The 144179-nt window shown below is 45.1% G+C and overlaps 2 protein-coding genes across 2 annotated transcripts in view; both read left to right on the top strand.

The window, feature by feature from the left end:
• Positions 1-29428: 29428 nt before the first annotated feature.
• LOC147678418 (transmembrane protein 272-like) lies at positions 29429-92460 on the top strand. The gene is made up of 5 exons (XM_086946010.1): positions 29429-29709; positions 55551-55801; positions 65286-65336; positions 87113-87310; positions 88709-92460. Exons 2-5 carry the CDS (start codon positions 55723-55725, stop codon positions 88927-88929), a joined length of 549 nt encoding a protein of 182 aa, XP_086802136.1. The 5' UTR covers positions 29429-29709; positions 55551-55722; the 3' UTR covers positions 88930-92460.
• Positions 92461-135354: 42894 nt separating this feature from the next.
• LOC147678417 (transmembrane protein 272-like) overlaps positions 135355-144179 on the top strand; it is an 81883-nt gene continuing 73058 nt past the window's right edge. Inside the window, exon 1 of the mRNA XM_086946009.1 lies at positions 135355-135721. The gene's annotated coding sequence lies outside the window, so the exon portion shown is untranslated. The remainder of the gene's footprint in view (positions 135722-144179) is intronic.

Here is a 144179-nt window from a genome sequence, read left to right as displayed (position 1 = left end):
GCCTATGTCAGAATACTGACTGCACTGCATTTCATGGCCACTGGATTTTCTCAGAGGGTCAGCTCTGACAATATTGGCATCTTACAGTCAGTCTTCCTGCATGCATCAGATACTAAGATGCAACAAAGAAGAATGCACCCCATGATCACCATGCCACACTCACTGGCAGAAAGTCAAAGGCAGCAAGGGAATGTTATGCCTTAGCCCACCTTCATCCTGTGGTAGGTGCCATACACCACACACACATGGCACTTCAGCCATCTCACCACAGAGCACACCTTTTCTGCAATAGACCCTGATGGCACTCCATCAGTGTGCAAGCTGTCTGTGATGAAAGAGGCTGCGTCAATGATGTGTATATTGTCTTTCCTGGAAACACACACAACACTTTTATCTTCCAGCATGGTGCTTGGTTCCAGGGAATTCAGTGACATGTGGCTTATCGATAAGCGGTGGAGAAACAAGGAGAGCACGAGGGAAAGAAAGGGGGTACGTCCTGATCCCCAATGTATTGCTAGACTTAAACAATGTGGATGAACCCACTATGAGTATGTGTTACAATCACTAGGTGTGGTAAGTACATGGACCCATTAGGTGTACTTAAAAGACCCCTCACACACCAACCTGGTTGGTGTCATGCTTCATCATTGGGGTCCCAACCGGGTGTCCGAGTGCCCCCCGGTTGTGCTATGCTGCCTGGTTACAGCAGAGCTGGTGTGCTACAAATATGTGATGTGACCTGAATTGATTATATTAAAAATATCTCTGAGAATCCTTGCCTCTAGACTTTATTATTGGCGGCTCTGGAGATTTATTTATTTTATTTTATTTATTTTATATGCTTATAAAGCGCCAGACTAGACCCCCGAAGGGGTATCTCCGCGCTATGACTGCAGATGGAAATGAGAGTAAAAAATGTGTCCAGGGATAGAATGACAATTAATAGCTGGGAAACAGATGGGTTTTTAAGTTTTTTCTAAACATCATGTGGTTGGTGATTGACCTCAGTTCGAACGGCAGTAAGTTCCATAGGGTAGGTCCGGTGTGGGCCAGTGCACGGCCACCTTGTCTGGTTTTCTTAATTCTGGGTATTTTGAGTAATTGCTGGTTGCTGGAGCGCAAAGAGCGTCCTGGGATGTAGGGCTGAAAGATGTCTATGAAATACTTAGGGCCCATCCCCATTAGGCTCTTGTGTATAATACACAGAATCTTGAACTGAACTCGCTTCTTCACAGGAAGCCAGTGAAGCTGAGACAGTAGGGGGCAGGATGGTGTCCTGGGTGGAGCATTCATGACGATCCTTGCGGCAGTATTTTGGATGACCTGCAATTTCTTGAGTTGCTCCTCATTGGCTCCATGGAGCAATCCATTGCAATAGTCGACCCTACTGATAACAAGAGCCTGCACCAGAGTTTTTCTGTGGTGATCCGGGAGATAGGGAAAAACACGTCTTAGCATCCCTATAGCCCGGAAACAGGTGCCGGCTACTTGATTGACATGGTCCTTGAAAGTGAGTTGTTGGTCAAATAATACTCCCAAGTTCTTGACCTTACTTTTGGGGGTGGGAACAGGACCTAGTTCCAGAGGCCACCAGTCTGATGACCAGTGTGTCATCGCTTGACCGAACAACATAACTTCGGTTTTCCCGACATTACACTGCAGACAGTTTGATGACATCCAGTCTGCAATGGCTCTCATGCCATCTGCAAAGGATCTTTTTATTGCAGGTGTAAGAGTTTTAAAGGGAAAAAGAAGTTGGGTGTCGTCAGCGTACGATACAGGGATGAACCCGAAAGATCTTGCTAGGTTGGCAAGGGGGGCCACATATATGTTGAAAAGTGTGGGGCTCAGACAGGAGCCCTGCGGCACCCCCTTATTGAGCTCCCTGTGGGTGGATTTATGGGAGCCTAGCCTAACCTCTTGGGAGCGCCCGGACAGGAAACTCTCCAACCATGCCAAAGCCTCTCCCTCTATTACCACCTCCTTTAGGCGATGGAGAAGCACCTTGTGAGACACCGTATCAAAAGCGGCGGAAAGGTCCAACAGCACCAGAATCATAGAGCAACCATCATCCAGTGCCATTTTGATGTTATTGGTCACTGTTTGAAGTGCTGATTCTGTGCTGTGGTTCGGCCTGAACCCAGATTGAGAGTGGTCCAGGCCTTCCGTCGCTTCAAGATGTTGAGAGAGATAGGTGTTCACGTGCTTCTCCGTGATCTTGCCCAGGTAAGGTAGGAGAGAGATGGGAGGAAGGTTGGATAGGTCTGTCCAGGGAGATGATGCCTTCTTTCTTATCGGGTTCACCACTGCCTTTTTCCAATCTGCCGGGACCTGGCCTGTTCTGAGGGAGATGTTTACCATTTCAAGTATATGGGGACCTAATAAAGGGATCAAAGGACCAACCATTTTAGCTGGTACAAGGTCATTAGGGGATCCAGTTTTTATATGGTTACAGAGAGTAAGAAGCTCTGTGTGAGTGATGGAGGGGAAAGACGTCAAAGAAGGTTTATTGTCTAAAGCGGGGATTGTGGTGGAGCAGATTTTAGTTTGATTTTTGCTAGAATTGTTGGCGGCTAATATTTTGTCATAGATAGTGTTGATTTTATCCTCGAAAAACAGCGAGACTTTGTCGCACAGATCCTGTGAGAGGTCATCTGAACTTTCACAAGCCGTAGGTTTTATAAAGTTTTGCAGGATATTAAAGAGTTCTTTAGGACTGTTTCCTGCTTCTGCTATTTGTTGTGTCAATTGTAGTTTCCTCGCTGACTTTATATTTTTGTAGTATTCTGATTGGGCCTTTAAAAAGATCAGTCGGTTGTTTACAGTTTTAGTTTTTCTCCAGGCTTTCTCAATGCGTCTACATTTTTGTTTCTCTGCTCTCAATTCTTTTGTATACCATTTTTCTTGTTTTGACACTGGATGTTGTTTATGTCTTTTTAGAGGAGCAATGGTGTCGATGGTTTTTTTGATAGATTCATTCAGCTTGGCTAAAGCAGTGTCTGCTGTATCAGATTCCAAAAAATTAGGATCTGTCCATGCCTCTTGAGCCGTGTTGGCATTAACTTTGTGCCATTGACGTCTCCAAGAGGGGGGGGAAGGGGCATTCTTTATGGGTCTCGCAGGGGTTGGTAGTGTGAATTCCAACAAAGAGTGGTCAGTCCACGATATGCTTGTAGCCAAGGAACAGTTTATTTTGGTAGAATTAGAGAAAATAAGGTCAAGCATGTGTCCTCCTATATGAGTAGGTCCATAATTTTTTAATTCCAAGCCCAGATTCAATAAATCTGTGATTAGAGCCGTGGATTCGGTCAACATTGGCTGGTCAACGTGTATATTAAAATCACCTAGAAGCAAAAAATCTTCTTTAGATTTTATATGTGGGGCTAAAATTTCTTGAAGAGTGAGTGCAAAATTAGGATCTGCTCCCGGGGGTCGATAAACCAGGGCCCCTTTCCAGGTGAAAAGATTAGTTAAGTGAATTTTAAAAAGCAGAGTTTCTAGTTGTGCGTTTGAGTGTTGTTCAATAATAGTACATTGTATATGGTCCCTATATATAATTGCTAAACCGCCTCCGGTTTTAATGTCTCTGTCTAGGTGTTTAATCTTATACCCAGAGGTAATCCCCATTGCAATGGCTGTGATAGTGTGGGGTTTTAGCCAGGTTTCCACAAGGAAACATATGTCCGGTTGGATAGAGTGTATTAAGTCCCAGACCTGATGCTGGTGTTTAGGTAAGGAACGTACATTTAGTAGAAAGCTTTTCAAACCCTTGACAGAGGTATGAGGGTTAAAAATATATATGTGGTGCAACTATCAGGAGGTTTTTACGGTTAGTTGACTATGTGTTGAGGTCTACATGTTTCAGCCCATAAATAACATGTGAAAGGGCTTTCTTCAGGACCGGGTTAGTGAGACAAGTGAGTGGCAAAGGTGAAAACTCCCACGTGAAACAAGTGAAGTACCTACACACGTGCTAAGGTGTGTGGTATAAGTGTCGGGGTACTTACAGACACTTGTCAAAAAACCTGTTTAGGGAGAAAAAGGACAAGACAAGACACAAAGATTATAACAACAATAAAATTCAATCTTAAAAGGTGCTGTAGTCATTGTCTTGGTGACTATCACAGTGATTGTTATGCTTAATGCGGCGCATGCTGACGGCGAAGTGCGATGACTCGTGGCATGCTGCGCAGTGGTTAATGGCTTCCAGTAGAGCCTTGGTGAGCTCTGTATGCGCTCGCCTTGACAGATGATGGCTGCATAAGAGTATGCGGTCAAGCGGCATGGCGCCTTAACGTGCTAAGATCTTGAAGCCTAGGCCAGTTGACCTGCATAGATAAAGGTCAGAGTTGACATGCGGTCATGTGGCGCAATGTGCCCCCAGTGGTGGACACACGTATGGTTTTGACATGTTGTCAAGTGGAGCGCCGTGTGACTAGAGTTGGCAACATGAGGAATATACTTGTGGTCAGGAGCGCGCTAAGCTTATCAAGAAATGGCCACACATGGGGTACATACATACAGTCAAGTGACATAGTGCATTGTTAAAAACATTATATTTAGATAGGCAAAAGCGTGATGTCAAAAGTCATAATTTCACTATATTAAGATTTATGGCAGCTAATCGAGGCTCGGGGGGGTGCTCTTCCGATGTCCCAATCTAAAATAAAGGGCGAGAATTGCGGCATTATGAGCATGGTGATCCGTGTATACTCATACGTCTGACTGGAGATGCGTGCTCTCTTACTTGGTCTCGGTGAGTGTCCTGATTCAAACCTGCATGATTCCCCCGTAGTCCCGGCTGTTGAGAGCAAGGGAGTGCGCTTTTATGTAAAATGGCATGGCCTGGTACGTGCCAGTGAGCAGGATTGCCGGGTACGTGCCAGAATAACAGTGGCACAGCACATGATTGGCACGCATTCACTTGTTTCATGTGGCAGTTTTCACCTTTGCCACTCACTAGTCTCACTAACCCGGTCCTGAAGAAAGCCCTTTCACGTGTTTTTTACGGGCTGAAACATGTAGACCTCAACACATGGTCAACTAACAGTAATAACCTCCTGATTGTTGCACCACATATATATTTTTAACCACAACCTGAGCTGCATATAATTAAGTCTAGAGGCAAGGATTCTCAGAGATAGTTTTAATATAATCAATTCACGTCACATCACATATTTGCACCACACCAGCTCCGCAGTAACCAGGCGTCGTAGCACAACCTTGGGGCACTCAGCCACAAGGTTGGGACCCCAATGATTTAGCTTATTGAGAAGCAACATCGCCTCATACTGGAGTTACATGTGTATCTAGGGTGGCATCTCAAACATGCTCATTAATCACTAGAACAACACAATACAATACACACATTATCCCAACACCCACTGCATGTATGTAGGCATGTTGTATTTTCAATTTCAAAATCTTTATTTCGATACAATTGTACCATAAAAGATGCATAAAAATACATACATAAACGACAAAACATGGATGACATTATTGCCAATTATCACATATCAGATAAAAAGATAAAGTGCAGTTACATGGAGGCATTTAAGGGGGGATTACATTTAGAATAGAAGCCCCTTTTTCAACGTTCACGTATTTGGTGCAGGTGATGCCGGGTATGCTCTCTCCCCATCTCCTCACACTCCTACATAAGCCATTGTTTAATGCACTTCTCGGAATCTTAAGTCACAGATCAGATGTCTTGAACAAGCAGGGAAGGGTCTGCTGTACACCCCAGTATTTGAGGGCAAGACTGTTGTGGCCTGTTAGGACGTTGCACAACATCGCCACATGAAAGGGTTACATTTATATCTTGACCCTGTTCAAAGCCCCCATCTGGGTACCCAGGGTGGAGTAAAGGCTAGAGGTCAGGGTAGTCAGCTGCAGGTTTGGCTAGCTAACTCATTTCTTTCTTGAGTTGCTAGTTTGGTTGCTGCAATTATGGGGTTGGACAGTCTCTTGTCAATGGTGAATGGTGGACTACCGCATTATCCATATATACCATGGGTACTCAAGTGCAGCTGTCCTGACATGCTGAACTTTACATGTTAGTGAAGTTTTCTGCACCACTTTTCTTTGGGAAACCTTAATTTCTAAAAACATTGATCAAACAAACATGAAAAAATATGATAAAGTCCCTTAAAAATAAAAAAAAAGTCTATTTCATGAACATGGGATTCACCTTTGTGCATAAGGTTATGTCACTGCATTGGGAGGCATTTATTTACGGTAATAATTTTTGAACAAGAACTTCGGAACATTCATGTCTTCCCCCCCAACAACAATTCCACTTGTTATGGGGCTTCTTTGTCTAGGATTTTTTTATATGACTTGCTACTGTAACAAAGCTTGTGGCTAAGCATTCCCAAAGTGTACAGATAAAAGGCTAAATGCATATGGATCTTATATGAGGCCTAACTTCTATTTCATTCTCATTCAATATTTGGTTACTTCCTTTGTATACTTGACGCACCAAAAGTAGCGATAGAAAGCAGAGAAGGTTTGTTGCAAGGTGCAGTAGAGGGACAGTGACTCAGTTACACTATAAGACAGGAATGTCAAATCTGTTACTCTTCTAAAGAGACTAGTGGCTTAATTTAGAGGCAATATGGAATGAAACCCTCATAATAACTCCAGAGCTCACTGTCCACACCATGTACAAGATTAGCTACACCGACCACCTCGTAAAGGAAGAGGAAATCAGCCATTTTGTGGTCCTTCTGGGTCATCCTCCTAATACCACACCATCCTACTCCACCCTGCTGCTCCTTCAGTTTTTAAAACCTCCAACATGGATGAGGGACAAAATGAAAGTGATCTGGTCGTTCGAGAACAGGACAAAGTTAAAAGTTATGGTAGACCGTGATGGAGCGTGGATTCAATACACAAGGTGGATTGAGCTCGGTCTCCACTTACCTTTGGCCTTTGAAAATTTTCAGGAAGAAAGTTAAGGAGAAGGTAAAGTTCAGTGGCATAAAGCAGAAGGCTGTGTCCGAAGAGGTGTAATGGTTGTCAGGGAGCCTCTGGACGACAACTTGAAGAAGCCGTCAGCAATGGTATAAAAAAGCTCTGGTTTGGAAAAGCTGGGTTTCTAGGCTGAGGAGGTTATCATAGTTAAGGGGGAGCCTATCGTCATTGAACCCGGTGAAGATTTTTACCTTCAAACTTAAATGACTTAGGGGGCTCCATGATGAGAGGTACCGTCACACGAAGGTCCGGCTGAACAGGATTTGTTGCTGCAGAGAAGAACGTAGTAGGAGCTACGTGAAGTCAGTCTGACCAGCAACTTGGGCAAATTGGCTGTCAGATAAATCCCAGTCTTCTGTCCTTTCTTCTACCAATTTTTGGTGAAATTTCTTTAAAGTCTCAACTTTTAGGTTTAGGCAGAAACAACACAAATAACACTACTTCCAAGGATCTGGGATCTGGGAGGCACCACTTGAGGGTTAGGACTCACTCCAGCAGAGGTCAGATGCAGGGTTCAAGGTCTCTGGAGTTTGTTATGTCCCTGTAGCACACAAAGGACTCCAACCAACAAACCCTTGGAGTCACTCAGGCAGGCCTCAAGCAGTAGGGCAGTCCTCTGGAGTACAAGACAATTGTGAATCCTGGTGCCGACCTTTGAATCCATCAATGAATCCAGTGTGTCTTTTAGAGACAAGCAGGACTCCAGGCATATATCTGTGGCGCATATCTCGATGTACAAATGGAGAAAGCATTAACTTTTGAAGCAAAATGGGAGAGAGGGATACACAACTTTTGGCTGAATTCCACAAATAAAACCTGGGATCAATCCCGCCTGCCCCACCTGACTACATTGTGTGATCATAGGCACATGTTTTTATTTCCCCAAGCCTCCTTTTTTTTCATTATTACATGTTACATGACCTTAAATTCAAGTTAAGTAAATGTATTAAAAAAAACATTTGTTATTGTTTTAATAGACTATAATGTTGCCCCATGTACATTAAGAATCTAGGCCACATATAGGGTATGCATAACAACTGGCTTCCCTCTTAGGTCATCAATGCCATTGTAGTAATGGTGGGGGGCAGGGAGGCAAGAATGTCTCCAAGTTCATGTTTAAAAACTTGCCTTTAATAAAAAGCCTCTCAATGCAGTGACATATATCATTCTGTACTAAGGTGAAAGGCTTCCACATGTTATAGAAATATACTTTTTTAATTTTGATGAGATTTTACCTTATTTTTACATGATGTATGTTGCATGATTTCCATGGCTCAGCTTCTTCATGGGCTCATATATAATACTGAAAATATTGAGAATTATGTTCCAGAACAAAACTACCATTTTGCTCTTCTTTACAAGCATATCACAGGGCATGACTTACAAAAGGTAGTTTGGAGTGTACCTCCCACCAGTGGTGGCTGGCAACATGAAAATATGGTAGGGGTGATGCCAAAAAACTCACCTTATAAGCTGCACCCCATTCAGTGTGTCACTCATTTCCCGGCTGGATCCTGATGAATATGAACCGGAAAGGGAAGGACTTCCTTCCTGCCTAGTAGAACACAAATCCAAACAATCCTGCAGCTGCTCTCATGCTGTTTTCAGCATGAGAGCGGGCCCAGCACTGGTTAGAACAGGCCTACCTGGCTAGGGATCTGTGCCAGCAACCCCCTGGCTGTTTCATAGCACTTGGATTGCAGGGTCTGCAGTGCTGCATCTCGGGCTGTCTGTTGCAAGATAGCCAGCCAATCTGACATGCGCAGGGGCAGAAGTCGTCCTGCAATTGCAGGAATCGGCCTCTCCCCTTCCCTCACACTTGTGCTGTCCACAGCTCGAGCTGGCTACAAAGTGCAATGGTATTGCCATGCCATTTATTTATTTGTGTTTACCTGCTGCACTCGCAGCAGGTGGGGTGATGCTCCTCCCCCCTTCATGAGGAACCGCCACTGCCTCCCTCAGGTTTTCTCCTAGCTTTGTGGTAAATATTTGACAACTGGGGAATTCACAAAGGTACTACAAAGTCCCACTTGAAAATAGAAAGCTGCAGAGTCTCATGAGTAGCTGTGGAACTGATTTGTAAATGAATTGCCACTCTCATGCACAACCATTAACACATGTGAATGCAGATTCTGTACTCTTAACAGTGCACACAATTAAGACACAGTGTAACTGCTCTCAAAAACTTGTTTTTCTCCACAAGCAAATATTTTTCCAAGAGGAAAAACCTCGTTTCTTACTCTCCCAATAGTTATGGGGTAATCCTTAAATATTACTATCATGGATACATATTTACTCCTGCCCTTGACAGGAGTAAAGCGCTGACTGTATCCATGGGTCAAATGCACCTTGAAATTTGAGAATGTACACAAACTCAAAAGTCTGAGAGTGTTCACCAACTTCCCAGGGGCTAAATTATACCAAGTGCCCAGCTGGCGCAACTGGCATTTGCGCCTGTTTTGTGTGCCTCTGGGGCACTTTGGTAATACAGAAGGGGATGCAGATGCTTGTGTGGCCCCTTCTTTGAAATAAAATGAAATACTAGTATTTGTAAAACGCACAGCTACCTCCGAAGTGGTGTCCCGGCGCTGGGGGCCCTTGGCAAGATTAAGCGAGCTATTGCCCAGAGTCACATGGTGCTGGGCTAACCTGCCGCTGGCACCGAGGATCAAACTGTGAACCCCTTAGTCCGGAGTCAGGCACCCTGGCCGCTGCACCACACCTCTTTCACTTTAATACAGATAGTGCTGGTGCACATATTGCATCAGCGCTATCATCAGATGGCATTCCCATCTTTGCATAGGGGGATGGCTCCTTGTGAATGAGGGAATCTCTGTACCCCTGCACCCGGGCTGTAACATTGACGCAGGTGCAAAAGCAAAGAAGCCATCAGGAGGCACTGACAGAGCGCCACCAAAGAGTGCCACACTGTTAGTTCGCACCCTGCTGGCAATCCTCTGGAAGGAGTAAAGGGGGGTCCCATGGACCCCCCAGATATCTCCTTGCAGGCAGGTGCAGTCACTCACTGTACCCACCCTCAAGAGGATCTCTCACCCCTTTTAAAAGTGCAGGCTGTTTGCCGCCTGCACAGTGAAACAAGGAACAGCTTCTTCAAAGCTGCTCCGTATTTCATTTGAATGCACTGCCCACAGGGTAGCACAAGTTCACGGGTGCCTGAGGGCAGCACATTTAACCACATCGGTGCGGTACGATTTACCGCCCGGTGCTGACCCCTAATAGAAACGGGCGTGGTCATGACGCAACGGTTCCGTCATGAGCACAGCTCAACCGATGCTCATGACGGAACCGTTCGGTCATGAGCATCGAAGGGGTTAATAAAATACTGTGCATTCTGCCTGTATGCACAGGGCGCACTTTTTGAAAGGTCCGCTTGGCGCAAACAAGGAAAATGCACAGCATTGTATAATACGGCCCCTGGAACCCTCCCTACCCGCCCACTGTGAGATTGGCTCACAACGTGTGTGTGAATCACTCTGCAAGTGTAAATTCATGTTTTGTGAATACAATGGTGAACTGACACTCTTAACTGTGTCATTTGTGCCTCTACGTCCAACGTAGGTCCGCAGATAGCTCTGTGAATCAGTCCCTAGTTTGTTGTTTGCTTGGCGACCTGCTGTTCGTGCTGAGCCATTCTGTGGTTTACTGCTATGAGGGTTATCTTTGTACTCAGATTAGAAGATAAAGCTGGAAATTTGAAATGTGCATGTGCCTGCACGATAGGCTGATACCAGCTACAAAGCAGCTTGCAAAACACTTCCGGGGTAATTCATAAGTGCATATTTTTTTCATGGTCACAATTGGAATGCATATGGGTCTGGATGAGGCATATTAGCCTGGATCAGGCTTCCTGGGAAATTGATTAATTAGTTACACATGTAAAGAACATTCACCCAAACAGATTTGCATGGTTATGGAACTGACGGGAAACATCCTTTACGACGCAACTTTTACCACGCAGTACCTTTACAACGCAGGTTTTTCAACGCAAGTCGTTTCAACGACTTGCGCTGGGGGGCGCTCTAGGATAGGTAATAGTTTAATTTACTATCCAACACCTTCCCTACTATCCACAGGGACTGGAATTGGAATAGTAAATTAAACAATACACTATTCAGCGCCCCCCAACGCAAGTCGTTGTAACGACTTGCGTTGAAAAACCTGCGTTGTGAAGGCATGCGTGGAAAAAGCATGCGTTGTAACAACGTACATCCGGAACTGACAGTCCTTTCGTTTAGCAGAGCTCATTCTGTGCATGTTGGCACACTATATAAAGGGGCATATTTTTATAGCTTTCACAAAGCATAGCGCTATAAGCCTCTTTGCTGCGCTATGTGAAAGGGAAAGGGCAGGAATGCGCCGTATTGACCAGAACACAACACTTTCCTGTCCTGTCCATGCACTGGCGCCCTTTTGCCTGCCTGCAGGCAGCCTTGCATCATGGTTCACTGCACAAAAGCAATCCTCTGAGGCATTTTACTCTGTCTGCACACATAGAACAAGGAAAACAGGAGGAGAAATAGAGGTATTTCTCCTTGTTACCCCTCCTCTGGGAGGCGTAGCATTTTGACTCATTCCTAGGTTTAGCAGTAATGGTAAATCTTTGGAATGTGCTAAAATCCAGGGGTGGCTGAGTGGGAACACCACCGCTCCAGCCTCGGAGCGCCCTCTGGAGCAGAGTAGCGCAATGCATCAATTTGAGCTGCGTTTCACTGCTCTGGATTCATGCAGGGCCATGCAGGGTGCCCTTGCTTGGCTTGATATATCCGACTTAGGTTTTGCATCGCCCTTGTGTCCCTTTGAGGGAGGCAAGGGTGGCACAAAGCCTACGTAAATATGCCCCAGAGTGTATATTATGCATGCAATGCATGTGTTATGTGCACACGATTAATATTTAAGAACTGATGGATAAAGTGACAAAGCCCTTCACGGAATAGGTCCAGAATTTCTTAAACAACTTATTCAATGGTACACACCTACCAGAACATTACGTTCCTCTGATGCCAAGTTGGTAACAATACCTAGGGTGAAGAAGGCCAACTGGGGAGGCAGAAGATTCACAGTTAATGCAGCCAAGGCTTGGAATGCACTCCCCCTCTCTTTGAGAAACATGACCAACCTTCTCGCTTTTAGAAAGACACTAAAAACCTGGCTTTTCATAAACTAAACTAACATTTCAATACTTTAGAAAAAAAGGTCAAGGTGCACCACTTAAGCGTTTTTAAAAACTGTTTCCATTGTTATTGGATTATTATCCTTATTGGGATGTGGCTTGAATGTACAATATTGAAACACCTTATACTGCTGGTGTGATCTGGTTTCAGTCAAATTCGAATAGACCTACACTGCCAATCAGAAAAATTGTTTTGCCGGAACAGAATCCAAAACGGATAGGTGTCTACAAAACGTGATGCCACATGTACCATAATATAACATCACGGATAACCTTACACACCCCTCGACGATGGGAGAATATCCAGGGACATCACCGTTAGTTACCATCTCGCCCTGAAGAAGTCCCTTGTGGACGAAAGGCGTCGGCTGTAGATCCTGTGTATAGCTTTTTTCAACTGAATTGAATAAAGAACCCTCAAGAATACAAGGAATAGTTGATGTGATCATTACTGTTTACCTTATTAGAGATAACAGTTTCTAAAAACGCTTAAGTGGTGCACCTTGACCTTTTTTTAAAATCCTTTCATAGTTCATGTTTTGAACCTACACTGTAACAGTGGGTGTTGTGGAGTGTGCACACAGACTGCCCCGTGTACTAGAGGGTGGGCCCAAAAGAAAAATCTTTCTGGAAAATCTTTGACTAGGTGCTGTTCTCTTGGGAACCTTCCACTGTTGTCTTTCCCTTTAACGACTTGGACGCTAAGGCTTGCTAGGCTCATATAATGAGATTTCCATTGAAATGAATGGGCAGTGCATGGCAAGTTACCCTTGTCATTAGCATCCAAGTGGTTAAACTAACATTTCAATACTTCTCTTCATCTGATTCCTCTTCAGAAACTTCTCTTAGCGCCAGGACACCTATTTGGTAGCAGATGCGCTCTATAAATAGCCTTAACATTAACATTAACAGACTCTGGTCTGTGATGGAAACCCCAGATTCGCATTTTGAGTCCTGCAGACAGTCCACAGCGCTACAAGGCTATCCAAATGTATACTGTACACTTTACAAAGGCCACGGTGTAACATAACGTTGCTTGCCCTATATCACATGGGCTATCAATGTTAAATGGCTTGTCAGAGTCCAATTTATTGGTTTACCTGTGTTCGTGAAATTCTGCATGCCACATTTCTGTCTCCTTGGAGCGCTTGGATTATTACATGCACTATTATTATGTGGTTTGCATCCAACGTGTCCTCTTGGCGCTACAGCAAGGAAGCCAAAATATAGGGGAACACTGGGCGTTGGATTGGCGGAGCACGTGGAGGTTTTAGAAGACGGAGAAATACCCTAATATTATTTCCTTTATATTAATTTGTGATGACATATTAGTCAGCCATGATTTCAATGCATTCCCTTTTTATTCATTAAGCAGTATTAATGCAACATTTGCAAGCAATTATACTATAAGAAACTAATGAGTCATAAACTTCTGGACCCTATGATAATGTCTTTCAGTAAAAGGGTTCTGCCAAACACACGTTCTGTTTTTTATATTTTATCTATTACCTTCAATAGCCCACATCAATACTAATAATATGGTGTCCCAGTATCATGCAGAACCTAGGGAAAATCAACAACATATAGACAGCTGTTCCGCCATGGGAAGGAAATAACGCAAACCTTGCTACAGCGTCCAAATATCTCAGATGGCCCTAAAAAGTCTAATGAGGGCCTTCTGAGATATTTGGACGCTGTAACAAGTTTTGTGTTATTTATGTGTAACATTTTGGTTCTTTTTGTCTCAGCCACACTTTTATGTCACAATTTTGTATTTTTATTGTTAAGTATTGTACAATGTGTATCAGTCCTGTCTTAAGTTAATTAATGATATGTCTTTAATCACATACGATATATGGATTTCAATATATCTTAAATCATCTTTTCGTCTTGTATTGCGTCCTTATCATTTGTAGTTTATAATTATGTCAATGGTCAGTGTTGTGAGTATCATTGATTGATGGTCCTACATTTGATAGGACAAAGTTATTTCTATTGAAGAAATTCCTTCCCCATGGCAGAACCACTGTCTTTATATTGTTCAATAGCTCACAAGCATTGGCAGTGCCAACAGGTGTGACTTATAAATAAAAGGGCTTCTTCAGTCATTGATGCGTTTAGCCGGGGGGGGGGAGGGGGTCCTCTCCACTGATGGAGGCGGGTCGCCCCACTGGCTCAGAGTCCTCACCTGAAAAATAAAACGATGTCCTTCATTGTTTTATTTTTCGGTTGCTGGCTGAGCCAGCGTGCAGTAGGGGGAGGCGTGCCAAGGCCATGGGCGGGGGAAGGAGGAGTGCTATGTGCACTCTCTAAGTGTGCATATGTGTTTGGCCGGCTGTCTCAGACTGGCCAAACACACATGCGCACTTAGGTTTCTCCAGCCTCCCTGACCTGAGCAGAGCGTCTTTTCAGCCCGCTTAGGCCAATCCCTGCCCTGCTCCCATAATATGAGAGCAGCGCGGGGATTGCAGAAGGAGCCTGTGACGTAGTCCCAGTGTCTGCTGGGATAAGGAAGACCCAGGTGTGACGCATGAGGCGGCCGGCAGCTGGAGGTAAGATTTACTTTAATTTTGTATTTCTTTTATTATTATTGAACTCTCTCCCCTGTGCTCCCCTCACGTGTTCCCATGTCCCGTGGCTTGTCTCACACTTTTAGTTTGTGGCGACCGCCACTGCTGTTTAGACAGACAATCCTCCAACATGCACTCTGCCACTCATCCTTACACTCATGAATGCATTAATGTTATGTTAATATAATTTATACCGCGAGCAGCTGCCCCTGTTACTCATTCATGCATTCATCCATCCATGTACACAAGCACAAAAAATACACACAAACTCATCAACATAAGCAAGATAAATTAGAACAATAAAATTAGAACATAGAAAACATGCTGCTGCATAAACATAAAGAACATATGTTTGCAATAAGAAATATAATTAAACATAACAGCAGGTGGCCATCTTCCAGTGGTATTGCACATAGTGTATCATCATTTTAAAGTTCCAGCATGGCTGTCACAAATAGAGGCAATGGGTTGGCCATCTTGGAATGGTAAAACAACGAAACACTGCGGAGAGTACTATTTCATGATTGTTGCCTGGTTTATAAACAGTGGACACACAGGATATTTTAAATGTTTTTTTTAATATCAGGATCCTGGTAGACAAGTAGTGTGGGCAGGCCATCTGAGGACATTTTAGCAAGCTTTATCACAGTGCACATTTTCTACCCCTAGAGTTTAGTAAAGGATGTAATCCACACCAAAATCATTGCCTACAAAGGTAATCTCTGAGATTTCATATAACAAATTACAGTCAAAAAGGTCTTTATTTCGATTTACATCATAAAAGACATACTATACAAATACAGCACAATCCCAAGTAAAATATCCTGATAAAATCCATAAAAACAGAGTATACTAAAAACAAGAATAAAACGTTATTAAATGTATATACAAAGACTCACGACTGAAGCAATCAATAAAACATACAAAGATTAAAAATGAAATTCATATGTAAATGTAAATGTACAGGAATTTATATAGCGCAAATCACCAACCGGTTTCTAAGCGCTTGCTTAGGGAACCCGTCCTGGTATTCTCCTGTGAGATAACCCCCGCAAGGTGAAAGCCAGGCATCCCGCCACGAGGGGCCATTGTGGAGATTAAGCAAGCTATTGCCCAGTGTCGCAGAGTGTGAACCCATGAATCGAGTAGGCATCACCGGCTGCGGAAAAAGTGGTGTGGGTCGTGGGCCACTCATACGTGAGGCGTGCCGCGAACGTATTCAAAGCAGGTGACATGATTCACATGGCTGGGGAATACGGGTACAGGGTGACCTTCTACGGAAGGGGCGGGCTCTGTATTGACCAGTTTCAATCGTTTTTCGAGGGTTTGTTAGGGCGGACAAGGTCACCGCCGTCTATAATCATAGTCCATCTTGGGGGGCCACTGCTAGACGACTTCTTCTCGAGGCAATGCTCTCCACAGTAAGTTGGTTGGCGAGAAGAGTTCCAGGGTGCACAATTGCATGGTCCCATATGATCCCACGAAAAGTGTGGCGGGGGGCGAATTCGGTTTCTGCTCTGAATCACTCAGTGAAGAAAGTAAATAACAAATTGGGTAGATTGTTTTGTTCAAGTGCACTGCATTCTATTCCACATGGTTGTATCAAGGGGGACAGTATGTATCTGGGAGATGGGGTCCATTTGTCCCGGGTGGGGAATGAGTTACTCATAGGAGACCTCATAGCTTGGCTAAAGAGTTTAAAACATGACCTCTAGGCAGGAGTTGTTGTGGGGGGTCCGGATAGCCGGTCAACTATCCGGCCTGTGGCGGTAAGGTCATGATCGGTGAGCAGTAATTGGAAGATCCCTATGGGGGGGCGTCACCCATTACGGATGGGAGCGCTCGGGGGAGGTGGCCATTGGCCCCTCAACGGGGAGGCAGTCCCTTCTAAGGATGGGCCGCCGAAAGGAAAGGAAAGGCGGTCAAGGCCCCTTCCTGGATAGGAGGGGCTACGGGCCCCTCCTGGGGAATTTCCCGGGGCCAGGACACCTGCGACGGCAGATGTGGTAAGTTGTGTGGGGTGGGGAGGGGGTTTACGCTACCTTCTAGACACCTCACACGAGTCCTCGGACGACCTTTAAATGGCGTCGAGTTCATTGGGGCCCCCGTCAAGTCAAGGGAAATTGGTAGATGCACTTGAGGTACGCCTCTGTGCGGTCGCCCCTCCCAAGTGGGGGGGGGGGTATTTCTGGTTTAGGGATCTGACACCGGTTACGACCTTGCCGTTGGCCCTTAAAGTTAGGATGTACAATTTCAAGTTAAATGTTTTGTAGGATGTTAGTTCGGCTAGGAGAACCTTTGTATTAGAAATATGTTAAGGTTAGCCAAACATCGTAATGTGGAAATGAAATTGTACATAATATGAAACTGTTATTTTTAATGTTTTGATTTTGTTTCATATTTTAATAAATACGGCCGGGAGGGTCACTCCCTCCCGCCTTCCAAAAGTTCAGAACCGTTTCCGGTTTCCCATCCTTGGGGATCGTGTTGAGAGGGGGTGGCGGGTATCTCAGCCATATGTTTTTGGATGCAGTTTTGTTGTGCTGGCCTTGTTGGAATGTTTTTTTTTTATTTCAGTAATTTTTTATTGAAAATTATATTTACATGGTGTGAGACATATACATGGTGAGTAATTTGAGTAACAGACAGGAGGGAAAAGAGAGAAAGAGAAAACGCCCAGGGGGGTGGAGCGGGGGGGGGGGGTTCAAAGTAATATAGGTCCATCATTTTGGCATTTAATGGTTCTGACTCCGGCTGCTCAGTGTTCACATGGCTTCATCTGTTGTACAGTACCTGCGACAGAAGAGAATAGAGTATAGTTATTCCGCCTTTTAACACTTATCAAGTGAATTGTTGCAAGATAGGCCTACTTTTTAGAAAGGTAACATTTGTGGCACACATGAACATATTTCCATTTTTATTACATTTACATTAAATTACTTGTCCTGTGCAAACAGCTTCATCTCGTTATGCTCAGCGGCACGACTGACCCCCAAAATATTGTTATTTTTATTAATTTGGTAAAGTGTCTTTTTTCCAACTTAAAGGGGAGACCTGTCTGTTGATACTTTCTTTGAATATGTTTTAAATATCCTGCTCTCCTGCTTTGCTTTGGAAGTTAGAGAAGGCTCAAAATAAAACACTGCATGTATCCGTGCTGCCTCTCAAATGTTACCACCGGTTCTAGTGTACGTAGAAATGCAATTTAATAAAGATAAAACGAGCAAGCGTAAAAGGGAAACATTACTACATGTTTGATTTACATACTTCTTTCACGGCAGGCGCTTCAATGGGGTTTCTTAAACGGCAACAGTGACCCCCCAAACACGCGTTGTCGCAGTCTACTGTTGTTGAGATTATTGAGCTTGTCAACTCAATGTATGCACCATCACTGTCATGTACTGTGAGTTACTTCTCTGCCAAGTAAATATTTTCCACACTCTTCAAAAGTGATTAAACAGAACAATAATTGCATCATCAGGGTGTGGGGGGGGGGGCGCTATTGAGTTTGCCAATGCTTGTTTGTGTTTTATAATCTTTATACCTTTTTTCACGAAAGGCATCCAGGCCAAATGTGAATGCTTTCCCCCCATATTTTGGACGATTCTACAGGAGGGTCCCAAACAGATCGGTCAGAGCTGCCAGTAGCCCTCGTGCTATTTCTGAGTGGCCCACCCGCGATAATTACCTGTCACCTGGTTTGACAATATCCTCTCCTTTTTTCTCTGTAATTCTCTCCTGTCTTATTCCCTCCCTCATTCTCTCTCATCTCACCATTCTCTACAGCTCCTTTTGTTCTCATTCACGCCCCTTTCTTAATGCTTTTCTCTTTTTGCACCCCTTTCTCCTTCTCTCTCTCTTATTCACAGGCTTTCTCTTTATTTCTTTCATTCTTCCTTCCATTTCTTCCTCTACAAACGTTCTTTCTCTCGTGTTCTCATTCTTCTTGCTCCTACTTCCTTTTTTTGCCCTCTGTTTCTTTTTATGTTTTCCTCACCTTCCTTTCTCCTCCACTCATCAATGCTTTCTTTCTTTCTTTCCTCTCTTCTTTGTTCTTAAATCATCTCTTCATGCGTTCATTTGCGAGTCATTATTATCTAACTGCAGTACAGTGTGCCGGTCACTGCCGAGATATGTTTAATTGTAGACAGCTATAAAGTCAGCACAGTCCTCTCAAAATACATACGTCCTAATAATCCTTCGTGCCCTAACTCTCAAAATGAGCAGTGTCCTCTTATGCATTGCAGGACAATGAGAACAAAAGTCTACACCAGAACCCACCTTCCAGTGTGATTCATAAACAAGGGACAAGACTTGTCCCTGGGGGCTCCAGAAGTTCCCATTTGCTAGATGGCTCACGTGGCCTTCATTCTGCACGCTCACTGGAGCAGGGCTGTGATATTCAAGGCCTGGTGTTTATGTGGACTTTATGCACACTCTTCTAACACTCATAGTTCATAGTTCATAAGCTTTATTCGATTATTCATAAACAATCATAAAAGCATACACTCATATTTTAGCAGGTAGCTCAGGGTACTCTTCGGTGACCGGAAGTAGCTCTCACCACAGAAAATGTTAGCGACCCATGTTCCAAAGGTACCGAGAGTTTGTCGATCTCGCCGGGGAAACACCTTCTTGGCAATACTGGAGAGACCCAATCTTTGGGCATAACTGCATCATTATGGTTGGCTGACTGACTCGGAGAATAAAAGGTGGACATATTTTGGAGGCAAAAAGAAGCGTGCTATGCCGGCTTTTATCGGTCTAAATCAGGGGCATCACATTTTGCATTTATCGCAGAGCATGTAGGCAGAGCGCGATCTGATAATTCACATAATCGCAGAAACATGAGTGCACGACAGGTCCTGAGCCATCCTCGTTTCAAAGATGAAAGATTAACTTTTGATTAGAACAGCAATTTTGTGATGTGCAAAAAACGAACATGTGGTTTCCTTGAGCAAGAGAAATGCAAGAGAAAAGGACTGTTAAACATCAAAGCTTCCTGACCACAGTGAAGCTCAACCCTGGGATCTAATCTGCAGTGAGGAGTGAAGACACTGCACGAGGCTGGCTGAGAGGTGAGCCCTGGGAACAGGGTCTGTGTGCACAGAACTGGATAGTAGGACACGTAGGGTCTCTTATGTTCTGACCTGCATAGACGACTCTCCCACCTGCATATGCTGAATATTGCTTAATTTTGCTTCTCATCAGCCAGGATCCCAGGCCCACCCACCCTCTTCTCCTCCCATTGCCTCTTGTAACTGTCACAGATCATATCCCAGGGCTCATACCATCTGTTCAGAGCTCATTTGCTGTCAGCTGGGTTGACCTTGGTCAAATAATTCAACATGCATCAGCATGTATGTACTTACAGAATTTGATAAACAGTTTTTTGGCTAATTCTGCTTTGCCCCAGAAAAAAACAAGCTCCTATTGGGGATAAAATTATATATGTATGCTTACTGATGATTATATTATATTCTAATGTATTTTCAGATTATGAAACACTGATATTTAGGGACAACAGTGTATTTTTAAAAAGCCTAAAGGTGATGTTCAGACTCAACTGTAAATTTCCAGAATATGCCAAGCTGCTTTTAGTGGTAAAATTAGCTTATTTACTATAAATCAAGCATTAGCTTTGGGAAAAGAAAGAATGTATTTTCATGAAATTATATACTTATACTTATGGATAAAATGGGATTGAACTATTGGACTGGTGCCTCTCTGCCCAATGACCTGTGGAGGGTCCCTACTTATGGGAGGACCACACACACCCCCATCACATTCCCTTTCGGAGGAGTGCCCTGTGCAAGGAGCTCATCTGCCCACTAGGATACCTACCTCGGGCACCCCTTAAATCCATCACTTCTCCCCCGCCCCAAGGGCCAGTGCTAGGCATACCCATTGCGCATGGGTGAGTGGTTGGCCATGAGGGACAGATGACAGCAATCGCACACAACCCCCGCACCCCTGGATCCTTTACCCGACCTCCTGCCAGCACCCGTTGGGTGGGCCCGGACCCCGCTGTCGTGGAAATGTAAGGAAAGTTGGTGCCTAATTGACCCCCCCCAATCATGAGCTCACCCACCATAGGCCATCAAAGTTCACCTACTATCTGGCCCTCCCCCCAAATTAGACCTATCCTCTACCGAGGACAATGCATGAGCCAGGCCAAAATATTCTCAATAAACATATCATTACCAATCTTAGAAAGGTGCACACCATCCTGCAAGAAAAAACTCTCTCCTTTAATGAGTCCATGAGGGATAGACACCAACCTAGGTGATCTGAATAGTTTGCTAGTGAATGAGAGAGAAAGTAAGGAAGAGAGAAAGGTGAGATGAGAGAGAATGAAAGAGGGAAGGAGAAAGACGCGAATGATAGAGAAAAGGAGAGAAAAGGAAGAGGGCAAGAGAAACAATTAAAAGAAGAAAATTAGAGAAAAAAAAGACATGAGAGAAGGCAGGATAACAAAGAAATAGAACGAGAATAAACAGGAATAAAATAAAACAGAAAAACGAAAGAAGAAAAACGAAGCTTAAAAGAGAAATCAGGAAGAGAATGAAAAAGGTGTAAAATAAAGAAACAGGAAGAAGTGAAAGGAGACAAAGAAAAAAGAAAGAAAGAGAAAGGAGATAGGAAAGATGACTGGAACAAGGAAAGAATAAGTCAGAAAGAAAAGGGTGCAAAGGAAAGAGAAAGGGAGAGCAAGCAGACTACAGGTTCAGAAGGAAAGGTAGAAGAACCTCTGACCCAAGATGCCAGAGAACCAAACCTTGCTACCGCGTTAATGACAGAGGTATGCAGCGGTACCCGGAACTCCACATCATACACTAGCCCTATAGACTGTAATGGGCACCTGCGCCTTATATTCAGTGGTGAACAGAAGCGGGGCCTTAGATGGTCGAAGGCCTCTTTTGTAATTTGAGGAGCCTGTATTGTTATTTCCAGAGCCCAGGAATAACTTTGCGTTCCTCTTTCAGAGTAGACCAGGTAGGTTTATTTGGCTACGGCTGGTCACCTTGAACTCAAAACCATCTCAACCACCATCCCAAGACCTATTGCTACAGAGGTAATCACTCCAACAATAATATACAGGACTTTAACAAGTTCAGTCTGATATCCTGATCCTGTGCATGTGTCCAATGTTGGGAAATCATAACCATGACAAGACATTGTTGAAATACTGGACAGTAAGTTTTATGACTCCCAAGTAATGACATCCAGGGGGATTATCCCAGTACCCTGTGTCACCCTGAACACTGGCTTCTCTGTTGTAAGACTGCCACCGTTCCTTGAACTCTGTCCCAGTCACCATAGCTTGGTTCCCTGGAACACTGGGAACCACAAAATGTAAGGCTCTGTCCAGTTTGCCTTCATAAACTAGTACCACTATTATTTTGTGGTTTGGATTCCCAGATCAATTTTAGGTGTTGGGATTTGGAACTCATGCCCTCTTCTTGTCTTTTAAAGCTGGCTGCCATGTGCTAAACATTTCTTTCTGATCTGCTCTAGGTTTTTCTCCAAAGACCATGTTTACATTGTTTTTGTTGACTTGAGGACCGCTTTTGGCCTGGTCCCTAGAGGTCAACTATGGCCTGCTCTGTCCAGAATGGGTGTCAAACCATGCCAATTGGATATTTGTACTAGATTACAAGAAAGGACCTTCGTCCAAGTGAGGTGGGGGAACGGGGGAAGTCACAGAACGTATACCTATTGCACGCAGAGTGCATGAGGGTTGCGGTCTCGCTCTACATTAATGACCCAGTGGATCATTTACTGAACTGTGTTCATGACTGCCCAACGATGGGGGGGCAGCCTACACCCTCATTATTATTCGCAGATGATACCGTGCTATTTTGCTGCACTCTCATGGGGCTGCAGAACTTGCTGAATACTTTTGCTGAGTCTTGTGACACCATAGCTCTGGAAGTCAATATTTCTAAAACTAAGATCATGGCCCTGAATCCCCACAAACCATCTAACAGTAGGTTTTACATGTGTGGGATAAACTTCAGCAGGTAGACCAGTACAATTATTTGGGGGTGAGTTTTGACAAATCCTCCAAATAGAAGGCCAAAACCTTAAAATCAGAGCTCTCATTGCTTCTTGGTGCAACATTAGTCATGAAGCGTTATAAGGCCACTGCACTGAAATCACCATCTCCAGTTATTGACATCTACAGGGCCAAGGTGCAGTCTGCTGCCTTATATGGCGCAGAACTATGGGGGGTGGGGGAGATGGAGAATCTTAATGGGCCGATCGATAAGGAAAATTGCCCTATATAATCTTTATTCAACCTCCCAAAAAGCACCTTGACAGTTCCCTTTTTCTTAGACACCGATCTTAAAAGAATAGGAGACCTAGCAAAGCTAGACTGTTTCTCTTTTGGGTCAGATTGTGGTCCACCCCAGAACTGGCCACATATAGGTCATCATTGGAGGAGGCAGCTAGTTTAGGGAACAGTATTACCATTCCATGGTTTAGTTACAACAAAACTCACATGATTTTTTTAAGCCTAGGTATGTACTGGTCCAACACATCAGAAATTAATTTTAATTCCAAGTCAATTGTTAAGGAGAAATTTTGGGCTCTATGATAGATTCTTATCGCAATAAAAAGTTAGGTGGGCTGACGGATGATTTGATGGACTTTAAAACTGTACCTGCACTTGAGCCACACATTGACGCTTTTGTACCACTGTTAGCCCGCACCCTGTTAATTAAATTCAGACTTGGTACCCTCCCATCGAATAAAGTCACGCATACATGGGATCTTGCCAGTGTGAAATCGCAGAATTGCTCATTTGGAATAATTGCACTGAGGGTGTAGAAAACCTACTTTTTTTCTGCCTGGCATATGCCACACGCAGGAGGTCCTGGATTGGGTACGAGACACTACAGTGAAGCCTACCGAATATTAAGATCTGACTGCAGCATCCTGATGGCATTAAGTCTCATTGCTCCCTATTCGCTGCCAGGCGCGTAAGGGAATCCATAGGAATTTTACTGTGGTATCTCAACATGGCTCCTGGGCCCATATACTGTTGGTCTGTATAATCATGACAAAGTGCACATACACATCACCTGGCTGTACTGTTGCTATACTATACATTGTCTTGAATGGAATCCAATGATTCAAACAGCTTTATGCACTTTGTCTTATAATTTGCATATGTGCAACATTTTTTAGAGGTATTTATAAGACAAGTGCGCGTGTATATCCTCTGGCCGCCTCAATGCTCCATTATATATTGTTTTGAATTAATTGCAATGATTTATATTGTTGTTATGTGCTTTGTCTTTATACTTAGAGTTCTGCTTTTATACAAGTATTTACAAGAATGCTTTTAACGTTGTATTGTATGTTTTATGGGCTTGTTCCCGAATTAAACAATCTTGATTGACTGACTGACTCCCATGAAATGACAACTAAGCAACTCCTTATCCCAGTGTCACCCTGAACACTGACTTCTTTGTTGTAAGACTCCCACAGTTCCTTAAACTCTGTCCCAGTCACCGTAGCTTGGAGCCCTGCTACACTGGGCACCAAACAAATTGAGGCTCTGTCCAGTTTGCCTTCGTAAACCAGTCCCGCTCCTAGTTTGTGGATCGGATTCCCACTTCAGTTTTAGTTGTTCGGATTTGTATCTCAAGCCCTCTTCTTGTCTTTTAAACATGGCCGCCCTGTGCTAAGAATTTCTTTCTGATCTGCTCGAGGTTTTTCTCCTTGTCACTCAACAGTTTCAGAGCCTTCTGAGGGTCCTCAACCTTTCACGAAGAGGTTTCAACAACTGTTAGGAAGGAGGTACAGCTCATTTGTACTTCCACCCGCAGTGGGGGAGACTATCTCCCCGTCTCAAGAGGCCATAAGGCGATTGTAGGAGGTAGGGTCAACGACAGATTGCATGAAGCAATTCTTCACTAAGCTTGTGGCTAGGATCAAGTCTGATCAATGCATGGATACCCTCGCTGGTGATTAGTGCACTATACAAATCAATATTACATAACATCCCTCTTTAGGAGCACTGCGTCTCAACTGAAGCAAGAAACAGTGAATCCCTCCTAAAGCAAACATGGGCTATGTACAAGGCAAGGAAACCAGAAGTGGCGGTTCCTCTGCTCAGGTGGAGGAGAGTCACCACACCGCTTTTCACCAGTGGAAAAAAGGAAAAAATATAATGATAATGACACGTTGTTATTATCGTTTAATTTTTCCGTGCTGAAGCCAGTTTTTAGGCGGAGCGGGGCAGGGCTTTGCTGCCATCACAGCCAGCAGGGGAAGGAGTGGTTGATGCACTTAAGTGCTCATCATGGTTTGGCTGGCTGTCTTGGGCCGGCCAAACAGTCACGTCATGCGCACTTAGCATGTTCTCCACCTGACTGTATTGCATAGCCTGGGTGTAGCACATGGCTCCTAGTCCCTGTCTGAGTGCCGAACCACGGTCTTCAGATCAATCACGACCAGCAGCGGCTCCTTGTTATGACTGTCGGAGCTCCGCCCCTTCAGTTTCTCCTCAAAATAGTTAATTTGGCATTAAGTTTAAAGAAGGTGAGATGCTAAAAATAATGAAGTCAAACGCTAGCTGAATACGGAATATATCTTTCTACGGGCTGCAATGCATGAATTAGCACATGCAGCCGATGCACTTTATCAATGTCTACAGGGCTGATGATTTCACAGCCCTGAGGTCTGTGAGGTCATCAGCCTGGCATAGCCATTGTGTGCAATGCTACAGACCACCTTCTACTGACAAGGATATTAACCTCTTCTGTGCTCTGGACGAGACCAGCTCGTCATGATTCACGGTGGGGCTGTGCTCATGACGAGCTGGTCTCGTCATAACGGCTGCGCTCCGCCCACACGCGATTAATTCCCTGCCTGTGCAGGCGAATTAATTAGTGGGCAGGGCCGTGACGAGACCAGCTCGTCATAAGTACAGCTCCACCGTGACTCATGACGAGCTGGTCTCGTCACGAGCACCGCAGAGCTCACCCCCCCTCCCCGCACCGTAGGGGAATTACCCCCGCAGGGAAGGGGTTAAATTAGCCCGGGGCGCTTCAGTATGAAGCCCTGTAGCACCAAGGCCTAAGCGTCAATCAAATGCTGGCGCTATGACACCTCACGCTTCCACAGCATCGTCACAGGTTGTGGTGGGGTTAGCAAGCCTCCCTGGCCCCACCCCTCTCCTATGAAAAGCAGCACAAGCATAGAGACTGGTTTCAAACACGGTGCATCGAAGTCTGCACAACAATTTTCATGAGTGTTCATAAAATGCTGCATGCAGGCTCCAGTATTGTGATTCGATGAAGTACTTCAAATACACCACAGTAGCGATTGAGCACACAGTCAATGTTTGAGTCAAGGCAAGAGAGTAGCGCACTGGAGAGCAGGAGTACAAGGCAGAGCAGGTAGCTTTATCATTTAATTTGAACGGAGGTCAACAAATCGCACTTCACCACAGTACCGGCAACGATTGAACTGCAGGCCCAGGGTCGGCATTTCTTTGTACCATGAAAGATTTATGGCACATAAAATGTTTAAATGTATGTATGTATGTTCTTATATAGCGCTCGACTTACCCTTGGGCATCTCAGCGCTTGCATTGGGAACCCGTCCTGGCTTTTTCCCTGTGAGATAACCCGTACTGGGCATCCCCAAGGTGAAGACCAGGCATCCCGCCGCGGGGGGCCGTAGTGGAGATTAAGCAAACTATTGCCCAGAGTTGCAGAGTCTGAACCCGTGATTCAAGTAGGCACCGAAGTGAGAATTATTGAGTCCGTGGACACTTGGGCTCAGACCCTGCCACGTCGGGAATTGAACCCTGGTCCCGGGTCTGACCTCTGCTTCAGGGTATGCCTCCTCTAACCAGTGAGCCACACTTCTCCACCAGTGAGCCACACTTCACCTGTTGTTGGTTACCTGTGGTTGACCTGTTTTATGTGCCTGTCAGAAATTCACTCTGCAGAAACAAGGGGAGGAAAAGGATAAAACCATCTGCTTGAGGATGTTCTGTTTAGTATGAATTTAATTTTAATATGGGGGATGCTTATAAGACATGTTTTTTTATCTTTTTCCTCACTTTGAGATGTGTTGACACCCATAAAATACTCAATTTAAGAGACACACGTAGCAATTAAACTCACAGTTTAAAGGTGTGAATGATGTCCGAAATAAAGACTAGGATAAATGAAGTGGCAACATTTTTTCCGAAAACTTGCCCCTCTCCAGCTTAAATCATACCTGCTGGCTGCAGACCTTGTGATGGTTAAAGGAATGTGGTCAGCCTCTTGTGGTGGGAGCACCTGTTAGTGTACCTCTTTATTTGGAGTCCCTTTTTTGACAGTGTACAGTTTTATAATAATTATCTCACAAATGTGACGCCGTGCAATGTGTCAAGAGTTGAGTAAAATGTACACATGTCCATTTATTAAAATTAGTGATTGTGATCTGTGACATTGTTAACTTTTGCTGCTTGTCCAGTCAAAAACATAGCAAGTTCCTGCAGGCATAGCCTCTCTGTCTAAAAAGGCTTCAGCCTTTACATGTATCTTTAGCATTTGCCCCCTACGTACAGGTTGTTGTCACAGGGTTCTTTGGTGGCTGATAACTTAAATATATGAAAAATTATATTTTAAGCAAGAAGTAATCTCTTTTCAGATAATTATGTTACATGCAGTGTTTGGTTTACAATGCTCAATTGGATCCAGTGTACTTAGCAGTGTAAACACATGGAGAAATCCTGTCAATGAAAGAATGCTTTTAACTTAATTAGACTGTGCAGGTATAACTCCCCTCCCCCTTTGGGGAGATTGCGGTTGCTCACCGCGTTCACTTTCTCAGGCGAATGCATGGGTTCATCTGGATCCTCACCATTTTGAAACATCACCAGCCACCACTGATCACGACGCCGCTGGCATCATGATTGACTTAGGGTTGCCTGTGTGCTTCCTGCTCCTTGGAGGAAAGACAGCGGCCAAGCAGAGGAGGTAAGTGTAATTTTTTTTCTTTCACCGCACCACCCCTGTTCCATACAAGCCACCACTGGAAACCAGCGGCTCATTACCAACCTTCCTTTATCTCTGCAAAATGTTCAAGAAGGAGATGACCACTACAAGCATGCTTTGAGCTCCTTCATTTTCTCCTACTTGCTGAGAAATTGTTGCAACAGCTAATAGAATGTCATGCTTTATCAAATGTGTTGAAACAGCCACACTGAGGCCATCTTCATTTCTGACCACCAGATTTACCGGCACTTTAGCCACATTGATATCTAAGAACTACTGTGAAATACGGTAATGGTAGAAATGCCTTGAAGAAGACTCAGGCCTGCGCACCATAGGGGACGAAACGTGTTGGCTGGCCCCTTTTCCTCTCTTTCCTGTAATACTTGGTTAAAGAAGTGATGAAACTAAGAATCACCAGAATAAATACATTAATTAGGATTAGATTGAAAAGGAAAGGACTCTTAATTTCACCCATTCCAATGAAGCAGATGTAATACTATCTCAAGAGACCATATTTATTGTATTGCTTAACCTACAACTCTATACGCTGTTCGTTTTCTTCTCTGAGTTTAGGGGTGTTGCTCACACATTCGTTTAGTCTTTTGTGCACAAAATAATAGCCCTGTCTAAGAGACATGGAGGCATATTATCAACGGTGGTGATAGCAGTTAGTGACAGCTTGTAGGCGATAGCGAGCGGTTTGGGGCCCGCTTTGAATGTCAGCGATATTTATCGCTAATGACATGCAAAGTGGGCGTACCCAACCTGTGAGCGACTGAAAGCAGTCGCTAACATCGCTATCGCCTATTACCAACACAGGCGTACCAATTGAAATATCTCCAAAAACTAACACCTGCCAAGACCAGTTCTTAGCCATGTTATAACATGGCTAAGAGCATTTAGTCGCTAATGCGTGAATATCGCTGTATTCTCAGCGATATTCACGCATTTCGCCGCTATCGCCGGAAAATGTATCGCTTTGGAGATAAACGTTGCTAATAGCACGTTATCTCAGCGATAAATTCCGGCGATGCTCAACGATAAAAAAAATCATTGCTAAGCCTATTTAGCGATAAATATCGCTACTTGTTGGTAATATGCCCCATAGACCCCTGTCACTCAGTACAGGTACTTTAACGTGTTTATATAAGTGACTATGCATGAATCGATGGAAGATTATACAAATTGAACGTCAGAGCTTATATAAAAAGGTAGACACTGCACTATTGGACACGTCATTGTTGTGTTGTATACAGTTGTAGCAATATACCATAGGGCCTGTGTATCACATACAACGTACGAGCCCTTTATACATAAGACATACAAATAAGACACGTACAACATATCACAGCTGAATACGAGCATGCCTGCGCAGCATTGGCGCTATATACACAATCGACACTGCGTCATTGCTGCACACAGGAGTAACCATGTACCCTCGGACCGTCACACCATTTGCAACGTGTCAGGGCTGGGAACAAGCCTGAGAATGTACCATTCGACCTGTGCACAAAAGATAATATATCCTTGTTTTATGCAGTACTAACAATGCATGGAAGCTTGACAACACTACATGGCCTCGGAACTTGGCAAGGAGGCTCGAATTTATCATTAGTACGACGGGTCGCGTGGTTGCGCTGAGGGGGGGCATCGCCCCAGCCCGGATCAGCTTCCGTGTGAACAGAAACAGGGCTGCGCGATAGTGTGGCGGACAGAGTGAAGACCGCAGAGGAAGTGCCGCGCAGACTCCTCCGATCCGGGCCCGTCAACGGATTTTGGCCGAAACTCCGAGCGCCTGACTGTAGAGTAAACGTACCAGGCGGTGCGAGCGAGGAGTGCGCACCCGGGGGCACCGGCCGATGAAGGCACTCCTGGGGCTGCAAGCCAGGCACCCGGCGAGGGAGGTGCTTTGAAGGAGGCTGCAAGCACTAAGGGAGACTCCAGGCGGGACCAGTTCAAGCAGGTACTGGACGCTGTCCCCAAGCACCCCCGCCCCCTGCCCGCGCCCCTCCACCCCCCATCGGTCATGGACCGTGGCGAACTTACCAACACGTCTTTGTTTTAAAAAAGGCCTAGGGCTGGGGCAGAGACAGTCAAACCCACATCTCCACGCCTCCCAGATCCATGCGTATCCAATCTAGATGTTTAAATTGCGTGTCCGTGTTTGTAGCTCCGTTGAGCTCGTTCTAAAAGTAGGACTACAAGTCCCAGAATGCCAAGGAAGGGTGCAGTGTCCACGCATGGAATGGTGAGACTGGACAGCCCTGCGCGCCGGGGGCATCCTCGCCTCGGGATTCTAGGTGTGTTCCCATTGTAGGTACACGTGTCTCCTGCAGGAACCTATCATATGTCCACACGCGGGGTTGCTTTGATGATAGTTTGGTGTGGCCTGGTCAGTCCTGCCTCTTGTGCGTCTCTGCCTCTTTCAAATCCCAGCTCCCTGCCGCGCACAGTCCCCGTGTGAGTGGGGGCGTCCTGCAGGGCCAGGCAGGAGAGGAGCCGGCCAGTGAGAGCAAACTCTGACACCAGGTGAGGGGATGGTACACGGGGAGCTCTGTTCCCGCGGGTGAGTGTTTGCATGTGCGTGAGATATGAGGTGAATGAGGCGGAATGGGGCAAAATGACCAGGGACGCGGCCCTTGGCTCACACACCTCATACAGGGTGTCTCTGTCCAGCCAGGCACAAGTCCCGTGCAGCCTCAACACAATGGAAACCTCACTTCAGGTGAATTAGACGCTGTCTCTGAACATTTCCCCTTTATAGAAATCATTTTTTGTTGTTATTTTTTTTTGCTCTTGCTTACTTTATTCAATGGAAGTAAACAAGACAACAACACCCAGAATGCATTAGACCATCGCATAAAAAACCATGACTGGAAACAGTCTCGTAATAACCTCGAGGGAAGTTGTCAACTAGGCTGACGCCAAACAGTGTGCGCATGCGTGCTGCTACCTGCGTGGCCCGTGCAGGGCAGGCGAGGGTCGCGCCCGGCTTCAGCACCATGGGCAGTGCAGACCCTCGCAGCTCCCAGAGCCGCCCCTGCAAATGACGCGCTTTCCCTGCAGCGCCCACCCCGAGATTCCTGCTGTGCGCAGCGCATCATTTCGGGGAGACACAGAGCACACGGGAGCTGCTGACGGAGGCCTAAAGTGGGCTGAGGACAGACACCACAGAACAGATGGCGGGGGAGAGGCGGCCAGTGGCGAGGCGAGGGCAAAGTCGAGCTGTTGCTGTGGGAACAAGCACACGGCTTCTGATGGGTTGCACAGTCAATAACCAGCTAGGTTGCTATTTCGCGTGGTTCTCTTCATCCATCACAAAGTGTCCCTCACCGCCCAGCCTTCTTTTGTGTGCAGTTTTATATAGCCCGAACTAGACACGAAGGTACAAAAAAGAAAGTTATATCCTGAGCTACTCACAACAATCTGTAAAAGTTATTCAAGTCATTCACAAGAAAGATGGTCTTTGTTTCTTCAGTTTCTTCAGAAAAAAATCTTCTCAAGAAATCTAGCAGCCAACACGTGTTTCGTCTTTGGTGGTATAGACCACAGACTTCTTCAGGGCTATAGCTAGGCTCTCGGTATTTGTTGAATGAAATGGTGTCAACGTAATGAAGATAATTATATCAGAATTGAAAACATAAATGGAGACTCTTGACTCAGTAAGTGAAGGATTTATGTACGGAACATCAAAGTCACAGAAGAGCTCCAGACGGAAAAAGTATCTTGGAGTATGTGTTATCCGACGCGCAAACAGGACACCTAGCTCAGGATATAACTTTCTTTTTTGGACTTTATGGGGTATTGACTGTTCATCACCCTTGTTGATTGATAGTGGATGGCCATCATCTTATCCTTGGAGCTTGTTGGTGCTGTGATCCTAGATACTGTTACAATGAACCTACTGAAGTCCTGTGACGAAACGCACATGTGCCCCAACCCTCAAGACACTTTCTTTCCTTTGATGTTACACCTCATTATGCTGTTTTTACAATTTGCCTTGTACATATGTTTCTGATCTGCTTTGGTTTTCTGTTTAAGTAACATTTACTATTTGTACAGCGCTCTGATATCCGCTAGGATCTTGTTTGCGCTTTATAAAACTTTCAAAATAAATAAATAAACTATCACTCAGCCATCCTTTGGTTCCTGTACTAGACAGAAAGGTATTGGAGCATTTACACGAGCACCAGTTACATTACAAATTCATTTTTGGTAGGCGTGGGGAGATTAAGTGACTTGACCAGAATCACAGGATGTTGATCCGACGCCGAGACTCCCCAGCTCCAAAGTCGGCGTTAAGCTCACGCCGCCCCTAGACATCAGCCCCGGGGCTGCTGGCAATGCCAAGGTTGAGGCGACACAAGAATCCGCAACAGGTCTACTGGCACAGTGTTTTGAATTTGCATTCTGTGCAGCCTGCATGACAGCCTGTCTGCTCCTGGCATGTCCTTGTAATTTTACCGGTAAATGTTTAGATGTCTTGTCAGCCACCCGTTTGCAACACTATGCATGTACCACAGAGGTTTTAACCAGTTCTGAATTGATTGCTTCATTTACGGCGTTGCCTGGTTACTTTTTTTCTTTAGGCTTTGTTCTTATTCTTACAATATTTTTTAGTTGCCTCCACTTTGATGGACTTGACTGTTCAAAAAAAAATATTTTAAACTCAAATGTGTGTTTTTTTCCCAGTAGGCAGTGTAAATCAGAGGAGGGCTGTTGTAGGGGTGCATGCAAAGACCACGTATTGCAGAAGAGGGGTGGCAGGCGAGCAAAGAACCTGATCTGAAGCTGGTACAAGGTGGCTTGGTGGCCGGTCGCCCTGAGTTTCTGGTCGGAGGCAGGCGCGAAACGAACGTTGGGCTGAGAGTGCTTTAAACCCCTGCCCCTCTCACCAACCACCATACACTGTTGGTGTCAGGGGCTCCTAGGGTCGTCTTCTGCTGCCCATGTTGTACCTGTTCCGTCTGGGAGATAAGTATGTGGTCCTGCTTCCATTGATATACGTCTTTTGTGTGGGAGAAAAACATGCATGACTGGTCCTTGCTGTGCTGTGCTTGTTTAGTGTGTGTTTTGGAAGGTGCAATGCTGTTACAACCTTTGAAGTAGCATTTCATATTTAGAGGGTGGAATAGGGTAATATTATCGAGGTTATACTATTACCTTTCATTTTAGAACATGTTGCTGGCTGGGGGCATAGTGACCACCTGGCAGCATTTATCCACTCCGGCTGCGTTGTCCAGAATTCTCCCTCTGTGGGATGTTTGTTGGATGCAAATAGCACTTGCAGGTCACATGAGAAAGGCCTTCTCCCAGGCTGTTCTGTAGCAGGCCCATTAGGCCAATGCTGTGGAGGTCTGAGGCAGAAATTGACGAAGAGAGCAACATTATTTGGGGGTGTAGAAGAGAGGTGGAGGGAATTAAGAGGGGAGATGAGTAGAAGGAACTGTGACGGAGGAAGGAAAAGTGATGACGTTGGTAAGGGTGCAGATAGTGATGGGATGAGAGTGGCTACGAAGAGGTGGAGGAGGAAAGACGCTTTGGTGGATCTGTTGAAGGAAGACTGAGTAGGCCGATAGCTAAGGGGAGACTGGTAAAGGGAGCGGGAGAGCTAAGGGCCACATGTACAAACACATTTTCCCAGAGACACAGAATGGGTACAACCCTTTGATACATCTGACCTTAAGTGGTTGCAGGATGACAAACAGAGAAAGAAATCAGAAAAGGACGCAGGAGTGAGAAAGAGAATGAGAGCGAGTGAAAGAAATCCTAGACAGAGAAATCCAAGGAGAGCTGCAAAAATTCAGAGATAGTGTAAGACCACAAAAATAAACCCAAGGAAAAAGGATCTGAAAAGAAGAAAAAATCTTAACTTGGAATGTTGTCATAAAGGGACTTTCATTTTTGTCTCTGGTTATTTTAAGATTACATTTTGCTTGTCTGTATAGCCTTGTCCACTCAGTTTCTGTGTCCCCTGCTAGCTGCCTTCTCCCACTTTCAGCGCGTGGACACGCCGGTGTGCGTAACGCAGCGCTCTACAAATGTCCCAATAATAATAATAATAATAATAAGCGCAGAGGGAGTGTTTTGAGAGAAAATAAGGCGAGAGAAAGGAAGAACACAAGACTGAGAAAATGAGCCTTGTGTATAAAGTGTGTATTCTCTAAGACATTGGTCTCTCACCAGAGGCAGCAGTGCTTTCTGGGTAACCGGCCTTAAGTATCTGACCAACCGATGCGCAGTACAGAACATTAGAAGCAATGAGTGGCAGGAGGGGTCAGTGAAGGATGCTGTTAGTGACGGTAAGAAGGACCAGATGCTGACGGAGCTTTGTAAATCTGACAGCGATACTAGGGTAGGTCGGAGAGAGTCCCACTGAGGCAGGAAGCGGCCCAGCCGCTCCTCAATATTCACAGCACAGCCCCTCATGAGACCCCACTAATACTGACATTTCACCAGGTGCCCACTGCTGAAGAAGTGTTGGAAGAAGGTCTGGCCTGGGATGACGGGGACCATTACTTTTGAAGATTGTAGGTCTTTAATAGCTGTTTATGAGGTAGGAGGAAGCAGGTTGAGTTTGCACGAGGATCCGTTCAAATTACTCCTGTTTATCCCAAACCTTTTTTATCAATTTCTCTGATTTAACCGCATTCACTGATATAAAAAGCCAGACTACCCTTGTATCTAGAAGTACATTGTTATGGTTTCACTTGGCATTAATGCAAGAAGTCATATTTCATAATCCTTTTGCTCCCACTCCAGGATTTCAATTTAATATATATACACAACACCACCTGTAAAAACATTTGGCAGGATTTCCACGACTCGAGGCGTTTAGCATTTCCTCATCTTGGACTGTTACTGTATTTATAAACCATTAGTATTTATTGCTCTCCTGCTGCTAATGTTCACTTAAGTGATGCATGCTTGGGTGTTGGTTTTGTGGAGTCCTGGGCGTCAAACAACTAAAGTACCAGAATGGACCGGGCATCACACACCCCTTGATCATGACTGGCAATGCATGGTTGATCCTTTGCCCACCCGAGCCTCTTGTCCCTCCTCTTGAGTGCTCAGTACAGTACCTTTAGAGGTATGTTTAGTTTCTGATCCCCCGCCAGCTTTGATGAACCTCAAAGGCAGCCGTGCCAAAGAAACTGCCATGGTTGGCGCATGTCCTGACGGCTGTAGCAGCTGGGACCACTGGACAACTCTCATTTTTGTGCAATAGATGCACCTTGGATAGTCATACTTTATATTCAGTTTCTGTGCTTCATCCTGTGCTGTTTGCACCAACATCTTTACAGTTATGAGTTGCTTTCAGGCTCTGGTACATGCCCAGTATATCAAAAACACGAGTTCATGATGGAAGCTGGAATTCGGGGTTACCATGTAGCACCACTGAATGCAGCGTCAACATTCTGTGTGTGATAGCGCTGTCCAGATGATGTAGTGTGTACCACAACAGTGAAGGGAGCCTCAACGAGTCATTGTGACTCAGGTTCTGAAAATGGCTGTGCTGCCCGACCCCCCCCCCCCCCCCCCCCCCCGCCCTACCCCGCCAAACTCCGAGTCAAGTTGAGCCCCTGATCAGAGGGGTCATCGAGGGTTTGGTTTAGGGTGAGGGGTTTAGAAGGGCCAGAGGGGAGTCGTGCCATCCACTGGAGTGTGGAACACTTTGCCACAGGGTTTCACAGGCTCTCATGTGTTTCTCTATACGAGTACTATTGGCCTCTACGTCACCACAGACTTTAACCCCTTGTCTCGGGATTTTGCTCTATAAAGTATTATTTTCAGCTGTGTTAGTTCAAATGGATCAACGGAAGTGCACCAGGACTACAACTCCCAGAATGCTTTAGGTTGTTTAACCAGGGGTGAAGCATTACATCGTTGATGATATGAGGGTCACCTGGTAGTCTTACGTGCTGAGAGGAAGCAACTGAAGGAGGAAGTGGTGCAGGGGTAAATGGAGGGTTAAACAGTTGAAAAGTTTAACCAGAGACAGGAAGCGGAAGCGCTCGAGAGCGATGACGAGTCTGCTGCAACACTGCACCCTGCTGAGGACTACAGTGTGGATGCAGGTCTTAGAGGGATGAACCATGACATGGTGAGGGTGTAGAGGGGTGGCGTAGGTGAAATGAAAGTGCACCCACGATCTATGATCTATGATGTTTCTCTTCTTCTAGGGATGTGACTTAGAAAAACTGGAAACCATAAGGCACATGATTATAATAAGCCTTTTTAGGGAATAGTCATTTGTCTAGCTCCCAACAAAAATGGCTCCGTCTCTAAGCGCTTAAAGCACAGGCTGGCCATTGTCTGGGCGGGAGGATGAACGGCAGTGGGATTTGAATCTCGGACTGGACTCTGCAGCAGGTGGTGAACCCACCAGCTTGTGACCGGAGCGCACCTCTGCCGATCAGCACAGCACAGGTCTTGCCCGGCCTCCGTGTTTCACGAGGTGAGCTTCGATCCTGGGTCCTCTCATATGTTCTTGGTGCAGATGCTGTCATGACGCAGATGAAAACAAAGGCTCAAATGAGGAACTAATGACAACCGGCTCAAAATAGTCTAAAGTGCAGAACTGCTGACTGAAAGGGTGACCCCACGACCCTTTCCATCACTTCCGGTCACACTGTTGTGGTGCAGAAAGCACCCCTCACTATTCGTACTGTCCGGGTGTCTCACATGCTCGGTTTCTTCAGCTTCCTATCTGCAGATCATCACAACAGACCTGGCTCCCAAACAAAGGCAGCTCAGAGCCGAGGGACTGTGAGATGCCAAGGTGCAGTGCAGCCTCAGTAGAGCAGCACTGGGCAGACTGTTTTCAACTCTGCATTGAGCAACACTGGACAGAGAGTATCCCACTCCTCAGGGAGCTACACTGGACAGAGCCTATCCCACTCCTCAGGGAGCTACACTGGACAGAGCGTAACCCACTCCTCAGGCTCAGCGAGCTACACTGGACAGAGCCTATCCCTCCCCTCAGCGAGCTACACTGGACAGAGCGTATCCCTCCCCTCAGGGAGCTACACTGGAGAGAGCGTATCCCACTCCTCAGGGAGCTACACTGGATAGAGCGTATCCCACTCCTCAGGGAGCTACACTGGATAGAGCGTATCCCACTCCTCAGGGAGCTACACTGGAGAGAGCGTATCCCACTCCTCAGGGAGCTACACTGGATAGAGCGTATCCCACTCCTCATGGAGCTACACTGGAGAGAGCGTATCCCACTCCTCAGGGAGCTACACTGGAGAGAGCGTATCCCACTCCTCAGGAGCTACACTGGACCGAGCGTATCCCACTCCTCACAGAGCTACGCTGGACAGAGCGTATCCCACTCCTCAGGGAGCTAAACTGGACAGAGCGTATCCCACTCCTCACAGAGCTACACTGGACAGAGCGTATCCCACTCCTCAGGGAGCTACACTGGACAGAGCGTGTCCCGCTCCTCACAGAGCTACGCTGGACAGAGCGTATCCCACTCCTCAGGGAGCTACACTGGACAGAGCCTATCCCACTCCTCAGGGAGCTACACTGGACAGAGCGTAACCCACTCCTCAGGCTCAGCGAGCTACACTGGACAGAGCCTATCCCACTCCTCAGGGAGCTGCACTGGAGAGAGTGTATCCCACTCCTCAGGGAGCTACACTGGATAGAGCGTATCCCACTCCTCATGGAGCTACACTGGAGAGAGCGTATCCCACTCCTCAGGGAGCTACACTGGAGAGAGCGTATCCCACTCCTCAGGGAGCTACACTGGAGAGAGCGTATCCCACTCCTCAGGAGCTACACTGGACCGAGCGTATCCCACTCCTCACGGAGCTACACTGGACCGAGCGTATCCCACTCCTCACAGAGCTACGCTGGACAGAGCGTATCCCACTCCTCAGGGAGCTAAACTGGACAGAGCGTATCCCACTCCTCACAGAGCTACACTGGACAGAGCGTATCCCACTCCTCAGGGAGCTACACTGGACAGAGCATGTCCCGCTCCTCACAGAGCTACGCTGGACAGAGCGTATCCCACTCCTCAGGGAGCTACACTGGACAGAGCGTATCCCACTCCTCACAGAGCTACGCTGGGCAGAGCGTATCCCACTCCCCACAGAGCTACGCTGGACAGAGCGTATCCAACTCCTCACAGAGCTACGCTGGACAGAGCGTATCCCACTCCTCCCAGAGCTACACTGGACAGAGCGTATCCCACTCCTCCCAGAGCTACGCTGGACAGAGCGTATCCCACTCCTCAGGGAGCTAAACTGGACAGAGCGTATCCCGCTCCTCACAGAGCTACGCTGGACAGAGCGTATCCCACTCCTCAGGGAGCTACACTGGACAGAGCGTATCCCACTCCTCACAGAGCTACGTTGGGCAGAGCGTATCCCACTCCCCACAGAGCTACGCTGGACAGAGCGTATCCAACTCCTCACAGAGCTACGCTGGACAGAGCGTATCCCACTCCTCAGGGAGCTACACTGGACAGAGCGTATCCCACTCCTCCCAGAGCTACGCTGGACAGAGCGTATCCCACTCCTCAGGGAGCTAAACTGGACAGAGCGTATCCCGCTCCTCACAGAGCTACGCTGGACAGAGCGTATCCCACTCCTCAGGGAGCTACACTGGACAGAGCGTATCCCACTCCTCACAGAGCTACGCTGGGCAGAGCGTATCCCACTCCCCACAGAGCTACGCTGGACAGAGCGTATCCAACTCCTCACAGAGCTACGCTGGACAGAGCGTATCCCACTCCTCAGGGAGCTACACTGGACAGAGCATATCCCACTCCTCCCAGAGCTACGCTGGACAGAGCGTATCCCACTCCTCAGGGAGCTACACTGGACAGAGCGTATCCCACTCCTCCCAGAGCTACGCTGGACAGAGCGTATCCCACTCCTCAGGGAGCTACACTGGACAGAGCGTATCCCACTCCTCCCAGAGCTACGCTGGACAGAGCGTATCCCACTCCTCCCAGAGCTACGCTGGACAGAGCGTATCCCACTACTCACGGAGCTACACTGGACAGAGCGTATCCCACTACTCATGGAGCTACACTGACGAAGTGTATCCCACTCTTCCTGGAGGGACACTGACCGAGCATATCCCACTCCTCATGGAGCGACACTGGATAGAGTGTATACCACTTCCAATTAAACTATTTTGCACAGCAAGTGGTCAACTCGATACTGAGCTGCACTGAATAGTGTCTATCGAACTCCACATTCAGCTGCACTGAAAAGAGTGTAACTAACTTCCCATTGAGTTATTTTGGAAAAACTATGTCCAACTCCACATTGAAAGGCATTGGACAGTGTGTCCACATCAACAATAAGCTTCACTGAACGCAGTGTATACAACTCTGGGTTGAGGCACACAGAGCAGAGTGTCTCCGACTCCCCGGTGAACTACAATAGACCGAATGTGTCCAACTCAGCAATGAGCTACGTTGAACAGTGCGTATCCAACACAACAGCGAGCTATATGCAAGACTGGTCCAATTCCCCACTGAGCTACACTGGAGAGTGTATTCAACTCTTTGTTGAGCCACAGGAGACCGAGCGTATCTTCAGATGAAACTACATTAGACAGAACATATCCAACTCCTTAGTGAGCAACAGTGGACAGAAGTTGTTGAGCTCCTCAACTCAACAGCAAGATGTATTGGACCACTCAAAAACTGAGCTACATTGGTAGAGCATGTCCAACTCCCCATTGAAGTCCATTAGACACCATTGGCCATATGTAAGTGGGGTAATACCAGTCGGTAACTGTGAAATTCGGTAAATTTCACCGTTACCGACCGGTATTTAGGGATTTGAGATGTAGGAGGCTGCAAATAAGGAATCGGTAATTTATCAATCCGTTATTTTAAGGAATCGGTAAAATACTGATTTGTTATTTCAAGGAATCAGTAAATTACCGATTCCTTAAAGCCTATGTATGTTGCACTAAACTGAGTGCATTTTAGCCTTAAGGATTCGTTATTTACCACCAACTATTTAGCAATTTTTTGCTTTTTTCTCAATGCCATGTGGCAGACATACATGCCCTTAGGGCATGTATGTGCTCCACATGTGCACACATGCAGGATTCAGGGGTGCAATAGGGTGTCAATGTGACACCCTGCACCCTTGAATATGTTCCCCCTATTACCAATTTGGTATTTACCGAATCGGTAATAGTGAATGGCTTCCCATTCATTCCTATGGGCCTCCAAACCCATAGGACTGAATGAGAATTACCGAATTGGTAAAATTCGGTATATAAGAATCGGTAAATAGAGATTACCTACACATGGCCCAATGTTTCTAAGCCCTCATTGAGTCACACCACAGAGAGCCAGTACAGCTCTTCCTTCTGTTACATTGTGTGTTGGCATTTCAGGAATAAACAGTTACACTGTGCTACAGGGTCGCCAAAGGTGCATATCAAGTCAGGTTACCCACCACAGGCAGGGAAATTACACTGACCAGAAACAGTGGGAACTGCAAGTTAGTCAATGTCCTTGTGCTTGTGTCATTTCCCAATGATGCATACATGCTTGAAATGTAATGCCTCATCTAATAATCAACACACACAAGGAATCTCAGCAGTCGCCATAAATCAAACAAAAAGGAACTTCCGGGGACACTGAGGAGAGGGTTCACATGTAATATGTATTGATCGATACATGAGAGTTCAAAAGACTAACACTAGAGTCGGAGGTCGACCTCGCGGGTCAGAGGGGGAGCTGAGGCAGTGCTTAATTTGAGCAGGTGGTTTCCAGTGCTCGGCACCGGCACTTAACTGTCAACACCGGCCCTTGTGGCAGTCTGCCACAAGGTTGTGCTGTCTGAGATGAGCACAACAACAGTCAACTATTAATTCAATATACATTAAAAATTACTATTAACTGCCGTCCAAGCCATTCTTATAGCTTTCGGGTCCTGGAATAGTCTGAAGTGTTATACTTGTTGGAGTGTGATGGTTACTAGTTGTGTTTGTACTGTCACTGGTGACATTGCCAGGTGCAGTGTGTAGTGCAAGAGGCAGTGGCCTCCTGACGATACCCTGGAACTTACTATTTTACAAATTAAGCACTGGTCCGGAGCTGTGACCTGTGCAGTCATACAGCAAGGGCTGGTACATATCAAATATTTGTGGAGAGGAAGATAATTCGCAGAGAAGCAAAGGGTTTGGCCCTGAGAGATGATTGGAATAGAGTTAGTCCAACATAATATTGAGCGAAATTGGACCAAGTGTATTGAACTAAGTATTGAGCTACATTGGAAAATTGTATCCTAAACTCAATCAAGTTGCATTGGACGGAGTGTGTCCAACTCACCATTGAGCTATGTCGGCTATAGCGCGCCTAATTCAACAGTGAGTTTGATTGAGCAGAGAGTACACACCTCATTAAAAACACTGCACTAGACAGAGTGTATCCTCCCCACTCTCTCCACTTTGGGCAACTCAATATTGATTTACATTGTACAAAGTGCAATGAGGCTTGTTTGATCCAATCCGGTTTTATCGCTTTTTTTGGTGTATGTGTGTTTGATTTTAATGTTTTATATTACATTTTATTGCTCTTTTATGGCTTACAGTTAAAATAAAGATTTTAAAGCATACAAGGCTACACTCAGCGGTAGCCCCTCCATTAGGGCGGAGGAGCGACGTCCTCCTTGCCACCAGCTGCAAATAAAATGATATTAAAATGGGTTTCTAACCCGTTTTATTTTAATCCCAATGGAGCTGACCCCAGGACCCTGACGAGTCTTGGGGGTGGTTCCAGGGGGATGACACTGTGGTGGGGGAGTGCTAGGGCACTCCCTTGTCCTTTCAATGCGCATGAGGTGTTTGGCCTGCCGTTTCAGGCTGGCCAAACACTTCATGTGCAGTGAAGCTTTCTCCAGCCCCAGCTACGTTGCTGGAGCTGGAGAAAGCAGGTACAGGCTCCCAGTCTGCCTCAGGCCAATCCCGATGTTTGGCCGCAGTGCAGTCTGGGAGGCTGTCCCAGAAGACGGAAGAGCGGGATGGAGCGGACCGCGAAGGCGGCAGTGTTCAGATAAGTTTATTTTTTATTTTGTCCTCCCAAATCCAACCCCAGTTCCTTTCTCCGGTCTGCCCCGCCACTTTGGCAGGGAACGTGCCGCAACTGACTACACTGAGCTACATTGGCCACAGAGTATCTAACTCTGTATTGACCTGCACTGGAGACAGTGTATCCAATTCCCCAGTGAACTGTTTTGGACAGTGTGTTTCCAACTTAATCCTGAGCTACCCTGGTAGAGTGTCTTTTACTCCCTCTTAAGCTACATTGTAGAAAGTGTATCGAAACCAACACTGGGCCACTCTTCAGAGATGGTGTGCTACGCGACCTCGAGGTACGCTGAACAAGGCGTGTCCAATTCTCTACGGGCTATTTTGGTCACAGTTCAACGTAACTCATGGTTGAGTTGGACTCATTCTGTGGAGTGGAGTTCGATGGAGAGTTTTCAAACTCTAGAAATGTAGCTCACTGCTAATTTGAGTACACTTTGTACTCAACACTTAGTGGTGTGTGCCCTATTGTCCGTTAAGCTTCATTGGACAGATCGCATTCGACTCCCCATTGATTTATTTTGGACTGAGTGTATCCACCTCAGTACTGAGCTATCTCTGACAGTGTATTCAACTTCCCATTCAGCTGCACTGGAAAGAACACATCAACTCCGCAGTGAGGTAGACGGTACAGAGTGTATTCAGCTCTCTCCCGGAGGACATTGGCAAACCCTTTTGAGCTACTTTGAGCACGGTGCCTCCAAACCTCTAGGGGGCTTCCTTGGGCAGCGTAATGGGCCTCGCCATACTCTATTCATGGGTACAAGCAGGGACTAGTGTCACTTGGGTGGTCCTGTGTATCCCTATAATTTCACTTCCTTTCCCCAGGCTTACTTTAATGTGCTTGGAAGCTGATGAAGGTTGTGTAGGTTGATATCTAGGTTGTCTCGTTTAGGAAGTTTACCCTTTTTGCAGTGTCGCCTTAGGGTTTTTGCCTTTAGTGGACCAGTGGTATGACTCTGTTCTAACACCACTCAGTGGGTGGTACAGCTGGGTTCAGCACTGTGCTTCTAGTTATTTCATTGGTTGTTTTTGCCTGTAAACAGAAATGTGTGTAGGACAGTTTGACATCCGGTTTTATTAAACCAATCAAACCCACTGGTGCATGGGGATTCTAGTAATGTCAGCAGCACTTTCAGTGTGGCTAATGGAGGACAAGTTCAACAACTTCCAGTGCCCTATAACAATTGATGCCAGTAAGACTGTAATAGGTGCTGTTTTATGCCAGTGAGCGAATATACATGAGAATGCCATAGCTTGTGCATCTGCAGCACTCACAGAAACTGAGCAAAAGTATAGTACCATTGAAAAAGAAGATCTTACATGTGCACAGGGCGCTGTAAAAATCAAAACATCCATTTTGAAAACAAACTTCCTCTGTTCACCGATCATAAACCATTGATTTATTTGTTATGTGATAACGGTTCAAGTTCATCACCCTCTAGATTGATTCCAATTTTGTCAAAGTTGCAAAATCTTCTACCAAACTGGGGCTAAAACTTATATGATGTGGGCAGTTATTTGGTCTGCCTGTTTGCTAGGCGAAAACTGCCTGTCGCCAGGGCGGCCACTGCCAGCCCTCCCCAGGCTCACCTGCTGCTCATGTTGCAAGGCAAGAGGAGGCCCAGATAAGGGATGAGTGGAGTCCCATCCCAAACTCGTAGCACCTCCTAGGCTGAATCTTATCATAAATGAGTCCTATGTTAAAATATCTCCGCCTCCGCTGTTGATCAGGAGCCGTGGAGGACAGATGATGATAAAAGGGGGTGTTGAGCTGTATTTCCCTCCTCAATTGACCAATCATTATTTCTGGAGCAAAGAGCTCTTATTGGACACCGCCTTGTCAGTGTATTCATCCATCAACATCCTTATGGGACATGGCATATGATTGATTCACTTGATAACTCTTGGTGCCCTACGGTGACATTAATAAATCCTCGGTATCTCCTGAAAGGTGAGAGCCTTCCTCCCTTACCTAGCTTCTTCCTCACAATCTCCATCTGTTCTCTTTCTGACTTTGACATTTCTGTCCATCTCCTCTCCCCTCCAATCCACCCTAACTTGCCACAGAGGCCCCCGAAGCTGATGTAAGCTTACATCCTTGCACTAACTTAAATAAAGGGAAAATATTGACTCAGCATATTGTGCTTCTGTTTTAAAGGGATGGGTGATTGAGCATGAACTGTGTGTCCTCAGCAGTGCAGTGCAAATGAGGCAGAAGTGCAGATATAGGCCAGGGGGGCCTGGGGGGCATAAATGCTGCGCAGAGGAGTACTGAGAGGTCCCACTGGAACAAGGTAGGATAGGGAGCAGGATCACGCCTGAAAGGTGGTAAATATTTGGTCTCCAAATGTAGATTGGGCTTCCCTAGGGGGCAGGAAGGAAAAAGGCTTGATGTGTGGATGAAGCAAGGGAGGCTTCCACCAAAGGCTGCAGACTGATCAGCACCTTATGCGGTATGTTAGCAGAGTCTGGGACGGGAGACTGATCCGCACCTTATGTTGTATGTCAGCAGAGTCTGAGGCTGGAGCTGGCACCACACCGCATGTTGTATGTTAGCAGAGACTGAGGCTGGAGACTGCACCACACCGCATGTTGTATGTTAGCAGAGACTGGCATCAGAGGATTCACAAAAGATTCTCAGGTCCTGCTCAAGAAGGGGGATTCTCCTTGCCGTCATGCCGACGAAAGAGCATACAGTGACATGGATGTGACTGGTATTGCACAGATGAGCAAGACTCCAGTGAAGTGTATGAAACCTGTGACCTACTAATGAGTGAGACTCAATCGGAGCATATGTGGTAATGACTGGGACACCACTGGGTATACAACTTGTCATGTACAGATGAGTGAGACTGCACTGAACTGTAGGAGACAAGGAATGTACAGGTGAGTGAAAGCCCCATTAGAGCCTCAGTGACATAGCAAGGGTGCTATAAGCCCCAGTTTAAGCAAGGAAAATGGGGCACCTCTGCTGCTAGGTAGTAAAACAGAGCAATAATTAGGGTTCAGTAGGCCCCTCGGGTCCCTGAGCCGCATGGCTACTGCACACCTGCTAAGTGATACAGGGAGCGATTGAGAAGCACCGACTTTATGTAGCAGAAGCAGACCGCAGAAACAAAGAACGATTAATTTTCTGCCAGAATCGGAAACCCGCGAGCGTTAAAAGAAAGGCGAGTCCGATATCCTTACAGCCCCGGACGGGGCGGTAGACGGGGGGCGAGAGGCGGCTCCTCGTTCTACATCATCAACAGGTAGACGTGGCAATCGTTGATGAAAAGACGAAATATCCGACTGTGAACACTACGGTGGTGCGCATGACAGGATCAAAAGCAAAAGAAACAGATATTCCTCCGCCCCTTCTTGCATCGCAAGACTGCTCAGATTAAGATTGTCTTTTAAAAAAATATGTTGTTCCCCTGAGACCTGAAGAAGGGATCGTGTCCATTAATAGAAGTCACGACAGGTCAGCTACATAGGAATATACAGAAAATTAACAGAGCCCTGATGATGGTTTGGGCATCTACGGCCCGAACTTGAAACGCGTCGGCAAATCCAGCAAGAGCTAATTGTAACATCTAGTGTGTTTTTGGACAAAGTGATACATGCTCTTTTGCTCTTGTAACGAATTAGCTCTTCTTTATGAAAATAATTTTGATCATTGAAATGGTTTAATATATTGCAAAATTGTTGCACTGCATTTTGTATTGTTTGTTGGATGTTTTGTTAATGTTATTTTCTTGGATATTTTTGTAATGTGTTTCATGTTAACTGTTTATTGAGTAAGACTGTAAGTAATTCTTCGTATTGTGTAATCTTTTTGTGCCACTGGAAATAATTTTTGTATGAAATCATATGACTAAAAAGTATAAATAAAGATTTAATGAAATTGTTTATTTGGTCCCAGTTCAGATTCAATTATAAGTTGTTGGAGACGGGACCCTGGCCGGCCAAGACTCGCGTCGAGGTCAGTCAGGGATCACCATTTCCAAGAGTCAGGGCAAGGGAGTCACACACCAAGGCAACCCCCACTCGCCCTCTAGGTAACGTGGCGCGAGCAGTCAAGGCTAAACTTGGAGGCGATGTAAGTTAAGTATTTGCGCACGCACCCCAGCAACAACAACCAAAGGCCCACCACAAAGAAAAACTCCACACAAGGTTATATAAAAATAGCCTTTGTATTATAATAAATATACATCAGATAAAACACACATCTTGTTACACTGTGCCAATAGGCACGGGCGGAATTTACAAGGGATATTTGTACAGGGCAGGGCCACTTGGACCACTGTCAAGGGTATCAGCACTTTTAGAAGCAATACTTTCAGAAATAGCACTTTAGCAATACTTTCAGCAATAGCACTTTAGCAATACCTTCAGTAATAGCACTTTAGAAGCAATACCTTCAGTAATAAAGCAATACCTTCAGTAATAGCACTTTAGCAATACCTTCAGTAATAAAGCAATACCTTCAGTAATAGCACTTTAGCAATACCTTCAGTAATAAAGCAATACCTTCAGTAATAGCACTTTAGCAATACCTTCAGTAATAAAGCGATACCTTCAGTAATAGCACTTTAGCACACAATATAAAAGTAGAGCATACAACCAGTAATCACTGGTAACAGGACCTCACTAGCACCACCTGTACTAGGGAGAAAACAACCACCTACAAATCACAATACCTGTAGGGGTGCAAGGATAAAACACATGATGTATTAACATTCAGATGTGTACAAACAATCACAGTTGCGCCAAACTCACAAGTCACCACCTGTGACTGTCCCGGTGTCCCAATGTCAGGGCCTAAACGTGGCAGTTGCCCACAAAGTGCTGGGCAACTGGAGCAGGGAAAGTTAGGGCAGCGTTGGAGCCTCTCTGGGCTCAAAGAACCACCACTGTGGCACTGGGGAGCCTCTCTCAGGCTCTCAGACAAGAAATGGCGCCCTGAGCCTCTCTCAGGCTCTTCACTTTGAATGGGCACGCAAGCAAAAGGCAGGCTGGAGCCTCTCTGGACTCTTAAACAAATCAGGGTACTGCTGAGCCTCTCAGGGCTCCAGCAACAAAGGTGCAGCCTCGCTGGGCTGTGGGGTCCCTCTCTCTGGGGACCCGGAGCAAAGACAAATGCCCTGCAAGAGCCTCGCAGGCTCACGAACGAAATGGCCCCTCAGAGCCTCTCTGGACTCTCTACACGAGGGCGCGAGGTCGCGCTGCCGAGGGGGCAGGGGGGGGCGGACACCGACAATGTGTCCCGGCGCCCCTCCCTCCAGAACGGCCACACTCACCGGCTCTGGTCTCCAGCGGGGGCGGGTCTCTCCCTCTGGTCTCGGGGCTCTCCTCTCCACTCGGGGAGCCTCGGGGATCCGGCCGGCAGCTTCTCTCCTCCCGGCTCAGCTTCAGAGGCGGGACTTCTGGTCGGCCTTTCCTGGGCCGCGCTAGGATTGGTCGGGCTCCCAACCACTTCCGGGTCGCCGCGGGCAGCGCGGCGGCTCGCTTTTTAGCCAGGCAGGCGGGCTCCCATGATCCGAGGAGTGGGCTCCCTCGTGGATCAACAACAAAACGGACCTGGGCACAATGAAAGCGGCAATGAGCGGGGTGGCACCCGCGCCGCCAACTCGCCACACGGGGCAGTCAGATGCCGGGTGGGCACCGGCTGTGCACACCCAGCGCTAGCAGCGCTAGTAACGAAGGGCAGGCGCTCCCAAGCGCCTCCAGGACAAAATACAGCGCTCACAGGGCAGAGAGCAGCGCTCTCAGGCTGCAGGCAAAGAATCCTCAGTGCTCCCCAGCACTGGAGGACAAAACAAGGCTCCAGCAGGGGCTGGAGGCAGGCAGAGGGGCAAGGCTGGGCCAGAGCCAGCACACCTGGGTCTCCAGGCAGGGAGACTCCCCAAGTGGCGGTCCTCCTGGCCCCAGCAGCAGCAAAAGCCCCCTCTGGCAGGATCCAAAAGTAGAACATTTTCAGTGGGGACACAGCCCCTTCTTATACTGACAAATCCTTTGTTTCAGGGTGCAGGGTGGGGGGAAAACGAGTCGCAGCTGGTTCTGGAGCACTCTTGATGGCCCAACCACCCATTTCATTCACTGGGGAGGCTAGGGTCGTTAGACACACCACAGGGGGGCGGAGCCAGCATTGTGTGGGGAAAACCCAGCCCATCCAGGACACAGGTGCACTCCTCCCACACATCACTCATGCTAATCTCCCACTCACCACCGGGCAGACCCATCCAGACTTCCTGGAGCCTGGCATGCCAGCCAGCTCCAGCCAATCACGCTCCAGCACCCTCACTGCACACATATCTCAATGTCCAGAAGTAGCACTTCCCAACTAGACACACACATGCCGCAGACACCATCTCGCAGCATTCACTCTCACGAGTTTATACGTACTAAACTCGAGCCTGCACTCCCCACGCATCAGGAACTACCAGGGACACACACATTCCCCATGCATTCCTATGGGAGGGCAGGCCAGCCACACTACACGCACGCACTTTCACTCTGGGACTCAGGGGAAAGTGCGCAGAGACCCAAAAATCACTGACACAGGGTCACAAATAAGGCAAAAAGTCTAGGGGTGAACCTGCCCTGCGGGCCAAGTCCAACATAAGTAAACTGAGAAGGGGCAATTTTTTGTGTTTTAGATTTATATAGGGTCCAGCCCTCCCTCAGCCCCGTCAAGGACCTATCTCCTTTTGTGCGCAAGGTAGTAAAACAGAGCAATAGTTAGGGTTCAGTAGGACCCTCGGGTCCCTGAGCCGCATGGCTACTGCACACCTGCTAAGTGATAGCTACACCCCTGCAGAACCCATAGAGTCTGTATCGCACAGGTGAGTGAGACTCCATTGACGTGTTTGAGGTTCATAATGCTCGAATGAGTGAGACTCCACTGAAGCACAAGAAGCCAGTAGTGTATGAGTGGATGAGACTCTTATGGGCCCAATAATTTATGAGTGAAAGAGAGACTCCATTGAAGCGTACAAGGCTAGTAATGTATGGGTGAGACTCCATTGAAGCATACAAGTCTAGTAATGTATGGGTGCGACTCCATTGAAGCGTACAAGGCTAGTAATGTATGGGTGACACTTGATTGAAGCATACAAGGCTAGTAATGTATGGGTTAGACTCCATTGAAGCGTACAAGGCTCATAATGTATGGGTGAGACTCCATTGAAGCATACAAGGCTAGTAATTTATGGGTGACACTTCATTGAAGCGTACAAGGCTAGTAATATATGAGTAATCAAGACTCCATTGAAGCGAATGAGGCTAGTAATGTATGGGTGAGACTCCATTGAAGCATACAAGGCTAGTAATGTATGGGTGAGTGAGACTCCATTGAAGCGTTTGAGGCTAGTAATATATAGGTGACACTTCATTGAAGCGTACAAGGCTAGTAATATATGAGTAAGCAAGACTCCATTGAAGTGAATGAGGCTGGTAATGTATGGGTAAGACTCCATTGAAGCATACAAGGCTAGTAATGTATGGGTGACACTTCATTTATTTATTTATTTATTTATTTGTGGGTTTGTATAGCGCTTGAATCACTCCGCCAGGAGTATCTCTGCGCTTTTTGACCGGTAAAACAGTAAACGTACAGAAGGGAGGAATTAGATTTCATTTTTTAATAGGATCGTTTTTAAATGTTTGCGAAAGGTTAAATGCTCTTTGCATTGTCTTAGAGCAAGGGGTAATTTATTCCATAACCTAGGGCCCATAGTGGACAAAGCTTTGCCTCCATGTCTAGCTCTCTTAACATGGGGGACCACAAGAAGGAGACTGTTGCTTGATCTAAGAGATCGTGTTGGAACATAGGGAACAAATCTTCGTTCAAGATAGATAGGTCCCTGTCCGTTCAAGCACTTGTAGATCAGGCAACATATTTTGAACTTTGCCCTTTGTCTGACTGGGAGCCAGTGCAATTTTTCAAGGAGGGGTTTGGAGGCAGTTCTCGGAGGGGCGTTCAGAACAAGGCGAGCTGCCGTGTTCTGAATGACCTGTAATTTGTCTAGCACTCCTTCGTTCGCAGATAGAAGCAGACCATTACAATAATCGATCCGACTCAGAATGAGTGCTTGAACGAGAGTTTTTGTCACCGAGTTGGGTAAAAGTGGAAAGATTTTACGGAGCAGGCCAATGGTGTGGAAACAGATCCCTGAAATATAGTTGGTATGCTGTTTTAATGACAGGTCGTGGTCGAGCCGAATGCCCAAATTCTTCACGACCTGCTTAGGTTCCGGGACTGCTCCTAGCTCTGATGGCCACCAATCAGGAGTCCAGAGTATCTTAGCTTCCCCAAATAACATAATCTCTGTTTTGCTGACATTACATTGGAGATAGTTATTAGCCATCCAATTCGCCACTTCTTTCATGCCAGACGAGAAAGAGTTCTTGACCTCAGCGGAAAGAGTTTTAAAGGGAAACAGGAGTTGTGTGTCATCTGCGTAAGATACGGGGGCAAAGCCGTATCTACGCAATACTCCTGCCAGGGGTGCCACATAGATATTAAAGAGCGTGGGGCTCAAACATGAGCCCTGTGGCACCCCTTTCGAGATCTCAATTTCCGCCGAGCGATATGCACCCATGGTGACTCTCTGGGTGCGGTCGACTAAGAAACTCTTTAACCATTCTAGGGCTTTGTCCTTAAGGCCAGCGTTCGACAACCGTTGGGTCAGGATGGAATGAGACACGGTGTCGAACGCTGCCGATAGATCTAAAAGAACCAAGATGACTGAGAGGCCCTTGTCTTGGTAAGCATGGAGATCATCAGTAACAGATAACAAGGTGGATTCTGTACTGTATTTGGGGCGGAATCCTGATTGGGATTCATCCAGAGCTTGTACTTGTTCAATATGTCTGGACAAGTGACGGTTGACATGTTTTTCTATGACTTTCCCCAGGAAAGGTAGCAGAGAGATGGGTCTTAGGTTTGACAAGTCAGACCATGGTAAGGCGGTATTTTTTCTTATAGGTCTGACAAGTGCTCGCTTCCATTCCTTGGGGACAGTACCAGAGGTGAGTGAGAGATTAACTAGTTCTGTAATCATTGGTCTTAGTTGTTCATCCAATGTGGGCATCAATCTAGCAGGGATGGTATCCTCTGGACTTCCACTTTTAATCAGTTTTATAAGGTTAGATGTTTCTTGAAGTGAAATACAGGGAAAACTGTCCAGGGATTGTGAGTCAGGTATGGAGTCTGTGAGATTGGGGAGGAATATCATATTAGTTGATGCAGCCTGATTTGTACATAATATTTTATCATAAATTTTATCAATTTTATTAGTAAAAAAACAGGAAATTTCGTCACACAACTGTTGAGATGACATGTCAGGGGCTTCACATGCTGTCGGTTTAGCAAATGTCTGTAGTATTTGAAAAAGAACTCTAGGGGAGTTTCCAGCCTCTTGAATTTGGGTGGCAATGTGTGCTTTTCGTGCACAACGTATTGCTTTGTGGTAGGAGGATAGCGCACTCCAGTACTTTTCCTTATCCTCTGGGAGGTGGGATGTTCTCCATCTTTTTTCTAATTTCCTTGCTCCTTGTTTAAGAGTTCTTAGGTGATCAGAGAACCAGACTTCTTGCTTCTTAGCAGGTCTGGATTTAAAAAGCTTTAGTGGGGCAATTATATCTATAGTTTTCCTAATTCCATCTTGGAATTTCTCGAGAGCAGCTTCAATAAGATCCCAGGGTCGTAGGGCAGGAAGGTTAAAATTTTCTTTAAAAGTGGATTTTGTAACTTTATGCCACTGTCTACGAATACAAGGTAAGGTGCTGGGGTGTGTGGAATTGGGTGCCTGAGGAGGAGTAGTAAATTCCACTATGAAGTGGTCAGTCCAACTCACCTGAGTAGCAGGCGGGCATAAGATCGTTTGAACGTTGGAGAAGATTAAATCTAAAGTATGACCAGCCTGATGGGTAGGTCCGTTATTTTTCAGTGTCAAACCTAAGGCTGATAGGTCTGTTATTAATGATTGAGCATCATTGCAGTCCAGTTTCTCACAGTGGACATTAAAATCTCCAACTAGTGTGAATTCACTATCATCATTAATATGTGGAGCAAGTAGTTCAACTAGATTATTAGTGAATTTCTTGAGAGGACCGGGTGGCCTGTAGACTACGGCACATTTATAATTTTCCTTAGGGGATGAATGTATTTTAAGAATTAAAATTTCCATATCAAGGGAACTGAGTTCCTCTAAAATCGTAGCTCTCAATTCTTCTTTATACACCACAGCAATTCCACCGCCAGTTTTCAGGGGGCGGTCTAATCTCAATATTTTATAGTTACATGGGATGGCAAGAGTTATGGCTGGAGTGCAATGTGGTTTGAGCCATGTTTCTGTGAGAACACAGCTCAGGTTGATTGGAAGAGATCATATCCCAAACCTCTGCCGTATGTTTGGAGAGGGACCTAACATTGCATAGGATATTTTTCCTTCCTAAAGGGGCGGTGTTTGTAACTTGAGATGGCGTGGATACCCTTGAATAACAACATTGTATCCGGTGGGTCGATATCCTAGCAGTAGAGAACTGGGAGTGACAGGAATAACACGAGAAAGGTCCCTCCACCTCTAAATGGGCAGTACATTTAGCGTCTAGCGGAGTAGAAACATTCAGGCTGCGCAATACCTTAGAGGAGTATGTTACAGTCCCCGACGAGTGGGTGTCCGAGGAATCCTCAAGGCCCGCCATAGCCCCTGGCCCGTTCTGGCGCGGACGGGCGCAGACGGGCAGGTCTTTGGCTTGTCTTCGGCGCGTCTAAAGGCGCCCCTCTGCGCGCTTATTCCAACGAGTGGCTAAATAGCCCCTGTTGCACCAAGGCTAGAGCGCTAACCGCTCGAGTCTACAGCGGGAATCAGGAAGTGTGTGTGTCACTCAGGCTCCTGCCTGTCCCGCCCTCCGCTCAACGGTATTAGATACCGAGTCGGACCGGGGCGGGCAGGCTGTCTGACAGAGCACTGAGTATTTAGCGTTTTTAAAGCCCTGGCAACAGCGAGGGATTCGTCTAAGCACAAATACGAACTGTACTACAATTTGTCATCAATTATAATACAAATAAAAGTTTTAAATTTGCAAATCAATTTAAAATCCAGCGTTAAAATTATTAGCTTCAAATTAGCTTTTCCTCATCCACAACTCCAGCAGTAAAGGAGTCCAGTACGTTGCAGTTATACCTGGCATCAAAAGCGGGGTCGGCAGACACTGCCACTGTCGTAGGAGGCTAGTAATGTATGGGTTAGACCCCATTGAAGCGTACGGGGTTCGTAATGTATGGGTGACACTTCATTGAAGCGTAGAAGGCTAGTAATGTATGGGTGAATGAGACTATTGAAGTGTACGAGGCTAGTAATGTATGGGTGAGTGAGACTATTGAAGTGTACGAGGCTAGTAATTTATGGGGGAGTGAGACTCTATTGAAGTGTACGAGGCTAGTAATGTATGGATGAGTGAGACTATTGAAGTGTACGAGGCTAGTAATGTATGGGTGAGTGAGACTCTATTGAAGTGTACGAGGCTAGTAATGTATGGGTGAGTGAGACTCTATTGAAGTGTACGAGGCTAGTAATGTATGGGTGAGTGAGACTCTATTGAAGTGTAGGAGGCTAGTAATGTATGGGTGAGTGAGACTCTATTGAAGTGTACGAGGCTAGTAATGTATGGGTGAGTGAGACTCTATTGAAGTGTACGAGGCTAGTAATGTATGAGTGAGTGAGACTCTATTGAAGTGTAGGAGGCTAGTAATGTATGGGTGAGTGAGACTCTATTGAAGTGTACGAGGCTGGTAATGTATGGGTGAGTGAGACTCTATTGAAGTGTACAAGGCTAGTAATGTATGGGGGAGTGAGACTTATTGAAGTGTACGAGGCTAGTAATGTATGGGTGAGTGAAACTCTATTGAAGTGTATGAGGCTAGTAATGTATGGGTGAATGATACTATTGAAGTGTACGAGGCTAGTAATGTATGGGGAAGTGAGACTCTATTGAAGTGTAGGAGGCTAGTAATGTATGGGTGAGTGAGACTCTATTGAAGTGTACGAGGCTGGTAATGTATGGGGAAGTGAGACTATTGAAGTGTACGAGGCTAGTAATGTATGGGGAAGTGAGACACTATTGAAGTGTACGAGGCTAGTAATGTATGGGGGAGTGAGACTCTATTGAAGTGTACAAGGCTAGTAATGTATGGGTGAGTGAGACTCTATTGAGGTGTAGGAGGCTAGTAATGTATGGGTGAGTGAGACTCTATTGAAGTGTACGAGGCTGGTAATGTATGGGGAAGTGAGACTCTATTGAAGTGTACGAGGCTAGTAATGTATGGGGAAGTGAGACTCTATTGAAGTGTACGAGGCTAGTAATGTATGGGTGAGTGAGACTCTATTGAAGTGTATGAGGCTAGTAATGTATGGGTGAATGAGACTATTGAAGTGTACGAGGCTAGTAATGTATGGGGAAGTGAGACTCTATTGAAGTGTAGGAGGCTAGTAATGTATGGGTGAGTGAGACTATTGAAGTGTACGAGGCTGGTAATGTATGGGGAAGTGAGACTCTATTGAAGTGTACGAGGCTAGTAATGTATGGGGGAGTGAGACTCTATTGAAGTGTACGAGGCTAGTAATGTATGGGTGAGTGAGACTCTATTGAAGTGTAGGAGGCTAGTAATGTATGGGTGAGTGAGACTCTATTGAAGTGTACGAGGCTAGTAATGTATGGGTGAGTGAGACTCTATTGAAGTGTACAAGGCTAGTAATGTATGGGTGAGTGAGACTCTATTGAAGTGTACGAGGCTAGTAATGTATGGGGAAGTGAGACTCTATTGAAGTGTACAAGGCTAGTAATGTATGGGTGAGTGAGACTCTATAGAAGTGTACGAGGCTAGTAATGTATGGGGAAGTGAGACTCTATTGAAGTGTACAAGGCTAGTAATGTATGGGTGAGTGAGACTCTATTGAATTGTTCGAGGCTAGTAATGAACACTCCATTGAAGCAGACGTGAACAGTGTCCCAAGGTCTTACTTTTTTGGCATATCATTTGGATGCAAATAAATCACATTTTTCACACTTCCATTCCCTTCAATTTTGCCTCTTTTTTTGGGTCCCTTCATGGTAATTGGCAATCAGAACTTTCCAATAATATTTTGCTAGACCTTATACTTGCCGTTGCTTTTCTGCAGATTACCATCAACTGGAAATGTACATCCAAATATCTTACAAAGCTTGGTGGCATACATTATGTCACCCACGTAAATTGCATAGATGTTATGCTGAACACATCCTTTTATCCCATGCAAGTGATTTACTTTGGTTATCGCTTCCCACTTTTAAAAATAATATTAGAGCCAGCTCTTTTTTCACACAACCCTCACCGTATCTGAATTTCTAACCTCCGTGATGGTTATTAAATTCTCTCTATAGTACTCTTTCATGTGTCAATTTTTCTGATATCTACCTTTGTTTAATCCATAATTAAATATTGTTATTTTAGCAATTGTGTTCGTTTTGCTGATCATTATCTAATGTGGTTCAAGTACTACCATCCACTTTTTCTCCCCTCCCTTTCCCCTTCCCCCTTATGTTTGCTAATCAATTAATTAAGTTATCTTCATTGTAAAACTTTTTATTGTTATTTTATTATAATGTTCATCATGCATAACTAATGTTATGACAGTAAAACGAATAGTTTTTTTTACTTCACTCTACGATGTTCCTTTTCTTCTCCCAATACAGCTTTCTTAAACTAAAGAAACTCAGAGTCTCAGTGACCCACAAAGGGGAAGAGTGGGAATTGAATCAAATCTGTGGGGTGGGCCATGCGATGGACCATGTGATGTAACCCTCTGTCCTGAACTCCCTCCTTGCCCAGTGACTTTTCTGCATCAGAGCGGACCCAGCCTGGACCATGTCCGAATCCTCGGCGAGTCCATACACCCCGCTCCTGAACGCCATCCGCGAGCCCACCCTACCGCCAGCGCTCTCAGGTACTTCGGGGAAGAGAGGGGCCACAGGGGCTATACGAGGCAAGAGGTGGCAGGTGGGAACTGCACTATATGTTACCTTAGATCAAGGATGAGCATCATTTCACATAATGACATATGGAGAGCAAGAAGGGACTGTAGCAGAGATGAGAACATCTGTTGTGTACCAGATCTAAAGAGAGGGGACAGTAGAGGTATCCTTGGAAACACCAGGAAACAACTGGAATAAGAATCATGAAACCTGTTAGTGCTAATAAGAAGGTAAATATGAGGGAGACACAAGAAAACAAAAAGAATGAACTGGCTCAATAAGTTAAAAGCATCAGTGGCAAAGGCATGAACCCAGATTCTGAACTATTCATCTTCCTTAGAGAATAACCAAATATTCATTTTTCATTGATTCAAATTTTAATGTCTGAGATGCATGAATGTTTCACTGATAAATTATTATATTCTCTGAAGACTAAAAAAAGTTGTACAAATTAGAGCCACTGAGTTACGGAATGCAAGAAATGAAAGACCGTGGTCAGCAGATTGCATGAGTTCCCGTTTCAAACCGAAGAAACTGAAGATAAGTGCCTATAAGAGCTGAAAGAGGGAAGTAGTGAACCAGGGAACAGGTCAGTACTCGCTGACGTAGCGCTCCCTACGGCTACGCTTTTTAGTGCTGGCATATACTCCCTTTGTGCGATTTTTCTTTTTATTATTATAATTTTTTTTATTTTTTATAAATGTAACTGCCTTTCCTTACGAATGCCACTTTAAATTAAATATAATTTAAAATGCAGTTAATAAAAGGTTTCATGAAGGAAAACTAGGCCACACCGTGGTAGTATCACCAAGTGAAGCAAAAATGTTTGATACTGGGCAAGCAAGAGTAAAAAATTACACAACTCCCCCATTAACCGTAAGCAACCACCCCGCGCACGGTCTGTGATCAACCTCAATATGCATGAAGCGCACTGTGCTTCAAATAAACAGGCCCACTCGTTGGAAGAAAGCCAATTTTATTGCATTCTAAACCGGTTTTACGCAGTGAGCATTTCCAACTAAATGTATTTTTCAGTTTGCTTTGATCCTGTTAATTTTGCGGCTTAACTAAGGATTGACAACCTGCACTGAAATGCTTTTTAAATGCTATGAATTAATTTATGTAAATAATTAGAAAGCTAACTAGGTCACCATTTTTTTAAACCAAGAGTTGAAACGGAGACTGCTGGATACTGTAGAAAATGTAGTATGGGTTGGCTTCAAAACCTAGACAAAAAATCCGCTGTCTGAAGCATAGGTTGATTTTGTACTTATAAAATTCCTAGTTTTAAGTAAATTAAAGACCATGATGCAAACACTCTCATACTGAAACAGCTCAGGTTTGCTAGCTGAACTTCTGCATACTTTAAATATCTTCATCCAGTTTAGATGGGACGGATGCCTCCTTCTGAATTACACTTTGGGGGTCATTCATTCCAGAGGGAGGAGCGGAGCGGGTGTCATGGTGGAACAAGGACTCTCTCTCTCAGTAATTGAGTTTTCAGTTTAGATTTTGGGACTGTCCAATGGAAGGCTGCTTCTGAGGCCAGGAGCTGGTGCAGTGATGCACCTGTCTACTTTGCTCCTCTGTATGGTCATGGATACCACTTGGAAGTACACACTAGCAGTGCAGTGAGAAGGTTCATAGTATTGTATCCTAAACCGGTAGTATGTGGGTGCAGTGATTTGATTAATAGTTGGTTGTTATCTACAGAGAGTGCTGTGTATTGTACCTGCGGCTTTTCAGTGCTTTAAAAATGACCCCAGTTAGATGACTTCATTATTATGGTCATTATTAATATGTATATGATTTCTGGCAACCGACACCACAGGGCTCAATTTGAGCCGGTGTTGGGCGGTGCTTGGCACTGGCACCTAATGGAACAAAACCATGTGTTAGAGTAAGATTTACATATGTACAAAAGATAGCAAACTATATCACACCTCGTGACAAAGACAAAAGCAAAAATATAGCATATGATTGCATGTAACTTGTTCTGCCCCATCCCTCACGGAGCACAAAGATACAACAACACCAAGGACTCCACAAACCCACACAGACACTGCCATATAAAACGCAAATCTTTCATCTTTTCCACGTTAAACTGCATTGAAACCCCGCCAAACAAGCCTTTGACTTCTATATCCTTCCCCTTAAATACTAGAGCCTTCTCTTTTTAGAAGAATAATCCTGTCACCCTTTCCTGTAGGAGGGCTCGATACTGGCCCAAAATGGAGGACCTGTTTTTGGTTACTGGAATAGCCATGTACAACCACAACAGCTTGACACAATATATACAATTATGAAAGAAACTCCCTGTTGTGTCTCTTCCAAAGACACCCCTGCCACCAAATAGAACCATTCAAAACTGTCATATGGCGAGACTGAAAGAACAGGGGCTTCTCCAACAGGCCTATATTCAGTAAGTCTCTCTCTCTCCCTCTCTCTCTCTCTCCCTCCCGTTCTCTCCCCCTCCCCCCACGAGGGGAGAGCCTTGAGATGCTTTGTCGGGATTAAGAGGCCACGCCCACATGAGCTGTGACTTCTTCAGCAACGTTCAGTTTAAGCAGACAAGAATCTAGTTCCTGGCTGTCTTATATTAAAAAATAAAATAAAAAAAAGGGTGCCTGTCAGGCTGACAAACCCTCTCCTTCTTGAGCAAAAGGTTGAGGCGTTGCCCCTCTGCCCACTAGGTCGGGCCATGGCTGGTTGCATAAAACATTGCGGCAGGTGTATTGGCTCACTCTGCCGCATCACCAGCTGCTGACCCACCAGTGTGTCTGTGACAGCAGTGATTCATGGGGGGGGGGTGGAGTAAAATAGTCCCCACAGGGGCTTGTGCCTTCCATAGTTTTACCCCTGTTCTCTTTTATTGGACAAGATAAAACTTGGTTGTGACCACTTTCTTTCAGCTCTTGCTTTATGAATGCCGCTTGCATTATTCATATTCTAATCCTTTCTGGGAATTAACCCAAATAAGTGCCTTAAGCATGACGTGTAATTGCAAAATGAGTGACTGAATGAGTTGCAACTGGCAGCTTTTAAGAGTGGAGGTTATCCTCAGCACGATATTTTTCAGGTGGAATGTTTTCATGGCATCCATTATCGAGGATGGTGTTTGCTATATCATATTATCTGCATGCCCATCAATGCTCATGTCTGATTAATATATATATATATATATATATATATATATATATATATATATATGAGCAAGGGAAAACTTTCCCGAAACGCGTAGAGTGAAGATTGCCTTTTAAATCTGCTTAAATAAAAAATAGGCTTCCTGGAATTGACGAGTGTTCGTTATTTACTGCCACCGAAAACGAAGGTATTCTGAACTTGATATATATTACCTACTGGCGGTCGCCAGTAGGTATATATAGTTAGGACCTAGTTACCATAGGAAATTCCGAACATTCTAGTGGGAATAACTTTGGCGCCGATTGAGGGATCTGCCTGTAATGTTTCTTAAATTTGCCTTGCTGCACTCCGCTCCTTCCCTGAAAGTTTCGGGGGGATTCGTCAAGCGGGGGCAGAGAAAAAAGGGGGGTCCCAAAATGTGTTTTCCCCATGTTAATTTCCATAGGGACATTCTGACAAGGCTACAGCTCGAACGGCTGAACGGAATTACACCAGATTTGGAAAAATGGTAGGGACTAGTATGCAGCAGTGCCTTTTGTATGTTTGGTGTAAATCCCTGCAGTAGTTCTTGAGAAAATTGAATTTGAAATGTTTCAAACAGCATTTTCTATGGGACCTTTAGACACGGCTACAGCCCGAACGGCTGAACGGAATTACACCAAACTTGGCAAAATGGTAGGGACAGGTATGCAGTAGTGCCTTTTCTATATTTGGTGAAAATCCCTCCAGTAGTTGTTGAGAAAATTGATTTGAGCAAATTATATATCTATATGCACTCAACATTCTATTGGGAATAACTTTGGCGCTAATTGAGGAATCTGTTTGTAATTTTCCAGAATTTTGGCCAGCTCCACTCCGCTCCTTCCCTGAAAGTTTTGGGGGGATTCGTCAAGCGGGGGCCGAAAGGGGGGTCCCAAAACGTGTTTTCCCCTTGTTAATTTCCATAGGGACCTTTAGACACGGCTACAGCCCGAACGGCTGAAAGGAATTACACCAAACTTGGACAAATGGTAGGGCCTGGTATGCAGATGTGCATTTGCTATGCTTGGTGAAAATCCCTCCAGTAGTTCTTGACAAAACTGAATTTGAAATTTTTCAAACAGCATTTTCTATGGGACCTTTAGACACGGCTACAGCCCGAACGGCTGAACGGAATTACACCAAACTTGGCAAAATGGTAGGGCCTGGTATGCAGATGTGCCTTTGCTATGTTTGGTGAAAATCCCTCCAGTAGTTGTTGAGAAAATTGAATTTGAGCAAATTATATATCTATATGCGCTCACCGTACGCGCACCGTACGCGTACTGTACGCGTACTTGCGCGTACCCTTACGTGCGCGAGCGAGTTTCTGATTGGCTGGCAGTTGACTGTCAACATTCCAAACTGTCCAAACCAGGAAGTGTTGGCCACCATCTTGTTTTTCAGCAGAACTGAGGCACAAGAGAGCCACAAAAAAGAGTGGAAAACACGAAAAGGGGGCAGGGTAGAGACCCCCCAACCCTCCAGCCCTTCTCAGGGGGTCCCAAAAGGACCCCCAAGGGCCCAAAAAAAAAAAAAAACGCGGGGTACGCGCACCGTACGTGTACGGTACACGTACCGTGGGCGTATCCCGCGATTAAAAAAAAAAAAATTTAATTCTTTTTGCACTTGGTGGTCCTTCTGGGACCCCCTGAGAAGGGCAAGGGGGTTACGGGGGTCTCAACCCTGCCCCCTTTTCGCGTTTTCCACTCTTGTTTTGTGCTCTCTTGTGCCTCACTTTTCCTGAGAAACAAGATGGCTGCTCAGGTGGTCCCAGAAGGATAATAACATATATAACCGTTATCCGCTAATAGAATTAGCATTTACAAAACCTTTGAAATTTATTGAAAAAAAATATATAGGTTTCACGCCTGATATAGTTAGGAATTAGCATTTAAAAAACCTTGCAAATTCACTGAAAAAACCATAGGTTTCAAGCCTTATATAGTTAGGTATTAGCATTTAAAAAACCTTGCAAATTCCCTTAAAAAACCATAGGTTTCAGGCCTTATATAGTTAGGAATTAGCATTTTAAAAACCTTGCAAATTCACTTAAAAAACCATTGGTTTCAGGCCTTATATAGTTAGGAATTAGCATTTAAAAAACCATTAAAATTGCTCCTATATAGTTAGTTGTACTAACTATATTTCGCGCACCCGCAATCCACTGCTGATGATGTCACATATTACATCATTCATGACATGGTCAGTGACATCACTGATGACATCATTGATGACATCTCAAATGACATCACTGATGACATCACTGATGACCTACGATGTGACCACGTGACCAAGACAGCGGAGGCTGTCGAAACGCGTTGGTTTTTTGCTTTGCTTTGATACCCCATGGATTAAAGAATAAACAAATATAAACACTTCTCAGTGTGGATTGGGACCTTGTTTTTGTGACTCCAAGCTTCCTCCGTGAGAGGAATCGTTGTTGTGATATATATTATATATATATTCATGCAATAACACACTTGGTAAATGCAACAGTTAAATGCATGAATAATACTAATGAATAAACAAGCAGCAAATATTATGAGCTAAAACTCAAGAAAATATAATATGGGACGTCCTGCAAGTTATATACACTGAATCACAAAGACAACAACTCAAATGATCAAAGCCACTGGCCACACATCAGAATGGCAATAATCAAAACTCAAACACCTCAAATGACCAGAGCCACTAGAACTACGTATCACAATGGCACTAGTCAGAAACAAGTCACCTCACCTGATCGTTCACTCGACATCCTTGCCAATTTTCCCAGAGGGGGCCCTTTCACAGCAGGCTTGGACTCTCAACCGGGACTCAAGATCTGTTTGTCTTACAGCAGTACTTCTACTCTGTAAGTGAGCTCCCAACTCAGCTATCAACAAACCTCCACTTTATAGTCTCAAAACACACACTAGAAGATTTGAGAGTCTTCCTTCCTGCACCAAAGGAATCTTACTGGAACTGGCCAGCTTCCAAGCAAAAATTCCATGGCAGGAAGGAGTTCCCATGTCCCCTCTTTATTCTCGCATGTTCCAGCCTTTATTTTGATGAAGTTCATAAAATCCTTCCAGGGTACATTAAACAATCACAAAGCAATCCTTGAACATGATTAACCCAAACAACTTGCAAGCGTGGCTGTGCGCGCAGATAAAGCTTAAGCCGGACAGAGTCAGAATTCAGGATGACATGAGGCCCTGTCAAAGCCAATAGTAAGAACTTAATAATACTACCAATGTATAACACAGTGCACATTTGTGCACCACTGCCTATAGCATCACATACTTCATCTCTCAATGTACAACACAGTGCACATTTGTGCACCGCTGCTCATAACACTGCACTTTAAGACCAAAAAGTACATTCCACACCTCTCTCTCTCTCTCATGCTTGCAAATGCACATCCCACACGTTCTGTTCTTGGCAAGGCTGTTCTACTCCATGACAGCTCCCACTGAAAGACCGCAAGATTACAAGAAGGAAACCTTTAAGACAAACAAGGCATATGCAGGACGTCATACATTCAGGCTAGGGTAAAATAACACTTCAAAGTCAATTAAAGTAACGGTAGTCAAAGGTCATTCCAGGGTGTCAGACCACAAGAGTGCCTCTAGCACTGTACATGGTAACTGTTGCAATTATACATCTCCTCACACGCAGACTCGCTGATGTTCGCAATCCCAATCTTAATAGGGAGTTGTCTTGCTTACCAAAATTCATACATCTCATGACCCTCGTTCCCACATTTTTCAATTTCAGTGAGGAGACCTGAAGGCGTTGATTGTAGTAATCCCCACCTAGACACTGAAGTAATGTCCGTATTCACGGCAGGTAAAACCTCTATGTTCGGAATGCGGCGGTTCTGGCAGTAATTAATATTTTTCACCAAATTGTAAATGTGAGTTTAGTGTAGAACACAAAACTTGATGAAATAATGAATGTGCAGAGTGGAACTAGGATTGCCAGATTTATCGAAAAGTGCCAGCTTACTTTTCATAGGAATTCATTTAAATAGATCATCGTATTTTGGACTTGTACTGGCATCTGACCAAACAGAATCAGAACACTTAGTAAGTTATTGTAAAAGATAAGCCCTTGACAAGTTACAAATTGTTCAGTGCAAACTTTAAATGTGACCCATGAGTCACAGAGGGATGAATTGCAGTGCTGCATATATGCTGCAAAAGAGGTTACAAATGGTCTTTGCATGCAGAGTTGTTGCTGTCGTCTCCAGGTGAGCATTCCGAAGACAGTAAGGTGCATGGGGCAAGGTGACTGTAATCTTTAATCACCCTTTAGATCACTTTCCAAAACCTTTTCAGAACCACGACCAACTTTTTAGCATTAGAAACGTTTGTGACCCACCTAGGTTTAATAGAAATGAGGTGGGCGACTGGCTTTTTTTAATGCAGGTAAAGCACCATTTGGTAGCGCACTGTCGTTTACACTCAACACATTTTCCATTGAAATGTCCACTACATTTTCACAGACATACAGTTTTACTGATACACCTATATTGCAAAGGAATGAAGTGTTAAAATCAGGCTTCAGTGAATATTTATCGTTTGCGCATTACTGAAAAAAGTATAATACCTTTGATATCTTTTATACTATTAAAATCTTTGGTTCCATCACACTTCAGAATTCACAAAAAATGTGCTTTGTTTATGCTTTCTGAACTGCTAAATGTGCACAGTTCATTTAAAGGTATTTACATTTTGTTATGTGTTACAAAAATTACATCCTACAGTCTTTCCTTTCACATTCTGTGTTCCCCAGCAAGAGTGTCACATAATACAATTAACTTTTCTTTCACTGACTGCAAAATTAGAGGAGTTTATAAACATCAATCCCCATGTAAGAAAAAGAAAAATAAGCAGCAATTTGTCAAAAGAAATATCCTGGTGTTTGACCTCCATTATGGAAGCAGAGCACATATGACGAGATAAATACAGAATTTAAAGACATCTTAATTTTTTGCTTGGACTTTCAGAACCCGCCAAAATTACGCTTGTGACCCCCTAGTTTGGGAAACACTACTTTAAAATGTGTTTCTCCAAGCATTGAATGGGCATTAACACTTTGTCTTTCTCCACCCCAAATGAGGCTTCTTACACAAAAGTGCTACATCTGAAGCGAACATTAAGTCTGAATCTCCTCAGGACCAATTTAGCATCTATCCTTGACTGCTCAGATATGTCTTCCATAATTTAGTGATCACTAGGACATGTTATGGCTTACCACTCATCACAGTTAAACTGTGGGCATGCTCAGATTTGCCACGGATTACTTGGTAACTCTCAGACCCACTCAGGTTTGTCACCCTTTGCTTAGTTACTCACAAGGCGTGCTTAGGTTTGTGACCCATCGGCTTGACATGCTCTGAATTGCCACTGATCGCATAGTAATATTGAAGGCAGCTGAAATTTGTTACCCATTACTTAGTAATGCTCAAAGTGTGCTCAGTTCTGGCCAGTTAGACCTATCAGATGTGTCTCCCATCACTTAGTTATCCTAAGACAAGTTAAAGTTTGTCAGCCAATACTTTGTAATTCAGAAGGTGTGCTCTGGTTTGGCACTTCTTGTTTAGCAGCCACCAAAACCTTCTCAGATTGGCCACCCATGGCTTCCTGGCACGTTCACATTTACCATCTTTGCCCTAGTAATTCACCAAGAGTCCATGATGAGCAGCCAGTGCTTAATTTGAGCCAGTAGTTTCAGGTGCTCAGCATGGCACTTATTTGGTTTCCCGTGCTGAGCACCGGCACTTAATTGTCAACACTGCACTTAGGACAGTCTGCCACATGGTGGCGCTGCCCCTATAATTTAGAGAGGAGAAGAACAACGGTTGCATATGAATGCAATATACATTAAAAATGACAAATACCTACCTCCCCAGCCATTTCTTTAGCTGTGGGGACCTGGGATAATCTGAACTGTCGCACTTGCAGGCGAGAGAGAAGGTTAGTAGTTGTTTTGGCAGCGATAACAGGGGTGATGGGTGGTGCAAGCTGCAGTGTCCTCCTGGGCAGGGCCCTGGCACGTATGGCACTTATTATTTTGCAAATTAAGCACTGTGAGTAGGAGTTCACCGGCGCCAGGTGACTGGCACAGTGCCTGCTGGGTCATGTTGCACCAATCATAGAGGATGCTGTGAGATTTCCAAGATCAGGTGCAGTGTTGAGCACCAAGCTGGCTTTAGACATGCACAATGCTTTCCAAGAATTGAATTTATCTTTTAATCCTGCTTCAATGCCTGTGCTTAACCTCATCTTCTGCTCTCCTTTGCAGTGTTTGGAAAAGTCCTCACCGTGATGGTCGCCGTCGCAAGCATCGCCATGGGTGAGTGAGTTATGCGTAGGATACATGATCCCACCTGCAGGAAGGGATGTGACTCCACCTTACTGCCACTCCTAATTCTGGACCCACTGTCTGTTGGTAACCACCTACAGGGGGCACCATGGGGTGCTATTCTCTGATGGACATGTAGGCCTGAGTTCTTCTTTTGCCTGACCGTGAGACAATATTTGGCTGGTAATGTCTACCTGATGGACCATGTGCTCAATCTCTTTTTTTTTTTTAAGCAATTCCCAACAATCGCCCACATGCTAACCCATTCACAAAGAAGGTCCTCGTCCATCCATGCGGGAGACGCAACATCCACTCCAGTCCACCTCTCTTCAAATAGACAATATATGGATTAGCTGCTTCGCCCCGTGTTGATTGACAGGCCAGGCTCATCCCAAATGACCAAAACCCACCCTCTGACCTCTATAATGCTTGCTAGAGGTCAGAGGGTGGGTTTTGGTACAATGGGATATGGTTAGTTTCAGCTATGACACCAGGGGGTGCACCACAGAAAGAGAAGAGGGACACATGCACAGTCTATAATTATTGACCATGTATTAACATTATCTTGTCTAAACTGAATGCCTTCTTGTTGCATGTTGGTGTATCTAAATGTATAATTGGAGCCCTGCAGATAACACACGTTCATTTTGTGATCATGGCTGCCACTGCCCAGTGAGTTCCCAGGACTTTCTTCTCTACCCTACTTCTTGCTGTCAATTTTCACAAACATTTATTTAGTTTCTATTTCCTCCAGCTCACATGGACTGTCCTTCCTTCTCCTCATCAGATGTAAATCATAACATTTCTAAATATAAAGTGATAACAATTAAAGCACAGATTTAGGGCCATATGTATCATAGTTCCGTTTTGCGATTCCTAAATAGCGATTTTTAAGGAATCGCTATTTAGGAATCGCAAAATGATATGTATGAAGAAATTCTCTTTTTTTTAGCGATTCCTTAATCTTCCTTAATTGCGAATTCGCATTTTGCGAATTCGCAAGTAAGGAATAATATCCAATGCATTTCTATGGGCCAGGAGGCCATAGGAATGATTGCGAAATAATTCTCAATTTGCGAAATCAAAATTTGCTAATCGCAATTTGAGAATTATTGCAAGGGTGCAGGGGTGTCTCAAGGACACCCTGCTGCATCTCCGTAAATTACATGTGTGTGCATATGGCGCACATACATGCCCAATGGGCATGTATGTGCGTCATATGCCACCCTCGCAAATGCACAATTGTGCATATTTACAAGAAATCGCAAATTACCACCAACTACAAGTTGGTGGTACTTTGCGATTTCTAAACCTGAAATCGCAAGTCTAAAAAGCTTCATACGTAGCATTTAAGGAATCGCAAAATTGCGATTCCTTAAATGCTTAAGCAAAATAAGGAATCACAATTTTTTGCGATTCCTTATTTTGCTAATGTTTCTTACATTTCAAAGTCGGTAAAAAGGCAGTTTGCGATTCGCTAAGGCCGAAATTCTGCGATTTTTCGGCCTTAACGAATCGCAAAGGGCTTGATACATATGGCCCATAGTAGTTTTTGACCTCTTTAAGCCTAATCGACGCAATTTAATTTCCAGAATACTTGTTTTGCCCACAATTATTGTTTCCTTTACTGAGGACAAGAGTGGGCTGCTAACACACTCCTTTAAATACCCACACTGAAGTACATATTTTTGCATTTGCATGTGGGAAGCAACACAAACTGCATTTCTCCGTTCTAGATCCTAACACGAATGTTAACACTTTCTGTGGTGTCCTGTTAACTTTCTTATTTTGTGAAATCCTTTATTCTGAATAAAGATAGGTGCCCAATCACAGTACAGCTAGAACTATAACCCACGCTTTTAACTAGTAGTGCTGCTTTGGCTAGGTGCTCTACACAAACTTGCCAAGTGTGACACCACAGACACCAGCAACCACACAGCATAAATTTGGTGATGTAAAAGTAAATGCCCAAGTGTTTGTTTAATGTAAAACTATATTCTGCCAGAGCTAAGCATAGTGGAAATGCAAGTTTCAGGAAGTAGATTGTGTGAAGTTTAGGTCAAGGCCTGGCCAAGTGTCCTTGCTTTATACTAGGCATGTGGTGTCAGAAGGAGTGACTTCAAATGTTACCAAAACCTAAGTAGATCTTATGATTAATGCGACTGGACGTGAGAAGTTCAGGAGCAAAATGAGAACATAGTTATTCAAGATGTCTGCTCTGACAAACACCGGGGCTGTGCGTGTTTTATACCTGTTTCAGCATCCAAACATTTTGAGTTGTGTTTTAGAGTTTGTATGAATTCATATTTAATTCACTAGAGCAGGCAATGCTACCAGTACTGACAAGTGGTCTATTGTCACGCAAGCACTGGGCTAAACGTCCCAGCACACACAGCGATGACAACTGGGAAGTTAGAAACCAGTCTGTAAAATATTTTGCAGGAAAAAGTGTATGCATGTGTCAGTGAACAGAAATAAAGCAAGTTATGCTAAATAACAGTGAAACATTGTAAACGTGGAATTTTTCAAAGTGTTTCTAACATTTGTGTCCTCCATAGGTATTTTGTATTTCTACGTAAACCAGCTTTTACGCATGAGCGCCATAATTGCTGACGCTTTATTTTGGGTGAAAAGGACAGGAGGGTGACTTGCTGGGGGAGATGCCTCTAAAGTGTGGACAGGGAAATGCTTGCCCTACCTTAACCAAAGTAGGTACCGATAGAGTCCAGGCCCTCTCTCATATGAAATATTGTGCATTCTACTACAAACATATTAACTGTGGGCCCGATTCACAAAAGTAATCTGAGACAAAATCCTAAACTTACTACTTTTGTTATTCACAGAAGGCATTTAGTAGTAGTAAAGTTAGGATTTGTAACTTTACTACGATTCCTAACTTTACTACTACTAAACTGAGTAAAAATCCTAACTTTACAACTTTCTGTATTCACAAAAGGCATTTAGTAGTAGTAAAGTTAGGAATCCTAACTTTACTTCTACTACGAAATCCCTTTTGTGAATACTGAAAGTTGGAAAGTTAGGATTTTGTCTAATTTTAGTAGTAGTAAAGTTAGGAATCCTAACTTTACTACTACTAAATGCCTTCTGTGAATAACAAAAGTAGTACGTTTAGGATTATGTCTCAGATTACTTTTGTGAATCGGCTCCTGTATCTTCAAGTTGGAGGCTCCTGCCCTCTGCTCTGCCATATCTCTGCGCCCATCCCCCTCCTGGACATTTCGCCCCTTGTGCACCCATCTTCCTTTCTCCTTGCCTGAGCTGAACTTCAGTGTGTTTGCTTTGTTTCTTTGTGTGAGGATCTTTTGAGGCTTGCCTCACTCTAAGATCACCACAAAGTAAATAACGTGACTTCTGTGCTGACAGGACGTGATCACAGGACCCAGGCTCTCACCCGCACCGCTGCTAATGCAAAGACTTGACTGCGGTGTGTAGAGTAACACAGTAACTGGTTATTCCTGCTCCTGTTCGCTTAGTTACCCCCCCCCCCCCCCCCAGCTTCAGATGACAAGCTTTCACAAAGCCATCATGTCTTCTTTGTAATGATAGTTGAAAGCGGCGTGTTTGGCTTTGCGGCGTGGTTTCAATGGCCCTCAACCTTTCAGAGCTTTAGTTGTGGCCACAGGCTCCTAGCCAGGGGTAGAGGTTTTGGGGGTTTCGCTGCGATCCTCCTTTCTCACATGACGCGAACCAGGGTGGGCTCCTGGATTAAATTGCGAGGCAGGCGATACACACACGTTTCCTTCCACCTTCATCGCCAGTTCTAATGTCGTGATGGTCCCCCAAGGATCACACAACACCGTTGCTTTACTTCAGGTATGTTTATTCGTTGTTGTCGCACAGCTCGCCTTGCGTCCTACCCCTGCGCCTCGTCTCCAGGAATGTTCCCTCCCCTGCCCCTTGACCGGATGTGGTGTCCGGTGTCCCCTCCCCACATCCCTGACCCCATGGGACCTAGTGCCCACTATGTGGGCATGACACACAGGCCTGTGGCCAGGGGTTGAAGTTTTGGGGGCCAGGCCCCAAAAGATATCTATAGCATAAAATTGGTCTTGGGTGGACAGGGATGTAACTCTCCCTACAATAGCTTTAAAAAACACAATGTACTGAGATGTTAAAGAACGCAATACATTTGGTGGTATGTTTTAAGGTATTCTACCTTGACAGCTATATGTAAGTAAGAGGAAATGATGCCCTTAAAAGCACAGTGAGAGCCTTTCAGGAAATATACATGGAGTTGTGCCTTCTCCATCACCTTTGGGGAAATGTGTGGCAAATGCTGCATTTGCAGCACAATTTAATAACAATTGTTGATAATATAATAACTGGATGGGTTTTAAAGGCAGTCCTAAACACATTGTCAAACATGTGAGTACATAAAACAATGCACACAAAGTTGTGAACCCCCTGTCAATCAGCACTGAGCTAACTGCCCCCAGCTCCTGCAGGAGAGCCCTTAACCCCTTGCGTGCGGTAGCGATTCTGCGCCTGTGCGGCACTTTTAAAGAGTGGACGGGTTTATGAGGGCCCCCAGCCGTCATCAGCTCACGCCCACCATAGTGCATGACAGACTGGGGCCGTCATCAGCATAGAAGGGGTTAATGAAACAGACCAGAAAGATAAAGTAAGCACAGGCAGTTGGGGGAACATGGGCACAGCTCAGCAAGTGAGTGCGGCAATATGCCCAATTCCACTAGTCAAAAGGAGCTAGAACCAGCCAAAGAGATGCCCAGCCATCATCCCAGATCATTGGGACATTGCTTTATTTGTATGGATGTTTGGAAGTGATGGGCGCCCAAACTATTCTTTGGGGCCCCTGACCTATTTTTCAAAATCAGACTTTGACTCAGACACACCAAAAGACAGGAAAATATGCAAAAGGTTAAAGAAAAATGTAAGGAAACTGTGTCAAAAGGGTGTAGCATGGAGGAAAGTGCTGTAAACTGTAAAGGTGCATTCTGGGAATGTGCATTGGCTGAAGCAGAGTTCTGGTTAATGGGTCATTTTGGCAGGGCTGGGGAATTGTTTTATTTGGAGGATGATATGCTGCTTTATTGTCTCAACAATAAAACTAAGTGTGAGTAAAGTGGCTATTATATGTAGTAAACTCCCCAACCCTACTTCCGGTTCAGGAAGGTTTGTTTGCCAAACCTTTGCTAAATCCTGGGCAGCTGTGACTTCAAGTTGTCAGTCTTTGTCCAAGCCACTAGTGCAAAGTATTTAGAAGTACTGAAACAGCTAGAAATCCGACACCAATTGATAAAAATAGGTCTTATTTTTACACATTTTTATACACAAGAACAAGAACAATCTGTCAGAGGGTTCCAAAGATATAAATTAATAAGCAAATACTACATCTCTACTTTTATTTAAAAAGTAAATAAGCATCGGCAGCTACCATAGTTAGCTGTTACTTTTGTAAATTTGTAGACTACCACTCCAACCCACTTTGGGAAATCAACTCAAGTTACCTAGTAGTTTCCAGTCTAGTTTCAGGTTCTCATGATGCCGAAGACTTCAATGGAGTGGTCCTGATGCAAGAGATAAAGGATGCTGAGGGTGCGGATCTGCTGACATGCTCTTCCTGGGGCTACTCCTCAGTCTGCAGTCACAGTGGGGAGCCATTGACCCATAGAGGTGGGTGTCCCTCCAAGTCCAGCCAAAAAACAGTAGCCTCTGGTCTCCAGTTACAGCTAAACAAGTTGTTCCCTAAAACAGGTGATAAATGCCCATTTACAGGACCAAACTGTACTTCATGACACACGGGTACAGCAGACTGTGCTGCAACATTTGAGGGTTGGGACTCGGTCAGTCAGGTTGCACTATGTCAGTCAGGCAATCTTTGCTGCCAACTCACTAACACCGGCTTCTTCACATTTTGTGGCCCTGTAGCTGTAATAGGAAGCCAGCCAATAGACTCTTGGAGTCACTCCTTCTGTCTGAGGCCTGGGCCAACTTTTTTTTGAGCAGGACACCACAGGCACATACCTCTTTGCTAGCCCAAAGAGCAGCAGGTGTGGTCCAGGCTTGGTGCACCCTCTCTTTACAGGGGAGTTCTTCTTCGATCCACCAAGGTCTTGGTACCAAGGGGGGCCAGAACTTTCCCTACTGGGGATGCAGTGACTACTATAATATAGGCTACAAGGTCCCCTCTGGTCTGATGATGGCTTTCTGCAAAGTGTAATTATGTAGGTGAATTGTGCACACTGTATTTTTCCACGTAGTTGATGTTTAGTACTGCAATTTACCCGGTAAGTGTGCTACGCTAGTAATATGCCTGCCTAGCATGTGAATGAATTCCTGCAAAGTGTGGCATCTAGCTAACACAGAATGCAACATTCTGCCCACTCCCAAAATGGCAGGACTCCTCTGTTGGTGTCTGATTCTCAGACACCCACCCTGTGCAAAAACTAGTTTCCACCAGTTTGAAGGACAGATTGTTCCCGATGCCACCCGTCTACCTGAACAAAAGAGTAGCCTCTCTATTATGTCTACCGTTTGCCCTTCAAAAGCAGCTTCCCCTTTGAAGCTCGCCTTTTGGGCTCACACCCTGTTTGGTCATCCTGCCAGGGAGAGGCAACACCTATTCCAACAGCAGGCCCTTTGTGTTCTTCCTGATAGTCATTCAAACATCCTCCAGGAAGGTAGAAGGCTGTCTTGTGGCCAGCAACCATATGTGGTCACTGGAAAGCCTGGGGCACCAGAGAGGCAACTTTATAAAGTTGCCATTTATGTACAAGTTACATTAAATATATCTTGAGCATCAGGTCAGGTTTAATGAAGCTATTCTTTTGATATCTTGAGGAACCAACTTTAATAGTCCCATTCAGAATTTAGCACAGCTGAGTGGTCAGCATGTAACCATACTTGCCAATGGGGTTACTAGCCTTTCAACAATAAAAATATAAATTTGGTGTTTTTACTTTAAGAACATATAAACCACATATTCCACTTTTTAATATAAAACACCCTGCCTTAGGGCTCGATAGACCTTTAGGGGTGACTTGTAAATAATAAAAAGAAAGGTCTGAGCTTTGTCATTATTTTAAATAGCAAAGTCGAGTTAGTAGTTCGAAAACTACTCTACCAGTCCGCAATGGCAGGCTTGGGAGTCGTGCTTTGCTTTGTCACACTCACAGTGGCACAAAAAGTGCTACAGTCCACGAGGGACACTATAACATACAAGCCATGAGTACCTCTGGTAACCTATCCTAGGGACTTATTTATTTATTTTAGGCCATTTTTATCACGCGTGAATCATCCCCAAGGGGATCTCTTGATGCTCAAGAAAACGACAGGCAGTCTGTGAGGAGCGGCTTAAAAGAGCCATGTTTTGAGCAGTTTTTAAATTGGGACAGGTTCAGACATTCCCGGATTTGTTCAGGAAGGCCATTCCAAAGTTTGGGGGCCAGATGGGAAAAGGAACGACCCCCCCCATTTTTGTCTTCCTGAATCTGAGGCAGCACAGCAGCTTCCGATTAATAGATCTGAGATGCCCTGTAGGTTGAAACCATTTTAGTTCGTTGGTCAGATAAGCTGGACCGGGACCATGCAGGGCCCTAAAGACCATACACAACATCTTGAAGGTGGCCCGTGTCTTGACTGGAAGCCAATGTAATTGGCGTAAAAGAGGCAAAGAGGGGGTTTCGGCTGGGTTATCAAGGGCAAGGCGGGCAGCTGTATTTTGCACGACCTGTAGTTTGGATAAAAGGTCCTTCCTGATTCCTACCAATAAAGAATTTCCTTAAGTGCGGAGAAGTGTGGCTCAATGGTTAGAACAGCAGACCCTGATGCAGAGGTCTGGCCTGGGACCAGGGTTCAATTCCCGCCTCGGCGGGTCTTGGGCTCAATTTCCTCGGACCTGATAATTCTCGCCTTGGTGCCTATTCTAATCATGGGTCCCACTCTGCAACTCTGGGCAATAGCTTGCTTAATCTCCACAAGGGCCCTAACAGCGCTGGGATGCCTGGCTTCACCTTGGGGGTGCCCAGGAGTGGACATTTCACAGGGAAAAGCCAGGAAGGGTTCCACAGCGGTTTCCGTTACAGCGCCAGGACACCAAGGTTGGGGTATTAGTGCGCTTTACGAGTACCAATTACATTACATTACATAATCAAGGCGACTGATTAACAGCGCCTGGATAAGAGTCGCTCGAGCGCTAAACGGAATCCTTGGGAAACCTTTTCTCAACATCCGCATAGTCCCAAAGCAGGAGGCTGCAAGGGTCTTTACCTGTTCCTCCATTGAGAGCTGATTATCTATCTTTATCCCCAGGTTCTTGGCCCAGCTTCTCGGGGAGGGGGCCTCTCCTAGTTCTGATGGACACCAGTCTGGGGACCACAAGTCCACAGCCTTGCCAAACAAGAGTATCTCGGTTTTAGCGGAATTTAGTTGTAGAAAGTTTCTCTTCATCCAATCTGCTATGTTAATCATACACCTCAAAAACTTTGCTTTCGTTTCGACCGGATCTCTCTCTATGTGTACAATCAGCTAAGTGTCATCAGCGTAAGATATAGTTTCAAACCCACAGTTCCTGATGATTGAGGCCAGTGGGGCAACATATAGATTAAATAATGTAGGACTCAATATAGAGCCTTGCGGTACCCCCTAGTCCACTGCATCTGGAAATGACACATAGCACCCTAATTGGACGGATTGAGTTCTATCTGATAGATAACTCTGAAACCATTTAAGGGCTAAGTCTCCGACACCAATCTCTAGCAGCCTGTTTAGCAGAATACTGTGTGAGATGGTGTCGAAAGCTGCCGACAGTCCAGCAGCACTTATAAGTAAGTTAACCAATGCCTGTTGTGAGTAAACCAAACAGACATACATGTTTATGGGTCAGAGCACAGGCATTGAAACCTGTTTGGCATGACTCCATATACCTACAGAGTCGGAAAAACAGCAGCATCAGTCCAAAACATTGGGGGTGATCATGCAAAGAGGCATTATCTTACACTTAACAAGTATTGCTGAAGAACAGCAGTTGCCAGTCTTATGCTCCCTTGGTGCTAAGGGCTGTTTAAGAACAATGTTGGGACAATAGATGTGTTTGTTCTTATGCCACTGAACGAAATGTGCATAGTCTCCTAGTCAATCTCACAGGCCTAGTCTTTGTAAAGTAATGTAACTTATTTGGGTATTTGTAAAGTGCACAGCTACTCCACGGAGTGTCCCGGCGCTAAAGACCACTAAAACAGGCAGAGTATGCTCCAAGCAACTGACTAGTACTACTGTTGAAATAGCCAGGTTTTTCATTTTTTCCTGAACGCACATAGGTCAGATGTCTGTCTAAGAGAAGGTGGCAGACCATTCCACAATCAGGATGCCACCACTTGAAAAGAGCGGCTGCCCATGCGGTAATGGGAAAACCTAGGGATGGTCACCAGGTACTGCATCAAGGACCTTTGGGTCCGTCGAGGGGCGTAGTACAGGATCCTTTTCCTAATATATTGAGCCCCCGAGTTATGTATGGCCTTAAAGGCCAAGGTAAGAGCCTTAAAGTGGACCCTCCTACGCACAGGGGGCCAATGGAGAGATTTTAAGTGGGGGGTCATATGAGCCCTGGGTCCTACCATAAGAATAGCTCTGGCCACCGAGTTCTGGATCACCTGCAAGCGATCTAATATATATTCCAGTAAGCCTAAATATAAGACATTTGCGTAGTCCAGGCTTGATACAATCAGGGCCTGGACTACCGTATTTCTGAGGGGGACCGAGAGCAGGGGGAGGAAGTTCTTAAGCATTTTTAGAAGCCCAAAGCAGTTGCCAGCCACAATTTGAATTTGGGTCTTCATGGACATGTCTGTATCCAGCTTCACCCCAAGGTTTTTTACGATAGTAACTGAGGACATTGGGCGGGACATGTCCAATGGCCACCACTGGTGCCACGCCTCACTCGTATTGGAACCGAAAAAAATAATCTCCGACCTTTTGGAATTACACTTTAATTGGTTCCCTCCGTTATGCAGGTGTTTATCTCACTGCCTCTGAACATGGTGCCCTTCTTGCAGGTGAACAGAAGTTGTGTGTCGTCAATGTAAAATACAATTTTTGCATGTTCCTCTGCTAAGAGTGCAAGGGTGGCTTATACACATTAAACAAGGCCGGACTTAAAATAGAGCCCTGGAAAACTCCAACTTTCAAGGGGGTGATGGGGGGCCCAGAAAAGAGGGGACCATATTGTTTGATGGTGGCCACTTAAAAAGGTAGTGTACCATTTGAGAACCGTGCCACCAATACCGCAATCTTGAAGTCTTTCCAGGAGTCTGTCATGGGGCACTGTATCAAAGGCCGCAGACAGGTCTAATAGCACCAGTACCGCATTTCCACCACTATCCAAGGTAGTTTTAATAGTTTCAGAGACTTCTCGTAAGGCCGTCTCTGTACTGAAGTTTGCTCTGAACCATGACTGACTTGGATGTAATATGTTATTGGCCTCCCCATATTCCTTAGTAACTATGATTACATATTTCTCCAAGATCTTGGAAAAGAAAGGCAACAGTGAAATTGGCCTGTAGTTGTTCACTATCAGTTGGTCTGCAAAAGGTTTTTTTAACAGTGGGAGAATTTTAACGTGTTTCCAGCTCTCGGGCATTAATCCCTCTGACAAGGAGTTCAGAACCCGGTTGACCGCTGGGTTAATCACTTCAGCAATTGACACCAGTACTCTCGCTGGACAGGGGTTCACGGGGAACCGGATTTCAGAGCCTTCATTATCTCAAGGGATTTATCTAATAGGATAGGCGGGAACTGTGAGAAAGGCGCACCTAAAGTAGAATTAACTCTGGGGGGAGCAGGTGTATTTTGTGGAGAAGTGTGGCTCACTGGTTAGAGGAGGCAGACCTGGAAGCAGAGGTCAGCCCAGGACCAGGGTTCAATTCCCGGCTCGGCGGGTCTTGAGTCCGAAAATGTCCACGGACTCAACAATTCTCGCTCTGGTGCCTACTCAATTCATGGGTTCACACTCTGCGACTCTGGGCAATAGCTTGCTTAATCTCCACAACGGCCCCTCATGGTGGGATGCCTGGCTTTCACCTTGTGGATACCCTGCCGGGGTATCTCACAGGGGAATACCAGGACGGGTTCCCTAAGCAAGCGCTTAGATACCGGGTCGGTGATTTGCGCTATATAAATACATGTACATTTACATTTACATGTACATTTACCCTCTACCCGAGGCAGCTCCTTAAAGGAATCTTTGTGTCCTTGCATTAATGTCTCTGTGGCCTCTTTAGCCAGTTAGCTTGTGTACATTTCAGTGCACTTCTCAGTGACCCTGTGTGTCTGTATCCCTATGTACCAAAGCCCGACTCTGTGTATTTCCCAATGCCAGTGTCAATCACAAGGTCCATATATCAGGTCCCCACATCGTTGTCCAAATGGCGATGTCCATGTAAAAGAGTCAATTTCTTCATGTCCATATGGCTGTTTGCCAATTTTTGTCCCCATGTAAGCGCTCCGGAGCCACTATGCTCAGCTCAATGCCCGTGTCAATCTCCAAGGGGCACTATTCCAATGTCAGTGCCACAAGGCTCCTTCACCATCTTTTAAATATGCTCTTCTCAATGTACGGTCTTGAATTTAACAGTCCAATTTAGACTGCATTTTCATTAGAGACTTGGCTAAAAAATGACTTTGCACCAGAAATATTCCTAGCTTCTAAGTCTGGCTATCTTATTTAACATTTTGATAGAACATCAAAAGGGGTGGTGAACTGTTGTGCTTCTATTGAGAGTATCTTGAGGTATCCGATTGCCTCTTTCCTCCAATTAAGGGAGTAGAAGCGCTAGCCCTAATTTTTAAAATATCAGCCAAAATCTCCTTTAAATGCATTCTCATCTAGGAACCCCCAAGACCTACTGATATTTTAATCAGTGCATTTTTTAATCTTTTGCAACGTGTCTTCTTTATACCAATAACATTCTTCTGGGTGATTTTAATATTCAGCTTGATAACAAATCAGATAAGGACATTGTTAATTGTAGCAATTTTTTCTCCTCTTTACATCTAGAAAACAATAAAGAGCCCACCCACAAAGCTGTCCATACATTTGACGCCATTTTATATTCCATTTTTTGGCATCAATTTTGAAGTATCCCAAGTTGACTGGGATTGATCATAGTCTGATTTATTTTAAGTTGCATGGCCCTATCCAGCCTCTTTGACATTCCTGTTGACAGCATGACAAACTGACCTCTGAAGGTTGCAACAAAGTGCAACATCCTTCCTGTCCTATCCTCAATGAGGACAACCCCACACACAACTCCGATGCCATAGACAACGCGAGTTCATCCTCGCTGGACCAAGTGATACCAATAAAAGCATTCAAACCTAGACGGGCTAAACCCTCACCCCGGTAGTGCAATGAAGAAGCAAAAACACAAAAAAGACTGCAAAAAACTCAAAAGATTATGGCGGAAAGGCTATGAACCACATTTGAAAGAAATATACTCTACCCACTTAGATTCCGATTACAATAAAATCAGGAAATCAAAGGCTGAGTTCTTCTAAAAAAATTAGATTTTAGAATCTAAAAACCCCACAAGGGACATTAAATAGCTCATTAGCCATCTGGAATCCTCGATCGGGTTTTCGCAAAGGACAGTCACTGCCAAAGCCGCAGACCACATCAGACACACCTTGGATGGAAATGGAGTGGTGACTTTTACTAGAAGGTTCTGCAGCCTTGATACTATCTCCCACTCCATTTTACTCCAAAGACTAGAGGGAGTCAGATTCACCCTTTCGGCACTTTCCACAATCCTGTGTACGTCGCACACACTAGTGCATGCATATCAGACACTTCACTAACTCAACATTTAACAGTAGTTGCTTGCAGTCATCGTGCGTATGACTCTCGGGTGGGGTTCGCGCGGGAGAATGGGGGAAAATGTAAAAAGAAACTTACCTCACCGGGTCCCGCGCCGCCTCCACTGCTGGCAGCGTTGTGATTGGTGCAGACGGCGCCCAGCCGGGTGCCTGTACGGAGGCCATTTTCTCTATGTAGGCTGCAAGGAACTCTTCAGCGGGACTAACATGGTCCCTGTATCTGACCGATCCACATTTCATCGTGGTCAGCAAGAGCTTGTGACTTTCTCTTGGTGTGGAGCCACCAGAGGACCAAGAGTGACACTTCGTGCTTTTGGAAGCTAATTTCACGAAAAACTTTCAAATGTAATATCTCTGATTCTACTGATTTAATTTATTTTCATTCTGGTGTCCTTTTATTTGTTAAAATGAAATGCACTCTTTTTTCAAACTGATTTGGGATTTTCCTTTAGTACTGTTCCCTTTAGTATTGTTTGTGTGCTGCGTAAATACTTTACACATACAAGTTAAGTCTGACTGCTTTTGTTCCAAGCTACCCGAGGGTTAAGCATAGGTTAAGTCAGTTACTTTTGTGGTTCACACTGAAAAGGATTATGGTTGTTGCCTGAGTGGGGCTTCCACTCCCCTCAACCAATAACCTAATTTCTTACAAGCAGTAGTATACTTTTAAATGTTTTTGGTATAAAGTTTGCTTCTTTCGCCACAACCTTGTTTTTTCTTCTAATTTCTTAATTGCTTCCTGAAAGTGATCCAAAGTACTCCACTTCTCCCAACTCTGGCGGAGGCAAGTGTTGAATTACATGATAGCCTTCTACGCCCAGTCTATAAAATAGTATTTTCCGGGTAATTATGGACTTACCAGACTGACACATAATGCACAGTCTGCTGAATGTTTTGCAGATTTCAAAACAATAAATTGTTTCTTGCTCAAAGACAACAAAACTTACTTTGAAAAAGCTTCATAAATGGTACTGCACAGTGGTAGGCCTTTATTTAGTTTCTCCGTTGCCACATAATTCTCAGGCCCCTGACAATAAGAACTATCACCCTTTAAAGCCTTTAAACATACTTCTTTTTTCCACTGGAGTCAGGGTACATCAGAACTCCCTGGAAACCTGCTTGCTGGTCCTCCATCATAAACAATCATGACCCAAATACACTTTCACAGGCACACTTTTCTGTAACTGTAATGTAATTTGTACTTGTAAAGGGCACTAATACCCCAACTGGGGTGTCCTGGCGCTGTAACGCATACCGCTGTGGAACCCTTCCTGGCTTTTTCCCTGTGAAATGTCCACTCCTGGGCACCCCCAAGGTGAAGCCAGGCATCCCAGCGCTGCTGGGGCCGTTGTGGAGATTAAGCAAGCTATTGCCTAGAGTTGCAGAGTGGGACCCATGATTAGAATAGGCACTGAGGCGAGAATTATCAGGTCCGAGAAAATTGAGCCCAAGACCTGCTGAGGCGGGAATTGAACCCTGGTCCTGGGCCAGACCTCTGCATCGGGGTCTGCCGCTCTAACAATTGAGCCACACTTCTCCACTCTCTTACCACAACTTTGTTCTCCCTTTAACAGATATGTACTGAGCAACTTTTAGGGTCTGACCTATGTTTTTACGTGAGGCAGCTGTGGTTCCTCAATTAGGGTGGAGGAGCATCGCTCCTCCGCTGCCAGTGCAGCAAAAATGAAAAGTAAACGATAATAAAACAAATTTGCTACCATTTTATTTTTCATGGTGGCAGTTGAGTCTGAGGGTGGGGTCAGCAGCAGAGAGGAACAGTGTGCACTTCAGCTTAAAGTGCGCATGTCACATTGGCTGCTGTCTTGTAATGGCAAGCCTGACATGCGGACTTTAAACACTCCAACTCGAGCTGTCCTAGACAGCTGAGTGGAGTGCAAGCACAAGCACCCCACTGCCTGAAGGAGCGTCAAACCAGCATGCTCCCGCCAATCCTGGTGCTTCTCTCATGCTTCCTGAGTAGCATGAGAGCAGCGTTTGGATTGGTAGTGGGGAGTTGGGTGAGGCTATGGAATCCTGCTCCTGAGCCAAGGAATGCTGAGACAAAAAGGAGAACCAGAGGCAGTAAATTTTATTTTTTATTTAAAGTCGATATAACCGACTGACAGGCAATGTGGGAAACTCACTGTGCCTTCAGCCTCAACTCAAGAGCTGTGAATCAACGGACCTTGAGTGTGAGCTTTGGCGTTAAGCCTAAGGGCACCGCTGGTTTTTATCAGTGCCTGTCAATTGGTCAAATATACGCCTCACCAATTTATTTTGCCGCAGGCCGCCACTGATGTGTGAAGACTTTACAGTTGTAAAGATATCACTAGTGAAACAACTTTGTGAATAGCAGACCATTGTAAACTTACACAAAAGAATACATTTACCTTTGTGAATCCGGCCCCATGTGTACAGTTGCAGCGTACAATTTCTTGTGGCCTAGGATACCAGCACAAATCTCTTTTGGGATGCAGTCTTTCTGAAATGCATCAGCTCATCACAAAAGCACTGGCTAATGAGCACACCCTTTACAATTTCAGGTGTTTGGTTATGGAATCGTGCAATTGCAACGTGCATCTGGCTTCAAGTGCAGTAGATCTTCCTTGCACCGGCCTCAGATTCTGTTGCTCCCACACTTACTACCCTCACTAGGCTTCTAGCCAGCATCTCCACACGGTCAAGCGAGCTGAGGCTTGAGGGTAAAGGGAATGGCAGTAATAGGCAACTTTACTGATTCATGCTGCCAAAAGAAGCAGGTGCCATTCAGCAGAAACATAGGCAGTGGAGGAGAAGAGTAGAACTGTACTTACGGATCCAATCTAAGACGTCTTGTAGCCCACCAGCACCTGTGATATCTATCCACCGCAGTAGTTGTCCACAGTAGTACTTGCAACACTTTTGTTTGAATGCTGTATTGCACCCCCACTATTTCATAATACACTCCATAGATACTGCGTGTCGCTCAGGCGCGCCTGGAGGGATCTCACTCAAAGGACGATATCACTTGCACACACATGCTAGTGTCAGAAATATCAGTGTTACCCATCAACAAATTCCCATGCCGGTGGCTCATGCTTTAGACCACTGGGGAGAAGGAAATGTCTCATGTCCATGAATCCACTCTATGAACATTGACTCTCTAAAGCTATGTAAGTAATGGTGGTGAGCATTGGGGAAGCACATTCACTGAACCAGTCTCTCTGCTACACAATCCTCCTTGGCCTGTCTGCAACCCAGGGAATTTGCACCCAATCTCTAACAGCTGCATGCTCAGGAAAGAGGATCAGGATGCTTTCCAAACAAGGAAAATACTTCTGCAAACTGATGATACTAGGGCACAAGAGATCCACCAAATAGATGGTGACATATGGTGTCCTCCAGGGATTGGTGCAAAGGAGTGCTCGTTTTCAATGCATATGTGAACAACTGTTGAGACTATGCCCACTTCTGTGAAGACGTTTATTCGACAACCCGCACACTTCACTTGTCGTACTTCATGAGAAAAGTGAGTTTTGATCTCCAACAACCTTTTCTTCTTCTCGTTCCCACCACAACCGCTCGTCTCCTGTTGTGTTGCTTGCAATCATCTCTAAAGCAGATACTTAACAGTCTCTCAGCTCTGTTGCTGGGCTGGTTCTTAGAGTCACTGGCTTCACATGCATCACAAGCAAGGATCTAGGAAGCCAGCTTCGGCTGGAGTGCCAGAAACCGGTCCTCGGAAGCTTGTTTCCGGTCCAGGGAAGACATGGCTTGGCAGTTCGGGCTGGACTGTTCCCATGAGGCACAGGGTCAAGGCTGATTTGCATATAGCCATGTCTGAACTGGGGTGGCAGAGTGGGCTAAAGAACGGTGATGGATTAAACCCAGATCTTTTGACTGGGTGTGAGTGTTTGATTGATTCGGATGCTCCGTCCATCACCACCCCCTTTTGTACTGCAATAATCTCTAAAGCAGATACTTAACAGTCTCTCAGCTCTGTTGCTGGGCTGGTCCTTTGAGTCACTGGCTTCACATGCATCACAGGTGTGGATAGGACGCCAGCGTCATACAGTCGCGTCACAAAGGAATGAGTAACAAGTTCATATCAACTTGACCCAACATTTAGGCTATCTTGTTTCTTATCACAAGAGGCCTGGAAATGCCTACAGAATTAACGTTTACTGATAGAAGATACCTTGAAGAACAATGAAGGAACATTTTATTACTACACTTATTAGACACCGCAGAAGAAGAAATGTAGAGAGAGCCTATGGTACTTATGCTCGCGGTGACGTATCTGAGCACCATTTTAAAGGTTTTCTGCATATCTGGGTAAATAACATTTACTGCAATGTCAAATTCTTTTTGTCCCTGTTTCTTCTTTTCAAAATGGAAAATATTGTCTGAACTGTGGGGTGATGATGAGCCAAACTTTGAACTAATCCAACCAGTGTTGCTGAAGACTAGACAAAGAGCACATACGTTCCTCATCTTACTTTCTCTGCAGAAGTACACTTCAGCTCTGATACAGGTTTTCCTTCCACCTTTGGTTTTCCCTTCCACCTCCGGTTTTCCTTCACCTCCAGGTTTTCCCTTCACCTCCAGGTTTTCCCTTCACCTCCAGGTTTTTCCTCCATCTCCTGGTTTTCCTTCCACCTCCGGTTTTTCCTTCCAACTCCGGGTTTTCCTTCTATCCCCGGATTAACCAGTTGTGCAAGGGCAGGAATGAAAGGAATGTATTACCTCAGGGTACAGGAACAAAAAGAAGATTACTCTGGGACATACACTCTTTTACATGTGTGGCGGTTTCTTTCGCCGATCTTCAGGAGACCGAGTGATCCACTGACGTATTCAGACACTGCGTTCAACAAATGTTTTGCAAACGATGCGCTTGGAGAGATGAGCTTCCCAACCTCGATCGTACCAGAATATGTAATGTTTCGTAAAATTTTCACTTTTCATGATTCATCAACGGATACAAATTGATTGTTTCATATTCGATATAAATTGGATGGTGGGCTTTCCTTTTGCGGTATGTCTTAATTCTGGGCCCATCCGTCCCCAGCTATATAAGGGCTCAACCCCATTGGTTATATAATGCAGAAGGAGAAGCCACTTTTGAAAGGGAACAACTTCAAACCTGTTCCAGAACTCTGACAGTGGAATTAACATCCCTGTCTGGAAAATGACTAAGAGGGGGGCATGCCACTTGGTTCCAGTACCTTCAAGCAAGCGTAGGGCTTGCACCGCAGAATACTTGATCTACTGAGAACCAGGGCTGGTGTCCTTGAAGCTATGGCATCGCCTGATGTTCATGCCATCTTACTGGAAGAGGCCTAGCAATGAACTTTGTGGTCCTGATGATGGTCTTCATGACGGCAGCAGTATAAGACCGAAACGTCGACAGTCACATCATCTCCATCTACGCTGCATGTGCACAAGCACACAACCATTATCAATTAATTTCTTTTGGTTATTGCTACAAATTGATTGGAGTTGATGTTTAAGTTGTGAACTGATGAGTTGAAGTTTTATATACCTCTGTTCACTACTTTGATGCTTTTTATTTGTCTCCCTACATTTTGAATTACAATTTACTTTATTGAAACCATATAAAACTTTCTGAACAACATACTTTTAACAGCTTGCCTGGTCTGCTGAGAGGGGGGAAAGTGCTGTAGACCCTGCAGGGAGACAACTGCTCAAGGAGGAGAAGCCCAGTGATGTGCCCGGAGCATGGGACAACGGAGAGGAGCGAACTAACTAGTGCTGATCTTCCATTGGGTCAACATTTGACAGCCAACTCTGGGGTTGTCCTTGTTTTTGGGTAGTGTTATCCTCCGTGTCTGTGCTGCGGTTGTGCCAGAGACAACGACACCGGGTAAAGAGACAGGGCCATCCGCGCCACTGCTGTAAACCTCAAGCAGGACTACTTACTCTACTGTTATCTGAGGGCCTCACAGGCAATGTTCCTGAGTGCCCCTTACTTCACGTGAACCAAGTGAGCTTGAATGTTGACGCTGCTCCTACTGCTAAATTCAATTAGAAAATGTGTCCTTTTTTTCACTGTGGCCCTGAGAGACCTTTTTAGTAGCAGAACACTACTGAACCGATGCTCAGGGTACAGAACCAGAAAGGAGGCTTACACTAGCCACAGTGAGCTCACGCATGTGCATTAATCTCTCTCAGTCATATTCTGTGTGATTATAATTCCATAGCATTCATAGTAAAACCCTGTGCCTATTAATTTGTGTAGTATTATGTTGTGGTATGAAAAAAAAAGTCCTATTTCTTTCTCTTTAAAGAAAAGCACTGAGCTGGACAGTACTTGGTGTGTCTGTTGTTTGTTTGAGGTCTGAACCTGTATTGCTTACTCTACCTCTCCTTTGACTGCTCTGCCTCGCTTTCCTGAGAGTCAAGTGTCAAAAGGGTGGCCCTGGCACCCAGCTTGTAGAGCCAGAGAAGGTAGGGCCCAGGACATTAGCGGTAAAATGCCCCAACCCCTACAGGTGAGGCCTGGTAACTCATGCTTGCCATGTGGGCCCAGAAGCGATTCTGACACCGGATCACTAGATAACATTTTGACACAGAAGTACACAATCTCTGCAAGGGCTTCAGTTATATTCTAATGGACTTTATGTAATCCTGCCCTCAACAACCCACCTCAGTACAGGAGTGCTGACACTGTCCTTTTTCCAGTGGGGTCACAACAAAAAGGGAGATACCCTTAAATCCAATAGGGACAGGGTGAAATCTTAAAAAGCATAAAAATGTCCCCAGAAGAACATAAATGTCCCTGACCACACTAGAGTGGTGTACTCTGATCACTATTATCAGACCACCACCTACAACACAATCTAATACAGAAAATGTACGTCAGTAGAGCACAGTAAAACAACCCAACAAAAACAATGTTATATTAAAAAAATATAGTATTGTTATTCTAACAATGATAAAAAGAGGGATGAACCTCCACAGTTTACAAACAAAGTACAATACATATTCGGAAAACTGAAGGTCGACGCTGCGTTTCGGTGAGTTTTTTCGATGTATCACCTTCTTCAGGACAGTTTTCTATAACCTCTATACGAGGACTAGTGTTCAATCTTTAGATTAAAAACAATGATTCTACGAGGTAATATGACCTTATGATGGATCCCAATGATATCCAATATTAAAACCTCATAATAAAAACAGTAAAATGGAATATGCTGCATGTCAGAAGCCACTGTATTTAATTTATTCAGATATGACGCACCATTGTTCTAGAAGGGAAATGATGTATTGTGACTGGAGTTCTGCACCATTTACTATTTTCAGTGCTGGAATATACATGCACTTTCAGGGTCTGATAGGTACGATCCAGCCCACCTTTATCTATTTAACATGCTTACTAAAATAGGACGGCCTCCCTGCTTCCACTCGTGCAGCTTCCGGGTCAGGATACCGATGGTGCAGAACTCCAGTCACGATACATCATTGGATATCATTGGGATCCATCATAAGGTCATATTACCTCATTGAATCCTTGTTTTTAATCTAAAGATTGAACACTAGTCCTCGTATAGAGGTTATTGAAAACTGTCCTGAAGAAGGTGGTACATCGAAAACTCACTGAAGCGTCGCGTCGACCTTCTGTTTTCTGAATATGTATTGTACTTTGTTTTTGAACTGTGGAGGTTAATTCCTCTTTTTATCATTGTTAGAATAAAAATACTATATTTTTTTAATAGAACATTGTTTTTGTTGAGTTGTTTTACTGTGCTCTACTGACATACTTTTTCTGTATTAGATTGTGTTGTAGGTGGTGGTCTGATAATAGTGATGAGAGTCCATCACTCTAGTGTAGTCATGGACATTTTATGTTCTTCTGGGGGCGTTTTTATGCTTTGTTACTTTTTCCAGTGTGTCCTGTGTTAAGATTTAGTGAGTGTAGGAACATGGGTTCCAAAAAGCACTCAAAAGGGACTTCAAGGTAAGAAGGCAGGTACAATAAGACAATAATGCATGTACTCCACACCATGCAGCAAGTGAACTGAACTCATGCCAAGCTTCGCCACAGAGCCCAGGTAGGGATGTTAGTGTTGGCTACAATTTTCCAGTGGCGACCCTTACCCAGTTACCAAAGTATGTAAGTGGGTGACATCACCTCATCGCCACAGCTGCTCAGACATCAAAGTTTGATACAGGCAATGAATGGCAAGTGCCAAGCATAAGGGTTCCCAGGAAATGCACCCTAGGGAAGCGGAAAGAGGCTGGGGTCCTTTGAGTTATGGTAAAACATTTCCATTCTTTAAGGAGACAGCTCTTGGAAAATATATTTTTGAAAAATTAGAAAAGCTCTAATAAAGAGGCACTCACATTTTTCTTTGTCCCGGAGTCGCTCAATGTGTGTTATAGTGCGCTTTATTTTTATAATTAATTTATGATCTTACAATGTGTGTCTTGATTTGTCTATTTTTTTGGACGTTTTATTGGGTTTTGTGTTCACCTATAACTGAAAGAATAAACTTATAAGAAAAAATAACAATTGCATCCTTGTAAAGTACCAACGCTGAATCTCTGTGTGTGTGGACTTACTGCCTCTGGATGGCCAAGTAGATCATGCATCTTGAGCACAAAGTGATGAGTGACAGACCTTGACCAATAACAAACTGGCAAAGGACCAATAGATACACATAGCTGGACAGAGTGAACAAACTATGTTGGTTGTCTCAATCTTACAGCTTCCTTCACTTAACATCATTATTGTATTCCTGGTGGGACTTACAGACTAGTGCCTACAAACTGTGAAATCTACAATTGTCCACCTTTACAGAGTTTATTGTTGGGGCACCGTACTTCACCTGTCATCGGTACAGGTGACTGGTGGGATTGTCTAATGGAAGATGCGTTAATAAAATCTTGATGGCTTCCTCTGCTTTTTCCCACAGGGTCAGTGTTCTTCAGAGACTGCCCCGCACAATACCTCATCCCCTACTACCTGATCATTTCTGGTGCTTCAAGCGTCCTGCTCCTGTTCCTAGCTTCCCTACCCTGTGGATATGATAGTGATCCCCCACAGCCGTCCGTCCTCATGGTGGCCAGCCAAGGACTTATTGTTCTCTTCAAGATAGCCTTCTTTATCGCAGGTGAGTAGTCCTGTGTTGATGGAACTCCAGCTTCTGCCTCTTGCATGCTGATCCTGTCTTCCCCATCTGTGCATTGACAGGAGTGCATGGACTTGAGCTGTCTTGGTGGGCAGGATGAGAACAAGACCAGGGCCACAGTTGGAACTAAGGAGGTAAGAAGGGCAGAAGACAATTAAGAATTGGCAACTTTAGAGCTGTACAAGAAGAGGCTGAGCAACATTGAGGCAAACATTGGATCCAACCAACTAAGAACCAAGAATGGCCTAGTAAGATGATCCGATTGTAGAGAAGAATTACACGCAGGCTTGCATCTCCAGTGGTGGCCATAAGTCAAATATCCTGGGGAGAAGCTTGGACTAAGGGCAGTCACCTGTGACTGAATATAGGCCAACACCGTAGTATTAGGTAATGATCTTTAGGCATCGCTCATGGCAGCCTGACGGGTCAGATCTGAATGACTCATAACTGCACCGGCACCTCCTCAAGGCAGAGAGGACGTCATCAGTCATAGCCCTCAAGCCTTCCATCACTAGATGGATTTTATTCCCCATCCTTTCTACTCCTCCAACTAGCATAACTTAAAACGCTCCATAAGGCAATTGTTGAGATTGGTAAAGTGGGTCTGGCAGTGAGAAACCTGGAAACCACTTGTAGCATTCTGAACTCAGGTGTGTGACCATCCAGCTCAGCTCACATGAGATCCCGGTGGCAGCGAATAGACAGTAGCATAAAAAGAAGGTCAGATTAATAATGAAGCCAAGATCATCTTATTCACGTGGTCACATCTAGCGGTGAAAGCACACTCTACAGAATTGAGGAATGAAACGGTAGCCCTCACAATGCTAGACGTTAACATAGGCAGAGTGGCAGGCTCAGGACTGTGCAACCCTGGTGACATAGACTTACTACTTTCACCCTCACTCCCTCATGCTCCCCCTTTCATTCTTCTGGCCCCTCCTATAGAACCTAGATGTGAAACTGTCACTGCGGCTCTTCTGTAACTGAGGGTTATGCTTAAAAGTTTATATTATGCAATTTTATGAGTTTAGAAGAACCCCACTCTCAAAATGGTCCCTTGCCTGCTCTGTGCTCCTTTGTCCCCCCCATCACTTTTCCTACTCTAGTCCTCTCCCCAAGTATCACATTGTCCTCTACTATCCTTTGTTCCCTCACATCCATCCCTCCCCTTTCAGCCTCTCATCAGTTCCATTCTCCCTTATGACCCTCTCAAAGTCTCACTACCTCTCCCCACCCCTTCGGTCCTTTCTTCCTTCCTTTAAACGTTCCCCCTTCTGCCCTCCCGTTTATGGTTTGCTTTTACATATCCCCTCCATTTTGGTGAAGTCAGATGCTCTTTATCCAGTAGATGCAATAACATCTCTCTTCTGCTTCCCACAGGAAATGTTTGGATATATTCCATTTACTCCCCGAACTACACAAACCACGATGCCGCAAACTACTGCCACAAGGTGCTGTATCTCTACGCCTTCTGGGTGACCATGGCGTCCTACATTCTCCTTGGATTGATGATCATCATCAGCTGCTGTATCCTCATCTGCTTATTTGCATTATGGTCAAACATCCCCAGGGGACCGCGTCCTGACTCAGTCTTCACCTAGGCTGGGGTTGCCGAGTTTCCGCTTCCTGCTGGTCCAAGGTAGCTTCACATCTACAGTGTTTACTGGGCCATCCCCGCAGTCCATCAACACATTCATCGAATGATCTCGTTGGTCCCGTCAGGGGCACTTTCAGTTCCCATGGAGAATGGTTTTCCACATCCTTCTACTGGGTAGAACAAAATCACTTGCGAGCAGCCATCACCAGCAGAAAGGGGCGAGAATTCAGTACAGCTGGAATGATCCAGCCACCTTAGTACAAGCGAGTAAGATTACATTCCGCTACAACTAGGAGCATTTAAAACCCGTACACATCGGTAGTTTCCAATATAGAGGACAATGCCGGCGTCACCCACCAACGGCCGTGTCATTAAACTAGTCCCATTTGAAACTAGTAAACACAAGTAAACTGATGTACTTGATCACAAAACCAACTGTATCCAATATAGAGAAGGAAATGGCTATTTTTGAGGAACTGTGCGACCTGCAGGCCTCCAAAAATGGTCTGCTGTAGTGGTAATAGGAAGTTCACCAAACCTTGTGTGCAGAGCTCCAACCACTCCCACACATTGCAAGCTCCTCATACCCCTCTTCCCCTACAACGAGAATAGACATTTGCTCCATTGAAAACTCTGGACCAAATTATGACTAGGAAGCAAATGGCGACCCATTAATGCGGACTTCTGGCCTCTGGATCAGATTGTTAATGGGCCTGGAGCATTCGCTATTCCCCTGTCAATGTATCAAGACCCCTTCAGCTAATCTGTGTAACCCCTCCTTTCAGACGGAGCTGTCAATGAGGAAGACCTACGATTCGCAAGGCCTTTGGTACGGTTCATCTCTGCATTCATTTAGAAGGCGTCAACCTCGCAATTTATCCCATAGGCTTTTGTTGGAAATGTCTTCTCTGTCCATGACTAGCTATTTAGTCCCCTTTCTGAATGCTCGATAGGCTCTTTATCCGACTCCTATCCACCTCGGAGTGTACACATCGGCTCCTGTTGTTTTTTAAAAAAAAATTTTTAGGCCGTCTGCTTCAACTGGATATTTAATATTTATTCCAGAGCCTTCTTTTCCATCTTTGGTGTTGCACCCCCTAAGAACCTCCCCCCTCATCACTGAATGCTAAATCAGATGTTTATGCAGCTGTACACCCGACTGAGGGCCTGATTTAGATCTCGACAGATGGGTTACTCCATCACAATGGTGACGGAAATCCTACCTGCCATTATATAAATCCCATTATATCCTGTGGAATTTATTTTTCCGGGGATGGGATATCCATCGCCACTGTGACGGAGTAACCTGTCCACCGAGATCTAAATCAGGCCTGGAGTGTTTACCTATCCTCATGCATTCTATCCTCATTCATTCCTTACTCTGCGTTTATCGTCCCACCTACACGCCATTTAGTTTATGCACCCTCTTACTTCCTGAGTGCCTCATGGAACCATTAGAACCTACATCCTGGTTGATTAATGTTCTCATGCAATTCGCTTGATTTCCCCCTTGCATGCATGATTGGTGCTAACCCACTCCTCCATTGGAACCTTTGTGCCTTTTCCCCTGATGAACTTTCGAAAGGGGATGGTACATTCTGAGTTAGAGCGATGAGAGATCTCAACTGGACCTTGAAGCCGCCTACTGCAAAGTCATCCCTTTGTAAACGCAACTAGCTCAAAAACTAGACCAACCGGTCTTACTTTCGGTGCCTTCAGAAAACCTATATTTATACTAAGAGGCACCAGACTAACAAAGAGTGGGTTGGTTTTGTCTGATCATTGACACGAAAACGTCAAGTTGTCTTAGAAAAACAGAATGATTAATAGTTTTGCTAGTAAATGTTCTGTCTGCCAATGCGGTGGGTGGATGTCTCCTTATATTCAATTTTTACAATTTGCTATTTGTTTCTCGCCTTCCCTTAAAGGCTGAGTTGCTGATTCTCTAAGTATTCAATAATTGAACAGTCTTTTACTTGTCAACCTTTGAGATGTGTTGTCATGTGTAATTAGTGTTGGCCTGATATAATTCACAATCTGTACAGTGCAGGTTACTGTGACATAGTATTATCAGTGTGTTGTTGCAATGTTATGAGTTGTATCAGATTTCATTTCTAATTTTCTGTACAAAATAAGCTACAGGGACACAGTTCTTTAGATATACTGCCTTATCTATATGTAAAAGGCTATACATTGTTATGTTAGGTTGAGTTGTGATATTTGTAAAGTTGTCTTAATGCACCAGATATGGCCTTCGTTTGTTCACCAAAGACATTGATTTTCTGTGTTGCACACCAAGAGCAGAGCTCTTAAGGCCGAACAATGGTCTGCCTAGAGATGCAAAGACCTTCCTCCAAGACTGGGCAGGATTCCAGGAGGACAGTGGTTCACCTGCACTCCAGAAAGGTTCCTTCAGTTCTGGTGGTCTCTGACCCAAGGACCCAATGTGCGACAGAGCGAGAGGTGTGATGTCAAGGGGGAACCAGGCAGTGCTAAGGTTGGGCGAGGTTCTCACCACAGAGATGAACAAAGGACTGGTCGCTTATAGCCCAATGGTCAGAGGTTTTAGGTCAGTGATGAACAGAAAAGGGGAAGTGTGAGCAGCTACTGGGCGATCCTCGTCCTCATCATGGGCAGCTCGCTGAGGTGCATGGTGGCAGGTTGAATAAAGTGTGCCCGGACCACAGGCTCAGCTACAGCCGGCAGCCACCACAACTGGAAAACAAGTTAGATGTTGACATATCCTGATGATGCAATGATGAGACCAGTGGATGAGAAGTGTCTGACAAAAGTCCTCAATTCTTGGAGACAGCATGCAAGCTCAAGAGACACACTCCAGTGGGGCACCTGGGAAACACTGAAATCCATCAGAGTGACACCATGGGGTTGGGAGACCTGGACAGTTGGAGACTTTGGGGATTGCAGGTGATGCCAGATTCTTACTCCGTCAGCAAGTGAACCTGTAGGCGAGCCATGGTCCACCGATTCCTGTGCACTGGGCTACACGGCAGAAAGAGCTGCGGCAATCGAGAGTGAAAAACAAGTGAGATAGTAACACATCCTGCTGGTACCAGGATGAGCCATGTTGAATTGTTTGGTCATTCCATAAGAACTTTGTTACATTTACTAGTGGATTTTGCATTTCTTTATTTCTGGTAGGATTACGTTTTTAAGTCCTTTGTTTTTTAAATACAGAACGATGCGAAGGGTGGATGCAATAGATTTGTTGGCCGAAATGCGTTATTTCGATATGGCAGTAGGGATTGCTTGTTCTACAAAGATAGTTAAACAGAGACAAAGGATGGGTTGCAGCAGGATGGGCGGGTGATGGGTGGGTTAGGTGGGCTTTAAGTCTTTCTTTATTGTAAAAAGTTTAATTTTCTTAGAGTGTATTAAGGACAATTGTCGCAATAAACTTGTTACTGACTTGTAGTAAGTGAATGTCTTCATCCCCTGCCCATATCAAGATCATGCTTGATGTAACAAAGTGGTTCAATCGGAGTAAAGACACAAATAAAAACTCTTCTAATTCCCAGTTTAATTTCCTTTAAAAAACACCTTTTCTGAGTTTATCACTTGACCTTATCAAAAGTTGTTGGCAAAGAAATTGCAGAGAAGAACATAAGGTATGCCTGAAATAAAGATAGAATATACATTTGCTACCTTGCAAGCGAAGAGTTAAAAAAAAAACATAATTGAAGATTTGAGATGCTGGCACTTCTACTACAGAAAGGTAGAACATTTTGAAACCATTTGAAGGACCCTGGTCATCTGTCCAAAACGGTGAGTTTTTATCAGAAGCAGGTTCAAGCACCAGGACGCCCCTTTGCTGGGGCAGCTGTGCGCTGTATAAATATTATTAACATAACATAACATACTTTTAGCTATTCTTTTGGTTGAGACAGAAGGGGCTAATATGAATATTTTATTGTTTTTGTTAATGTAATTGTTCACGCACAGGAGGCAACACAGCTTTAGCCAATATGGATTATGACTCCGCGAGTTGGAAGTGTGACGACTCGGAAAGTACCATGTTATCTAATGCTATTCCATTTTTCTAAGCCCTGATGAAGTCTTGGAACGAGCTGCCTATTGGCCGAAATGTGTCAGCTAGAGGAAAACGAATCACATCTCACGTGAATACTTTGGGGCTAATGAAGATTAGGATAATGGGTGGTTCCTGGACTGTTCGTATAAATAAATGAGAGACTTCTTATTGTGGTGCAGGCATTTGAATATTTTCGTGATGGGGAACACTGGTGTGCTTCTTATTGGATACCTGTGGGCAATTCATTATCCTTACTGCTTGACACCTAATTCATAGATGTATTTCTTTACTTCTTATAGTACTGGACATTCACTATTTGGAACTGAAGAGGTGTGCACTTGCATCTCATTTAGTTACTCATCTTTGTCTTCTTTTTTATTAAACAGCGAAGACAACAAAACTATTGATAGCTAAAAAATAAAATGTGATTTTCCTTGCATTGCTAAAGATAATCTGGTCTGATTGGTTTAATAAAATATCGATACAGGCAAGGTATGTAGGAAAAATGTATATAAAATTTACAAACCAATGAAAAGAGTAGAGTTTTATTTTAGGGTGTGTGAGTTTATTAAAAAGATGTATCTTAAGATTTAAAAAACAAAACCTTGAAAGATTGATTTGTTTATAGTCATTTGGTAGAGCTCTGATACAATTACGGATGCTTTAAAAAGCCAAATTCATTTCCACCTGTTGAAGAGGTACTTTGACTAAACATCCACCGTTAGCCCAAGCAGTTATCAGTAAAATGAAGTTATATCAGTAATCTGGAGCTCCATGAGCACCCCTGTTGATCTACACATGTTTGAAAGAGTTCCTTGCCCCCTTGCACATTTTAAATTACAATAACTAGCTCCTTCTCTTGCCTATGCCTCTCCTCCTCATAACCTCTGATGGCACATGTCCACTGACCTGCCATCGGGTTCAAGACAAAACAGAGGGTCTGAAACCGCCCTTCCTGAAGTCCACTCAACCCTCTGCCACATTCTGGATCAAATTTGGCAGCGCCTTGGACAATGTGCGATCTCTCAGCTGCTCTGAGTGGAAAAGTGTGGCTCACTGGTTAGAGGAGGCAGACCTGGAAGCAGAGGTCAGCCCAGGACCAGGGTTCAATACCCGGCTCGGCGGGGTCTTGAGTCCTAAAATGTCCATGGACTCGACAATTCTCGCTCCGGTGCCTACTCGATTCACGGGTTCACACTCTGCGACTCTGGGCAATAGCTTGCTTAATGTCCACAACGGCCCCTCGCAGCGGGATGCCTGGCTTTCACCTTGCGGATACCCTGCCGGGGTTATCTCACAGGGGAATACCAGGACGGGTTCCCTAAGCAAGCGCTTAGAAACCGCTCGGTGATTTGTGCTATATAAATTCCTGTACATTTACATTTACATCTGAGTACACTTGACAGCCCCCTGTTGTTACCAAGGCGATTATGGGGGTGTCAGACTGGCCCAGAGATCGGTTCTCATCCTTCTTCTACGATTGGAAGTCAAGGGTGTTAGTGGGCACTTCCGTGTCAGACTCACCACAAGTGACCCCTGGCTTACAGTAGGGTTTCTTTTTTTTAGCACTCTTTATATACGCACCCAGTCACTGTAACAACTTTTGCAGATTCTCAAGGGTGTCATTTCAAAATTTTGCAAAACTCACCGAAAAAAAATCCCAGTAGGCCTGGAAGATTCACAGACTTTTACACTTAAATCCAAATTCTGTGTTTTTGTAGGGTTCTTTGAATAATCTACAGGGAATTAGAACTCATTCAAATGAGATTAGGCACTTTTAAAAACCCAGGGAGCCTTTTTATTTTGAATGCCATTCATCGACCGCCAAACGAATCCTTGGATTGACTCCCATGGTAGGGTCAGGATGCATTTTTAAATGTAGAGACATGTTTACCTGTCTGCACAGTGGCCACTCTTTGAAGAGAAACATTTCCCTTCCTACCTTCCGTATACAGTCAAATGTACTGTTAATAACCAAACGTTAGGTAGAGAAACATCTCTAAGTGTGGCCTCTGCAGCTAGGACAGCACAAACCAAGGTCCTTGAGGAGTGAATGGAGTCGATCTGCAGTTCTAGAGTGGATTTAGGGTCAGATGTAGGTCGACATTTACCGACCGGTAAATGGCCATTCTAGATGTAGGTGGCCTATTTTACCGATTTGGTAGATTTACAGAATCGGTAAATTTACTGAATCGGTAAAATACCGAATCGGTATTATTACTGATTCGGTAAATTTGAGATGTAGGTGGGACTCTTCTGAGTCCCACAGGCCTTACCGAATCGGTATTTTACCACCCAATCCAATTGGGTGGTAAAATACCGATTCCAGGTGTGCATGCACATGTGTGCATGCACACCTATGGCATGTGACAGACAGACATGCCCTTAGGGCATGTCTGTGTGCCACATGTCCCACATGCCTGAAATTGGGGTGCTAGAGGGTGTCAAAGTGACACCCCCTGCACCCTTGCAACATTCGGTATTTACCGAATCGGTAAATACCGATTCGGTAATGCCCATTGATTCCGATGGGCTTCAATGCCCATAGGAATCAATGGGCATTACCGATTCGGTATTTACTGATTCGGTAAATACAGATTCTTACAGAATCGGTAATTCAATTACCGATTCTATCTCCCTCCCTTCTATTTTACCGATTCATAAATACTGAATCGGTAAAATTCGGTATTTATGAATCGGTAAAATATACTTACCTACATCTGGCCCTTAGTTCCCAACAATGAGGGGTTCAGATCCTGACTGGGGGGCTTGTGTGAGCAAAGTTACAGGCTGAGCAGGCCTGGGAAGCTTGAGAAAACCAGCTCTAACACAGGGCTTTGTAACATAGCATAACATATAAATATATGCATCATAGCTTATTTCTTCAAAGGTTCCCATTTATTTATTTTAAAAGGTTTTATATAGCGCTTGATAGTCCTTGAGGTATCAGAGCGCTTTACATGGGTATCAGGCAATACAACAAGATTGACACTTTAACAAGGCATGTGAGTGTATGCAGTACTGTGCTGGGCCACTGATTCCTTTCTTTCTGAAGCCATAATAGCCTCCCGGGTCCCGCACCCTCTGGAGGAATGGCCGGCTGTGCCCCTCCCAGCATTACTTTGTTGAAACAAGATTCATCCTCGCCCACGCTGCTGACCAGCAGCTATACTTTTGTGTGAACACCACACAAGAATTCGTTTGTGAAGTGACTAGATTCCTGAGTACAGTGACGCGCCCCGGCGCACCCACACTCGCACCCGCCTGGCTTCAACACCCCCAGGTTGTGTCGTAGCCAGATTCCACAATCGATGATGCAAACGTGTCCACAGGAAGTAAACAGTTATAGAGCACCCATCACCCCTCTATTAAGAAACGCAAAGCAAAAGTCAGCACAGTAAAAAGAAATGTAAAGATGGCGCAGCCTGAAAGAGACATCAAACGCACCTGTATGATCCACTTCCTGAATTTCCACCAGCCAAGGGATATGGTTGTGGAGGAAATTGCAGGACTCTTAAGTGAGGTACTTAGATTTGATCTAAGTGCTCCCGCCTCATCTGAGCTTACTCACACAAACCTCTCCTGTGTAAAGGTATAAGACATTTGTTTCTCCACTGTGTGTTTTAACAGCTGGCGTGGTCATCTCGCGCAGCGGCGCTGAGGTCTACAGAGTCACCGAATACCGGGCAATGTCCTTGGTGGCTACTCCTGTTTAGCACTGATAATGTTGCATGGAGACTAGAGAACCAAGGGCCAGATGTGCAAAGCATTTTAATGGTCACAAACCGGTAAGATGCATTTTGCCGTGAACAAAAGCCAAAATTCGACTCAGTAACTTGTTACCGAATCACATTTTGCTTTTGCGATTCGGTATTAGGAAGGGGCGTGTTTAGGGTGTCCATTCCTAATTCGGAATAGCACTGGATGAATGTTTTGCGACGGGAATGCGGTTGCGAAAAATTCATAATTTACTGACTCCGTAGAGGAGGCAGTAACTCATTCACAAACGGGAAGGGCTCCTCAAGGAACCCTTTCTCCTTCGCGAATGTGGGTGAAAACCTTTTTAAAGAGCAGGCAGTGGTCCCACGGACCACTGCCTACTCTTAAAAAATGAAAAGAAATCTTTTAATTTTTATTTCTGCGATGCAGCCTGTTTTCCTTTAAGAAAAAACGGGCTGCATTAAAAAAAGACATATTGCTTTATTTAAAAAGCAATCACAGACATGGTGGTTTGCTGACCCCAGTAGGGCACCATCCCTGTGATTGTAGCCATTCCCAATGGGTTACAAGTTGCGCGACCTACCTCATGAATATTGATGAGGTAGGTATTTTTGCGACAGAGTGTGAGACATTGTTGTACATAGCTGTTTGGGATTTTCTAATTGCAAATCGCAAACATTTGCAATTTGGAGTTTGCAAACTGACTTTTTTTTGTACATCTGGCCCCAAGTACTCTTTTTGTACTGTGAAATCTCTGAGCGTAGTTATCTGAAACAGTTGAAGCTGAATCTAGGAAGAAACGAGGTTTTGGAACAACGAAACCACATGACACAGTATTCAGACATGATGAAATCAATGTCTGTACACAGCTATCGCTCCTAAAAAGAAATTATCTTTACTCACCCATAGAAAGTGTATTGTAGATTCAATAGGGTGCACCAAAGCAATTCAAGAGCTTCAGAATTAGAGTAGTAACCAACAATATTGTGAGTTACTGTGAATCACTAGTCCAAACGCCCATCTACTACCAACAGCGTCAACACTATTTAGAATTGTTCAGATTGTGCTCCCAACCCATTGGTTTATGGTGACATAGTGGCCTTCTGCAGTGTTTGATACTATGGTGCTCCAAAGCTCACTCACATCAGTACCCCTCCTCATCAAGCTGATTTCCTGGGCCATATCCTGTCATCAGACACAAAGCAAGGTCCTTAATCGCAAGCATGGTGAGCAAAAGAATGATGGATTTAACCCAGATCTCTTGACTGGGGGTGAATGTTTTCATTTGTTCTGCATTCCGTCCATCAATTGTGTGTCTTTTGCTTTCTCGCCCTAAGTGCGCCAGGTATGCACAGACGTTGGTCCTGGGCTCACTGTGCCACTGGAATCAGGCTATCCTGGCTGAAGAGGGGTGAAACCCCTAAACCGGTCCAAGGATGCTTGTTGCCGGTCCAGGGAGGACCTGGCTTGGCAGTTCGGGCTGGACTCCTCCTATGAGGCACAGGGTCAAGACTGATTTGCATATGGCCAGGTCTAAACTGGGGTGACATGGTGAGCAAAAGAGTGATGGATTTAACCCAGATCTCTTGATTGGGGTGAATGGTTTGATTTGTTCTGCATTCCGTCCATCAATTGTGAGTCTTTTGCCTAATCACACGCGGACACCGCCGCAGAGGCGCCTTCAAAACGTATAAAACATGTGAACACTCACTCCAATCTCCTATTCATCTGATCCTTTAGTAGTACACCAGATAAAGGGAAAATGGGCCTTCATGGGTCTTTTGTACATGTAGGGACTCATTATGAGTCACACATGGGAATACTGGTCCTATGGGGTATAACCCTGTCCCGAGTTTCAAGACGCCTAATCTTGCAGTGTTTTCTTGCACCACGGTCTTACCTGGTGAGAAAATGTGGAGCTAACACTTAATGCAGCAATGTTCTCTAATAATTAGTAAACCTGATTGGAGCAAAAACTTTGTTTCCAGTTGATTTGGGATTACAACAGGATTCTTAATGAGTCCCTTAATCTTTACTCTCCTTACTTCACACTTGGCTGGGAGGCAGGGTTGGACAATGCTTCTAAACTTACTCTAGAACTTTATATGATCCCAGAATGAGCCTCCCCTCCTCGAGGTGTCTACCTGTACATCCCCAACTGTCCCAACCAAGTTCATCTTCATCTATGCTTACTGTTGTGATAGCTGAGGTTAAGGTGCAGGAGGAGGAGGAGGAGGTACAGCAAGGATCAAGCATGTTGCAATTGTCATGAAGGTAAGTTATCCTCATTCCTATGCTTGGATCACCTTCCTTCCCAACATGCTCCATTTTATAGGATTTTAAAATATAAGACACACGTTGCGATAGGAGCGTTTCTGTGCCTTACTATCTACGGATAGTTAACTATATGCGATAAGCATTCCAAGCAGGGCCAGTGGAATTATGTTGGAGCACCAAATTATGCAGTAGGGTTTTCGAAATTATGTAGCAAGAACAGGCAAATTATGGGGCGTAAAGTAGCACTTTTTTAATAGTTTTACTTACTTCATTATTTTTTGATTTTTATACATGGCAATACTGTCTGGATAAAGATTTGACCTCATTAGTACCAGTTTAACAACCAAAAATAGAAATAAGCCACTGAAAGATGAACAGTTAACCATTGTGATGGGCCTTCCACAGCGCACAAACAGACGCGTTTTGACATGTTTGAGCTAGAATTTTTTTGTTGTTGCTAAAATCTTCAAATGATGCAGCAGATGATCGGTTATATGGCAAATGCGGAAAAAGAATATTATGCTGGAAAAAAGCAGCGGCCACAGTCAGAATCGTGGAATTCCAGTGTCCCTGATTATAAGAAACCGAGCAGGAATTTGTTCTCTCCAAGTAGAATTTCAAAGCTCTAGAAAAAGCATGTTATAGAGGGTTTACTCAGCGGAGAATGTCTGCGGCCTTAGACTGAAAAGGTAGCAGAATAACTTCCTGGTTCAGAATGAAACAAGGGACCAGTACAAACGCTATCTTCTGTTTAGGTAACATCAGATAATAAAGGTTCATTGGAGAAAGCAAGCCTGAAACTCATCAATTCTTCTGCTAGAGGTGAGGTGGTCCTAACCTGCCTTCCAAGCCAAGCCGGTAGGCACGCGCCTGAATTTTTGTGCACCAGTAAAGCTGCAACCAGGTGAAGATCCCATTGTACTCTTGCTTTGGTAAGGGGAAGGCACAAATGAGGCATGCATCGAACTGTTGTGTTATGGCCTCGTGTGTGTGAGGTAAAACGGATCCTCTGGTCTGTTAAGATGGACCAGGAGGTAGGGTTGTCAAATCTATGAAGATCGCTGTTGCTGTGATAAGATGAATGAGATCCTATTGTGACCAAAGATACACGCAATCAGGTGTTTCCTGAAGGCCTAGTTACACAATCTCATCCACTTGCATTTTGCACTGTTGTGTAGCAAAGTACTTTCTTTTTTTTTTTAAGTTCAAGTTTATTGAAACCAAGCACAAAAAGAATTACGGTATGAGTGCATCATTCAAAATAATGTAAACATAAATATAAAAAATACATATTAACCTCTTAGCTGCGTCGAACGTTCAGCACCCAGTGCTGAACGATCGAATAACGAGCGCTGGCCCGTCGGCCAACGGTCGTGCGCAGCACTGGCAAGGTAGTGCTTGCGACGACCGTTGGCCGACGGCACCGCTTAAGGTGTTAAAGAGGCATAAATAAAAGGATTCAATAAACAAGCAAAGTCCTTTCTTGTATCATGCAAAAGGCCTCATTACGAGAGACCCTGGGGTATATTTACAGAGAAACTGTCAGAGCACGACGTTAAGCCAATATTGCTAACACCGGGCTCCGACTGTTTCCAAATGCTGGAATGCGCCGTATTTACAAGAATGCATCACACCCCTGCATTTCCACTAGTACTGGCGCTAAATTCAATTGCCTAGTGCTGATGCAGGCACCATAATGCAAGGGTGCCTGCTTTGCGGGGGATGATTGTTCATGTGCAGGAAGGTGTCCCTTCCTGCACATAAACAATCAGTAATGGCGGTTTGTAACTTCTATGTGTGCTGCTTTATGCAGCACACATAGAAGTGTCCACTCAGCATTTTTTAATAATGGTTCATGTGCAGAAAGGGACAACTTCTAGCACATGAAAAATCACTAGTGGCGATTTGCTGTTTCTATGTGTGCTGAGGATTGCAGCACACTAACAGCCTGATTCATCAAAGACCCGTTTTGCGAGTCTTTAATAGCGATTCATAAGGAATCGCTATTACAGGCTCGCAAAACGAGATTCATGTAGGAATTGCAAAATAAAATGCGATTCCTACATATTCCTTATTTGCGATTTGCAAAAGGCCCATAGGAATGAATGGGGAGTATTCCTTATTTGCGATTAGCAATTAGCTAATCGCAAATAAGATAGCAATTTAAAGGGTGCCAGGGGTGTCCAAAGGACACCCTGTAGTACCCCTTAAATGCAAATTTAAACAGGTGTTGCGCACACACATGTCCAAAGGACATGTGTGTGTGCAACATGCAACTTAGAAAAATGCTTTTAAAAGCATTTTTTAAAGTTTTCGCTATTTACCACAAGGTTTGACCTCGCGGTAAATAGCGGCCCGAAATAGCGAATTCGCACTTTGAAAATGGATGATGAATTGCATTTAAGGAATCTCAAATAGAGATTCCTTAAATGTAATTCCTCGCAAATTTGCGAATTCGCTATTACCGATTTTTGCATTTGGGATGATGAATCCCAAATGCAAAAATTGCGCTCGCAAAGGGCCAGATTCTGAGAATCTGGCCCTTTGCGAGCGCTATTCACTTTCATGAATCTGGCTGATAGAAACAGCAAAAAAAATTCTCCTCGTCTCGACAGGTTGAGACCAGGTTTTCCCTGGTCTTATTTTTTACGTTAAGCAATGGGTGTTGCGGCGGAATGCCCACCAGAACACCCTTTGTATGCACGTTTCACACTAAGCATGAAAGGGGGGCCTTATTCACAAGGTGTCATTAAGCCACATTAAGTGGCTTAGCTGTGCCTTGTAAATAAGGCAAGGCCCCTATCGCCACAGGAAAGTCGCAAAAAGTGACATTCTAGTGGCAGTAAGCTCTTGCAAATATGCCCCCCGGTTATTAGAGAGTAACATATAGTGGAGGAGTTAACAATTCTGTTCTCACTGCCCTCCCCACTACAAGTCGCGCCCAAAAATGACTGGACATCCCAACTTTTCGGCCCTGGAATGGAGAATAACATGAAGACCCGGAAATACTTCCTTCATCACGTGCATTCCTCATTCGAAGGCCTTTTCTGCTGATACTTTTTTCAGCTTTCAGTTGGTGGATAATATCCATGGAAAGGATTTTGATCCTGCACCTGGTGAAACACAAAACCAGGCTGATGGGATAGTCCCCACCACCCCCGTGCACGCCGCTCCACCCAGTTTGTAACGAGGGCCATAAAGGCAATATTGGACCCAAAATGTACAAATATGCTTAGACTACCTCCTTTGGAACAAACCTTTAAGTTTCCCTGATGGTAGGAAGTAGTGAAGGATCTAATACAACCTGCTGAACCGGAAAATCTGGAGCCCGAGGAGGGGAAACAACAGAAGCTTGTAGTGAAACACAAAATCAAAACTCACATTGTGGCAAGTCAGAAATGTGTTACCACAACCATCAGTGTTTCTTGACCTTCTGCATACCCCGAAGAGTTATGGGAGTAGTAGACACTCCCTAGAGAATGTCTCTTCCACTAGACCTAGTGCCAGTTTCGAGGTATTGACCATTCTTTTCTGGGGCACAGCAACTGAGCACAATCTGTACACTGTCTGGATCATCTGTTGTGTACAGCACATCAAACCTGCTGAAGGTAGTTGTTGTTGTAGTAGTCTGCCCAGCCCCACAGCTGGTTTGCAAGCAGTGAGCTGTTCCTCCCTGGTCATTCAGGGACAGCATTACAGCTGTGCTTTCTATCTGCTTATGTATGTATAAACCATTTTATAACGCGCTCTGTTACTTGAGAGTATCCTTATAAACAATTTTTCAGAAGACACAGCCTGACATGTGACCTTTGTCTTTAAATGGACAACAAATGTGAGAAGATAAACCTAAAATTGAAAGGCATCTTTATTGCTCGTTCAGTTTCTGAATTGCAGCATGGTTGTTCTGGGGGTGCTGCAGCACCCCCAACACCCCTACTTCCAGAGCCTATGCTATTTTAACTGAGAACAATACAAGGCCAGTACAACGCACTCTCTTCGCGCCGCACCCAGCACAGTGCATGTGTCTACTGTAAATAATGTGCCTGGTTCACCATCTGTTGCTGTGGTATTCCTGGAATTACTCCTGGATCTCAGTAGTACCCCAAGAGCACTACAAGAGGAAGTAACAATTACACATAGAAATATCTTCATAAACTAGGCTCACACTAGAGGTAGGCGAGCCAATCAAAGCTTGAGCCAGGGTTGACCCTGAAGCTTGGCTCCGGCTAAGTTCGAGGCCCTGTTGGAACCTCGAGCTCATGACTAGCCGAGCTTTCATGTGGCTTGTGCCTCACTTCCTCTACCCGGGATGCAGTGTTATAGGCAGAGCTGCTGACTATTGTCAGCTGAACATCATGTGATTCTGGACAAATCACTTAATCTACCCGTGGCTATATACAATGCATAGGACCTTGTGTAATGTAACTGGTGCTCATGTAAAGCGCTCCAAAACCTGTGGGTCAAGTTTGTGCTTTATTTTTAAAAACTGCAAAAGAATGCACTGAAAGGTAAAAACAGTGTCTTAACTTAAGGAAAGTAACCTAGATACCCATATACTTGCTTATTTGTAAGCCTCGGCGGTGAACTCCCCTCCGCTCGCGGATTATGTGGAGTTTTCCGCACTCCGCGAAAACTTTGCATAGCGGAGCAGAGTTTTTTTCTTTGCTCGCGCTTGTCAACAACAAGTTGGCGAGCGATGAAAAAACACCTCGTGGAGAGATTTTTCCTCATTCCCACTCGTCAACGTCAAGTTGGCGAGCGTGAGCGAGGGAAATCAACCTCCCGATGAGATTTCTCAATGCGGGCGGTCGGATTTCTCAATGTGAGTGGTCGCGTATGCTCGCGACCGCTCGCATTGAGAAACTGTCCGTTCGCATTAAGAACGCTGCCACTTGAGTAGAAAATCTACTCGAGCGGCAGAAAGGAAGCAGCGCCTGTTTGCGCTGTGCATGGTGCTGTTGGTGATCATTTCACAGCATGGACAAACACCCAGCGGTGAAAATTACCACAAGTGGAATTTTTCAAACGCACTCTGACGCTTTCGTAGCTCTGTGTACCGCGGGTGAGGTTTTTTTTGCACTTTGTGGAGTCCTGCGTAGCAGAATACCATGAATACCGCCCAGGCTTACTTATTTGTAAACCAGAAAAACTGGATAAATCTTGGCTACCCTGCTTAAATTGTGTGATCTTGCATACATATTTTATTTCACGAAAACTTGTTTTTCCTTATCGCATACAAAAGCACAAAATTATCACTTTTAGTAAGTAGTTCTCAGTGCAGTGCTAAATGTGCTCTAATAATGTCAAAGCTTCCACATGTTAAAGAAAATGCACTTTTTTGAACTTTGACGAGACTATATTTTATGTGTTTTGCTGTATGAATTACATAATGCATATTTTCAGGGCTAGGCTTGTGCACAGGCTCTAAGATCTGAGCTCTGGCTCGGCTCTCCCTGTTACTTTGTTGGCTCGCCCACCTCTAGCTCCCATTTATCTACAAGTAATTGTTTTACACAACTTTTTCACCTTGTTTGTGTATTACTCCTCAAACCATCCTACACCACCATATACCTCTCTGTTGAACAGTAAGCACTCTGCAGAGGTTAGGAAGATGATAATAGAGGTGTGGGGATTTTGGAACTGGCACTTTCTGGTTGACGGAAGCAGTACCTTAGCCAGGCAGAACATACCACACGCGTCAGGGGCGGGTATTACACACAATGTTTAACCCAAGCTCACCCTTGGGTAGCTTGGCACTGAGCAGTCAGGCTTACCACACAGTCAATGTGTAAAGCATTGGCACAGCACTCACGATAATTACCTTGAGCATCACAAAAGAGACTTCACACGTGATGTGTGTAAATAACGTTTGAATTCAACACACATAATAATCATCACAACATGAACATAATGTATGTCTAGGCATAAATCACATTGGGAATTATTACTAGCAGTACTAGTCCCAGCTGTGTTCAAATTACATCAGAAATATGCTCACTTGGGAAAGATCCTAATCTACAGCCCCCCGTACCCTTATGCAACGCGAGACGTTGTCCACCAAGGCCCACAATAGCAATTCTTATCATTCAGTACCACACAGTTAAAGGGTGCACCTCAGTCACAACGATATCAGAAATATGTACACACAAATCATAATACTTTTTAGTAGCACTCCGGGCGTAGGCTGCATGGGTAAAACCAATGTCAATCGTAATTCTATTCTGGCGAGAAATCAACGTATAAGGCAAACCACCATCCAATGTTGTGATTCACGGGCAGTTCCCCACTGTCACTTACTCGGCACAGCTACGCGGTGCAGCAGATATCAGAAAAGTCTGTACGAAAGTGCTCACACACATACGCATTCAGCACCCTAATTCGATGCAACTGTTACCCAGCAGGTCAATTGGTTACACATTGCCGACCCCCTGGCCCCAAGCCTACCTCCGTCCTCCAACTCACCCCAACTATCTTACATCCACAGGTTGGAGACACCCGGTCCTCCCCCTAGGCACTAGGCCTCACACGGCTATGTCACTCTTAGTCAGGGTCCCAGGGAAGCAGACAGAGGTAGGCAGCAAGGTCAATTAGGAGGCAGTCAGCCAAAAGGGTTTGTCAGCCACTCGAGAAGTTCACCCACAGATTGCAGAGCAGACACAGGTCAAGTGCAATGGATGGTCACATTAAAGGGTTCTCCAAGGGCCTCCCAGCACCAGCCCAGTTCTGCGATGCACAGGGGGGTGCAAAAGAACGATGGATTTTACCCAGATCTCTTGACTGGGGGTCACTGTATGATTTTCCAGCATTCCGTTCATCATTTGTTTGCGCAGCAGTTTTCACCCTAAGTAGGATAGGTATGCCCAGATGTGGGTCCCTTGTTCACTGTGCCACTGGATTCAAGCTAGCCTGGCTGATTAAGGGTAATAGCCGGAAACCGGTCCCAGGATACTTTTTTTCCGGTCCATGGCGGACCTGGCTTAGCAGTTCGGTCTGTACTGTTCCCATGAGGCACTGGGTCAAGACTGATTTGCATATGACTGGGTCTAAACTGGGGTGGCATGGTGAGCAAAGGAACAATGGATTTAACCCAGATCTCTTGACTTGGGGTGAATCTATGATTTTTCAGCATTCCATCCATCATTTGTTTGCATAGCACTTTCCTGGAAATGAGGCACAATGTCCGGTGCACATCGATATTGGTCGCACCAGACAGTTCCGGTCACACACAATGAAGAGTTGCATAATCCGTACCTCTGTGGAAATGAGGCACAACGTCTGGTGCATGTCGGTATTGATCACACCAGACTGTTCCGGTCACACGCACAGGAGCAACTTCAGCAATGCTTCACAAGGTAAAGTGAGGCACTACTACAGTTACTCCCCCACCTCTGAGAGTTGCAACATGTGAATCTGACACTGCACACAATGAGCATGCAGTCGACCTGTCGCAAGAGAGAGATGGACCTGTCGCAAGAGAGAGATACAGCATGATTTACGAAGCGGGCCGAGTTGGGCCCCGGATCAGTGAATCCGTTCACCACCAATGAGATGCTTAAGCGTGCCAAGGTCCCCACAATGCGAAACCACACACCTTAGAGTTGGGCCAGACTTTGGGGCTCCGCACAAGGTAATCAGATCTCCAAGTAAAATTCTTAGTTCCACGCTCATGTCGCGCTACCAGTTGGAATCGAGCAGACAATGAGGGCACCGCACTTCAGGTGTCACAGGTAGATGGTATGGGCCTCTCGTAGCAGATCTTTGATGTCCCTAAGACCGCCAAAAGAACAGGGGACAAACTCAACAAGCCCTTAAAGAGCACACTTCAGGGTGCCATACAGCTGCAGGTAGTTGGCCCAGGCCAGCCACTATTCAGGAAGGGCACACAGTCCCTTTCAATGGCAGTAATCCCCCTTATGCACAACAGAGTTGACAGGCAATGTGCACCACATAGTTCCTGGTTCTTCTGTCCCATGTCCCCACAAGTATATCTCACCCGTGCTGAAGTATGGCACCAGTAGTTATACTAGACTGTGCCTTTGAAGTTGGGGATGGTTCAAAAGGTCTTTCTTTGGACCACAGTTGTCTCTAAAGTTCAGTCCTGTCCGCCATGAGGCCATGGAATGCAGATCTTTATCATCTGTAGGATCATGATCTGGCTCCAGAGGCCAAGTGTAAAAACCTCTTCCTCCAATCTTTCCAGCTGGCCTGGATATGGCAGAGGTCTGTCGTTCCAATTGCATGCCCAGTGTTTTATAGCCCATATTTGCTCCCCCAACTTCCAGTGTGGACTGGACCCAAGCAACAAGGCACCCAAAGAGATTTAGAGCACAGAAATGCCCACTTTCTATTAGTGGCATTTCTACGTGAATTACCAAAGCCACCTTTACCACTGGCAAGGGGTTGTCATTGCAAACCCAAATATAGGAACCATCATGAGGTTGCTCTGCTGCAATTCACTATTGAAGTCTCAAGTGATGGCATCACTTCCCCATGTTAGCCTATGCAAGAGCAAACCTCATAGGCAGTGAAAACATGCATGGATATTCCTCACTACCTAGGCAGGGGACACACGTGTATCTGCCCTGCCTTTCACTTACCACTCATGTTACCCCTTAAGACATACCCTTGGGGAAATCCGGTGGAAGTGAAAGGTCCTCTCAGGATGGCTCGTGACTTAAACAAGCCAATCTGAGTAAATGCACAATTGCGTGCATCAGCCTACAATGGCAGGCTGGACATTTCTTGAAGAGCACCATTGGTGCACAGTGCACACCAGCCTGCAATAGTGTGCCGATCATGTATTTAGGAGTACCACTGGTGCACAGTGCACACCAGCCTGCAATGGCAGGCTGGACACATGCTTGCAGTCCCAGGTAAGTACCACATCCTGACATGTGTAGGAAAGGTACTTTCGCACTGCATTTACAGTGGGAAAGTGCCCCAGACCCTAAAGCCCTAAGAAGAGAATCAACAAAACCCGGAAGGAGAAAGCATAAAAAGTTTTGGGAAATGCTACCTGAAGGGTTCAGGTCTAACGGGGGGGGGGGAAACAAAGTTAGGCAGTATGCATGTGACAGCAAAGTGCATGACATCATGGCATGTGACATCGCACATGGCATCACAGGAAGTGGCATCACAACCCATGACCTCACAGGAAGTGACCAGCAAAACACACAAGATGATGGACGGAATGCTGCACAATGGCAAAACATTTACCCCCAGTAACAGATCTGGGTTTAATCCATCGTTATTTTGCTCACCAAGCCACCCCAGTTCAGACATGGTCATATGCAAATCAGTCTTGACCCAGTGCCTCATGGGAACAGTCCAGACCGAACTGCCAAGCCATGTCTTCCCTGGACCGGAATCAAGCATACTAGGACCAGTTTCTGGCTATCAGCTGTCTTCAGCCAGAATAGCTTGACTTCAGTGGCGTAGTGAGCACGGGACCCACGTTTGGGCATACCCTTCCCACATAGGGTGAACAGCAAAACACACAAGATGATGGACGGAATGTTGTATAATGGCAACACATTCACCCCCAGTCACAGATCTGGGTTTAATCCATCATTATTTTGCTCACCAACCCACCCCAGTTCAGAAATGGCCATATGCAAATCAGTCTTAACCCTGTGTCTCATAGGAACAGTCCAGACTGAACTGCCAAGCCATGTCTTCCCTGGACCGGAATCAAGCATCCTAGGACCAGTTTCTGGCTATCAGACGTCTTCAGCCATGATAGCTTGACTCCAGTGGCGTAGTGAGCACGGGACCCACGTCTGGGCATACCCTTCCCACATAGGGTGAACAACAAAACACACAAGATGATGGACGGAATGTTGCACAATGGCAAAACTTTCTCCCCCAGTCACAGATCTGGGTTTAATCCATCGTTATTTTGCTCACCAACCCACCCCAGTTCAGAAATGGCCATATGCAAAGCAGTCTTGACCCTGTGCCTCATGGCAACAGTCCAGACCGAACTGCCAAGCCATGTCTTCCCTGGACCTGAATCAAGCATCCTAGGACCGGTTTCTGTCTATCAGCCGTCATCAGTCAGGATAGCTTGTCTCCAGTAGCGTAGTGAGCACGGGACCCACGTCTGGGCATACCCTTCCCACATAGGGTGAACAGCAAAACACACAAGATGATGGACGGAATGTTGTACAATGGCAAAACATTCACCCCTAGTCACAAATCTGGGTTTAATCCATCGTTATTTTGCTCACCAAGCCACCCCAGTTCAGACATGGCCATATGCAAATCAGTTTTGACCCTGTGCCTCATGGGAACAGTCCTAACTGAAATGCCAAGCCATGTCTTCCCTGGACCGGAATCAAGCATCCTAGGACCGGTTTCTGGCTATCAGCCGTCTTCAGCCAGGATAACTTGACTCCAGTGGCGTAGTGAGCACGGGACCCATGTCTGGGCATAACCTTCCCACATAGGATGAAAATCAGAACACACAAGATGATGGATGGTAATGTTGCACAATGGCAAAACATTCACCCCCAGTCACAGATCTGGGTTTAATCCATCGTTATTTTGCTCACCAAGCCACCCCAGTTCAGACATGGCCATATGCAAATCAGTCTCTGGAGGTTAATGCATTTGCTGGAGAGATCTGTGGTTTGTCTAGCCCCAGTTTTGGATCAAAGTAGAATAGAGGTTAATCTGTCTCCTGCAAGTGCATCATGTAACATGTAGATTCCGCTTATTTTATGTAGATAGGTAAGTCGGTAACTGCTTTTAACAAAAAGATCCTTTATTACTTGCAGTTCATAAATTGTAATCACGCTAATAGAGCACAGTGAGCTATGAAGGACATGGAACTCCCACACTTTGTAACCTTAACCATCTTATGTAACAAATATTGTACATTGATTTACACATATATGATTTATTTTCTTTTTGCTTCATCTTTCTTTTTTAAGGTTTTGGTACAAAAAGGAAATAAAGGAAAGTGTGTAGATAACCATGTTCAACAAGCAGTACAAAGCTGGTATATCATGCAGCTCAAGGTGTGCAACATCCCAAAGGGACCAGTGTACACAGGGGCACAACAGGGACACATCCATGCAACGACGTCACCACTTGGGATGGTCAGCAACAGATGGGCTAGCTGGGTAGGACAAGATGAAAAGGAGAAAGGGGGAGGGGGAGGGGTGCAAGAACATATGAGCCCGGTGGAGGGGGTGCAACACAGGGGGAGGAAGAGGTCAGAGAAGAGGCGATGAGATGAGAAAAGGAGGCGGGAGTAAAAAGGACAGAGAAAAGAGAGAAGGTGAGCAGAAGCAGGGGGTATCAGCCCTCAGGAGCCAGCGCAACTATAGAAGAAGAAAAATGACTTTAATTGATTTAGTTTAAATCATAAAAAGAGCGGCATAACCGCTAATACACGTAAAATTCATGAGCAAGGTACAGATTAATGGATAAATTCTTGTTAAAATTTATAATAAAAGCTTTTTAAAACAGAGTGCAGTTGATTCCTTCAGTCTTGTGATAGTGAGTCGTGCTATAAAATACATAGTTCTTAGGTGGCTATGCTTGAGCTGTCTCATGCAGGGTTAGTTAAGTGATCTCTCAGAGTAGCCCTAGGGCAATTAACAAATAAAGTGAAGATGTTCATTTAAAAGGAAATATGTGTTTTTTAGAAAGTGTGTTTTTGTGTGTATATTTCATATATAAGGTCTTTTAAGTTCAGCTGGGTGATCTGAGATAAAGTGCTGATGCCATTGATGAATCCCTGTTGTTTCTCCAAGGAAAAATACATTCTGCTGTAAGCAATGAAGCTGCGGACTGATTAACTGCACTTTATCACCTTGCATGACTTGCCTTGCCGGTTCAAGTTCTCTGTCTCTCTTTTCTAGTTCGTTTGAAGCTAAGCTCAAAAACGTTATTGCTTTACATGCCAGTTGTACTGTCGAGCCTCCTAAGCATTTTATTATGACAGATCTACTAATCCTTATTTGTTCTCTTTTCATTATTGGCCGCAAGAGTTCTTTCCGTAGGGATAATAATGCCAGGCAACGTAGGTGGAGTAATGATTCATCTCCTTGTCCGCAAAGGTGGCAGTCCATTGAGGGCCATGTCCGTTTCCATTTGGGGATTAGGTCGTTAGATGAATAAACTCCAAGTCTCAGTAAAAACAATTTCTGCTTCATGCAATTTGCAAAATGTTCCGACAGTTATGGTTGAGGCTTTAACATTTTATATGTTGGCAACACCATCCATGTGTTGATTTTCATGGTAAATGAGGCTCTATCCTTTTCCCGAGATATTTGATTGATCATTATATTGACTATTCGTTTGAACTCCAGATAGGATGGTGTTATGTGCCAAGCTTCCTCTAACTTTAAAGCTTCAATCGATTGCTTTAGAGATAGATAAACCGAGTTACTCAATCTCGATTGCCTTTCAACCTCCAACCAGCAGTAGTGTGCCAGAGACTCTTCCTCCGCTGCCCACATTCTCCAATAGTATTTTACCAGCGCTCCTTGTCTTGACGGGATCTGTTTTTTTAACCCAAATTCTAGTCTAATACGGGCTTGAGGAATGTGGCGCGGAATTGTGAATACATTTTTGAAGAGGCTGATTTGGGTGATGTTCAGGATTATTGCGTCTTTTGTGTTTAGGAGTTCCGAACCGTACGTGATTGATGGCAAAAATGTTGCTGCTATGACCTTTAATAAGTGGGTCGTCGAACAGTCACTACGTTTTTTTGCAAGGTTTTAAATGCAAATAGTAGCTGTTTGGCTTTTGTTTTCTGATGTTCTAGGTACTGCTTGTAGTTAAGGTGACGATCTAATGTTGCTTCAATATATTTATATGTTCCCTCCTGATCCAGGCAGTTGCTGTTGATCGTCCAAGTGAATTTTGGTATCTTTTTATGTGGGCTTGACAAACACATAACCTTATTTATTTTTTATTTATGTCTAATTGGGTCGAAGCTGTATATTCTGCTAGTTGGGTTATCAACTTGGAGACCGTGGGGCGTTTGAGATAACAACACAATGTCGTCAGCGTATTGCAGACTTGCAATTCTCACTTTCCCCAGTTTTGGGTAGTCCCCTAATATTAAGCGTAAGTTATTGCTAAGTCAGCGCAAGTCTATAGAGCCAAGTCCAGCCTCGGTGAGCCAGTGACTCTCTGTCCTTCATCGGGAAGGAAGAGTGCCCAGGTGAGGTCGAAGGTCTTCACCTTGTCCTGTAGGTTAAAGATGACCTGTTTATACGAGGCTGTCTGATACATGGCCGAGAGACACTCCTCGTGGGAGGGGAGCGAGTGCCAAGGACAAAGACTGCGATTCTTCGCCGTCGTAAGTGGCATGTGGAGAAGGACACTGTTGGCTTACAGCCCGCCCATTGCCTATTTATTTATTACTCCAATTGTCCTTTAAAAAGGCTAGCTTGCGAGTGGCTAATCTTTCCTCTTTATCCCTCCTTGTTGTCATGTGTTTTCTCCCATGGAGCATCACCTAACTACTGGTATCTTTAAACTTTGGTGCTTATCTGTTCATTTTGGGGCACTATTTTTATCTTAGCTTCCGGGTCGTGTTTGGCAAAGCTTCCCTTTTCATTAGCAGAGCATTCTCGCTCCGAGCTTAGCTTCAAGTCATGCTGTATCTGGAACAGCTCTGATGCTGTTTTTGTTAACAGGGCTGTACATCATGCTCTTAAGTCAGTCACATTTGCTGAGCATTCAAAGACCGAGATCAAATGTCAGACGCTGTTTTCCAGAGTTTGCCTCTTTGTGCCCCACTCCCTTCCCTCATCGCTGCTTGCCTCTCCCTGACATATCAAGAATATTCGTGGCATTTTTGTTTCTTAAGAACGACATGATGTTGAGCCTCTTGCCGAGACTTGAACAGGGTTCCCCAGTTTCAAAGTTGGCCGATCTAGCCATTATGCCACATGCACATTGATGGAACTGATATAGCAGGTATTTTAATGTTTTGTTACTAACTCCGTGCTGCAACGCCAGCAGATCCGCCAAACTCTGTCGACCATAGAAATGCAGCGTGCGAACCATGAAGCAAACGGCCAGCCAGCCGTAGACACTTTAGAGGGTCTAATAGTTCCAACATAACTGCTTCAAGAGCTGTTTGCGGCCGAAGACAGTATGCGGAGCATGACCCCGGAGGCTTCAAGCCCTTTATGGATAAAGTTCACCATTGTTTTTATTCAGTTTGTTTTTGCAAAAGACAATTTTGATCTCGATAAAAGTTCTAGTTAAAGTAGGAGAAATGCTTCCTTGTTCTAATTGCCTGCTAAGAAGGTTATTGTTCATACATTTCCAAGCTTTCCATGGGTTTGCGACATTACTTCTTTTTTGGTCGCCAAATACATTTGCCTCCTTGCAGCTTGGTCCTGTATTGCAGGGTCTATTTTTCCCAGTCACCTAGAACAGAAGGCATCTCCTCTGTCAGTCTGATCCAGCGCCTTGAGACCCTCACGGGTAAATAGCGCGCTCTACAAATAGATTGATTGATTGATTGATTGATTGATCCATGGTCCAGGGGAGAAATCTGGCAGCTCGCGGGTGACTTTCTCTTTCCCCATGTTTGAAAGATACAGATCAAATGTTCATTTTCCCTGGGGTCGAGAGTTGATTAAATCTGAAGCAGTACACAAGTGTAAAATCTCCCCAGCGCGAAGCAAGTGTTCAATTCCATGTATATGCGAATGATAGGTGACTGTGTACGCAGCTGGAAATTTGGTCTCCCCTCACTGTTCAGAGCTGAAAATAAAATTATGGCCACCTGATGCATCTTTTCCCATCATACTCATGGCTAATTTTCACTTTGCCCAAAACAAATTCTTCTTGTATGGTGGCCCTGCTAGAGGAATGTGCTCCCAAAGCATAGCAGAGCAGATGTTCTGGAAAACCTGGCTCCGTTTTGTTCTAGTTAAACTACTAGTTGACAAGGGTCATTGTGGGTAAAAATGTTGTCACCTAGACAAGCGTTTGTTAATCGCTACAGGCTAGTTAACGTTATATGGTGGGGTAAGGCAGCAGCGGTTGTGCCATATTACAAGTAGAAGCCAGCAGAACTACAGTGTATTTTAGTGGGTAGGAACACTCTAGAGGCAAAATACTTTTTGAGCCGGAGAGCAGAACATACTTGCACCACTCCGGTGTCTGGCAGAAGCCCCTGAGGTCACAGTCTTGATAGCTCAGTGAGCTGAACAATCTCCGCTGACAAATAAATTGATGTGGAGGTGTTCACATTTGAATTCCGGCAAAGTAGATACATTCAGCCTTCCATTAAAAAAAATTAGGTAATAGTAACATCTATATAATTTATAGCACTGAAATTGTTATTGTAAAAGATGTTATATAAAATGTATTACTTGGGAAACGCAGGAAAAAATGGCTACCCCTCAAAAACTCAAAGAAACGCCTGTTTCTGCAGTACAAGGGTAGAGCACTGTTAAACTGATATGTCAGTCGAGTAAGAAGGGAGTGAGATGCAGACATTTGTGCCACAGATTTTAAAAAGGCGAACAGATGGAGCCAAATCTAATAATTTTAGTTGTTATATAGTGCTTGCACCCCCATATTTGCCGTTTCGTGGCACTGTGTTGCACGGATTCTGCTCGTGCACAGAACTATGCACAGGAAACCAGGACCTCAGTGAATTGTGGTGTACCACAAAACTCACCTCAGTACCCAGAACCCCTATCCAACTAGCATCAGTGTCTCATTAACTCTCCATCCTATAGCGAAGCTACCAATGAATAGACAACCCAAAACATGCGACTTAGTGTACTATCAGGAATGGTGGGTATCAAGAACACTCTTTTGTTTTTATTCTCATAACAGTTCACAACGTGAGTAATCAGAGACTCAGAAAAGTTTAAAATGTTTATTTTTAACTACGTGCTCTAAGATGCAGGGTTTTGGCTAACATAAACGGGCATATGATTAGAAATAAAACAATCAGCATTGTTACAATTCCATAAAACACAAAGGGAGAAATCATATTATAATGATAGTGGAAACAGGTCATAAAGTGCCTTGTGTACCACCCTCCCCTTGCTAGAAACTAGGTTTTATAATAATAGAAGGTCTCAGAGGCTTAAATGGGGAACCCCATACCTCCAAGATCAGCAGAGGTGAATAACATCTCAGGATCAGCAAAGCTCTCTGTTACTGGAAACGTTCTTTCTCCAAGTGCCCAAATCATGCATGCACTATAATATTAAAGGCACTCGCATTTCAGCAATGTGCAGCTGTATGCGTGTTTTGTCTATAGCATGGGCAGATCAACCTTCTGCACACAGTGTACAGACTAAGGTCGCGGTATAAGTCTAGGGATGTGAAAAACAGACCGTTCTCATGCGAAGAAAATCAAGCAGTTTAACTTACAACAACAGTTACAGTTAGTGTTGTGTGCAAAAGCTGCAAGGTTGCAAAATGGCGTTTAAACTTCTAATACACTTATGCGAACATAGCAATGTGTGCAAGCAGAACCCTGGCCCGGGACCAGGGTTCAATTCCCCGCCTCGGCAGGTCTTGGGCTCAAAATTCCACGGACCTGATAATTCTCGCCTCGGTGCCTATTCCAATCATGGAGTCCCACTCTGCAACTCTGGGCAATAGCTTGCTTAATCTCCACAACGGCCCCCACAATGCTAAGGATGCCTGGCCTCCACCTTGGGGGTGCCCAGGAGTGGACGCCTCACAGGGAAAGCCAGGATGGGTTCCACAGCGGTGTTCGTACAAGCGCCTTGAGACCCTTGCGGGTGAGTAGTGCGCTATACAAGTATCAATTTACATTTACATTTTAACCACAAACAAAAAGGGAAGCAATTTAGGAACGCAGAGTTCAAGTTCAAGTGAGACAGAACCAAGTTCATAAGTTGCCAAACTGGATCATTGTAAGTGATAAGTCAGAAAGTGTTGGGTAAAATGCAAAACAACAAGAAGGGGTGGTATACTGCTCATCATGGGGAGGAAAAGAAATCGCAAAAAAAATATATTCTAGTACAGTACGCTTTGAAGATGGAAAGTGTCAATTCAATCCTTCAGCGTATAGGCACAGTATGTTGCAACAGCCTCCAAAAGATAGTCATTGTTATCATCAGCAAACGATTCAGCCATCCAATTTAATAAAGCGAATGAACATACATGTTCTTCGATAGCCGGAGCCTCTAGCACCATCAGAGGACAACTTGCATGTTCTTCAAGGTAACTTTGTGCCAGGAAGGCTTGGCCGCTGCACATATATCCCAATTACCTAGAACTCTCTGTGCAGCTGCAAAGGCCATAATCCCGATACCAGAACAGTCCAACTCATGGGTTACTAAGGGACTCATCAGTCGATCATAAACTGGGGCAGGAGGTGCCGTATTGGTGAGAAACAAATCCGAACTCCATCAAAAGAACAATCCAGGCAATGGAAAACGGGTTACCTTGGGGGGATGAAAGGGTGGTTGAGGAAGTTACGTATTTAGGAATACGTATTAAAACGGATATGGATGAGCTGCCAACTGGAGTAATGTTTTCCATAAAATTAAAACCTCCTTGGAGAAATGGGAGCAGCTATATTTGACTATTATTGGTAGGACCAATGTTATCAAAATGAATGTCCTTCGAAAATTCTTTATTTATTCCGATCGATACCCCTGGACTTTCCGAAACCTAAATTACAGGCTTTACAATCTCTCTGCGGTAAATTTATTTGGAGTCCCGGGAAACCCAGGCGGGCAATGAAATATCTTACCTTACCAATTGAAAGGGGAGGGTTGGGGGTACCTGACTTTTTTTTGTATTATGTAGTATGTTTTTTGTTAAAAATGAGATTTTTGTTAATAAGAGATGCCAAGGAGGATATGCATAATTACCCCTCTATATTTGAGATTTTGTTGGGGTCACAAACAAAACAAGTGTTTTTCAATGAAATCGATGGCAATTATTACAAAAGGACAAGGTTCTTATAAGTGCTCATAAAGTTTGGAAATGGGTGGCCCGTCTTATTGATATAAGGAAAGTCTCATATTACACTCCATATTGTTCGGTTGGTTTCTTACCCATGATATTCTCGGATGGAGCGGCTCGGAACTTGCAACAAAAAGGGGTATTTAGGTTGGGAGATTTTTTTTCGAGTGCAGGAGAGTGCAAGTCGTTCTCAGAAATGAGTGAAGAATTTGGGTTATCCAGAAATTATTTCTTTAAGTTCTTACAAATACGAGATTATTTTAACAGACATAAAATTTTCCTAAGGGAGCATAAAATTATAGAGGGTATAACACAACAAGTCAAGATAGGTGTTCTATATCGTATGTTTTTGGAAGAGAAACCTGATGATCTGGATAAAATACAAGGAAAATGGAGGGAATTATTGGGGGACAATGATATTGAAGTGGGAAATCTGATGTTGATGTCTAAAGATGTACTGATGGCTGCTAATTTAAAAGCTCAATTTTTCAAAAGCCTCTTTGATTTATACTACACACCGGTTCGAATGTTAAAGTGGGGAAGAGGTCATGATGGCAAATGTTTTCGCTGTAAAATGGATAATGCAGATTGTATACATATTTTTTTTTTCTTGTCCCATATTAGGGAAATTTATTCAAGATATTGAAAATTTTGTCTCTATTATTTTAAAGGTTAATCTAAAAATTACTCCTTCAATGATGATTTTAGGAAAGATTCCTGAGGATGGTCAAAATAATGAAGTTATTGTTTTTCGACAGTTCATTTTTGTTATAATGACAGTAGCCAGATTATGCATTGCGGCAGAATGGCTTCAAGAAAAACCTCCATTATTTCAACAATGGCAAGCTCGGTTATATAAATTGTATAAGTTAGAATGGAGTCTCTTTTCGTTATCTGAATCAAGAAGGAAAAAAAGATTGGGATGGAAAATTTGGGGGACTTTTTCTGATTTCTATGAGACTTAAAGAATTAATGTTGTGGTTATATTTGCGTGTATTTTTTACTGTATAGTTTTCTCTTTTTCTTCAAGGTTGGAAATTTGTTTTGAACTTTGAATTATGAATTATGTGATGATTATCTTGTGTATTTTGTATGTTCATGTTTTTTTTTGTCGTGTTCCAATAAAAAAAAAAAAAGGAAAACGGGTTACACGCAAATAAAGTATGAAGATCGGAAGGATAATCCATAAGCTACACTCAAGGTGACCAGAGGTAGTGTTCCATAATATTCAAGCATCCGGTTGCGAAGCTGGAACAGCCGGGGCAGGCTGTTCCAGCCCTTTCTGAGCAAGCAAATCAACAGCAGCACACCGGCAGCCAAGGCAAGAATTAACGGTAACTCGCCGAAGATGATGGAAAAAATAGAATGAAAAATGCCAGTATCACACCAAATATTGTTTGGAATGAGGTCACAAGGTCGGAGCTCAAAACTTTGAAAAAATGTGCCAAGCCTGTTGTTGACGAGGTATTGAATATAGTGTGAATCAGAGCGCCACAATGAAGTGGGAGATCAGTATTTAAAAGCGCATGCACCTTGGTGCGAGTGTTTGCCACGTGAACGACAAATGTCTCACGGGAAGAAGTAAAGGCAACTTCTATTTGGGACAGTAGAGCCCTTATTCTACTCATCTTGTTGAACTCTGCTTTCAAGGTCAGTATGGAAGGCCACATTGATATGTCGAGTCTACCAAGCGGGGGTGGAAAAAGCACATTTTGACAGCAAACTACACGTTGGGAGATGGTTACAATGTACGGAATCCCAGCCAGCACAGCACACAAAACCCAGATGACAGTTCGAGCATCAGCGTTGCATTGTGGCCAGACCCATAAAAAGCTTGTGCACAAATCCACCGCAACTAAGATGAACTTGTACGCAGTATCAGAAGAGAAAGGACGGCAGTGATCTAAATAAACACATCCAAGTGGTTTATTGGATATGTACAACTGTGTTTGTGGTGGACGCGCGTCCACCACAAACACAGTTGTGGTTTAATCTGCTGGCAAATTTCACAAGTAAGGAAATAATCACAAATCTGTTTATAGAATCCGCGCCACCAGTGACAGTCGCTGAAACGCAGGCATGACCCGAGGCCATGCCCTTGTGAGCGACTGTTATCAAGGAAAGCCTGCGGTCCGCGTTCTCAATCAGTCTGTCACCAACATTGCTAATTCTCACATAGGGAACTTTATCAGGACTTAAATGATAAGAGTATTTAGAATGCAAACCTCTAGGGTAATCACGTCCCTTCTCTGTTGCAGCAATAGCTGCCAATAGCTGCCAAGATGTCATCATCAATCTTACTTTTTGATCTTGTAACTGCTGCTACTACATATGTCGCCACAGGGTGTACTCCTACGCTGGAGTATGAATTACATTTACAAGAGGCAGACGCTCTTTAAGTTCTGCAACTCTAACCCAAAGCATTTTGTGTTTGATTGTGCTACCTTTGGAATCACAATAGTCATTCTGAGTCCAAAAGAATAAATTGTTATTGAAAGACTGATCACAATAGTAAGAGTCACTTACAATAGGAGTAGTCACACGGTGATCAGCAAACTCTAGTGCAAGCACGTAGCTCTGCCAATTGGGCGGTACAGTGTCCTAATGTCTGCGTGTGCACGACATCAGACTTAAATTCTCCATTTACAATGGTACCAACTGCTATTGTGCAGGCTGCTGAACAAGCATGCTTAGATCCAGTCGCCAGTTGCACCGAGCCGTCAGTGTAAACGATACAATTTTAATCCTCAAGCGGGCACAAGGACATAGAAGCAGGATGAACAAATTCATACTGTAAGAACTCCTGAGTCTGTAATGAGGGATCAAAGATAAACGTGACATCCCGAGATGTCAGTGAAGTGGCCCATTGTATCCAACGTGGATGTAAAGCTTTAGAATTTGGTACACTGGCTTTCGTCACTGCCTCAAGGGCAAGATACGGTGTAACAACCAACATGTGTTTCCCCTGTGACAGTGCTCGTTCCTTTAGAATCGCTATCTACACTGCTGTCAAAACTTTCTCAACCGTGGAAAATGTAATTCCAGCCGAAGTGTACAAGTGTGACTTGTAAGCAATAGGGACTGTGTCTCCTTCATTAAACGTCAAGTGTGTGAAACCCACCTAGCCTGGCACAATTATTATTACCAGGTTTGTGTGGTTATCATGTGTCAGGAAGAACTTAGATTCAAGAAGATCAGCCTGTAACAATTGCAGTATAGATGTATGCTCAGGTAGCCGGCACGATTTGCTAACAGTAGGTTGTATCAAGGCATTTAGCGGTTTGATACGCTGGGCATAATCGAGAATGTAAGTATGCCCGAAATTCACAAAACCCAGCAAAGATTGTAATGTTTTCAGAGTCAATGGAGCGCGCAAACATGCACATTTCTCCAGGAAGTAAGGTGCCAAACCTCGACCTTCATTGTTAAGCTCATATCCCAAAAACAACACAGTAAACTCTACAATGTGTGATTTTGCAAAGTTAAATTTGTAACCAAAGTCCGGAAACATGACAATGATGTGGTTCGCACAGCACAGATGCGGCCATAATTCGTCTTCCGTGAGATATATATCATCAATGTACGAGTACGCATCAGGGTCTAGTCTCTCTAACAGAGAGACTACATGAGCGGCAAAGACGCCAAGGCTGTTTTGCTACACCATGGCTAATCTTTAGAACTGTTTTTTTTGCCGCCCAATGTAAAGGCTGCCCATTGACTACTAATCGAGGACAGATTATGACTATAAAAGCCATTGGAAATGTCAAGTGTGGTTGTAAACCTTTTTCTCACGAGACAATCAATCATTTGTAAAGCGCACTACATACCTGCAAGGGTCTCAAGGCGCTGGGGGGGGGGGGGCGCTACTGATCGAACAGCCAGGTCTTGATTATCCTCCTGAAGGTGCAGGTCTTGGGTCTGACGTAGGCTCAGTGGGAGGGTGTTCCATGTCTTGGCGGCGAGGTGGGAGAACGATCTCCCACCGGTGGTTGTTCTTCAGATGCGCGGGACGGTGGCGAGTGAGAAGTCGGCGGAGTGTAGCTGACGGTTGGGGATGTAGAAGGAGAGCTGTCTGTTAAGGTGGGCTGGGCCAGTCTTGTGGAGTGCCTTGTGTGCGTGGGTGAGGAGCTTGAAGGATATCCTCTTGTTGACAGGGAGCCAGTGCAGGTTTCTCAGGTGGGGGGTGATGTGGCAATGGAGTGGTGCGTCGAGGATCAGACGTGCCGAGGCGTTTTGGATGCGTTGTAGTCGTTTGATGAGCTTGGTCGGGGCTCCCACGTAGAGGGCGGTTCCCACGTAGAGGGCGGTTCCATCGTTGAGTCTACTGCTGACGAGGGCCTGGGTGACTGTCTTTCTTGTATCTGTCGGGATCCATCTGTAGATTTTGCGGAGCATGCGGAGGGTGTTGAAGCAGGAGGAGGAGACGGCGTTGACTGGCTTGGTCACTGAGAGCGTTGAGTCAAGGATGATTCCCAGGTTGCGTGCATGTTCGGTTGGTGTTGCGGCTGCCCCCAGTGCCGTCGGCCACCAGGAGTCGTCCCAGGGTGAAGGGTTGGAGCGGAGGATGAGGACCTCCGTCTTGTCAGGTGGGGTGTGATGGTGCTGCTTGCTCTGTTGAAGAGGTGGTGCGGGAATGGGTCCGACAGAGAGCCGGAGTGGATTGAGCGCATGGTCTTGATGGTGTCATCGATGCTCATGCTGGCCCAGGCTAGCAGGGGGTCATGGTCGATGGTGTATGGAGGGTCTGTTGTATTGCTGTCTGTTGGGGCTGTCTGGGTGTTGAAACTGTCGTGGATGTCTGCTATCTTGCGGTTGAAGAAGGTGGCGAAGGAGTCGCTCAGGGCTTGCGACGGTGGGATGTTGTTGGTGTTGGAGCTGGGGTTGGAGAGTTCCTTCACGATGTTGAAGAACTCCTTGCTATTGTGTGCGTTGTTGTCGAGGCGGTCTTTGAAGGAGGTCCTCTTGGCCGCCCTGATGAGGTGGTGGTGGTTGCGGATGGCGTCCTTGTGTGCTGCGTGGCTGTCCGGAGTTTGCTCACTGTGCCATTTCTTCTCTAGTTTCCGGCAGGCTTGCTTGGAGGCTAGGAGTTCTGGGGTGAACCAACTGGCCCTCTTGCTGGTGTCTCTGTGGGGGGGTTTCTTCAGTGGGGCGAGGGTGTTGGCGCAGTTCTCGATCCAGCGTCTGAGGTTGTTGACAGCATCGTAGATGTTGGAGGGTTCGGTGGGTGGGCTGAGAGCGAGGTTTGCGTGTAGTTGGTCTTCGGTGCTTTTGCTCCAGCAGCGGCTGGGGATTTGTTGGGTGCGGTGGTGTGTGGTGGGCTTCTGGAAGGTGAAGTGGATGCAGCAGTGGTCGGTCCAGAGGAGTTCGGTGGTGTGGCTGACGGAGACGTGCGGGTTTGAGGAGAAGACGGTGTTGAGCATGTGGCCAGCGGAGTGGGTGGGCGTTGTGACAAGTTGCTTCAGTCCGAGGTTGGCGAGGTTATCGATCAGGGTTTTGGAGTTGTTGTTATTCTCAAGGTGAAAGTTCAGGTCTTCGAGGAGGATGTAGTCGGTGGAGGTCAGGGCGTGCGTGCTGATCAAGTTGGTGATGGAGTCGCTGAACAGGGGGCGGGGTCTGGAGGGTCAGCAGACGAGGGCAGGACTGTGGGTATTCTGTACTGCGCACGTCCGACAATGAGAGTTCAAATGACGATAATCCAAAATTAAGCGGCACAACCCATCAGGCTTGGTCACAGTGAAAAGAGGATTATTCATGGGAGGCACACATGTTTCAATTACACCTTGATACTCCAATTGTTCAAGGATTTCTGCAACGGGAGCTTTCGCTTTTCGCCGCATGGGATATTAGGGTTGTGGCTGTGGCATTGACAGCAATGGTATCTAGTGCCTGAGCGAAAGCTTTCCCCCCCCCAACTTGAGTACGGTACAAAGCCGGCGCAAGCGCCAGAGCCCACTCTTCTGCGCCTGCTCCTTGGGCACTGTGTGTATGAAACTAGGGAGGATTACCTCCTCCCCTCTCGGAGCGGCCAAAACGAAAGGTGGGGGTCAGTCTGCCTCCGCTAACAAAATGTCATACGTGGAAGTCAGATTTTCCCAAAAAATCCCTTTTATTTTACTTCGTATGTCACCCTAAATCAAAAGGACTATTTCATAAAGTCTTTCAGGGGGAGCCACTCTAGTGTCAGCTGTCTCTACGGTGATGAACGTGTCAGTTGCTGTAACCTTCAGATACGGACACAGTGCTTGCCGCACTACTGTAATCTCCGCGGCGCTGTCTAGCGGCTTTAGTGCCCATGTCTGATTCCGAAGCTGTGTTCTCACTATCTGTGGCATACCTTGCTGTTAACGCAGCAACCTTCTTTTTCTGAATCTGAGGGCGTTGACGTGGAAATTCGTCATGCTTGCCTTTACCATCAGCCGGGTGGGGCTGCTCACGTCCTTGCGGGGCACCCGGACCTCTTCCGCGTTCTCCTCCACCGGCTTGTGAGACCGATGTTTCCTGCGAAGAACGAGGAGAACGTTGGTCAGGAACCTGAAATCTATCAGGGGACCTAATTCTCGTGCGGTTGCGCAAATCATATGTGCGCTCAGTAGACACTGGCACTGGTGACGCAGGACGTGACCCTTGTTTCTGTTGCTGCTTCCCTTGTTTTTTATTTTTCCAATTTTATTTAGGAAAAACTGGATGGCCGTCTTTATTAGACTTAGACGTCTGAGTTTGCGGTTGAGCTGCTGTTCTTGCTAAAGGCTTAACACCGACACTATTGCGGCCAATGGTCTTGTAAGCATCCACAATAATCTACAGTAAACCGGGGTTTATCAGCGTCAGCGACGAGGCGCAAAGCATTAGGCACCTGAAAGTTAACCGCATCTCCCTTGACGTTAGCATGCGTGTTTTGTCTAGAGCGTAGGCCCATCAACCTGAATCACAGCATTCATTGTTATTATGACCTTTAAGACTTATGCACACAGTTTATAGACTAAGGTTGCGGTGTAAGTCTAGGGATGTGAAAAACAGACCATTCTCATGCAAAGAAAATCAAGCAGTTTAACTTACAAAAACAGTTACATGTAGTGTTGTGTGCAAAAGCTGCAACGTGGCAAAATGGTTTCTAAACTTCTAATACGCTTATGCTAACATAGCAATGTGTGCAAGCAGAACCCTGTCTTCACTACAACTGTAAATAAGCCGGTTCCGTTCATACCTTACCTTGGAGGATAAATGTTTTAGACAGCGCTGTTGAGGTTGAATACTTGTTAAATATTTCTCAGCACAAACCTTTAACACCCTAAGCTATCTTAACTACATTAAATCCAGGCCATATGCCACAGTGTTTACATTTCCTATTTGCATCACCTTTCTTGAAAGCCAACCATACTTTAAGAGAAGACTGAATGGTTAACAATTTCATCTCGATGACACATCTTAAAATACCTTCTCTGTGACTTAAGTGACCAAGATAACCGATAGGTTGCAGTTATGTGGCACTTAAGCACAATAGGCACATTAGTCCTTTGGACACCTGCTGACTAAGCCTCAGCTTTAAAAGGACAAGCATTTGCAATGCAATAGGTCTCGCATTATTTAAGTTTGAGCTATTAGCATTGTAAATGGCAATTGTTTTTTGCTTTATGCTATATATTTTTTTTACATAAAAAGCTTCATATAAAATATGTTTTATTAAAGTTATTTATGCAGTATCTAAATTTTGTTTGCATAAAACAGTATAATAATATCTTAGTAAAAAAGTCAAATATTTTAATGGAAATTCACCAAACGTTCATTTATGTGTTGGTTTTGAAAATAGCTAAATTAATAGCTTTGTCATTTACAATGCCAGTAGTTATAACTTTCGCAAATGTGACACCTATAGCATTTGTAATGCAACATTTGTATTTACGTGACTTAGATGTATTGATATTACAAATAACAATGGCTTTTAATTTTTTTTAATACTTAATAAAAGTGATTGTAATTTATAATGGCAATAGCTTAAACTTTTGTAAATAACTTTTGTGAAGATTATGTTCAGTGTATTTTATTGTAACAAAATCCAAGAACAGAAGTGAAATATTAACATCTTTTTGTGACATTTGTAATAAAGCTTGAAACATTGAGAGAACATATTTGTGCTGTGGTGGTGCTGAGTGATGCTGTGGTGGTGCTGAATGGGGCTGTGGTGATGCTGAGTGATGCAGTGGTGGTGCTGAGTGGTGCTATGGTGGTGCTGTGGTGGTGCTGAGTGATGCTGAGTGATGCTGTGGTGGTGCTGAGTGGTGCTGTGGTGGTTCTGAGTGATGCTGTGGTGGTTCTGACTGATAATGTGGTGGTGCTGAGTGACTGTACTCACTGTCACTCTGCACTCACTGTCACTCTGCACGCACTGTCACTCTGCACGCACTGTCACTCTGCACGCACTGTCACTCTGCACGCACTGTCACTCTGCATGCACTCTGCACTCACTGTCACTCTGCACTCACTGTCACTCTGCACTCACTGTCACTCTGCACTCACTGTCACTCTGCACGCACTCTGCACTCACTGTCACTCTGCACTCACTGTCACTCTGCACTCACTGTCACTCTGCACTCACTGTCACTCTGCACTCACTGTCACTCTGCACTCACTGTCACTCTGCACTCACTCTGCACTCACTGTCACTCTGCACTCACTCTGCACTCACTGTCACTCTGCACTCACTCTGCACTCACTGTCACTCTGCACTCACTGTCACTCTGCACTCACTGTCACTCTGCACTCACTGTCACTCTGCACGCACTCTGCACTCACTGTCACTCTGCACTCACTGTCACTCTGCACTCACTGTCACTCTGCACTCACTGTCACTCTGCACTCACTGTCACTCTGCACTCACTCTGCACTCACTGTCACTCTGCACTCACTCTGCACTCACTGTCACTCTGCACTCACTGTCACTCTGCACTCACTGTCACTCTGCACTCACTGTCACTCTGCACTCACTGTCACTCTGCACTCACTGTCACTCTGCACGCACTCTGCACTCACTGTCACTCTGCACTCACTGTCACTCTGCACTCACTCTGCACTCACTGTCACTCTGCACTCACTGTCACTCTGCACTCACTGTCACTCTGCACTCACTGTCACTCTGCACTCACTCTGCACTCACTGTCACTCTGCACTCACTGTCACTCTGCACTCACTGTCACTCTGCACTCACTGTCACTCTGCACTCACTGTCACTCTGCACGCACTCTGCACTCACTGTCACTCTGCACTCACTGTCACTCTGCACTCACTGTCACTCTGCACTCACTGTCACTCTGCACGCACTCTGCACTCACTGTCACTCTGCACTCACTGTCACTCTGCACTCACTGTCACTCTGCACTCACTGTCACTCTGCACTCACTGTCACTCTGCACGCACTCTGCACTCACTGTTTCTGCACGCACTCTGCACTCACTGTCACTCCGCACTCACTGTCACTCTGCACTCACTGTCACTCTGCACTCACTGTCACTCTGCACTCACTGTCACTCTGCACTCACTGTCACTCTGCACTCACTCTGCACTCACTGTCACTCTGCACGCACTCTGCACTCACTGTCACTCTGCACTCACTGTCACTTTGCACTCACTGTCACTCTGCACTCACTGTCACTCTGCACTCACTGTCACTCTGCACTCACTGTCACTCTGCACGCACTCTGCACTCACTGTCACTCTGCACTCACTGTCACTCTGCACTCACTGTCACTCTGCACTCACTGTCACTCCGCACTCACTGTCACTTCGCACTCACTGTCACTCCGTGTGTGTGTGTTTGGGTGTCTACATAGAGCCTCTGAACCCCGGCACCAATGCTCCTGCTGCGCTAATGGAGGCTACGGCTCTGGTCGGTGCATCTGATTAACGAAGGAACTGAGATTAGAGAAGGTTTAAACCTAGTTCATGGCTCTGGGCCCACGGCAATGGAGTACTGTAATGTTGCTGCAGCACCTGGCCTCGCGCTTGTTACATTAGGGACAAGCGTACGTTTTCCGGTCCAAGGTGCTTGAATGTGCAGAAATGGAAGCGAGTGACAACGAACTTCTGCTGCATGTCTAGCTGCCACAATCTGATCCGAGGATGCATGTCCATTTTTCTGTACTACACCGGACACTCAACACTCCTCACTGGAAAGCACAGGGAGCACATTTCCTTAAATAATGTAAGAGCAGAAAGGTATTCCATCATCAAACCTGCACCATTAAAGGCCCTTCCATGATGTTAGCGTTTCTGACTCCCCTAGCTCCGATACCCCTGTGTCACATCCTGTTCGGTGACACACTAGCTCCTCCGAGAAGAACAGATTTTCCGGGAAGTATTAAGGAATATCTGGTTCTAGACAAGAAAATATACAAAGGTACCATGTGCAGCAGACAGCCGCCTTGTGCCCTACAGCACATTACACTCTATGACGCAATGCAAAATGGAGGGGGCCCACAGGCAGAATTTGAAGAGGGCCCCTGAGTCTCCCGTATCTCACAGACAAATCTTGGCCTTCAGTGTGGGCTCACTGGAGGATTTGCAGTCACTCTGCACCAGAATTACGGCAGGGTGTACTTTATGCCCTTTTTACATTAACATAGTCCCTCATATTCAAAACTCCCTCTCCGCCATTCTTCATGTCTCTACATGAAGGAAATGATGTCTGGTGAATGTTGGAGCTGTTCAACAGGGCCTCAAATCACAGCAGCGCGTATATTGTAAAAGCGGTGCCAATTCTGGAGGATTGCATGCAATACGTGTCCCCTCTTTTTGTTGAACACGGTCCTCTGCCTACCTCCTTTAATCCCACTTGTAAAAGAAATATGTGCTGTTAACAGTGAAAACGAAAGCCGGTTGTGACAGTGACTGTAAGTGCTCAGAGAAAACCTGCATTGCAGCATCAGTGTTCTGATGCACCGAGTCCTCTCAGCACCTCAGCCGTCCCCGCTGCTCCAGCCGGATCGTGTTGTTAGAAAGATGAGCTCCGGAGCTCATCCCTTGAAAGGCCTTGCCTGATAATGCGCAGGTAACACCTAGCGTTACTGAAATCCGGAAGTGAGTTTGATCGCAACACAAGGCAATCCGCAAGTCCTTTGGAGAGGCAGTAGTGGCTGGCCACTGAAGCACACATAGAGAGAGGACATTTCTGCTCTTGCCCGCATCCAGAGATAGATGCACACGTATGCATGCACACCTCCGCGCCAGTCAGACGTGCGTACATTCACAACTACAGGTGCAACGTCATATACACACATTAACACACACACGGGCCACCTGTGAGGGAATTAAACTGTGTCAATGTCCTGAAGAATAGGCTCAGGGAGCAACTCTAACGTGTGTTATATAATGAGTTGCGAACTTACAATACAAACCAAATGGGCACCAGGGGCATAGTACAGGCCCCTTCAAGCGGGGGAGGGGGCACGGTTGAGGGAGGCAGGGGGCTCTACTCGAAACTAAATTAAGCGAGATCACGTCCCTCGCCTCACACCCCCACCACCTCCTTGCGAGCCGCTTACCTTGTGCATTCCCTCTGCTGGTCAGCACCGCGATGACTTTACCGGCGCACGAAAGATTCTTAAGACACTTTTTGTCTGTCTGTTTGCCATGAACATTCCGTGTCTTCTACCAGGAAGTCAGGCAGGCCGGGCGGGACAACCGGAAGTAGGAGGGCGGGAGCCTACCCCGCCTCCCACGGAAGAGCCGCGATTGTTTGGCGCACCGGAGCAGGCAGGAGCCTACCCTGCGCCCCGGTGCCGAAGAAGGGAAGAAGAGTCTTGCTGCCGGTGGGAGCCGCTGCACTGAGGATGCCGGTGAGTGGGGCGTCGCCTTGTTGGGGGGGGCGGGGGGCATCTGTGTGCGCGCGCGCGGCGGCGGACTGTGTATGTGTGTGAGCGTGCATGTGTGTGTGTATGTGTATGTGTCCTGGAGTCTGTGTGTATGCGTGTGTGTGAGGGGGGGGGGTTGCCTGTCTGGGTGCCTGCGTGTCTGTGTAAGTGTAAATGCGTGTGCGTGTGTGTGGAGCCGAGAGGAGAGGGGCTGGTGTGTGTGGAGGGGTCTCTGTGTATGCGTGTAGGTGACGGGGGTGTGCCTGTGTATGCGTGTGTATGTGCGCATGCGTGAGTGCTGTGTATGCGTGTGGCTGTGATGTGCGCATGCGTGAATGTTGACGCGCGTGCACGCAGCTCAATCCACGCTCGTCACAGTTTTGTGTCCCTCATTCCCCCGTGTCAGCCGACTATAAGTCTCCGCCCTGGACGCATCCTTCGGATGCGAATTCCAGGGCGAGACCTAACAAGTAGGGATGGTTGTGCTTCCCCCATTTAATGCTTGCTATTATAAACTTTTCTGTTGGCAATTCATGATGAGAGTGGCAACAAGGCAATTCCCCATTGTGCTTCACAGCATAGGTAAAGACAACAACACACAAGAACACTAAGAAAGCCACTTTAGCACATCAGAATATGTTTATAGAAAAGAAGATGCATACTAATAGCACCCAGTGATTTGAAAAAAAAATACTGTTTCATATGGCAGAAACAGCCTGGTTTCCCTGTTTCATATTTATTTGCAAGAAAACTTCTGCTCAAAGTAGCTTGACAAACATAAAAGGAGAAGAAAGTGTTAGTGTGATAACTGAGTAAAGGTGAGTGACAGGAGCCACATAGGCAAACACACATCTTTAATGAGAAATTATAATAGCGTATATGTGATGTTTGTGAACCTCAGAATTGGGGAACACATCCATTGTTAGAGCATTATCCTCCATTGTGAGATGCACATAGAGCAATAAGGGGCAAATTTAGTACATGGTGACTTGACCTGTCCAGGAGGAGGCCAGGCGGGTAGAAGGTCTGTGAAAATACTGCAGGAAGGCACTTTGGTTTGGTTAGGCTGCAGCAGCCATGGCCCATGCAGGTAAGAGCGGAGGAGGGTGGGTCCGTGTGGGGGGATTTTGACAGATGACGAGGAGGGAAGATAAATTATTTATTTAATTTTCCATCAAGGTTGTCTTTCAAATCCCCCACCAACCCGGTCCCACCGCTCTTACCTGCACGGGCTGCGGCTGGGATGCAGTAGAAGTGCCCCATACAGCTAGAGGACTATTTTTTATTTTTTAAAATATTTATAGTATAGAGCCATTTTTTAGGTCCATTATAGGCAGTGCTTGTGCTGTCTCCGTGAGACATGTTGTATACACTTTGTGGGTTTACAGCCCGCCCACTGCCTTGTCATTCATTAATTCAATTGTCCTTTAAAAATGTGGTCTTGCTAGTGGTTAATACTTCCTATCTACCCCTCCTTTTTGTGTTATATTTCCTCCCACAGAGCACCACCCAATTACTGGTATCTTTACGCGTTAGTGTTTATGTGATCATTTTGGGGAACTATTTTTTTTTTACTTGCTTTTGCTGTTGCCTGCAGCATGTGTGTGCGTGTTTGTAAATTATTTTATTTTTTACTTTAAATCCGAGAGCAAAGTGATTGCGTGTTGGTGTCAGGTAAACAAACTTCTTTTTATTCATTATGAAGGTAGCGTGTGTGAATGGGTTATGCCAAGTGAATGTGTGTTGGTAACCTGTAAACAAACTTTCTTTTTATTGGCAAGGTAGCGGGTGTGCTGTTTTGCAATTGATTAGTTTATATGCTCCAAAGTTGTGAAGCACGATGTATTACAAGCATAAAAACATTTATATATAAAACTCGCCCACACACAATTTTTGATTACAGCACTTCAACAAAGGTGCTTCAACCAGGTTAAATGCGAATGAGGCAATGTTTACCGCTCCCTTGGCATGCCCCTCACAACCAGCTCTCCCATTCTCTTTTAAAAACTCACTACCCATGTTTTCATAGCATCCCACTGCCCTTCTTAGTGTTGCTTCCATGATTCCCCTCCTCCCTCTTGTTTCCTTTCTCGTGCAGCACTCCATGACAGTACGGTTCCAACTATCTCTCGTCCTACCTTCTGCAATGAGTTGCTCTCTCGCAACTTGCTTCTGTGCACCGCTGCATGCAGTGTCGTTGTCTTACCAACCAATATTGCTTCCTGTTGCCCATATACTTCTGTCCCCCACTCTCATTGCTGTCTCTCTTTCGTGTGACTCTACCTGCCTTCTGCTTTGCTCCTTTTTTTGTCTGAAACACTCTATGAGAGTGCATGTTTTCTAGCTCTAGAATATAAATTACAGAGGTAAATTAGAAGAATGCATGTGGGGGGCTGATAGTGCACTCCCCTCAGCCTACTCTGGAGCTTGGGGCGCCATCTGCCACAGCTGCATACCAGTTGGATGTACGCTGCCTTTTCCTGCCGTCCTCCACCTCCCAGAACTCTGATTTCAAAGCACATTTATGGCAGCTCCCCAGAGACTGTGAGGCATTTCTTGACTGCCCACTCTCACACCTCATCCCAGCCTGAACACAAAGAGCACCAGAGGTTACGTCTTAGATGACATCACCGCACCATCCACACCGACCGTGAAGGGATCTCTAACTGCCGGTTCCACTACACCCCAGTTGAAGTTGAGTCTGTGTCATACTCAGTGGCGTAGCTAGAACTTTTATAAGAAAACAAGCAAAATGTCCCTAAACGTTGGGGGTATACCCTATGTCGTACGATAGCTCGCCAAGATGACTTGGGGGCTATCTACGACTTAACAGAGAAAATTATCTTTTAAGATTCAACATGCATACAATACCTAAATAGAGGCTAACAGTCAGTGTAGGAACTCTGTGTACAATTATTCACAACATTATTTTAAAAAACTCTAATCTTCGCCATTGATTAAAATCATCAGTTTATTGTGTAAAATGTATAACATAATACAGTCTAACAGTACATTAAAAAAATTTTTTACAATCAGATACAGATTTAAAAACCAAAAGTCGACGCGGCGTTTCGGTGTCTTGTATCGATGGTAACACCTTCTTCAGGACGTTTTTTTTAAAAAAAATCTCTCAAACTTTTTGAGGGATTCTGACCATATGGGATATCTTGAGGGTGCAGTTTTTTCACTCATTAATCTGCCTCTCATAGGTGTTTCTTCATTAGATGGAATTTAGCGATACTTATTCCACCTGGACATAAAATTCATATATGTGGTCAGTGCTGTATCAGGGGTGACCACCGTATGTCTTTTCAACTTGAAAACATGTTTCCATGAGGAAGCTGTATCAGGACCAGGTGACAGGGAGGCCGCTGTTCCAACAGAAGTGTATTTCCTAAAATAACGGAGGAATAGGACACAAGCCGGTAGAAGGAAACAAATATATACAAAAGCCTCTATCTACAAAAAGACAAGCTGGAAATCAACCCACATTATATATAAAAGAAACATGTTTTCAAGTTGAAAAGACATACGGTGGTCACCCCTGATACAGCACTGACCACATATATGAATTTTATGTCCGGGTGGAATACGTATCGCTAAATTCCATCTAATGAAGAAACACCTATGAGAGGCAGATTAATGAGTGAAAAAACTGCACCCTCAAGATATCCCATATGGTCAGAATCCCTCAAAAAGTTTGAGAGATTTTTTTTAAAAAATCCGTCCTGAAGAAGGTGTTACCATCGATACAAGACACCGAAACGCCACGTCGACTTTTGGTTTTTAAATCTGTATCTGATTGTAAAAAAAATTTTTAATGTACTGTTAGACTGTATTATGTTATAAATTTTACACAATAAACTGATGATTTTAATCAATGGCGAAGATTAGAGTTTTTTAAAATAATGTTGTGAATAATTGTACACAGAGTTCCTACACTGACTGTTAGCCTCTATTTAGGTATTGTATGCATGTTGAATCTTAAAAGATAATTTTCTCTGTTAAGTCGTAGATAGCCCCCAAGTCATCTTGGCGAGCTATCGTACGACATAGGGTATACCCCCAACGTTTAGGGACGTTTCGCTTGTTTTCTTATAATTGTTAACCCGGTCCCTTATTGGTTCCTAGGGTACCTCCCTCCTTGTGTTGTGAGTAGCTAGAACTTTTGCCACCCAGGGCGCTCCCTGAGTTTGCTGCCCAGAGATGGCCGGTGCAGGTAGAATGAATGTGAGAAATTGACAACGACGAGGGAAAATAAAATGTAAAAAAAAGAAAAACACTTATCCTGCACTCACTGAAATTGCTCACCTCACATGAAGTGCCACCCCCTCCAAAAGAGTGCCGCCCAGCGTGGACAGCCCCCATCATCCCCCTTGGCTACACCACTGGTCGTGCATGCAAACTACTTTGGGAATCTTTGGAAGGAAAAAGTACTGCGTTGTCAATTTGGACATTGCTCTAACTTCACTCCTCAGTCACTCATTATTCCAGTTTGAAGCACTCTTAGCATCTGGTTCCTCCTGTTGCTTTTAGCTATGCTGTATTAGTACATGCTCCGCTTTTTGTACCATTTATCAAGAAAGCAGCTTCAAGATGGCCGCACACAGAAGGTGATAGTGCTTTGCCTTGCATCAAGTAAGGGTTGAAGGGTTGTTATTTGCATATAGAAGCACAAAATACAACTAAATTGAAGTAACCATAACAACCAAATGTGCACTGGGAGTGTTACTGTGACTAAACGGCGCAGTGACACATGTGATTAGGAAACAACGTAAGGCGGTGAAAAAACAGTGGATCAAACGAGTCGACGGCGTTTCGACCACTTTAACTTGAGGTCATCATCAGGACGATGGTTGCACGATTAGAAGAGTGCTCTGGAGGCACTGTAGGGGAGCGAACAGGGAATCGTCCCCTGACCCCCCCGGACTAATGCCGGCTCTCTAGACCACAAACTAGCTGGTCCGATTCTTCACCAGTACCAAGGCTCCATTCCCCTGCAGCCATCATAATTCATCTCTGAGAGCGCAGCCCAGGTACCCATACGCCACTTCCATTGACATTGGATGTTGAACCTTCCAACCGATCTCACATCAGCTATTCACTGCTGCTTTCTCCCAAGGGATGCTTCATTGCGGCTCCTGACAATGAATTTCATCCTCTGAACTCTCCCCTCTCGCTCCCCAATAGTGCCTCCAGAGCACTCTTCTAATCATGTAACCATCGTCCTGATGAGGACCTCAAAAGGTTGAAACGCCGTCGACTCTACAAGGCCATTCGGGGCAACCCAGGGGTCATATGCAAATAACGAAATTATGTTTGAATTTGTAAGTACTTTCATTTGATCCACTGTTTTTTCGCCGCCTTATGTTGTTTCCTAATCACATGTGTCACTGCGCCGTTTATTCACAGTAACACTCCCAGTGCACATTTGGTTGTTATGGTTACTGCAACTTAGTTGTATTTTGTGCTTCTATATGCAAATAACAACCCTGCTACCCTTACTTGGTCTCCCTCGTCCCCTTTCTGTGCTAGGTGATTGATACGCAATTTGCACAGTCCCCCTGCATGATATACCAGTTGAGACATTGTCTTATTGTTATAATACTTGCCCGGTCTCAGCTGGGATAACGGGTTTACTCCTTTTCTTGTTTACTTACTTGACTTGCATCAAGGCTTCTGTCTTTCTGTCTGTTCGTTAAAAAGCCTTGGAACGTGTCCATAAATATTTCCTCAGGCAGGGATGTATTCCTGCATCAGAGTGCATACTCCAGTGTGCAGTATTTGTATAGCTCTTCAATCGCTGGCGGCACAGCACCCATGACAACATGCTGCATGGCTAAACACTTAAGGACCCAAAGGCGAGACATATTGGCTATTCCAATTTGTGTGCTTTTAAGGCACGGGAAGATTACGTGATTTGGGAAGATTACGTGATTTGCCCAGAATCACAGGATGTTGAGCGCACGCCGAGACTTGAGCCTGGTTTCCCAAATCCAAAGCCGGCATCTCTGGCCACAACCACATCTCCTCCCATGTGCGATAAAGTGCTTCTGGAACAATCTCAAAAGGCTCGGTCCTCCTCCTCACTCCTGTATTTGGGAGGCCTTAAAAAGCAACACTGTTATAGGAAAAAAAAACGTTTTTCCTTCTTTCCACCTATTTCTGACAGGGTTGTGCCACTGACTTTGGCTTGGATGACCAGAATTTGAAAGCCAAAAACCGGGACATTTCACACAAAAAAGAAGAAGGACTACAATTTTACTTCAAGAGATGAGAGTGCTCCTCAGTAGAGAATTACAGAACAGGCAGTAAGAACATACATAAAATGCAATTTTTAAACCCAGTAGCTTGCCTGTTAATTCAATTGCTTTCTTGAAACAACTGGTAACTATCCCTGCTCCGTAAAACATAAAAAACACCGCCCGCCGTTTTCAGTCGACCTCTTTAAAAACAAGGACATGAGCTACTTTTCTCAATTTTGCTGGGACAGCTGGTTAAAAACTGGGACCGTCCTGGCAAAACGGGGACGCCTGGTCACCCTAACTTTGGCCCAATCCAAGCGGCCTTAATGATGAGGTGGGTACCGTAACCTCACGGTGACCGAGCTGCGGACCGCACACACAGACCTGAGCTGCAGCAGCAGGTGCATTAACTCTCAAACCAGTTCGCGGCTCAGTTCTCGTTTGGCAGCATACCACGGGGCCTGGTCTGTGTCAACAAACAAGGGCCTCTGGCAGGAAGCGCCAGGGCTCCATCATTAGACGGTGCGCAGCACGTGGTGCTCTGGAAGGGGCGCGGCTGCTCCAAAAAGCAGGAGGTGGAGAGGGGCTGTGTCAGAGCGTCGGCCTCCCCCCGGACATCAACAACCACTGAGAAAGCAGCGGCCCCTGGAGACCCGGTGCTGTCGACGGGTTTCGGCGCAGTCTCTCCAGCTTGAGTGCTTTCTCTGCTGCTACTGACGTGTAAGTGCGCAGCGCCTACTGAGGGACAGGGAGAGAGGAAGGCGCTTCAGGGGCCCAGGCTAGCATCTAAGGGGCCGGAGGCGGCACGGGGGGGCTTACTAGCAGGTACTGGGTACAACCAGAGCCTCTCTTCCGCCCGCACACGCCCTCCCTGGCTACTTTCACTTACTTCCAAAGAGGGCTGTATCTCGAAACATTCAGACTGGCGCCGTTCCATGTCCTGGTGGTAACAGGCGGTACAACCTCCCCGCACCACCGTGTTATAGAGGTGGACATGTGTGACAAGAATGCTTCTGCATGTTGATTATGCAGTGTTTGTGTTGTGGTGGTGAAGTGTATTTTGGTGTGCTGTTGTGTTTTTGTGATGCGTTTTCTCCTTGTTTTGTACTGCGTGGTTGCACTATATTCTCCTTGTAAGTGTGTTGTGTATTATTGATTGTGTTGTTGTTTAGAGGGGTCCGCTCATGCTGCTACATTCCACACAGACGCAGCTCGTTTCCTTTTAAAGACCCCATGACAAGCAGCCACTCGCCACAATCGGGGGCGCCACACACTGCGCTGTTCAAGACGCCAGCATTTCAGGCGACCCTCCCCTTGCCCAATTTCAGGGAAACGAAACCGTTCCCTCGGCACTAAAGGCACCCCTCCCCTAGAAGGGACGCTGTGGGGGGGCTGCGGGGCGCACTTCATGCGCCTCCACCAGGGGGAAGTGCGGCACTTCGGTCCTTCTCAAAGAATAAGGTTGGGGCTCAGTCAGTCACATCTCAGCAGGTTGGTGCACGCGCAGCTGGCGGTCTTTCAGTCGACAAGTCTGTGACATGTCTGTTGTGCCTGATGTTGATGTCTGGCTTCCTCTTGCCTGACACACTAAGTGACATTTTGCTAGAAGTGAAAAGTGGTACCTGCTATGACACACAGGTTTGCATCAAAATCACAATCAGAGTTTTAAATGGCCGCGTACTCGCAGCTACCGAGTATCTGCATTTTTTAATTTGAAGAGACAGTACCTTCACTTCTCTGCCAGAGCGCAATACTTTTAATGGGGGAGTACCCGGCACTTATCAATAGCAAACAGGTACTCGGGGAAGTGAGTACCTGCACTTTTCAATTTCCCTTTCAAGCACTAATCACAAATGACGTTAACAAACAAAGTGACCAGTTGAACTTCCCGCGCCTATCGCGGGGCATTCGGAGTCGGACTAACTTTCTTCTTTGGGCCAAGTTATGAGACGGTGGGAAGTAACACGCTTCGGCTGGTAACCGCAGGTGCACTATACATTCAGTTTACAAATTTTATGGGAACAATGTCACGCGCGCGTTTAGCCAGGAAGTAACATTGTGCAATGTTTTTCAAAAAAAGGGACCAGGAATAGGTGGAAGTGTATACCAGTGGGTGTGCCAATGCCCCCCCCCCCCCCCAGGCGTGGGCGTGCCAAGGCCCCCAGGCGTGGGCGTGCCAAGGCCCCCAGGCGTCCCGGTTCAACAGGTTCTCACCAGGGGTCGGTAATACCGGGCCCAGGATTCGCAGGGGCGGAATTACAGGGCTGGTTTCTACAAGGACGCCTTAATGAGGCTGTTGTTTTAAAACCCTCATTTCTTTTAAAAATGACAATTGTGACCTTCAAGCAAAAAGATCTGATACTTACAACACGAGAGCACAGGTTGAGAATGTCAGCCCTACTTTTTTCTTCCCTTGCATTCAATTTTATCGGTTTTCCTATAATAAATGCAGAACTACAAGTAGCAGAATACAAAGTGAACAAGCATTGGCAAAGCCAGTAAACCTGGCCTTGGCAGGCTGACAGGGTGTTTTATATTTGTAGCATCACCACCTAACCAAGGACTCTAATCACGCGCACTTACAGTGTTACATAGCACACCTAAGTGCTTTTAACAGTAACATTAAAAAGAAGACAGAAAAATGTATCACTATTTTACTGGGGAACCGAAGTGCAAACATAGTAAATACCTAGCTGATAGTTGGAATAAATAAAAAATATATAAGTGAAATAAAATACTATTTGATCCAGTTTTGTTACTGAACAGAAAGGAACTCCTTTTAAGTGGGTGTGTGTCAGTGTGCACGGACTTTGTATGGTCACTGGAAGTGAAGGTACCCAGTTGATGATGGGGGCAGACTCATTGCCCTATGCTGTATGCTGTGGTGGGCGGAACCAACATGTGAATGGCACTTTATCAGAGCAGTCGGGGGTGGGGTGCTAACCAAAAGCCCCTCTATGTATGTGAATTATGCATGAATTTGTGAAACAATAATAGTCTGAGAGGCCAGACCTAAAAACTAGACTTGTTGATCTACTTATACACGAAGGACAATTAATAGCCGTAAAAGGGCCATAGAACAATCATGTTATTTACTGATATTATTTTAATAAAATTATGTAAACCTGTTATTTTTATGGTGCAGTTCACACTGCACTGTCTTACTTTCATAGAATTCAATAGTTTTGTATAAAATCCACCCCCAACCCTTCATTCGCCATTTTCATAAAAACAAACCGATTGCAAAAAGTCTGTCCGGTTCCACAGATCCTGCCGCTTTCAGGGCAACATTTAAACCCTCTGTGTGATGCCCAGAAGACACTTCCAGAAGCCTTTGTAAGCAGCAGCTCCCTGCCATGTGTAGGCACCTCTCTCCAGAGGGCTGTCTGGTGGATCTTATCTGTCACTTCATCTCTGTGGCTCCAGCTTCCACTGTCAGCTGGTCCTGAAGCATTGATGCTTGGAATAAACACGACACCACGAGCAGAGCGTGACGTCAGCAAGGACAGCTGAGAAACAGTGTGGTCTGGAGGCTTCCAGCCTCTCACAAGTCTCTTCAGAGACAGTCAGCCATAAACTCTTGAAAATAGGCATCAGTAAGCCACTCCTTGGCGGGAATGGGTTGGAGTCCAATCTGTACCAGTGTTGTAGCTGTCAGGCCTCCAAATCCTCAGGGGACCCTGTTTCGATCATTGTCTGCACTTGTATCCACCCAATTGGTTCAGTGGAGCAACTCATGACTACAACTCCCAGAATACATTAGGTTGTCACATGGATGCCCAGGAGTGGAAACAAAGGGTCCTTACGACATGGAACAAAGTCCCCACTATACATGCTAGGGGCATGTTAGTAATGCATGTTAGCGGCTATATAGTGTAGGCCTGGGCAAAGCACTACGCTACGCTCGTGTAGTTTGCAAAGTTTGCGCAACTTCGCACTACGTGAACTGCACGTAGCACAGTGCAAACATGCGTAGAGTAGTGCAGCAGTAATTTTTTGCTTGCTCGTGGTCCTCAATGTCAAGTTGGTGACCGCGAGCAAGCAAAATGACATCCTGGCAAGACTTTTTCCTCGTTCTCGCTCAGCAACATCAGTTGCCTATTGTGAGCGTGGAAAATAAACCTCCCGGCGAGATTCTCAACGTGGGGAGGTCAGGTTTCTCATTGCAAGTGGTCACATATGCTCGGGACCGCTCGCGATGAGAAACTACCAGTCTGCGTTGAGAAAGCTGCCACTCGAGTAAAAATCTCCTCGAGCGGCAGAAAACTACAGCTCTCACTGGGCAAGATACCGTTTTCAATGATTGCACAGTGCGGACAAGCATCCAGCACTGTGCAATCATTGAAAACAGCATCTTGCACAGTGCGAACCGGGTACTACGCAGTTCACGTAGTGCTACGCTTAGTTCGCATAGTGCGAAGTGCACTTCACGAAGTGCTACTTCGGGTTAATATAGTTGATGTAAATAATTAATTTACTCTCTTAATTTCTATGCAGGTAAGTACTTAATCAATAATAACTCAATCGGAAAGAAGGAAAACAGAGTCCGTGGTGTAAGAGTTTCTAAGGGTTTTATTCCTCATAAAGGAATCAGGATATCATGTTCTGACCACCACACAGGATGTCAGAAGGGATAGATGAGCGCGCCGTCGTTTATTGACAATACATAGCTTATATACTTGATTTACATCATAATGTTCAATGTAAGAGGCGTAACAGCTGAGAGAAGACAAGATAACAGTATACACGTGGTGCTAGTACATCATCAAGAGGCGTAAACTAGGCGTGTGTGCTAGAAACGTCACTGATAGGTGACGCAAGTGGGTGGCACCAAGGGGTGGTGCTAACAGAATGTTGCAATGTCAGCGGAAATCGGAAGCTTGGATGCGCGCGCAGCTGCATGACGTGTGATAGACGGGGTGCAGGGGACTTGACATTTACACTGGCGGAAAGAGACAGAAGTCTGGCATGTCAGATCAACTTGTGCTTCTATCATATCCGATATCTGATGTTTAGGAACTAAGCTATCTGGGCAGAAAGGTCTCTAGAGCAGAAGCTATTCTATACTTGCTGTGAGTGCGTGTATAAGCGCCTGAGTGTCTGTATGAGAAGCGTGGGGGCATGGGGCCTTCCATGGAAGCATGGCAACAGAGGCTATGAATTACTTGCATAAAGACAGGTCGGCCCTTTAGCCCTGTAGCTGAGGAAGGATGTTTACTGAAGCTAGCAGGCCGGAATGTATCTTCGGGGAGGAAAACAGATAACTCGAAGGTTATAGTCAATCTTGGCAGGCAGCAGGCTGAGCTGAGCACGGAGGGCCGCGCTAGAAGTAAGTCAGAGTTCACGGGTACGGGGGCTGCTTGGGCAGAGGCCCTCGCAGTCAGAAGCCAGAAAAGAGGCTCGGTGGCAGAGATTCAGGGCCTACTTTCAGCCAGGCTGAAAAACGTAGGAGTATACTTCAAAAAGACGTTGGCATAGCATACTTAGGAACGGACCATCAAACCCATTCATGGTGGGTCTGAAAGAGGACAAGTTAACGTTGGACGCAAATGTATTTGCGTCTTCATAGCTGGTACAGGAGGGAAGTTACATGCACTTTTAACTCGTACATGGAGTCGGTGGGGTACTCGCTAGGGAACACAACATGACCATAAAATTTATATTACCTCATTCCCTCCTTGTTCCCTACGGACCCTTCATGATATATCGATCCTCATAAATCGATCAGTTTGTTCTTGTAACATTATATGTTCGTCTTTCTTTCTTTGACTGTTTGAGAGGCAACTGGAATGCTCAATGCAGGATGTGGCACACAGTCCACATATCGCTGGCCCACACTGCAGGCACAGGCAACAACTGAATACTATAACAAGACCAATGCCTAGGAACGATAAGATCTTCCATCCCCAAGCTGTCAACGTAGTCCAGAACCAACCGGACCAAGTCCAGGTGCCTGGATTCTGATGTATCTGATTTGCAATTTTATGTAAACGGGTGATAGCTTGATAGACAGATGGTGCGTTTTGTGGAATGAAAACACAGCAACTTGACCCGATGACCTTACAAGCTCCACCTCTATCTGCCAAGATGACATCAATCACAAGACGATTTTGAAGGACAACAGTCCGTATAGCGGACTGCTCCTCTGTTAAGTTACCTAGAGCGGAGGCAGTTTCGTTCACTACTGCTTCAAGTGTTCTCGTTAATCTGCGTATTAATTTACTGTTTTGGACAGGTCCTAGGAAGAAAAAGAATCCTTTATTGAAATCAGTGTACTGTTCCCATGCCGTTTCTGTGTAGTCGACAAGGGGAATATCTCTTTTGGGTCTATTCGGTGCTAGATTCGTATTTCTATGGTAATCAGGAGGAGCTAGGAAAACAGGTGGCAGAAGGAAGGCAATGTAACAGGTACCATCCCAATCTGGAGGCAAACGTATGTATGCGGTATGACCACAAACAAAGTAGGAATGACTGGTAGCTTTAAAGGACGATTTACCATGGTCACTGAACTCGACCACAGTAGTGCATTTACTATGACCTACGTGTACTGAACCTTTCTTGCTAACACATAATTCACCTGTGACTGGTAACACTAACATATGGGGCAAAACTGGAGCAGTTTCAGATTCAACAGTGAGGATCATAAGGCTAATTGTGTAATTACCTAATCCATATACTTCATTTTCTAGATCAGTTCCTATTCGAGTGGGAAGTCCTTCTTGATCAGGATAACAGACGTTGAGCAGGACTAAGTTCAAGTTTCCCCAAACCCAGCCCCCATCGAAAACAGCAATATCAGGATCTAAAGAATTAATTATTTTAAACCATGCTCCACAGGAGCCATTGTGAGTGAATGGGTACGGAAAGAGAGGCAGAGCTCCCTTGTAATTCTGGTAGGGAGGGAGTCGGCCACATATCCAACAGTCTGTAGCATTATTTGTCTGATGGGAATGGTGTAACATACTAATGAATGTATTGTTGCGCAGCGCAAGTCTGTAAGAGAGTTCATGTGCAGGAAGTTCACTAAAAGTGTGTTCAGCAGAGACATTGTAAGCAGATTGTTCACGCCTGAAAATAGGCCAGTACATAGGAAGCAGAATGCTGGCAATAATAATTAGAATACTCAGAATAAACATGATTATTAGTGTCACTATGCAGTGACTACGAAGTGATTTGCAATATGTTCTTCTCTTTTCCTCTCTCTCTCTAACTCGATCTAGGGGATACATGTCAGAAACTATTTAACCGATTCACCTAAGGGAGGACTTAAACAATTAAACTGTCTGACTTGCTAGATCGAAGCTTCATACGGTAAAGTTCTTGAGGAGTCTTTTCTCTTTTAGGCACAGTAACGTCTTGTGCTTCAACACAGTCTTTGGTGGGGGTGGACGAGTCAGAGTCCTGTTTCAGTCCGTTTTTTAGTTCATTGCATAGTTTGATGTGACTCGTGTGGACCCACCCCTTTCTCCCCTCGATTTTCACGGCGGTCCTAGTGGTAAGCAGAACGGTCTTTGGAGACTTCCAGCGGGGCTCCAGCGGACTTTTCCGGTCGAAGTTCCTGACGAGTACCAGGTCCCCTGGACGGACCTCATGCGCCTTTACATCGGTGTTGTCAGGGAAGGCTGCGGCAACCTGTGAACGACATGATTGGAGTGCAGACATCAAGGAGGCAAGGTAATCTGTCAACATGTTACAATCAATATCAGTGATCTTTTTCGGAACGGGCGTCCCCCACATATTCGGCGGTCTGCCAAAGACCACTTCGTACGGAGATAGCCCTGATCTCGAGTGGGCAACCATTCTCATGTAGAATAGTGCCACGGGCAGGGCGACTATCCAGTCGACCCCTTTTTCCTGACAGATCTTGGCAAGACGGATTTTTAGTGTCTGATTATGCCTTTCTACAAGGCCAGCTGCTTCGGGATGTCGGACACAGTGGAACCTCCACTGATATCCTAGCAAGAGGGAAACTTGTCTCATCAGCTCGGACGAGAACGGCTGTCCGTTATCTGAATACACGACACGGGGCAAACCGTACCGTGGGAAGAATTCACGAACCAACTGTCTGGCAGTGGTCGGAGCAGTGTAGTCTGGGACTGGGTATGCTTCGGTCCAGCGGGACAGAGCACAAACGATTACAAGAACATACTTAAATCCTCTACAGCTATTCATCTGGATATAATCCATCTGGAGGACTTCAAAAGGGTGATCGGGAGGATGGAATCCACCTTGCTCAACAGGGACGCTTTTACCTGGATTGAACTGACAACAGATCATGCAAGTACGCACTTTCTGTTTTGCTGCTGCTCGTAAGTGTTTGTTGTACCAGAGATTCTGTAAACTGTCTAACATGGCTTTCTCTCCAAGATGGGCAGGACTATGTGCTGTATTTATCATGACTTGAACCATTGAGTCGGGGAGAAACCATATAGATTTTCCCTTCGTCACCCAACCTTGATCTGTCTGAATCCCTCCTAGTTCAGTCCATTTCTTTATCTCCTCTGGAGTAGCATGTGTCTGGATATCAATTACATCTAGGGCGGGATCTCTAACTGCCATACACTGGGTCTGGACTATTGTCTTTGTCACATCAGTAGTCTGGGTGTAAGTCAATGCTGTATGTTTTGCTGTCTGGTCTGCCAGGTCGTTACCCTGGGAAACAGAATCTGTGACTTTAGTATGTGCCTTACACTTCATGACTGATATGCCCGAGGGCAAATGTATTGCTTCTAACAGTGCTTGAATGAGGGGGCCATGTTGTATCTTGGCCCCATGGGAAGTCAGAAAACCTCGTTCTTGCCAGAGGACTCCGAAGTCGTGTACAACTCCGAAGGCATAGCGGGAATCTGTGTATATGTTAACATTTCTGTTCTTGGCTAGAATACAGGCTCGAGTCAGAGCGATGAGCTCTGCTGCTTGAGCAGACAGGGTGTCAATACGATGTGTTTCTTTAATTTCAGTTTCAGTGGTCACGGCGTACGCGGCCACTAATTCTCCTGTACTTGTTCTCATACATGAACCATCCACATAAAGTGTCAGGTCTGGATTTGTCAATGGGACATCTGTTAAGTCTCGTCTAGGCTTAGTTACTGCATTAATTATTTCTATACAATCATGCGGAGCTGGATCTGTCATAACTGTAGGTAACAGTGTTGCTGGGTTCAGGATGCTGCAACGT

This window comes from Lissotriton vulgaris, chromosome 12 (genome assembly GCF_964263255.1).
Source record: "Lissotriton vulgaris chromosome 12, aLisVul1.2, whole genome shotgun sequence".
Classification (NCBI taxonomy): Eukaryota; Metazoa; Chordata; class Amphibia; order Caudata; family Salamandridae; genus Lissotriton; species Lissotriton vulgaris.
Note: the sequence above shows the minus strand (reverse complement) of the source record. Positions and strands in the feature narration are given on the sequence as shown.

Bases quoted from the DNA above. Each gene is read 5' to 3' on its own strand.
- LOC147678418 (XM_086946010.1), top strand. From the start codon at position 55,723: ATGTCCGAATCCTCGGCGAGTCCATACACCCCGCTCCTGAACGCCATC. The intron at 65,337-87,112 runs GTGAGTGAGTTA...TTTTTCCCACAG, and splicing joins CGTCGCAAGCATCGCCATGG to GGTCAGTGTTCTTCAGAGAC. The intron at 87,311-88,708 runs GTGAGTAGTCCT...TGCTTCCCACAG, and splicing joins GATAGCCTTCTTTATCGCAG to GAAATGTTTGGATATATTCC.